The sequence below is a fragment of the Pogoniulus pusillus genome, chromosome 39 (genome assembly GCF_015220805.1).
Source record: "Pogoniulus pusillus isolate bPogPus1 chromosome 39, bPogPus1.pri, whole genome shotgun sequence".
NCBI lineage: Eukaryota > Metazoa > Chordata > Aves > Piciformes > Lybiidae > Pogoniulus > Pogoniulus pusillus.
The window spans coordinates 7,600,777-7,734,502 of record NC_087302.1 but is presented as its reverse complement, the minus strand read 5'-3'; the positions used below and the strand labels follow the sequence as shown (position 1 = coordinate 7,734,502).

At 58.3% G+C, this 133,726-nt stretch overlaps 8 protein-coding genes across 13 annotated transcripts; 3 read left to right on the top strand and 5 right to left on the bottom strand.

Moving 5' to 3' along the window:
- Positions 1 to 12,040: 12,040 nt before the first annotated feature.
- Positions 12,041 to 19,789, bottom strand: PNPLA1 (patatin like phospholipase domain containing 1). The gene is made up of 7 exons (XM_064173585.1): positions 19,588 to 19,789; positions 16,408 to 16,640; positions 15,242 to 15,307; positions 14,331 to 14,543; positions 13,199 to 13,265; positions 12,987 to 13,127; positions 12,041 to 12,144 (listed from the first exon to the last, which is right to left on the bottom strand). The coding sequence occupies exons 1-7, from the start codon at positions 19,787 to 19,789 to the stop codon at positions 12,041 to 12,043; spliced, it is 1,026 nt and encodes a 341-aa protein (XP_064029655.1).
- Positions 19,790 to 24,222: 4,433 nt separating this feature from the next.
- On the bottom strand, positions 24,223 to 29,902 carry LOC135191333 (uncharacterized; the record flags this gene model as incomplete). Its single annotated transcript, XM_064173545.1, has 5 exons — positions 24,223 to 24,633; positions 25,820 to 26,077; positions 27,426 to 27,487; positions 28,071 to 28,208; positions 29,131 to 29,902. Coding segments are annotated over 5 exons (1,278 nt in total), but the record flags the coding sequence as incomplete, so codon positions are not given.
- A 4,212-nt stretch (positions 29,903 to 34,114) lies between these two features.
- Positions 34,115 to 40,598, bottom strand: ETV7 (ETS variant transcription factor 7). 3 transcript variants are annotated; one of them, XM_064173804.1, is made up of 8 exons: positions 40,524 to 40,598; positions 38,765 to 38,882; positions 38,354 to 38,518; positions 37,996 to 38,103; positions 36,962 to 37,153; positions 36,455 to 36,597; positions 35,519 to 35,619; positions 34,115 to 34,883 (listed from the first exon to the last, which is right to left on the bottom strand). In XM_064173804.1, exons 1-8 carry the CDS (start codon positions 40,527 to 40,529, stop codon positions 34,772 to 34,774), a joined length of 945 nt encoding a protein of 314 aa, XP_064029874.1. In that variant the 5' UTR covers positions 40,530 to 40,598; the 3' UTR covers positions 34,115 to 34,771. The 3 variants fall into 3 exon arrangements, with proteins under 3 accessions (XP_064029874.1, XP_064029875.1, XP_064029876.1); XM_064173805.1 differs by having other exon boundaries at positions 35,519 to 35,614; XM_064173806.1 differs by having other exon boundaries at positions 35,519 to 35,614; positions 36,455 to 36,551.
- Positions 40,599 to 41,079: 481 nt separating this feature from the next.
- KCTD20 (potassium channel tetramerization domain containing 20) lies at positions 41,080 to 70,633 on the top strand. 2 transcript variants are annotated; one of them, XM_064173953.1, is made up of 8 exons: positions 41,080 to 41,155; positions 60,542 to 60,741; positions 62,227 to 62,506; positions 63,799 to 63,901; positions 64,475 to 64,595; positions 65,842 to 66,039; positions 67,077 to 67,187; positions 68,607 to 70,633. In XM_064173953.1, exons 2-8 carry the CDS (start codon positions 60,591 to 60,593, stop codon positions 68,897 to 68,899), a joined length of 1,257 nt encoding a protein of 418 aa, XP_064030023.1. In that variant the 5' UTR covers positions 41,080 to 41,155; positions 60,542 to 60,590; the 3' UTR covers positions 68,900 to 70,633. The 2 variants fall into 2 exon arrangements, with proteins under 2 accessions (XP_064030023.1, XP_064030022.1); XM_064173952.1 differs by lacking the exon at positions 41,080 to 41,155 and adding an exon at positions 53,924 to 54,004.
- A 4,506-nt stretch (positions 70,634 to 75,139) lies between these two features.
- On the bottom strand, positions 75,140 to 91,902 carry STK38 (serine/threonine kinase 38). Of its 3 annotated transcripts, none has more exons than XM_064173950.1 (14): positions 91,648 to 91,902; positions 88,402 to 88,534; positions 85,645 to 85,696; positions 85,383 to 85,505; positions 84,579 to 84,662; positions 83,950 to 84,073; positions 82,946 to 83,100; positions 82,054 to 82,156; positions 80,479 to 80,540; positions 79,727 to 79,844; positions 78,456 to 78,579; positions 76,728 to 76,805; positions 76,544 to 76,638; positions 75,140 to 75,970 (listed from the first exon to the last, which is right to left on the bottom strand). In XM_064173950.1, the coding sequence occupies exons 2-14, from the start codon at positions 88,530 to 88,532 to the stop codon at positions 75,840 to 75,842; spliced, it is 1,380 nt and encodes a 459-aa protein (XP_064030020.1). In that variant the 5' UTR covers positions 88,533 to 88,534; positions 91,648 to 91,902; the 3' UTR covers positions 75,140 to 75,839. The 3 variants fall into 3 exon arrangements, with proteins under 3 accessions (XP_064030020.1, XP_064030019.1, XP_064030021.1); XM_064173949.1 differs by lacking the exon at positions 76,728 to 76,805 and adding an exon at positions 76,856 to 76,951 and having other exon boundaries at positions 91,648 to 91,899; XM_064173951.1 differs by lacking the exon at positions 76,728 to 76,805 and having other exon boundaries at positions 91,648 to 91,901.
- A 2,701-nt stretch (positions 91,903 to 94,603) lies between these two features.
- Positions 94,604 to 98,672, bottom strand: LOC135191358 (parathyroid hormone 4-like). The gene is made up of 3 exons (XM_064173582.1): positions 98,519 to 98,672; positions 96,710 to 96,865; positions 94,604 to 95,000 (listed from the first exon to the last, which is right to left on the bottom strand). The coding sequence occupies exons 2-3, from the start codon at positions 96,796 to 96,798 to the stop codon at positions 94,604 to 94,606; spliced, it is 486 nt and encodes a 161-aa protein (XP_064029652.1). The 5' UTR covers positions 96,799 to 96,865; positions 98,519 to 98,672.
- Positions 98,673 to 106,087: 7,415 nt separating this feature from the next.
- Positions 106,088 to 111,677, top strand: SRSF3 (serine and arginine rich splicing factor 3). Its single transcript, XM_064173701.1, has 6 exons — positions 106,088 to 106,186; positions 106,963 to 107,170; positions 107,653 to 107,787; positions 110,104 to 110,142; positions 110,535 to 110,621; positions 110,867 to 111,677. The coding sequence occupies exons 2-6, from the start codon at positions 106,965 to 106,967 to the stop codon at positions 110,892 to 110,894; spliced, it is 495 nt and encodes a 164-aa protein (XP_064029771.1). The 5' UTR covers positions 106,088 to 106,186; positions 106,963 to 106,964; the 3' UTR covers positions 110,895 to 111,677.
- Positions 111,678 to 125,958: 14,281 nt separating this feature from the next.
- On the top strand, positions 125,959 to 130,269 carry CDKN1A (cyclin dependent kinase inhibitor 1A). The gene is made up of 3 exons (XM_064173769.1): positions 125,959 to 126,026; positions 128,177 to 128,566; positions 129,079 to 130,269. Exons 2-3 carry the CDS (start codon positions 128,185 to 128,187, stop codon positions 129,141 to 129,143), a joined length of 447 nt encoding a protein of 148 aa, XP_064029839.1. The 5' UTR covers positions 125,959 to 126,026; positions 128,177 to 128,184; the 3' UTR covers positions 129,144 to 130,269.
- The last annotated feature ends 3,457 nt before the right edge of the window (positions 130,270 to 133,726 follow it).

Genomic DNA, 133,726 nt, shown 5'->3' with positions numbered 1-133,726 from the left:
TTCTGGTTCACTGCAGTGGCAGGGGAGGAAAGCTCTGCTTTGGGTTTTGCCCTGTGCCATCTGCTGTGCACAGGCAGCTGCTGGGATTGGCCTCAGTCATCTTCTCCAGCCAGGACTTGCAACTCTTTGGGTCTTGCCCTCTCTCATCAGGCATTTATGAGTGCCTCTGGGTTCAGTGCCTGAAGTGCTGCTTCAAACAGGCCAGCCCTGGGGGGGGCACTTTGCTCAAGGCCAAGCTTGGCTTTGTCCCCAAAGCTGGCATGAAGAAATGAGAGGCAAACAAGCAGGGTCCCTCTGCTAGCAGCTGGTCCTCCTGCTGAAGGTGGCAGGGCACATGCCAAAGGGCATGAGGGCTTTTGGCCTGGTGAAATGTCAAACCCAAAGCTCAGGGCATCACTCAGGGATGGGCACCACCTGTGCTGCACCCAGGTGCAGGGCAGAGAGAGGCTGAGAAAGAGCTTCTGCATTTCCCCAGCAGGATTTCTCAAGCCCTCTTGTGCCATCTGTGCCACTCCTCTCCAGGGCATCTGCATTTCTCCTCCATTCCAAGCCCCACTCTGGAGCCCTGGGGGCACCTCTGAGTGACCCAAAGCCCAGGCAGGGCTGTGTGAATTGATCTGTGACTGAATTACTCCCTGCTGCTTTTGGAGGGACAGCCCAAGAGCCTGAGAGGCAGGCAGTGAGGGCAGCACCTTGAGAGACAGAGTGGGCAGGTGGAGATTTGGCTGCCCTCTGCTTCTCTGCCACAAGCACTGCTTACTGCTGGGTGCTGCAAGACTGAGCAAGAGGCTAAAGCCAAAGCACCTACAAACTGCCACAGCCACACCGAGGTGAGCTCAGGAGCAAAGCATGGCCTGATCCATGGGCTGGGTTTGGGATTTGAGTTTGGGATTGAGCAGAGTTGTGCAGCTGTGTTTGGAAAGCTGTGCAACGACCTGGCACACTTGGAGCTCCCTGCCCTTGCTGCAGACCTGGGGGAGGAGGACTTGAGCCCAAGGCTGGAACCAGAAGTTTGAACCCAAGGCTTGGACCCAGGGATTGCACCTAAGGCTTGAACCTAAGTCTTGAATTCAAGTCTTGAACCCATACTGGAGCCCAAAGCTTGAACCCAGGCTTGAACTCAGGGCTTGAACCCAAGCCCTGAACCCAAAGTTTGAACTCAGGGCTTGAACCCAGGCTTGAACCCAGGGCTGCCCAGAGAGGTTGCTGAGTCTCCTTGTGTGCAGAGCTTCCAACCCCCCCTGGGCACTGTGCCCCTGGGCAAGCTGCTGTGGGTGCCCTGCTGGAGCAGGGGGGGTTGGACTGGCTGAGCTCCAGAGGTCTCTTCCACCCCACCCTGTGCTGGGACTCTGGGATCCCTTGTGCAAGGAGCTCAGTGGCTTGGCTGCAGGGTGGAGCTGAGCTGGATGGTGACACTCCCTGCTCCCAGGTGGATTAGCACTGCTGAGTGCTCAGGCAGCAGGAGTTGGGGCTCAGGGGAGACCACATCCCTGTCAACAGCAGCATGCCCAGCACAGCTCTGCTGGCAGCACCAGGGCTGCTTTGCAGCCTCCTTGCCTGGATCTGGGTTGAATCCAGCTGCAAACCCTACCCAGCACTGCCCCAGCTCACAGCAAGAGGGGGAGAAGCCTTTCCCTGGATGGTTTTAGAGGCTGCAGGCCCTGGGTGGGTCTCCATGGACCTCCAAACAGCGACTCCAGGTTCCTCCTGTGCTTTGTGCTGTTGGAGAGATGCTTCTGCTCCTGCCCAGCTTCCAGGGCTGCTTTCCCCATAACAGTTTCCCAGTGCCTCACCTTGCTGCAGGGCTGAGAAGCCTCTGCAGTTCTGGGTGGATCACTGATGGATCACTGATGGATCACTGATGGATCACCACCCTCATCAGGTTGCTTTTCCTTCCCTCTTCTCTTCTCTTCTCTTCTCTTCTCTTCTCTTCTCTTCTCTTCTCTTCTCTTCTCTTCTCTTCTCTTCTCTTCTCTTCTCTTCTCTTCTCTTCTCTTCTCTTCTCTTCTCTTCTCTCTTCTCTTCCCCTCTCCCTCTCCCTCTCCCTCTCCTTCTCCCTCTCCCCCACTGCCCCTGTTGCTGTGCTGAACCCTCAGGGGGCAGCTCAAGCCCCAGGTCATTACCTGGGCTCTGTGTTTTTACCCCTTGTAAGCAAACCCAGCCCCTGGAGTTGTGAAACTGGGTGAGCAGCTTGGGCTGTGATGTCCTGGACCATCCCAGCTCCTTCTCCAGCTTCTCCACTCCCTGGGACAGGCTTTGGCAACCCTTCCCAATGGAGCAAGGCAGTTTGCAGCAGCATCTCGCAAGCCTCTTGTGTCCCGGGGAGTGTTTGCTCATTTCTGCCTCCCAAGAGGCTGGAAACACAGGATGGGACCCCGAGGGTGCTGCTGAAGCAGTTCAGCAGCTCGAGGAAGCAGCTTCTCCTCCCTGGAGGGTCCTGATGACCTCCCCTGGGCTGTTTCTGCCACTGGGCTGTGGCATTTCGCCCTCCACATGGCCTGGGGCTCTAACCAGCAGCTCAGAGCACACCGCAGGAGCACGGTGCAGCAATTGGGTGTGCTGAGTGCCCTCAGGCATGAGGCCATCGCACCACCCACCCCTGCCCACTGCTGTTGGGCCACCTGGACACTGGGCTGAGAAAGCTCTCAGATATAAGACAGCAGAGTGTGGCCAGAGACAGGAGGCTGGGAACAGCCAGAGCTAAGGAGAGGGAGGAACCTTGGAGCCAGTGCTGGGCAGCTGCTGCAGAGGCTGCTGGAGGCAGAGGAGATGGAGATAAGTGGGAGTGGGAGGAGGAGACCTTTCTCCATCCTCTTCAGGGGCTGCAGCTTCATGATCGTGTACGAGGCTGGAGTGTGGACAGCTCTGCAGGACCTCTCCCCTGACATCCTCCAGTCTGCATCCAAGATCTATGGAGCATCCTCGGGATCCATCGTGGCCACCCTGGGGCTGTGTGGCTGTGGCATGGGTAAGGGCTGTGCACTGCCAGGAGTTCAGAGGGTGGCTTGGGAGAGGGGAAGGGACCTTGAAGCTCAGTTCCACCAGGGACACCTCCCAACAAGCACAGGTTGCTCAAGGTCTCATCCAGCCTGGTTCTGAACACCTCCAGGGAGGCTGTGGAGCACAGAATCACCCAATGTGACCAGAGATCACATTGGGTGATTCTGTGCTCCACAACCTCCCTGGGCAACCTGTGCCAGGGTCTCATCACCCTCAACCTGTGCCAGGGTCTCACCGCCCTCACTCTAAAGAACTCAGCCTCAATCTCCTCTCCTCAAGCTCCAAACCCATTCCCTCTCCTCCTATTACCCCCAGCCTTTGTCAGAAACCCCTTCCCAGCTCTCCTGCAGCCCTCCTGCAGGCACAAGAAGGCAGCTCTAAGGGCTGGGTGCCAAGATGAAGGTGCCAGGCTCTTTCTGGTGGTGCCCAGTGACAGGACAAGGGACAATAGAACCATCCAAACAACCAGGTTGGAAGAGAGCTGCAAGATCACCCAGTCCCAACAGCTACAAGCTGGAATCCAGGAGGTTCCATCTCAGCTTCTTTGAGGGGAGGGTGCTGGAGGCCTGGAGCAGGCTGCCCAGAGAGGTTGTGGAGCTTCCTTCTGGGGAGGCTTTGCAGCCCCAGCTGGGTGCTGTGTCCCTGTGTGCTCTGCCCTGGCTTTGCTTCAGGTGAGTTGAGGCAGCGCTTCTACGACGTGGTGAGGAGCTCCTACCTGCCATTTCTCCCGGGAGGAAGAGCCATGGAAATGCTGAGGGAGTCCTTGCACCAGCACCTGCCCCCCAATGCCCACCAGCTGGTGTCTGGCAAGCTCCAGGTGATCATCACACGGGTGCGGGACTGCTGCAGTGTGGTGGCCTCAGACTTCAGCTCCAAGGAGGACCTCATCCAGGTGAGAGCAGCCCCAGGCAAGGGGCAAGCTGCAGGAGGTGTCCTGCCTGACCCTCTCCTGCCTGCAGCCTGTGCCAGGATTTGCCTCCTCACCACCTCCTGAAGCTAGGCAGGGTCTCCAGGCTGAATTAGCTCCTGGGCATGCAGGGGAGGAGATCCCAGAGCCCAGCACCATGGAGGGACCTCTGGAGCTCACCCAAGCCAACCTCTCCTGCCCGAGCAGGGCACCCACAGCAGCCTGCCCAGAGGGCACAGTACCCAGGGGGGGTTGGAAGCTCTCCATACAAGGAGGCTCCACAGCCTTCTCCAGGCTCCAGCACCCTCACCCTAAGCAACTTTCTCCTCCTGCTCAGCTGCAACCTCCTGGGCTCCAGTCAGTGCCCCTTGCCCCTTGCCCTGCCCCTGAGCACCACTGACAAGAATCTGGCCCCAGCCTCTTGCCCCCACAGCTGCTTTAGCTCTTGCTGAGCACTGCTCTGGGGCTGCTCTTGGCCACAAGGGCACATTGCTGGGCCATGTGGAGCTTGTTGCCCACTTGCACTGCCAGGTCCTCCTTGGAGCTGCTCTCCAGCAGGTCCCCACTCAGCTCTGCTGCTGCAGGAGGTTGTTCCTCCCTGGGGCCAGGACCCTGCACTTGCCCTGCTCGAAGCTGCATCATCAGGTCACCTTCCAGGCTGTGGATGGTTTGTCCCACGTCAGGCAGTGGTGTGTAGTGACCCAGCTGAAGGGCCCTATGTGGCACCCCCAGAGGAGCCAGCACCCCCAGAGGAGACAGCACCCCCAGAGGAGGCAGCACCTCCAGAGGAGGCAGCACCTCCAGAGGAGACAGCACCCCCAGAGGAGGCAGCACCCCCAGAGGAGACAGCACCCCCAGAGGAGGCAGCACCTCCAGAGGAGACAGCACCCCCAGAGGAGGCAGCACCCCCAGAGGAGCAGGCTTCCATTGCTCTTTGCTCACCTCCAGACCTTCCCATCTCACCCACAGGCCATAATCTGCAGCTGCTTCATCCCCATCTACTTTGGATTTGTTCCTCCTACCTACCACGGGGTGGTGAGTGGCCTTGTGGTCTTCAGCCTCTCCCCCAGGTCCTGCCAGGGGCCCATCCAGCCTGGGCCCTCTGCCCAGTGGTTTCTCCCTGTGTCTGCTTGGTGCTGTGCCCACACAGCTTCTGCAGGCAGAGGCACTGGACCTAGGTGCCCACAGTCTGCCCTCACTGCAGGCATGTCCTGCTCCCCAGAGTGTCCATCCTCACCTCTCAGGGGGTTCACAGACTCAGATTGGGTTGGAAGGGACAGTAGCTGAAGCTGAGGCAGCAGTGCCCAGGTGGGCAGCAGAGCCAACGGCATCCTGGGCTGGCTCAGGAGCAGTGTGGGCAGCAGGACAAGGGAGGTTCTTCTGCCCCTGTGCTCAGCACTGCTCAGGCCACCCCTGGAGAGCTGTGTCCAGTTCTGGGCTCCTCCACTGCAGAGAGATGTTGAGGTGCTGGAAGGTGCCCAGAGCAGGGCAGCAAGGCTGGGGAGGGGCCTGGAGCAGAGCCCTGTGAGGAGAGGCTGAGGGAGCTGGGGGGGTGCAGCCTGCAGCAGAGGAGGCTCAGGGCAGAGCTCATTGCTGCCTGCAGCTGCCTGCAGGGAGGCTGTAGCCAGGTGGGGTTGGGCTCTGCTGCCAGGCAGCCAGGGACAGAAGAAGGGGACTCAGCCTCAAGCTGTGCCAGGGCAGGTCCAGGCTGGATGTGAGGAAGTTGTTGTCAGAGAGAGTGATTGGCACTGGAATGGGCTGCCCAGGGAGGTGGTGCAGTGCCCATGGCTGGGGGTGCTGAAGCCAAGCCTGGCTGGGCACTGAGTGCCATGGTCTGGGTGGTTGGGCAGGGCTGGGGGCTGGGTTGGGCTGGAGGAGCTTGGAGCTCTCTGCCACCTGCCTGGCTCTGTGGCTCTGTGAGGTCCCCTCCAGCCCCTGGCTGCTCTGCGCAGGCTGCAGCCCGAGGGCTGGGGCAGAGCAGGGCTGCAGGGGGCTGAGGGGAGGTCGCTCGCAGCGCTACGTGGATGGGGAGATTGGGATGTTCAGGGCCAGCTTCGCCTCGCGTTCCACCATCACCGTCTCAGCCTTCGCGGGCGAGTTCGACATCTGCCCGCGGGACAGCGCCGCTGCCTTCCTCACCTTCCTCATCGCCGACTGCGTCCTCCGCATCTCCAAGAGCAACTTCCGCCGCCTGCTGCACATCTTCCAGCTGCCCTCCTGCCAGGTGAGCTCCTCCTGCAGCTGCTCAGAGCCCCCAGACCCCCCCTGCTGCTCCCTCTGCCCTGACTGTGGCTCCCGCTGCAGGTCATGGATCAGTTCTATGCCCAGGGCTACCAGGACGCCCTCCGCTACCTGGAAAGGCTGAGTAAGTGCCGAGGAGCAGGCAGGGTGGGGGCCTCTCTCCCAGCGGGGCTGGCAGCAGGTAAGGGACGTGGCAGGGCAGCAGGGGGAGCAGGGCAGAAGGATGCCTCCAGCCCTGCCCCTGCCAGGGTTCCCTCCTGCAGCCCCTCCAGAAGCTCCATGCTCACCCCTGCCCCTCTGATGGTTCACAGACTGCACTGAGTGGGCAGGGACCCTCAGGGGCCGCCTTGTGCAAGCCCCCTGCAGGGACAGCCCAGGCTAGAGCAGGCTGCTCAGGGTCACATCAAGTCTGACCTCGAATGTCCCCAGGGTGGAGCCTCAATCACATCCCTCTGGAGCTGTTCCAGGGTCTCACCTCCCTCACTCTGCAGAACCTCCAACCTGAAGCTGTCCTGCTCCAGTTCCAAACCACTGCTCCTTGTCCTGCCACCACAGCCCCCCCCAACAGCCCCTCCCCAGCCTGCCTGTAGGACCCCTTCAGATACTGAAATGCAGCTCTAAGGTCTCCCTGGGTGCCAGGGGGCAGCTCCCAGCTCTCTGGGCAGCCTGGGCCAGGCTCCCCCACCCTCAGTGCCAAACATTTCTCCCTTCTCTCCACTCTGAATCTGCCTCTTCCAGTTCCAAACCATCTCCCCCTTGGCCTGGCACAAGAGGCCCTAAGAAAAACCTCTGTCCCCAGCTTTCTGACTGGCACTGCCAGGCCACCAGAAGGGCTCCCTGGAGCTTTCTCTTCCCCAGGCTGAACAGCCCCAGCTCCCTCAGCCTGTCTTCATAGGAGAGGTGCTCCAGACTGGGCATGGTAGAGCTGCCCAGGGAATGCTGATCCCCAGGACCTAGACAGGAGAAGTGCAGGCTCAGGTGCCCTGAGTGGTGCCAGACTCAGCACTCACTGGTGCAGGCAGGTTTGGTGATCCCTCAGCCAGCAGCCTGGCCCAGGTGATCCCTGCAGCATGGCCATCAGCCCTGCCAGCCCTGCCCCTGCCCTGGGCACCTGCTGGCTGAGCCCTGCCAGCCCTGCCCCTGCCCTGGGCACCTGCTGGCTGAGCCCCTGCCCTGGAGCTGGGTTCTCTTCCCACCAGGTGAGTTTGGCATCAATTACCTGGATGAGGACTTTGTGCTTTCGCTGAGCAAAGACCCAGGCCAGAAGGGTGGGGGGAGCCCAGGCTGGGAGCCACAGAGAAGACTGCTTCAGTTCAGAGCCACAGCCTCTGAGGATGCCAGCAGAGAGGACCTGGAGAGCACCCAGGCAGCGGCTGAAGGGGAAGGGGAAGCCTCACACCACCTCCTTCACGGGCAGAAAGGTAGGGGTCCAGCATGTCCTTACCCCTTCTCTTTTCTTCCCCTCAGTGGTGCCACTGGCAGGGTCTGGAGCACCCTGGGCTGGTGGGAGGTGTCCCTGCCCACGGCAGGGGGCTGGAACTGGATGAGCATCAAGGTCCCTTCCAGTCCCCCCCGTTCTGGGACTCTCTGGTCCATGAACACTCAAGAGGTGGCTCAGAGCTCTCAGCCTCCACAACCCACATCAGATCTTCCAGCCCAGGGCAGGAGGAGCCCTGATGGTGCAGGCCAGCAAAGGGCTGCGTTTGTCTGCACACTGCTGCAGCGTCTCTGCTGGTGCCTCAGGAGCAAAGCACCAAGCTGTGAGCAGTCCTCACCTCTGCTCCTGACTAAGCCACAGCACCTCCGGAGGCCTCCTGCTGCCTGCCCAGGCTGGATCAGCAGGTTCAGCACAAGGCTCTGCCTCCATGCGCCCACCAGGACAGCTCTACAAGAAGCTGCCTCCTCCTCCTCAGTATCTAGCCCAAAGGCAGAGCCTGGCCTGGAGCAGCTGCAGGCAGCAGCCTGAGCCCCAGCCTGGGCTGGACACCTTCTCCTCTGGCTGGGCTGCAGGATCAGGCCCCAGGACTGCAGTGGGATCCAGCTTTAGCCCAAGCTGCTGCTGGCTTGAGCTGTCCCCAGGCTCTCATTCACACCCCTCAGGCTTCACATCTCTGCTGAGCTGCCCAGGGCAGTGGTGTGAGGGCATCAAACCTGCTTATCCTGTTACCCTCTGCAGAGCAGGAGGGAGGAAAGCAGCTCCCATGGGGTCCTGGAATCCACTGTGCCACACAAGAGCTGCCAGCACTGCCTGCCAGGGTGACCCATGTGGTTTTACTCCCTGCAGGGCCATGCCAGCCACAGAAGAGCAGCTCTGACCCTGCTGCTGCCTCTGGCCCCAGCTCATGCTCTAGAGAGAGGAGCAGCAAAGTGCAGCTCAGCCTGCAGGCAGGCACCCAGCTGCAGGCAGGCTCCAAGCTGCACTGAAGAGCACACTTCAGAGTGCACAACTCCCTCCTCTGTCCCCCCCCAGCCCCCAGGGGACTGCTGTGGCCCACCTTCAAAGCAGGCATTTTGGGGAGGTGCCCAAGATGCCTCCCTGGAGGTGCTTGAGGCTGGTGGGAGGTGTCCCTGCCCCATGGCAGGGGAATTGGGTCTGGATGAGCTTTGAGATCCCTTCCAGCCCAAGCTCCAGGATGCAGCCAGGCTCAGGGCTTCCCAGCTTGCTTCCCTAGGGATGAAGCAAGCTGCTGCAGAAGGTGACTGGCATTGATGCCAGGCTTGGTCTGTCTCCATTGCCTCTTTTGCCATCAGCTCCAAGGAGGCAGCTCTGGGGGTGCCTGCTTGGAAAGGCTGGGGGAGGGTAATAAAGCAGGAAACCAAAACAGCTGCTGGAGTGCTGAAGTGGTTAAAGATGAGTCCTTGGCAGAGCTCTGCAGGGCTGGAGGGAGGGCTCTGTGCTGGGGCTGCTCCTCTGGAGGCTTTCTTGTTAGTCCTCCAGCTCCTGACTTTGGATGCCCAAGACCCAGGCCAGGTGGGGATGACCTGGGGAGTTCCAAGCATGGAATGGAATGGAATGGAGTGGCCTGGGAGGTGCCACTGCCTGTGCCAGGACTGTCCTTTGGAGGCTGCCTGGAGGTGGCAGAGTCCTGCCTAGAGGTGGCAGAGTCCTGCCTGGGGGTGGTGGAGTCCTGCCTGGGGGTGATGGAGTCCTGTTTGAGGGTGGTGGGTTCCTGCCTGGGGGTGATGGAGTCCTGCTTGAGGGTGGTGGAGTCCTGCCTGGGGATGGTGCTTGCTAGGAAGAGCAGGAGCCTGGTGCAGGATGGAGCTGTCTGCCTGGTGGGGGGAGGAGAGGATCAGAGCCGCAGCAGGAGGGAGCCTTGGTGCAGTTAGAGAGGTTGGCCTGGATGAGCTCCAAGCTCCTTTCCACCCAAGACAATTCTGTGCCCCTCCAGGGCTCAGAGGGCTCCTCCACGGGAAGGATCAGGCCCGGGGGGGTGTGAAGCTCAAGTTTAATCAACAAAAGGGCTTCAGGGAGCTGGGATGAGGATGAGTTCCTGAGCAGTGTGAGGCTCCCTGAGGCTGCTCCCTCTCTCTGCTTCCTGCCTGGTGAAGCTCTCTGCAAGTTCTGAGGGGGAGGAGAAGATCTAAAGGGTGAGTGCCAGGAGGACAGGGGCAGACTCTTCCCAGTGGTGCCCAGGGACAGGACAGGGGGCAGTGGGCACCAACTGCAACCCAGCAGGTTCCACCTGAACAGGAGCTGAGCCCCGGGGCAGGCTGCCCAGAGAGGTTGTGGAAGTCTCCTGCTCTGGAGGGATCCCAAACCCAGCTGGACATGCTCCTGGGTGACTTATTCGGGGTGATGCTGCTCTGGCATGGGATTTGGGCATGGATGATCCTCAGAGGCCCCTGCTGAAGGCTGGGATCCTGTGTGGCAGTTCCTGGCACAGGTTTCCATTGCCTGCTGGCAATGCCTGCCCTGGAATCTGCACTGGAGCAGCAGGAGGGACACTGCTGGTGTCAGCAGCTGGGGTGCCAGGGCTGTGCTTGAGTGCCACTACAGCTGCCCATGAGTGCCACTGCAGCTGCCCCTGGGTGCCACTGCAGCTGCCCAGTCCCCCCCTGCCCCCACCCCGGGCTGTGGTTTGGTCACAAGTGCAGCCCCACAGCACTCTGTGCTCAGCCAGCAGGCTGAAGCTGGGCAGAGAGGCTGCAGGAGCAGCACTGGGGACAAAATCAGCCTGAAGCTCCTCGTGAAAAAGCAAAGGGGAAAGAATCAACCCCCCCAGGACGATTCCCTCTCTGTGTCACACAGGCAGGTGCTGCACAAAACCAGCTCTGATGCTTCCCCAGACAGCAGACCCAGGTGGCTCTGGGGACTCCCAGGGCAGCTCCAGGCTGGTTACCTGTGGGAACAAACTGCTGGTTAGTGGCTTTGGAGGCTCCCAGAGCCTCTCCAGGCTGCCCACTCGAGGGCACAAGCTGGTGGTGGCTTGGCTGGGGTGGCTGAGCCAGCAAGGGGGGGGCTTGGTGCTGAAAGGCTTTCCCGGAGCTGAGGAGCTGTGCAGCTGCCTCAGGGCTGCAAAGTCTCTGCCAGCTGCAAGTGAAGCAGCTTGCAAGCAGGGTCTGGGGGGAGGGAGGGCAGCTGGCTCCAGAGGTGTCTGTGTGCTGAGCTGAAGCCATGAGAGCTCAGTGCCAAACACCCCTCAGGAGCCTGGGGGCTGTGCCTGGGCCCTGCCAGGACAGATCCCAGCGGACAGATGCTCTGGGAGAAGGAAATGTTGCTGCGGGGAACCAGCACTGAGCTGTGCCACAGCTTCTCCCAGGTGCCACTGAGCAAACAGCATCACAGGGACAACATTCAGCTGCTGCCGTGGGGGGGACTGCAGATGTGGGAGGGCTTAGCCCCCCCCAGCACCTGTGAGCCAGGGCTGAGGTCCCGCAGGGTCCCTGTGCCCTGCCGTGGCTGGCATCCCTCGAGCACCTCACCTCCTGGCCACAGCTCTCTTAGGCAGAACAGGCAGCCTGGTTTGGAGGAGCTTCTGCAAGTGCTTGAGTGTGGAGCTGAGGCTCTCCAGCAGCCCCCACAGCTTCCTCAGCCTGCAAAAGCCAAAGCAGGAGGCAGGGCTGAAGGAGCAGCAGAGGCAGCAAAAGCTTCTGCTTGGGAAATCAGAGCCCCAGGCTGGGTTGGGTGGGGAGAGACCTTCAGAGCTGCTCCAGCCCAAGCCCTGCACTCAGCAGGGACATCTGCAGCCAGAGCAGGCTGCTCACAGCCCCACACAGCCTGGCCTGGGGTGGTGCCAGCCAGGGGGCAGCTCCCAGCTCTCTGGGCAGCCTGGGCCAGGCTCTCCCCATCCTCAGTGCCAAACATTTCTCCCTTCTCTCCACTCTGCCTCTGCCTCTCTCAGCCCCAAACCATCTCCCCTTGGCCTGGCACCACAAACCCTGCTCAAAACTGTCCCCAGCTTCCTTCTGGCCCCTTGGGGCACTGCCAGGCCACCAGAAGGTGCCCCTGGAGCCTTCTCCAGGCTCTCAGCCCAGCTCTCAGCCTGGCCTCCCAGCAGAGCCCTCCCAGCCCTGCCAGCAGTGTTGTGACCTTTGGGTCCACACTGTCAGACTCCCACCCAAGCAGCCCTCTGGCATTCCTGCCAGCCATGCCCACACCCCCTGGGCATTGCCCTCGGGGACCCCCCGCTGCAGAGCACTCTCAGGCTGCTCACTCGGGAGCTGTGCCCCAGCTTGCTCTGCTCCAGGGGCACCACCAGACCCCCTTGCCCCCTGCGTCTCCCACCCACCTCAGGGGTGCTGCAGCCCATGGCATCCCCCGGGCCCGCAGGGGCAGCTCGGTGCCAGCTGCTCGCCTTGCCCTGTGCCCCTCCAGCCGTCTCAGCACTGCTGGCGGCACAGCCGCTGGCTTCGGCGCGGCTCTCAGTCTGATGCCCTCCCCAGGTGTCCTTACCCCTTCCTGAGCACCGCAGGCAGCCTGTAGGGCTGCAGCAGGACCCTGGAGAGTGGATCCTGCAGCCCACTCAGCTGCTCCTTCCTCCACAGGGCCAGGCCTGCGCCCACCGACGGCAGCGGGGAAGGAAACCGAGACCAAGGGTTAGAAACGACTCAGTGAATGCAGCAGCTCCTCTCGGCCAGGAGCTCTTCCTGCAGCTCAGCCTGTGGGTGCTGGAGCCCGGCTCAGGACCCAGCCTGAGCTGCCCTTACAAAGGCTCTTTGTGCCCAAGCACTGCAGAGATGCAAATCTTCACTGCCCCAAAACCACAGACCAGGCTGGGTGGGAAGAGACCTTTCAAGGGCATCCTCTCCACCTGCCCTGCACTCAGCAGGGACATCTGCAGCCAGAGCAGGCTGCTCACAGCCCCACACAGCCTGGCCTGGGGTGGTGCCAGCCAGGGGGCAGCTCCCAGCTCTCTGGGCAGCCTGGGCCAGGCTCTCCCCACCCTCAGTGCCAAACATTTCTCCCTTCTCTCCACTCTGCCTCTGCCTCTCTCAGCCCCAAACCATCTCCCCTTGGCCTGGCACCACAGGTTCTGCCCAAAGCTCTCCCCCCTGCTTTCTGACTGTCCCTTGCAGCACTGCAAGGCCACCAAGAGGTCTCCCTGGAGCCTTCTCCTCTCCAGGCTGAACAAGTCCAGCTCTCAGCCTGGCCTCCCAGCAGAGCCCTCCCATCCCTGCCAGCACTGCTGTGGCCTCCTCTGGCCCTGCTCCAGCAGGTCCCTGTCTGTGCTGAGGACCCCAGAGCTGGGCACAGTGCTGCAGGTGAGGTCTCAGCAGGGCACAGCGATAGGCACTTGCTCAGTACCATCCTCAGCACAATCCTGCTCCTCCACAAGACCTCAGCAGCCCTCAGCTGGCCCGGCCAGCCCCAGGATCATTACCCCAGGTGCTCTACCTGGCAGGAAGCAAGGAGCCAGGCACTGTGGCACCCTCTTGCAGGGGCCAGGGGCTGCCCTGCTGGCAGGGGCAGGGTCACTCCTCCCGATCATGGTGGCGAAGCGGAAATTGCCATCGGAGTAGTTGAAGCCAAAGGCATCTGGGGGGGCACAGGAGGGAAGGGTCAGCACCTGGGGCACTCCTGGGCTGCCCCTCGGGGCTCAGGGGGGCACTTACTGTTCCTGTAGAGGAAGAGGGCAGTGTCCTGGTACCCCTGGGAGAAAATGTCATTCAGCACCTGCAAGGAGGAGCAGCTGCGGTCGCTGAGAGCCCCTGGCAGGGTCACAGAGCAGGGCAGGTGGGAAAAGACCCCCAGGAGCAGCAAGTCCAAGCATTGGCCCCACTCTGCAAAGCTCACCCCCAGCCCCCACGTCTGAAAAGACATCCAGGGGTGGTGACTCCACCACCTCCCCGGGCAGCCTGTGCCAATGCCTGCCCTGGGCTGGCTCCGAGGGAGGGTTGGCATGGCCCATGTGGGAAGGTGACAAGCACAGGCTGGCTGCCCCTCCCCAGAGTGCTGACCTGCTGCAAGCTCTCACAGCAGGTACCACAGAACGTCAGAGGCTGGGACTGGATGATCTCCAGAGGTCCCTTCCAAGCCCCCTGCCAGAGCAGGGGCACCCAGGGCAGGGCACACAGAACACATCCAGGGGGAGTTGGAAGCTCTCCAGTGAAGGAGACTCCACAGCCTCTCTGGCAGCCTGCTCCAGGCTCTGCCATCCTCACGCTGACAAAGGTCCTCCTCTTGTGCCCATGGCACCTCCTCTGCTCCAGCTGGCACCCAGTGCCCCTTGGCCTGTCCTCAGCCACCCCTGAGCAGAGCCTGGCTGCAGCCCTGCACATCCTCAGCACAGCACTGAGGGCAGCCCTGAGGCTCCTCTGCTGCCAGCTCCCAGCCCCAGCCTGGCCTCGCAGGAGGTGCTCACTGCCTGCAGCAGTTTGGGGCTCTGGGCTGGGCTGTCTCAAGCAGCTCCCTGAGGTCCTTCTTGAGCTGAGGACCCAGAACTGGACCCAATCTTCCAGATGTGGCCTCAGCAGGGCAGAGCAGAGGGACAGGAGAACTTCTCTGGTCCTGTTCACCACAGCCCTTCTGATGCACCCAGGGGTGCCTTTGGCCTTCTTAGCCACCAGGGCACATTGCTGGCTCATGGGCACAATGCCCCCATCCCAGGCTGGCCACCCACCCACAAACTCTGCTCTGCCCCCTCCCTCTGAAGCCTTTAACCAAGAGAGGAGGCTGAGCTGAGCTTGGGAAGGCAGCTCCAGCTTTGCTGAAGCTGGGAGGCAGCCCCGGGGGGCTCACCATGGTGCTGGGTGGGAAGAGAGCATAGCTGATCCTGCAGAGGTTCTCTATGGAGATCTGGATGCTGCCGTTGAAGATCTGGAAGCAGAAGAAGATGGCAGGGCAGTCCCGGGGGCAGATGTCCAGCTCTCCTGTGAAGGGGGACACGGTGATCACAGCCTCCTCCAGGCTGGACACGGGCTGCAGGCCAGTGAATCCTCCATCCACGTACCTCTGGGGGCAGAGCAGAGGGAGGGTTTGCTCTCAGGGCTGCTGCAGCCTGCCCGGGGCTGGCGGCACAGAGCAGGGAGCAAGCAGCTGCAGAAGCATCTCCTGCCCTCAGCCGGGGCCAGCAGCAGCTCCTCTCGTCCCTGCCTCCACCTCTTACTCCAGCCTGGTCTTTCCAGCTCCTTCTGCCCCCAGCTGGCTTTAACTCCTTCTGCCCCCAGCTGCCTTTAGCTCCTTCTGCCCCCAGCTGGCTCAGCTCCTTCTGCCCCCAGCTGGCTTTAGCTCCTTCTGCCCCCAGCTGGCTCAGCTCCTTCTGCCCCCAGCTGGCTTTAACTCCTTCTCCCCCAGCTGGCTTTAGCTCCTTCTGCCCCCAGCTGGCTCAGCTCCTTCTGCCCCCAGCTGGCTTTAACTCCTTCTCCCCCAGCTGGCTTTAACTCCTTCTCCCCCAGCTGGCTTTAGCTCCTTCTGCCCCTCAGCTCCTGCACCCAGCCTCTGTCCCTAGGCAAAGCAGGGGAGGCCTCTGCAGATGGCAGTGCCACCCAGCTGCCACCTCAGGATGGCCTGAAGCAGCAGCTGAGGGGCTTCATCCTCCTCCCCTGACTAAAGGGGAAGCCCAAGCAGATGTCTGTAGCCATCTGTGCTGAAGGCAGTGCAGAAGTCCAAGGCAGGGAGGTGCTGCAGGTGGGCAGGGAGGTGTCACTCACCACACCCCGGTAGGAGGGAGGGATGAAGCCACAGTAGATAGGAAGAAAGCAGCTGCAGAGCAGAGCCTGAGGGAAGAGAGGAATTGCAAAGTCAAAGCTCCTGTCCAAGGCCTTCTGAGCAAAAGCTGCTGAGTGCCTAAAGGTTCAGGCCAGACAAATCTCCTGGGCCAGGCTGTTGGCACCACCTGGGCTTGCTGTTTCCTCTTGTCCTGCCACTTGTTCCTTGGGAGCAGAGCCCAACCCCCAGCTGGCTGCAGCCTCCTCTCAGGGAGCTGCAGAGAGCAGCTCAATTTCTCCAGGCTGAACCCCCCCAGCTCCTGCAGCTGCTCCTCCCCAGCCCTGCTCTGCAGACCCTTCCCCAGCTCAGCACCTTGCAGGCAGTAACTCTTCTTTTTCACATCACCACCTTCCAGGTTCAAAACCCTTCCTGGTCCTGCCCAGGGTTTGTCCCTGCCAGGCATCATTCAGCCTTCGAGGGGCTCTGACATCAGCTCTGGGCACTGCTGCCAGCACAGCTGGGTCAGGGCACTCTGGGAGGTGACTCAGAGCACAGCTTGGATGAGCTCAGCCCTTCCTGGCCTCTGCCTCCTGCCCTGAATCACAGAATCACAGAACTTGGATGGGGAGAGGACTGCAGCACTGCCTGGGCAGGGGAGGCTGAGGGACCTGGGGCTGAGAGTCTGGGAAAGAGAAGACTGAGAGGGGATTGAGTCAATGTCTGTAACTGTCTGAGGGCAGGGGGGGACAGGCTCTGCTCACTGCTCCCTGGGACAGGACAAGCAGCAGTGGATGGAAGCTGCACACAGGAGGCTCCAGCTCAGCACAAGGGAGAACTTGGCTGGAAGGATCCTAGAGCCTGGCACAGGCTGCCCAGAGAGGCTGTGGAGTCTCCTTCCCTGGAGCCTTCCCAGGCCTGTCTGGATGTGTTCTGTGTGCCCTGAGCTGGGTTGGATGCTCCTGCTCTGGCTTGGACTCGATGATCTCCCTGGGTCCCTTCCAACCCCTTCCCTTGCTGCAGCCCAGGCTCTGGCTGCTCTCTGGGCTGCAGGAGCACACAGCTGGCTCCTGTTGAGGTCCTTTTCCTCTCCACCCATTCCCCCCTGCAGCCTGGAGCTGTGTTCGGGATGGCAGCGCCCCGGGCCCGCAGCCTTGGCTGCTCCCTGCACCTGGATGAGTTCCTCTTTGGAGCTGAAGTCGGAGACCATCACGTTCTGGCCGTCGGCCACCCGCGTCAGGGAGATGTGCAGGCGCCCCGAGGCCAGGCGGTAGGAGTCCTCCGGCAGCATCCTCTGCAGCACCGCCTTGATGTTGGCCAGCAGGCTGCAGCGCGGCGACAGCGGCCCCAGGGGGGTCTTCCTCACCTCCTTGGCCATGGCGAAGAAAAACTCCTTCAGGTCATCTGCCACGGAGAGGGGAGAGGGAGAGAGGGGGAGAGGGAGAGAGGGGGAGAGGGAGAGAGGGAGAGAGGGAGAGAGGGAGAGGGAAAGAGAGAGAAAGGGAGAGGGAAAGAGAGAGGGAAAGAGGGAGAGAGGGAGAGAGAGAGGGAGAGAGAGGGAAAGAGGGAGAGAGGGAAAGAGGGAGAGGAGGGGGGGGAGAGAGGGAGAAAGTCACCCAGCGGCAGCGCTGCGGCAGCCCTGAGGGAGCTCTCCTGGGATCCCTGCAGAAGCTTTCCTGGGATCCCTGCAGAAGCTCTCCTGGGATCCCTGCAGGAGATTCTTAGGATCCCTGTAAGATATTTTTAGGATCCCTGCAGAAGACTCTCAGGACCTCTGTAGGACATTCTCTGGCTCCCCGTGGGAGAGGGAGGGTTAAACCCCTGCAGCCAAAAGCCTCTCTGGCTTGCCAAGGCTGCACAGAGCCATCCTGGCACCCGGGTGGGCTCCCTGGGGCCGTGCTCAGGGCCTTGCCTTAGCACCGTGGTGCTGGGGGGGGCAAAGGTTCCCAGGCTGTCTGGTGGGGCTGGTTTAAGCCCAGGGACAGACAGACAGACAGATTAGCTGTGGTGACCTGAAGGCAACTGGAGCAGCACAGGTATTAGGAGGGGTTAGAAGTGTTTGAGCAGATGTTCAGGCCATGTGGGGTGATGGTTCCTGCTCACTGGGTTCATGCAGGGTCCTCAGGGCTGCCTGGAGAGGCAGAGACACTGCAGGCAGGTGAAGCACTCACCCTGCCCTGCCTGGAGGTTCCATGGCCTGGGAATGGGGGAAAGCATGAGAAAAGTGCCCATGTGCTGCCAGGCAGGAGCTGAGCACCAGCCCCAGCTCTGGGCACTCTGGCTCTGGAGGGGGCTTTGACTCAAGCTGGGCAAGGCATGCCCCTGGCGTGCAGTGCCACGGCTGTCCCTGCCTGCATGTGCCCAGGTGATGACCTGTGGGCTGGCAGAGGACAGCCTGGCTCAAAGAGCTCAGACATCCTCACCCAGGGCAGGGCAGGGCAGGGACTGGGTGCATGACCACAGCCACCCCGTGGGACATGCCAGCAGGGCTCACAGCTCTAATCCTCTTCTTGCCCCAGTCCTCCCCAGGGTGCATTGGGCAGAGCTTGTGCCACGTTTGTTTCCCCTATGAGAAACCCAAGCAGAGTCCTCACTACCCAAAAGGTCTTTTTGTCTCCTGGGGGAGCTGTGTGGGGGCACAAGATGCTCTCAGCCCCTTTGGGTGGATGGTTCCTGCCAGCCCTGGGGAAGCAGACTCACATTTCAGCACCTACAGCCAGAGCAGCCACCAAACCCATGGGGACCTGCTGGGTGGTCCCAGCTCTACCTGCCCCAGCAGCAAGAATCAGAGGAGCAAGTTTTGGGGCCCAGGCTGAACTCCTGCTCAGGCCCATGTGGGCAGGAAAGGTCCCTTTGGCTCTGAGTAGATGTACCCAGGTTCTGAACTCTTGCTGAGGTGCAGCAGGGAGCTCCTGGCAGCCAGCAGGGATTTCAGGAGCTGCTTCCCCTGTTGTTACTTGAACCCTAAGCCCTCAGCTCCTCCTGGGTGTCCCCAGAGAATGATGGAGCTGCTTGGGTTGCAAAAGTTGCCTAAGATGATTGAGTCCAACTCCATCAACCCAACCCCACCACAGCCACCAAAACCCTGTCCTCAGCTGCCATGGCCACACTTGTCTGGAACACCTCCAGGGGTGGGCACTCCACCACCTCCCTGGGCAGCCTGTGCCAGTCCCTGACCACTCTGGCAGCAGAGAAATTGTTTTCTCACCTCCATCCTAACCCTCCCCTGGCACAGTTTCAAGCCAGTTCCTTTCCTTCCATGCCCTGAAGCTAGGGAGAAGAGACCAATCCCCCACTTGGCTGCAACCTCCCTTCAGGGAGCTGTGCTTGAGGCAGGGCTTGGCTCAGCCTCCCAAGCCCTAAGCCCTGTGTGGCCTTGTTTACAGATGGAGGCTAATTGGAAATATGGCAGGATGTGATTATTAAAAGTGGATTAAGTGCTCTGAATTAACTCTACACATAGAGGATCTCACTGCTGGGACGTGGGGGTTGACTAAAGGGGTTCAGAGCAAAACCTCTTCTGAAGCAGTAAGAGAACCTCCAGGTCAGAGCCTGAACTGCTGTTCCCCTGAACATGTCCCCCTGGTGAGCTCCTGAGCCTTTGCCAAGGGGAAAGGAGCAACTCGAGCTGGAAGCAGCAGTCACAGCACAGAGGGGCCTGGGTTGGAAGGGACCTCCAAGGCTCATCCAGTCCAACCCTCCCTGCACTCAGCAGGGACATCCTGCACTGGATCAGGCTGCCCACAGCCCTCTCGAGCCTCACCTTGAACATCTCCAGGGATGGGGCCCAAAACACCTCCCTGGGCAACCTGTTGCAGTGTTCCAGCACCCTCCTGGTGGAGAATTGTTCCTGACATCCAACCTGCCCTTGGGCAGGGTTGAGTGGAGTAACCCAGAGCAAGACACAGCCAGAGCTGTCAGTGCTGGAGCTACCGCAGTGACTGTCCCTAGCAGCCCTTCTTGGCTGAGGGGACCTGATCCACAGGCAGCAAGGGAGGGGACTGGCTCTGGGACGAGACACTCCTGTAGCAGAAGGAGACCTGCTCCTTCGGCGGGGGGGGAGGATGAGCCAATCCCATACAGGTCCATCCAGCCTGCCTCAGGCAGCATCTCCCCCAGCGGCTGCGAAGTCAGGCAGCAGCAACCAGCTCCGGCAGCCTGCACCGCCCAGAGCTGCCCAGAGGTGGCTGCGAAGGTGACCACATCTGCCGGTCCCTTCCGTGCCTTGGGAGTGCCACCAGCACTGCATGCCCCCTGTGCCCCAGGCAGTGCCAGGGAAGGGATGCCAGGGAAGGGATGCCAGGGGAGGGATGCCAGGGGAGGGATGCCAGGCAGCCAAGGGAGCTCTTACCCAGGCCGACGCCGCACACCACGGCGGCAGCGATCAGCGAGCCGGCAGAGGAGCCGTAGACTTTGCAGGCAGACTTGAGGAGCTCAGGAGCCAGCTCCAGGAGGGACTGCACCACCCCGACCTGGTAGAGGACGAGGAAGCCGCTGCCCGAGAAGGAGAGGGAGAAAGGAGTGCTGGAAGCCTGCAGGCTCTCCTCAGCCATGCTCGGATGCGCCTCGCTGCCGCAGGTTGTGCCTCTCCCGCAGCCGAGCCTCAAGCTGTCTGCTCCTCTGCTCTCTGCAGGCTCATCCCTGGCTGCGAAGGAGCCCAGGAGAAGGATTTTCCACCTCCTTTTGCGAGAGCTGGCCCCGGGCGTCAGATTCAGGAGCTGCTGGAGCTGCTGCCTCGCTGAAAGGAGAAGTGCAGCCCCGGTGAGGGCAGCTCCTGCAGCCCTGCGGCGCCGCAGCGCAGGGGCCGGCGGCGGGACCGAGCCTCCGGAGCTCGGGAGGCCTCCTGGAGGTGGTCCTCACCTCACCGTGCCCGCCAGGCTGGGGCACATCCACGCCGAGCTCTCTGCTCTCTGCTGTCTGCAGCAGGGTGTTCTCCTCAATAGGATTCTCCCTCAATCCCAGCTTAGGCACAGCTCAGTGCCGAGTGAGCAAAGCCTGGGATAAGACACTTGGAGGCAGAGGATGTTACACAAGGGCTGGGCGAGGGCACTGAGCTGGCTTAGGCTTGGAAACGTCTCTCATCTCTGCTGCCTGTTTGGAAGGGCCTTGCTGTCACTTGGGTATCCCTGGAGGGAGGGAAAAGCAAGGGGCTGGGTTGGCTTCTCCCCTCAGCCCCACTGCTGTGCTCCCTAAGGTGCCAGAAGGATGCTCCCAGCAGCACTGTGCTCACAGACTGCATGAGGCTGGAAGGGGCCCTCCAAAGTCAGCTTGTCCAACCCCCACCCTGCACTCAGCAGGAGCATCTCCACCTAGGTCAGGCTGCCCAGGGCCACAGCAAGACTGATCTTGAGTGTCTCCAGGGATGGGGCCTCAAACATCTCCCTGGGCAGCCTGTGCCTGTGGCTCCCCACCCTCACCCTAAGGAATTTCTCCCTCACCTCCAGTCTCAGTCTGGACTCTTTCAGCTCAGAGCCATTGCCCCTTGTCCTGGCACTCCCAGCCCTTGCCAAGGCCCTGCCAGCAGCTGCCTGGCTGACAGCACAGGCAGCAGCAGGCTGCCTGCTCAAACGTGTGGGAGCAGGATCTGGGCTATCCCAGAGAGGAACAACAGCTTGGATCAGGGCACAGTCATCAAAGAACCTGGATGAGGGCACTGAGGGCACTGCCAGCCAGTTTGTTGGTGACACCAAAGTGGGGTGAGTGGCTGACACCCCTCAGGCTGTGCTGTCACGCAACAGCCACTGCTGTTGGAAGAGACCTTTAAGATCACTAAGTCCAACCTTTATCTAACTCAGTCAAGGCTGCACTAAACCGTGGCCTTCAGCACCATATCTGTGTCTGGCAGCCTTGCAGTGCTCAAAGAGGCCAAGAGGAAAGCTGGGGACAGACATTGGGCAGGACCTGTTGTGACAGGACAAGGGGAGATGGTTTGGGACTGAAAGAGGCAGAGGCAGAGTGGAGAGAAGGGAGAAATGTTTGGCACTGAGGGTGGGGAGAGCCTGGCCCAGGCTGCCCAGAGAGCTGGCAGCTGCCCCCTGGCTGGCACCACCCCAGGCCAGGCTGTGTGGGGCTGTGAGCAGCCTGCTCTGGCTGCAGATGTCCCTGCTGAGTGCAGGGCTTGGGCTGGGTGGGTTTCAAAGGTCCCTTCCCAGCCAACCCACTCCATGATTTTGTGATTTCAAGAGCAGATCTGCAGCCCTCCCTCAGCACCAGGGCAGGGGCTGTGTGGGCTGTGGGGTCCCTCTGCCAGGGCAGGATCTGTGCCCAGCTGGTGGGTGTCTGTGATGCCAGGATATCCGTGAGGAGCTGCTGGAAGCCACGCAGGGTGCTTAGGGCAGGATGAAGGTAATGCCAAGAGCTGGAAACCACTCAACCCCCTGGGGCTCAGGACTTGGCCTTCTTTAATACCTTCTTAATGTCTTCAGTGGCCACAGGTGAGTGAAGTCTCAGTTTTATAACTAAGGGATTAAGCCAAGGTGCTGGAAACCCTCATGAGAAGGGACCTGGGCTCCAGGTGCCAGCAGCCCTGGGGTGCTGCACTAGGAACAGCCCTGGCAGCTGCCACTGTCATCTCACCACACTGGGCTGCAGCTGCAGCTCTGCTTCTCACTCAGAGGCAGCATCACTGCAGCCCAGAGCCAGCTGTGTGCTGGCTGCAGCCAGAGCAGGGAGAGCAGCAGCACAGGGAAGGGATTCTGCCTCTGCTCTGCTTGGACCCCACCTGCAGCACTGCCTCCAGCTCTTGGGCCCCCAGCACAAGAAGGGCTTGAAACTGATGGAATCTGTCCAAAGGAGGCCAAGAGGACTGCAGAACCTCCCCTGTGGGGCAGGCAGGGAGAGCTGGGGCTGTGCAGCCTGGAGAAGAGAGGGCTCCAGGGAGACCTTAGAACAGCCTTCCAGTAGCTGAAGGGGCTCCAGGAGAGCTGGGGAGGGACTTTTGACAAAGGCTGGGAGTGCCAGGATGAGAGGGAATGGATTTGAGCTTGAGGAGAGGAGATTAAGAAGAAGTTCTTGAGGGTGAGGCAGGAAGACAGGGGGCACAGGCTTTGCCCACCACATCCCTGGCTGTGGACGCCTCCTCCTTGGAGGTGCTCAAGGACAGGTCGGATGAGACCTTAAGCAACCTGGTCCAGTGGGAGCTGTCTCTGGCCATGGCAGGGGGTTGGCACTGGATGGTCTTTAAGGTCCCTTCCAACCCAACCCATTCCCTGATCCTGTGATTTAGGACCAGGACCCGCTGCGTGAGAGGCTGCGCAGGTTTTGCTCCCTGTCTGCCCAGCAGGTGGGGAAGGGTCTGGTGAGCAAAGAGGAAGGCTCTTTGGCTCAGCCACGCTCTCAGGGCCAGCTGAGGAGCAGGAACGGGAGGGAGGAGCTGTTTTTCTCACCGGTGCTCTGCCAGGCAGCGGCGTCCCAGGTGCCAAGGGAAGGTGATGTCCTCCGGGAAGTCAGCGAGCAGACGAAACCCTCTCCTGCTCCATGCAAACCCCAGGCTGCAGCAGCCACCGGCCCAGCTCGCATGCAAAGCACACACAAGCCTCATGTGATGCTGCCAGGGTGTCCCCAGCCTGGCCCCGGCGCCAGCTTGCCCTGCCCCGGTCACAGTCCAGCTCAGCCCCGCGGGCTGCGGGCAGGGACCGGCCGTGCCGGGGAGGTCGCAGACGAGCAGGAGCGGTTTGGGTTTCTTCCTGCAATAAAAGGCTCCCGGTTTGGTTGGCAGCCAGAAGATGTGGTGTGGGCACCGTGCTTGCTGTTGGCATCGCTGGGCAGGGTCCAGGACTGGGATCTGGTGTTTGGCACAGCCTGGGCTGGGGTGGGCAAAGCCCGAGCGAGCTGTGCCCCAACTTGGGGCTGCTCAGCAGCGGGTGGCAGAGAGCCCCAGGCTGGTTTGGGTGGGAAGAGACCTTCAAAGCCCATCCAGTGCAACCCCCTGCAGCCTGGGCACCCCGGGCCAGGCTCTCCCACCCTCAGTGCCAACCATTTCTCCCTTCTCTCCACTCTGCATCTGCCTCTTCCAGTTCCAAACCACCACCCCTGCCTTGTCCTGGCACCACAGGTCCTGCTCAGAAGTCTGCCCCCAGCCCCTGACTGGCCACTGGAAGGCCACAAGAAGGTATCCTCTGGGGGATGCTGATCTGGGTGGGGGAGGGCTGCTCCCTCCCTGCCAGGGCTCCACTTCCCCATTTTGGTTTGCTTCAGGTTTTAAAGAGCTGCGGAGCTCAGCTCCCGCAGGGGAGGAGCTGCTGGGCAGGCAGAGGCCGCCAGAGCTCTGCCACCTCCTGCACTGACCCGGACCCGCAGCTTCATCTCCCACCAGCATCACCCTGCAGCCTCTCACTCACCCCTCCCCTGGCACAACGCCAGCCTCAGCGTTTGACTCCCCTAACCCCGGGCTGCATCCAGCCTTGGCAAGGGAGCTGCTGCTGCTGCTGGTGGCACCGCGTGGAGCGCTGGCAACCTCCCCCCCCCCCCCACCCCGCTCCCAGCCACAAGCTCCTTTAAATCCATGACACTGCTTAGGGGTCTGGGCAACGATTAGCTGAGAGCATTCCCAGTGCTTAGGCTTTAATCACTTTGACATTTCCCATCGCCTTAGGCCTCCTAGGTGAGACCCCAGCAGCTGCAAATCCTCTCGGCCCTCGGTGGAGCAACAGGAGGAGCAGCTCCTGTGCCAAGAGAACAGCTTTACCCAGCTCGTGGTGGCAGATCAAGCTGCCCTGGCTAACAAATCCCCTTCTGCTGCGAAGGCAGTGGCTATAAATAGCCCAAACTGGCAGGACCACGCCGGGTGCCTGCTGTCAGCCTCCCTTTGTGCCACTTTGCCCCCCACAGCCATCACTAAGCAGCCACTGTGGTGGGCATCACTCATCAGACAAAGGCAACGACTGATTGGGGGGGTTTATTAATTGGGGGTTTTATTAATTGGGGTTTTGATTAATTGGAGATTTAATTTATTGGAGGGAGTTTGGAGGGTCTTTTATGCCCCCCCCCCCCCCCCCCCCAAGCTGGCAGCAGGAGGTACAAAGAGGCTGTTGGACGTGGAGCACAGCCACGTCCAGAAGAGCAGGGCAACAAACACGCCAAGGCAACCCGACCCTGACAGCTCCAGGCTGGGCAAGAGCTGAAGCACAAACGGGGTGAGGATTTGGCCTCTCTTTGACCGCCACCCCCCTCTGCCTGCCTCCCAGGGTGGGGTTTGAGGCACTTCTTGCTGCTGGGGCTTTCCTTGTGGTTCTCCATGGAAGGGTTTTTAACCCCCAGCTGAGCAAAGCAGCTCACACCCAGGTCAGCGACAGGCACAGTCCCCCCAGCGGTACAGCTGCGTCCTCGGGCTCCGGAGGGGCTGCCGGCGTCAGTCTGGGCTCTCGAAGTTGTCTGTCCTGAACTGGTCTCTGCTCTGCTGAGAGAGACAGAGATAAAACACCTGTGAGGGCTCTTCCCAAACCGAAGCTGGTGCTTTTGCTGTTCTGGGTGGGCTGAGAGGTTGCATTGGGTGATCCTGGAGCTCTCTTCCAACCTGCTTGATCCTATGAATGGGCTGCCCAGGGAGGTGGTGCAGTGCCCAGCCCTGGAGGTGTTCAAGCCAAGCCTGGATGGGGCACTTAGTGCCATGGTCTGGGTGATTGGCTAGGGTTGGGTGCTAGGTTGGCACTTAGTGCCGTGGTCTGGGTGATTGGCTAGGGCTGGGGGAGAGGTTGGGCTGGGTGAGCTTGGAGCTCTCTGCCAACCTGTTTGATTCTATGACTCTAGGAGGAAATTCTCCCCAAGGAAGGCTGCAGCTGTGCCCTGTGCCATGGGGCACAAGTAAGGCCTGCTCCTTGTGTGTGCATGGGCCCCTGCTCCAGCTGGAGCAAGGCAAAGGCAGCCCAAAAAGGCACTTAGTGACTGGCTAAGGCTGGGTGCTAGGTTGGACTGGATGATCTTGGAGGTCCCTTCCAACCTGGCTGATTCTATGATTCCATTGTATGATAAGAAGCAGAGGGCAAGATCCAGCACCCAGTTCCCCTACCCCCAGTTATAGCTGCTGCCCACCCAGGGCTGCCAATGAGCCTGGGCTTGTGCTGCAGACCCCTCACAGCTTGGCCAACCAAATAAAGGCAGCAAAGCTGGGGAAGGGTCTGGGGAGGAGCAGCTGAGGGAGCTGGGGGGGCTCAGCCTGGAGAAGAGGAGGCTGAGAGGAGACCTCACTGCTCTGCACAGCTCCCTGAAAGGAGGCTGGAGCCAGCTGGGGGTTGGGCTCTTCCTAGTAACAAGTGGCAGGACAAGAGGAAAAAGCAAGCTGCCCCAGGGGAGGTTTAGCTTGGACATGAGGACCAATTTCTTCCCCTTAAGGGTGGCCATGGCCAGGAGGATACCCAGGGCAGTGGTGGAGCCTCCATCCTGGGAGGGGTTTCAAAGCCATGGAGCTGTGGTGCCAAGGGACATGGCCTAGCAGTGCCCTGGCAGCACTGGGTTAAGGCTTGGACTTGATGATCTTAGAGGTCCCTTCCAGTCAGAAGAGTTCTATGGCTCCACGACTCCAAAGCACAGCCCTTGCCCTGCCCTGCTGCTGGAAGCTCAGCCCCAGCCCTGCTCCTCCTCCCTACCTGCAGCATTTTGCTGTAGGGCGGCAGCGAATCCTCCAGGTAGCGAGTGCCGAAGCCCATCACCCTGTTCACTGCCTGGCTGCAGATGCCTGCCACCCTGGCAGTGAGGTGCACCGTGAAGGCAAACTGGACCTCTTGCAGGCCAACATCAGGTCTGCTGGCAGTCATCTCCCTGTGCACATAGGCATCAGCCAGGTCCTTGAAGGAGCTGTAGGACAGGTCCCGGAAGAACATCCAGAGCTGTGCATCCTCCCTCACCTGGGCAGGCAGCAAGAGAGGCTGTGAGCAGCTGTGCAGCTGGGAGCTGTCTGGGATGTTCTCATCACAGACACCAGATTCTTGGCTGTGAGAGGCAAACTGAGCTGATGCCTGTGCTACCCATTCCTGCTGCTGGGCCACGTGAAAGCAAGGACACAGCAAAGCTAAGTTCAGTCTCTGCCTGGCTGTGGCCTGTGAACTCCTCTGCTGGAGCCAGCACATGCCCAACTCAGCACTCTGCCTCTAACACCCCTTGCTGACCTTTCCAGCTCCCCTGGCACCTAAGGGAGGCTCTGAGAGAAGAGAGGGGGTGGAAAGAAGGTGGAAGGGTGGTTGGGAGCTCCTCCTGGGCACTCTGGCTGCTGGCAGGGGTCCTGCATTTCTGGATGACCTTTAACTTGTTTACAGTTACACAGGAATGATGGAGTGCAGCCAGAGCAGTGTGGGCACAGGGCAAGGGAGGGGATTCTGCCCCTTGGCTCTGCTCTCCTCAGACCCCACCTGCAGTCCTGGGGGCAGCTCTGGAGCCCCCAGCACAAGCAGGACATGGAAGTGTTGGAGCCAGTGCAGAGGAGGCCACCAAGATGCTGAGAGGGCTGCAGCAGCTCTGCTCTGAGCACAGGCTGAGAGAGTTGGGGCTCTGCAGGCTGGAGAAGAGAAGGCTTGGAGGAGAGCTTGGAGTGGCCTTGCAGGATCTGCAGGGGGCTGGAGGAGGGCTGGGGAGGGACTATTGACAAGGTCTGGGAATGCCAGGAGCAGGAGGAGGAATGGGTTTGAAGTGGCAGAGGGGAGATTGAAACTGGATGTGAGGAAGAAGTGAGGGTGGTGAGACACTGTCACAGGTATCTCAGGGAGGTTGTGGAGCACAGAAGCACCCAACGTGATCAAAGATCACGTTGGGTGCTTCTGTGCTCCACAACCTCCCTTGAGGTGCCCAGTGCCAGGCTGGATGAGTCCTCAAGTGACCTGTTGTAGTGGGAAGTGTCCAGGAGGGCTTGGAGCTGGCTGACCCCTGAGGTCCCTTCCAACCTAACTCATTCCCTGATGCTTTAGCTGCAAACCTCTGTAACGTATTGCACTGTGACTCGCTGGCATCCTTCTGCTGGTGCCCTCCCCCGACGCCAGGGCTGTGGCCAAGGGAGGGCAGGCAGACGCCACCCTCACGCCCCGGCGGGGAATTGGGAGGTGTCACTGCCTGGCTCTCGCCCAGCCTCGGCTCCTGCCCTTCCCTTGGGTTTCCCCCTCCTCCCCCCAGGGCACTCGAGGGTGTTGCTGCATTTCACAGCAGTGCAGAGCTTGGCACAAACCCCCTCATGCCCAGCCAAGCTGTCCACAGCTCTCTTCTCACCTGCCTGTCCAGCTCATCTCCCGCACTCTGGAGCAGGGCAACGATTCTCTTGATGGCTTCATCTGCAGGGAGAGGACTCAACATTAGCTCCAGCCTCTCCTCCAAGCCTCACTCCCAGAGTCCACTGAGAATCCACTGAGAATCCACTGAGAATCACAAAATGCCAGGGGCTGGAAATGACCTGCTAAGCTCATCCAGCCCAATCCCCCTGCCAGAGCAGCATCACCCAGAGCAGATCACACAGGAACACATCCAGGCAGGCTTTGAGCATCTCCAGAGAGGGAGACTCCACAACCCCCGCGGGCAGCCTGTGCCAGTGCTGCCACCCTCACAGTGAAGGTGCCCAGGGAAAATTCCCTGAGCCACATTCATCCACCTCCAGCCCTCCAAACCCCATCCCAGCCTCTTCCAAGTGTCTTGTCACCCTCAGCCAGCAAAACCACTCTGCAGCCTTTGAGTTCCTCTGTCCCCAGACCAAGCTTTGATGGCAAAAATCTCCCCCAGAGTCTTGCCCAGGTCACACACGCCCTGGAGTCAGGGTTAAAGCAGAGGCTGGGGCCCCTGCAGGCTCTGCCTGGTGCTGAGTCTCAGGGATGTGTTCCCTCTCCGTGCCAGAGCTGAGGCAGGGGCAAAGGCAGCACTCACCAACGCTGCCAGTGCTGCCTGGCCCTGGTGGATCCTCGGCTCCAGCTGCTCTGCTGCCCTGGCCCTCGCTGCCCTGCACGATCAGCTCGATCTCTTCTGAGACTCTTGCATAGTAACCATCAGGCTGCTCCAGGTCTGCTGGGAGAATAGCACAGGTCCAGAAGTGAGGATTCACAGAATTCATAGGATCCCAGGTTGGAAGTGACCTCAAGGATCATCTAGGCCCAACCTTTCAGGGTGAGAACCCAGCCGAAAGGAGCTGCCCCAGCACCCTGCCAAGCCCAGGCTAAGGCAGGGGAATCCACTGCCTCCCTGGGAGCCCACTCCAAAGCTTGATAGTTGCATACAATCACCCAGGCTGCAAAGGGCCTCCAGGACCATCAAGCCTGGATTAACTTTTTGCTGCTGGCCACTGATGGAAGGTGAAGAGCAGCTGCAGCAGCAGCAGCTGCACCCACTCGGTGCCGGTGCCCACCCAGGATTAGTGCATTCCGCAGGTGAGCGATGGGGCTGAGCGCCCTGAGCCGTAAGGGAGCAGCTGTGCCTTGCCCCAGATCTGCCAGAGCTTCACAGAAAATCCCTTCCCCGGCTCTGTGCCAAGGGAAGGGCAGAGGTAGGGACAGGCTGTCCCACAGGCTCCGTGCCACAGTGCCCTGCTGCCCGCACCCTTGCCTGCAGCGCCTCAAAAGCAGCTCCCAGAGGCCCTGGAGTGGGTTAAGATTTCCTTTCAGGTCTGGAATGCAGGTCTGGACTAAAGCAAAGTGTCCCTTGTCTGCCAGAGGTGCAAAACCTGTGTGTGAGGGGTGCCTGGGGTGGCCTGCAGCGCTCTCAAGTCAGAGCAATGCCATGTGCTCAGAGCAGGGGCACAGTGACTCTGCCCTGGGGCAGCAGGGTGAGACTGCAGCCCTCAAAACCTAAGCCAGACCCCAGCAAGGCCCAGGAAGGTGATGCTGAGGGCAGAGACCAGCACTGAGCTCTGGCTTTCCCAGCAGAGACCCAACAAGGTGCTGCTGGCAGCAGGACTGGCTCAGGGTGAGGGCTGGGGGCGGTCGGTGCCCACCTGGCGTGGCTGGCGCCTGGATGTGCCGCAGCGGCAGGCAGCTGGGACGCTTGGCCCTGGCCCCAGCTGCTGCCTCTCCTCGCTCCTCCTCTGCATGCTTCTTGAAGGAGAAAACCCTCTTGAGGCTGGGTCTCCTCTTTGGGGCTCTGCCCAGGGCCGGGGATGTGCTCGAGTCCACTCCAGACCTTTTGGCTGCTTCTGGTTTGGAGCTGTGAGGAGCTCTGGCATCTTTCTCCTTCGCTTTCTGCCCTGAGCTCTCCTTCTGCTCCTCAGAGCTCCTCCTGAAGAGGAAGTTTATGACGGTTTTGAACCAGGTGTGTTGGCTCTTGCCCTGGCAAGAGGTCTTTGAGCTTTTCTTTTTGGGCTCAGGCTTCTCTTTAGGCACCTCCTTGGCAGCTTTGCTCTCATCGTCCAAAGCTTTGTCTGTGTCCAGCGCTTTGGGTCTCTCCTCCCGGTCCTTCTCAGGGCTGAGCTTGGCACAGGAGGCCTGGCAGGAGTCACTTGTGGACCTCTGCAGCCCATCTGCCTTCCTCCCTCGCCTTCTGGCTCCCTCCTGCAGCCCCTTCCTGGCCGCCGGCAGGCTCTCCCGGCAGCTCAGCGAGCGGCTGACGTAGATCTCCAGCACCCTCTTGGCCTCCTGCCTGTCCAGTGAGAGGATCCTGCCCAGGGGCTGCCTCTCTGCGTCCCACCGAAGCCTCTCCCCAGCCAGAGCCTGCTGAGTGCTGCAGAGAAGAAAACCATCTTCAGCCTGAGCTCTGCTTCCCCTCGATGGGGTTGGGCATGGCGGAAATCACCCCCGGGCTGGCACCCAAGGGTGCTCTGGGTGCCCAGGGACTGTGGATGCTCCCAGTAAATGATCAACCCTTTTACAGCTGCTATCTGCGTGCCCCTTGCCCAGGCACGCACAGGCTTTACGATGCTTACCGACACTGCCGCGGGGGAAGTGAAACTGCAGGGAGCAGGACACGCCACAGGGAGAGCTTCCCTGGCTCACCCCAGGGCTTCATCCAGCCGGGGCAGCAGCCAGACACCCTGGTGCTGGGGCAGGGAAATGCTTGAGACAGCCCAGCCCAGAGCCCCAAGGCTGCTGCAGGCAGTGAGCACCTCCTGCGAGGCCAGGCTGGGGCTGGGAGCTGGCAGCAGAGGAGCCTCAGGGCTGCCCTCAGTGCTGTGCTGAGGATGTGCAGGGCTGCAGCCAGGCTCTGCTCAGGGGTGGCTGAGGACAGGCCAAGGGGCACTGGGTGCCAGCTGGAGCAGAGGAGGTGCCATGGGCACAGGAGGAGGACCTTTGTCAGCGTGAGGATGGTAGAGCCTGGAGCAGGCTGCCAGAGAGGCTGTGGAGTCTCCTTCACTGGAGAGCTTCCAATCCCCCCCGGATGTGTTCTGTGTGCCCTGCCCTGGGTGCCCCTGCTCTGGCAGGGGGCTTGGGCTGGATGACCTCCAGAGGCCCCTTCCAACCCCTAATGTTCTGTGATTCTGTGATCTTCTAATGGCTGTGATGGAAAACTGCACTCCAAGAGCATCATCCCCTAGAGGCATCTCCCAGCCCACACTTCTTAGTATCTCCTCTTAGAGTATTTGCTGCCTGAAACCCAACCAACGTTCCCCAACAGGTCTGGGTGCTCCCAGCCCTTGGAGAGGCCAACAGCAAAGGAGCATCTTGCAACCAGCCTCACTCATTGCCAACATTGGCTGAGCACCTTGCAGTGATGCAGTCCCTCTGTGAGCTGTTGCCAGTGTGGGGCTGTGAATGCAGCTTGGAGCACCTGGGCCCTGCCTGTCCCATTGCTGTTTCTCTGCATTTGCTGTCACAGAATCACAGAATCACAGAGCCAGGCAGGTTGGAAGAGAGCTCCAAACTCACCCAGCCCAACCCAGCACCCAGCCCTGCCCAATCACCCAGACCATGGCACTCAGTGCCCCAGCCAGGCTTGGCTTCAGCACCCCCAGCCATGGGCACTGCACCACCTCCCTGGGCAGCCCATTCCAATGCCAATCACTCTCTCTGCCAACAACTTCCTAACAACATCCAGCCTAGACCTGCCCTGGCACAGCTTGAGGCTATGTCCCCTTGCTCTGTTGCTGGCTGCCTGGCAGCAGAGCCCAACCCCACCTGACTACAACCTCCCTTCAGGGACCTTCCAAGGGTCCCTTCCAAAGAGATGTATTCTGTGGTGATCAGGAGCACACCCACCCTAACCTGAGCCAACACAAAGCCTCTCAACCACCCAGCAACAACTCTCCACCATCATCACCACAGAGTTAACTGCGGCCAAGCATCTCCAATGTCCTCTGAGTCATAGAAGCACACAATGGGTTAGGATGGAAGGGACCTCAAAGCTCAGCCAGGTCCAACCCTCCTGCCATAGGCAGGGACACCTCCCACTAGAACAGGTTGCTCAAGGCCTCATCTAATCTGATCCTGAGCCCCTCCAGGGAGGTTGTGGAGCACAGAAGCACAGAAGATCTTCAATCACGTTGGGTGCTTCTGTGCTCCACAACCTCCCTGGGCCAACTGTGCCAGTGTCTCACCACCCTCACTGCAAACAACTTCTTCATAGCATCCACTTTAACTCTCACCTCTGCCACTTGAACCCCACTCCCCCTCACCCTCTCACTACAAGCACATTCTCCAGCACAGCCAACCAACCACCCCCATCCTCCTGCCACCAGCTCCAGCCCAGCTCCCACCTCTCCCTTCAGCGGCTCCTCCGCTCTTTACCTTTCCATCAGTATTCCTGCCCTCCTGGACACAAGCCGAGCCAAGCTCCTTTGCCAGTGGCACTAAGAGTTGTCCCAGCTCACCTGGGAGGTGCCCTTTTTTATACCCTGGGCTGAGTAAGTCCTATTTTTATCAGCCACTCAGGTAGGAGAGGAGCCAAAGGCTTCCGCCTGGGCTCTGCGCTATCACCTGCCCGGCTGGTGGAAAAGCAGGGGCGTGAGTTTCACTGCAGCACAGAGCAACTTCCTTGTGGCAAGGAGCAGCAAATGAGCAGGGGGGGTGATGAAAAGAAGTCACCTGTCACCTGCTGTAAGTGCTGGCCCTCGAAACCAACCACCTCAGCCAGCTGCTCAGGGCTTGGGGTGGCTTCGTTTGCAGGGGTTTGATGGAATCGCAGACCCAGGCAGGTGGGGAGAGAGCTCCAAGCTCCTCCAGCCCAACCTAGCCCCCAGCCCTGCCCAGTCACCCAGACCATGGCACCCAGGGCCTCAGCCAGGCTTGGCTTCAGCACCTCCAGCCATGGGCACTGCACCACCTCCCTGGGCAGCCCATTCCAGTGCCAATCACTTTGATCACATTGGGTGCTTCTGTGCTCCACAACCTCCCTGGAGCTGTTCAGGACCAGGCTGGTTGAGGCCTTGAGCAGCCTGTTCTAGTGGCAGGTGTTGGGGGTGGGTTGGAACTGGCTGAGCTTTGAGCTCCCTTCCAACCTAACCCGTTCTATGTGGTCCCCAGGTCCCTCCTAGATCCAAAAAGGAGGAATTGTGGCTGCAGGGGGAACACTTTGGGATTTATCTTCTTTCTGTTGCTATAAACTTCCCAGGGGATGACTTCCCATCACTGGGGAGAGATCCACTCCCTTTCCCTGCATCTCCCCTGAGGCCAGGCTGATGAATCAGAGGCTGAGATTGATCAGGGACTGTCTGCTTTTGTTTTTCAGCATCTCTCTACCTGCTCCTGATAAATAATTAACCCAGCCCTGAGGAGCTGCCTGCCAGCATGTGAGCAGGGCTGCTCAGCAGCAGGTCGGGTGCAGGAGGTGAGAAGGATCTTTGATCACATTGGGTGCTTCTGTGCTCCACAACCTCCCTGGGCAAGCTGTGCCAGAGTCTCACCACCCTCAACCTTTGGTCAGTTTGGCTTCAGCCAGAAGTGGGAATTTCAACCTGACACAGTCACAGGGTTTTTATTTCCTCAATGAAAAGCAACCAGAAAGCATCAGTGGAGACTTTCGGCTTTAAAACACACACACACATTGCTCCTCCCAGCTCCTGGGCACTGCCAGGGCTGGCAGGACTCAAAGCAAATACTCACATGGCTGATGTTGAGTGTGGTAAGTTTGCAGATGGCACCAAGCTAGGAGCGGCTGTGGAGCTGGTGGAGGGGAGCAGAGCCCTGCAGAGGGACCTGGCCAGGCTGCATGGGTGGGCAGAGGCCAAGGGGATGAGACTGAACAAGGCCAAGTGCAGGGTTCTGCACTTTGGCCACAACAACCCCAAGCAGCTACAGGCTGGGACAGAGTGGCTGAGAGCAGCCAAGCAGAGAGGGAGCTGGGGATGCTGGGAGAGAGGAGCTGAAGCTGAGGCAGCAGTGCCCAGGTGGGCAGCAGAGCCAATGGCATCCTGGGCTGGCTCAGGAGCAGTGTGGGCAGCAGGACAAGGGAGGTTCTTCTGCCCCTGTGCTCAGCACTGCTCAGGCCACCCCTGCAGTGCTGTGTCCAGTTCTGGGCTCCTCCATTGCAGAGAGATGTTGAGGTGCTGGAAGGTGCCCAGAGCAGGGCAGCAAGGCTGGGGAGGGGCCTGGAGCACAGCCCTGTGAGGAGAGGCTGAGGCAGCGGGGGGGGTGCAGCCTGCAGCAGAGGAGGCTCAGGGCAGAGCTCATTGCTGCCTGCAGCTGCCTGCAGGGAGGCTGTAGCCAGTTGGGGTTGGGCTCTGCTGCCAGGCAGCCAGCAACAGAAGAAGGGGACACAGCCTCAAGTTGTGCCAGGGCAGGTCTAGGCTGGATGTTAGGAAGTTGTTGTCAGAGAGAGTGATTGGCATTGGAATGGGCTGCCCAGGGAGGTGGTGCAGTGCCCATGGCTGGGGGTGCTGAAGCCAAGCCTGGCTGGGGCCCTGAGTGCCATGGTCTGGGTGACTGGGCAGGGCTGGGGGAGAGGTTGGGCTGGAGGAGCTTGGAGCTCTCTTCCCACCTGGCTGACTTCATGATTCTGTGATCATATTCACAGGATCATTATGGTTAGAGAAGACCTCTGAGATCATTAAGTCCAACCTCCAAACCTCCAAACCTGGCCTTGTTTCTCTTCACACTTAGTCAGCTGATACCAAGAAGCACCACACGGACAGAAGGGAGTTAAGATGAGGCCCAGCTGAAGGCATCCATGCAACCTGGAGCTCCAGGCAGATATTCCAGCACATTCCCACCTTCAACCACAGCAGCAACCCCACAGGAGGCAGGGACATCACAGCAGATCTGCACTAAAAGCCCATTCCCATGTCAGGGGAGTGGCTCAGATGCAGCTGGGTCAGGCTGAGAGGCACAGCTCACTGCAGCAGCTCTCCAGGAGGTGCTTACTGTGGAGCTCTGTTGCTCTCTGCTCAGCACAGCTCACTGCAGAACTGCAGCTTTGAACCTTAAGGTCAAGCATCAAAACTGTCAGGGCAAAACCATCCCATTCCATCCCTGGGACAGGAGAGAAGCAAGCAGACCACCAGCCCACACCTCCTCCTGCACCGTCAGGGCTGGGGGGCAGTTTCTGGGTGTGTTTTGCTGCTGAAGCCCCACAGATGTCACAGCTTTGGCTCAGGGCAGGATCTGAAATCCAGCAGCAGCTCTGTGGCCACCTGCCCAGGAGATGCCAGAGCCACCAGCAGAGCACAAGCCTGGCTGTGAGGCACTGCCAGTGCCATCTTCAGAGACTGCCTACAGAGGCACCTCCAGGGAGTCTTCTCTCAAGTCATCATGGTCCTCATTCTCCAGCTGCTCCAGCTTGCTGGATTTCTCTTGGATGATCTCCCCAGGAGTCTTCAGAAACCTGCAATCCATGTTTTAGAGGCTTTAAGAACAGGTCCAAACCCAGCCCCAAACCAGGCTCTAAGTGCTGGAGGCTCTGCCCTCACCAGCTGAGCTCTGCAGCTCACCAGAGGGGATCGACCAGCCCTGGCTGTGGCTGAGGATCCCAGCTCCTGCTTTGCACCCAGCAGGTACCAAGCCCAGGGAGACAGAGCTCAGCACTCACCAGCCTAGTGCTGGACCTTTAAGTCCAAACTAGTCCCAGGAAAGCAGCCAGCACTGCAAACAGGAGGCTCCTGACTGATTTCCACCCCTTCCTCTGTCTGAAGGTGAGCTTCAGACCTGATGCCAGTGGGGAACAAGAGGGATGTGTCCAGCTTGGGTGGGCTCAGGAGCTCAGGTGCCTCCAGCACCAGTTAGACTCTAGCAGGACCAGCAGATGGATGTCAGCCCAGGGGCAGGCTGCAAAGTGCCTCTGATGAGACCTGAAGCTCAGCTCCCAACTCACACAGGACAGAGCCTGGACACAAACCCAGCAGGGTGCTGCATTTGGAAAGGATCTTTCCAGATGAAGCAGCTGCCAATATCTGGAGCCCACCACCTTCCTGTGGCCCATCCATGCTGTCCCACACAGCTCACTGCTCTGCTCCATCTCACCTGAACAAGAACTTCTGCCCTGGCTCCTTTCTGATGATGTTGAGCTTGTAGTAGTGCCTGAGTGCTCGAGACATCTTCTCGTAGGTCATGTTCGCCCTGTTCTGGAGGGAGAGGAGCATTGGAGGGGGCAGCAAAAGCAAGCCCCAGCTCCTGGGGTGGGTCTGCCTGCAGCAGGATCACCTGTGAGGTGGTTCTTGGCTGTTGCAGGCTGCCATGTGAGCCTCCAGCCTAGACTTGGTTTGCCTTCCCTCTTTGATCACCAGCAGGCTACCAGCTCACTGCTGGCTGCAGCTACCTGGAGGGACATTGTGCAGAGGCTGCAGCTGGGCTCACAGGGAGCTGCAGACAGAACAAAGTGGAATGGCCTCAAGCTGAGGCTGAGGAGACTCAGATTGGACATTAGGAAAAGGTTTTTCACAGAGAGAGTGGTCAGGGACTGGAATGAGCTGCCCAGGGAGGTGCTGGAGCCCCCCAGCCTGGCTGTGTTCCAGGGTGGTTTGGATGTGGTGCTTGGGGCTGTGGTTTGAGGTGAATCTTGCAGAGCAGGGCTCTGGGCTGGGCTTGGTGCTCCTGAGGGGCTGTGCCAGCCTGGGGGATTCTGTGCCTCTGATTCTGACTCTCCCTGGGAAACCTGTTCCAGGATCTCAGCACCCTCCTGGGGAAGAACTTCTTCCTGATGTCTAATCTCATTCTGCCTTCCTCCAGCTTGGATCCTGTGATCCTTTCAGGGGAGGCAAACTGAGACCGAGGGGGACTGGTTGCAGGTTTGCTGATGACACCTTCGTGCAGACCACTTTGATCAGAGAGTGGCTCCTAGCCCTGTGCCCACCTCTGCCTCACCCTCCCCAGTCCCTGCACTGCCAGCTGTGGGGAACAGCTCGTGCAGGCCACACACAGCAGCCCAGGGATGCCAAACCTGTGCCCAGCTGCGTTTACCTTGTGGTTGCCCCAGAGCTGGGCAAGTCCGTTGGGGCTGACGACGCGGAAGACCTTGGCCTGCCTGTCCTCCCACCTGATGTAGGGCTCGTAGCGGCTGTCAGAGAGGAGCTGGTAGACATAATCCCACAGCAACCTGCAGTCTGAGTGGTGGTGGAGCAGAGACAGTCACAGGGCTCCCACTGGGCCACCAGTGAGGTTTGTCAGCAGCAAGGGTTGGCCACGCTGGCAGCAAACCCTGTGGACGTGGTTTAGTGGCGGTCTGAGGCTGCTGGTTGGACTTGGTGATCTTGGAGGGTCCAAGCCAAACAGTTCTGGGATTCCCCACAAGCAAAGAGCCCAGAGCTTGTGCACAGCACTTTTAGTGCTTAGATCTCAGAACTGCAATGGGTTTTCAGGTGGGGAAACTGAGGCAGGGAAGCACAACCTCACAGGGAGGCAGAGGGACAGCCAGGACAAAGCACAGCCTCACCCCCACTAGGAGCCAGGGTGGAAATTCCTATTTACCTGCAATCTTCCCATCCACTGGGGCTGGCAGGGCTGCAGGGAAGGAGCAGATGGCATCTGTCCTGCAGCTGCTCTCCAGGCTGTGATGGGGAAGGCTGAGAGGCTTTGCATGGCCACGGGACAGGAGCTGTTCTGCCCAGCCCAGGCAGGAGACAGCAGCAGCTGGGGCAGCCTCAGCACTATGGCCTGGCCCTGCAAGAGACACCCAACCAAACCCTGTGGTGCATCATGGAAGGCCTTGAAAGAGCTAGAGAGGACCAGCCCAGGTTGCTTTTCAGCTTGGTACCAGGCCAGTCAAAGGAGACAGGGGGGAGGAAAGTCTGGAGCTTTCCTAAGGCAGGGGCAGAAGGTCCAAGGAAGTCAGATCTGCTGCCAAGCAGGGTGAGGGTCAGCTACAGAAAAGCTGGAGCAAGCAAGCAGAGCAGAGCACGAGTGCTGCCTTCTGAGCTGCGGTGGGAACTGAAGGTGCTCACCACCCTACACCTGAGCCAGCAGAAGACCTCAGGAAAACACTCCCAGACCCACCTCAGTGTCAGGCCAGCCACTGATACCAACCTGTCCCCACCAGAACTCCTACCTTAGCCCCCCAAAGCCACTACTAAGCCTCCCATGAGACCTCTCCTCACTTCACCCATTGGTCCAGAAGCTCTATTTTAGCCCAGCCCTGGCACCTGTTCTCTCCTAGCTACGCTGCAGGAGGAGCTGCCTCCAGAGCTGTGCCAGGCTGTCACTGATCCTCCTTGATCCAGAGCTCTATCTGCAGACAGACTTCCTAATCTGGCCACAGCTTCACCTGGCCACCACAGGCCCAGCTGGTGCTGTCTGGTCCGACCAGACTGCTTCACCTGCAAGCTTCCCTGGTGAAGCAGGGGAAGCCTCCCTGATGGCCTGAGTGCTGCTGCACCTGGCTGCCACCTCCAGGGTTGTCCTCCCTGCCTTGCTCAGGTAGTGTGGGATGGGTCCAGCTGGCTGAGCTTCCAACTCCAGATGTGTGCAAGCTCAGCTGGGTGGGCAGCTGCCATTCTCCCTCCTACCTTCACCTGAGGTCCTGGCTTCCCTGAAGGGTGAGCTCTGCAAAGGGCTCCGCACCAGGGCTCTCCTTTCAGTCTTGATGTACTGGAGCAACTCATACAGCACATCACCTGCAGGGGGGGAAACCTGCTCAGGCGACTCCGTGCTGCAGTTGATGCTGCTCAGATTTCTGTGCCACACAGCACAGAGGCTGCTCCCCAGCCCACACCACCTGCAGCCCAAGTGGACTAGAGGAGGGAAGAGGATTTCCCTCGCTTCCAGCACCCAACTGGCCAGAGGTAAAACCCGGGACGCATCCAGCCCCTCTCGGCAGACCACAGGCTGGGTGGTGGTGGGAAGCAGCCTGGCCCTCGGTCTGACCTGAGCCGGGAGCTCGGTATCTGAAGTCCTCCTTGGTGAGCATGCAGAGGGCTCTGCCGTTCATCTGGAAGCGGCTCTGGTCGGCCTGCCGCAGGGCATACTCCTGCTCTGCCCAGCGCAGCCAGTGCAGCACATCCTCCCTGCTCCACAGCGAGGGCTGGATTCCTGCAACCAGGAGCAGCCTCTCAGACACCCCAGCCTTGGAGCCGGCCGGAGGGGCAGGCTGCGATGCTGGGCTCCAGCAGCACACCTGCCCCCTCTGCTGAGCACTCCCAGCTCACAGCCGGAGGAGAGAAAACCAACCCAGACTGCTGCTCCACCTCCACCCCATGGGCAGCAGGGAATGGTCCCTGGGGGGGACACTACAGCCGAACCCACCCAGCAGCCTGGGCTTGCTCTGCATCTACTTACTCAGCCTGCCTGGCAGCCTGAAGGTCTCCCCGTGGCAGATGGGTGTGAGCCTGGCCTGGGACGGGGCTGGGAGGGAAGCTGTGAGGAGGGGGCTGGAGGAGCCCATGGCCACTTTGCCCTGGGGAAAAGAGATCACACATGGGTGGGGAGCAGGAGAGTGCTGAGAGCCTGGGATGGGCTGCTCGGGGAGGTGGTGCAGGCCCCGTCCCTGGAGGTGGTTAAGTCCAGGCTGGCTGAGGCTGTGGGCAGCCTGCTCCAGGGTAGGGTGTCCCTGGGCATGGCAGGGGGTTGGGACTGGATGGTCCTTGTGGTGCCTTCCAATCCTGCCTGATTCTATGACTCTATGTTCTCAGTGTCTCCAAGACCAGCAGAGGAGCTGAAAATCGGCAGAGGGAGGTCACAGATGGTGGCTGGACACAGCCTAAACGTCCCTGGTGTCCCCAAACCGAGGAGAAGCAGGGCTGAGGGAAATCACAGGCGCTGGATGGGCACACCTTGAGTCTCCAGGAGCAAGAGAGGAGCTGAACAATGAGGGCAAAGACGCCCACAGATGGTGGCTGAACACATCTTAAACGTTCCTGAGAGCAAAGTGCCAGGGAAAACACTGCCCTGTGACCCGAGGGGGATCAGAGCAGGAGGAGGGCAGCACTTTAGGGAGGGGCTTTCTTTTAGAAGGGGGATGTTAACTCGTGGGGTACCAATTGCTGGGTCCAGCAAAGCCAGCAGCTTCATGACTCTGTGGGAGGAACCAGAGACTCCAGCCTGAGCTCTGAGCTGGTTTGAGGACAAAACAAACTTTCAGATTCATTCCAAGCAAGAAGCTACAGGGAAAAAAACAGAAGTGCAAGAACCCAGCACTGGGGTTTGCCCAGAACCCCTCTAAAACTCCCTTTTGTTTCTCTCCCCCCATTGCTGTGATTCTCACTGCCAGACTTGCAGTAAAATTAGACCAAATACTTGATGGGTTTTGTGCTCCCTAAGATTTTGGGGGGGCAGAAGAGGCTCGTTCTGTTCTTTTTTAATTGTTTATGTTCTTGAGTTTTGGGTTTGTTTTTTTTCTCCCCTGCTCAGCTGCTCCTATGAACCTTTCTGAGCTGCATTTCCCTGCCCCAAGAGGAAACATCACAGACCCAGCAAGATAGGGGCTGGAAGGAACCTCTGGAGATCATCCACTCCAACCTTCCCTGCCAAGGCAGAGGTCACCTAAAGGCCACACAGGAACACATCCAGTTGGGCTTGGAGTGACTCCAGAGATGGAGGCTCCAGCACCTCTCAGGGCAGCCTGCTCCAGGGCTCCAGCACCCTTCAGTTGAAGAAGTTCCTCATGTCCGGATGGAACTTCCCAAGTTGCAGTCTGTGCCCATCACCCCTGGTCCCGTCACTGGGCACCGCTGAACGAAGCCTGGCCCCATCCTCCTGACCCCCACCCTGGAAGTATTGATCAGCATCGATCAGACCTCCCCCGGCTGCTCTTCCCCAGGCTAACCAGCCCCAGGTCTCCGTTTATCCTCCTCAGGGAGGCGTTTATGGTCCTTGGAGGGGTTCGAGCGAGAGCAGGGGGTGAGAACCGACTCCCCAGGTGTGTGAGAGCAGCTTCGGTCGCCCCCAGGCAGGGAGCCCCCCCCGCCCCGCGGCTGCCCCTGGCTTCGTGAGGTCGTTCGGAGCTGCTGAGCGGTCACAGCCCGGCCCCGGGCCGCAGCCTCCAGCCGGTAACGGAGGGGGAAACAGGGCTGAGGGGCCGGGCGCCGGCGGCTCTTACCTGCATGCCCAGGGTCGGTGGGTGGCCGCTCCCCGCTGCCCCCAGGTCCCCTTCCTGCGGCCTCTGCGGCCTCGGCGCGATCCTTCCGGGAACCGAAATCGAAACGCAACCGGAGCCGCGGGAAGCAGGAGAGCGGCGAGCAGGCAGCGGCGGGGGCCGCGTGTTCCCCCAGCCCTCTCCCTCCTTCCTCTCCCGGTACCGCGGCCCCTGGCCGGCTCTGGCACGGGGAATCCCTGCGCGCCCGGCGGGTACGGCTAGCGGCACCGGAGAGCACCGGGGGAGGTGCCGGCCCCTGGGACGGAGCCGGTGACGGAGGGTGGGTCCCGGGACAGGGTGGGAGCGAGCAGCAGCAGGGTGGGGCTTTACCAGGGGACTATGGGGACGGGGGGCGCAGGGGGCGCAGGGGGCGCAGGCGGCACAGGCACCGGGCCCGGGCCCGCGGGACCCCCGCGCCACGCGCGCAACGGAGAGCCCCGCCCCCGGCGCGCCCCGCCCCGCGTCCCGCCCCCTCTGTCCCTATTGGTCAGCCTCGTCTGAGCGCGGAGCCAATCGAAAGGCGGCAGGCGCTGGGCGTGGCTGCGCGCGGGACCACGCCCCCGCCCGGCGGAGGGAGCGGCTGCGGCCGGGACGCGGTGAGTGAGGCCTGGGCGCGGCGGGGGGCGGCCGGGAGCGGCCGGGGGCTCCCTGCTCTGCTTTCGCCGAGTCTGGGCCGCTCGGTGGGACCTGCTCACTCCTCTGAGGAGCTTGGCGGGGGCGGTAGGGGCCTTCCCCAGCCCTCTCCGAGCTTTGGCAGGGCTCTAGGGCCCTTCCTGGCCTTCTCTGTCCATTGAGGGCGGCTTAGGCGCCCGGGGGCCTCGTTGTGCGCCGCGGGGCCGGAGGAGCGGGGCCGGCGGTGTTCGGTGGGAGCCTCCCGTGTCCGTGCGGGTATTAAAGAGAGTGTCCGTGGGGTCAGGGTAGTGTTTGTGGGTCACAGCGGGCTCCGTTGTCGTGTGTGGGCGGCTGTGGGGATGCGCCTGGGGCCTTCCGTGGAGCTGGGGTTGCCTCCGGCCGCCTCACGGTGACTCGGAGAGGAGGCCCCTGGGGCCTGTGCTTTGTTAGGGCTCTGGGGCTGTTGGCCCTGGAGTTACTGCTGCATCCCTGCACCTTTCCTCTCTTATCCCTTTGCCTGGTGCTGTGTGAGAGGCTTCAGGGTCTGGCCTGAGCCCAGTGCCCTTTGATGAAGCTGCACCCCCGGAGCAGGAATCTCGGGGTCCTGGTTGGTCCTGCTGCCATCCTGCACATGGGAGTCTACTCTGAGGTCGCAGGGTGGTTTGTTATTGTTCTTAAGAGCGTTTTTAGGCTTCAGTCTACTTTATTTTTCTTCCCTCCATTCTGCCCCTGCTGTGCTTTGAAGGGGAGTTTCTAAAGGGGTTTCCCCTGAACAGGTGCTGTGGGTGAGACCTTGGCCTGCTTCTGCTCTTGAGCAACTTTGTGTGTCATGACTTTTGCTATCTTTGATCCTGCTCTCTCCCTCTCTCTCTCCTGCCTCCTCAATGAGATTAGGCTCTATAGGAAAGGGGTAAAAGCAATGCTAAAATCCTTGGGTATGAATCTGGGAGGTTGAGAACACAGCTCTGCAGAGAGGATATTCTGAATTATGTTGCCAGGGTTATAGAATCAGTCAGGGCTGGAAGGCACCACAAGGATTAGCCAGCTCCAACCCCCTGCCATGGGCAGAGACACCCTACCCTAGATCAGGCTGTCCACAGCCTCATCCAGCCTGGCCTTAAACACCTCCAGGGATGAGGCTTCCACCACCTCCCTGGGCAGCACCTTCCAGGCTCTCACCACTCTCATGCTGAACAACTTCTTCCTAACATCCAGTCCGAATCTCCTCATTTCCAGCTTTGTTCCATTCCCCCCAGTCCTATCACTCCCTGACAGCCTCAAAAGTCCCTCCCCAGCTTTCTTGTAGCCCCCTTCAGATACTGAAAGGCCACAAGAAGGTCACCTGAGAGCCTCCTCCTCTCCACTAAGCAGCCCCAGCTCCCTCAGCCTTTTCTCACAGCAGAGCAGCTCCAGCCCTCTACTCATCCTCGTGACCCTTCTCTGGACACCTTCCATCACCTCCATAACCTTCTCCCAGGAGCTCCAGAATTGGATGCAGTACTCCAGGTGGGGTCTCAGCCATGTGGAGCAGAGGGGCAGGATCACTTCCCTCGCCCTGCACCCCAGACTCTGGTTGCTCTCTGGACTGCAGGATGATACTGACAGCTCAGATTGAGCTTCTCTTCTACCAGCACCCCCAAGTCCCTCTCCTCAGGCTGCCAGTCACTAGGTTGTTGCAAACCTGAGTGATTTGGTTGAAAGGGACCTAAAGAGCTCATGTAGTCCCCCCCCTCTGCAGCCAGGAGGGACATCTGCTTTAAGGCAGAAAGTTCACCTGTGGCCCTTGTGCCTGCTTTATCCTCACCACAAAGTCCCAATCCTTCCTGCTGGCATTAGCAGCCATCACACACTGTTAATCGGAAGGAAGCTGTGTCTGGGCAATCAACACAGAGGCTCAGCAGTTCCTTCTGAGGTGTGTCCTTGTTTACCCCAGTGCCTGGACCTGACTGCACTGCTGACAGTCACCTGGGCTCAAGAGTTGTAAATACTTCTGCCCTCACTTTGCTGAAGTGTTTTCAGTGATGTAAGCATCGAAACAGTGACTTATTGAACTCCAAACGCTGAGGGTTGCTCTGCAGGGAAAACTGCTCCTAAGAGCTGTTAGTTGTTGCTCTCCAGGGCTGGCTTTGCAAAGGCTTTTACTGCAGGGCAGCAGTTTTCTGTAGGGAAGCAGCCTCATTTTGCTCAATGAAGTAGGCTGATGCTGTTCACAGCCTCTGTGTGCTTATGTCACTAATGAAATGCTCTTTTGCAGAGCAGCCTGTGCAGCTGTTGCTTACCCTGACACAGCTGTTTGTATTTGCTGTGATAGTGTCTTCTGTGGTCAGTCCTTATGCTTTGAACCATCAGAATTGAGATCCCTCTCTTCCTTTCCCTGATTTGGTCGTCATTCTGAAAGGCTGAGAGCCCTGGGGATGTTCACCCTGGAGAAAAGACTGAGAGGGGAGCTGAGCAGTGTCCTTAAATATCTGAAGGGTGGGGAACAAGCTGAAGGTGCCAGGCTCGGTCTGCTGGTGCCCAGGGACAGCTACAAGCTGAATCACTGGAGCTGCCACCTCAACATGAGGAGAAACTTGTTTGGTGTGAGGCTGCTGAAGGCCTGGAGCAGGCTGCCCAGAGAGGTTGTGGAATCTCCTTCTCTGGAGACTTTCAAAACCTGCTTGGCTGTGTTCCTGTGTGACCTGCCCTGTGTGATCCTGCTCTGGCAGGGGAGTTGGACTCAATCCAGAGGTCTCTTCCAAGCCCTACCATTCTGTGATTGTGTAAATCTGATCTGCATTCATTCTGCAGTGCCCTCACACCTTGGCATGTTGAGTCTTCTCAGGATCCAGAAGGTTTCATGAGCCTTCCCTTCTCAGAAGCCAGGAGGTTTCATAACCATCCACTTTGAGCTTTCTGCTCAGGCTGTTCTGATATTTCCCAGTGTGGTGATTCAGTCTTTACTGGCCATGAGAAGTAGGAGTCACTTCTGGCTCTGAGGTGATGCTTCCAGCACAAAGTTTGGGGGTGTCTTTGTCACTCAATCTCATCTTGAACTCGTTCCATGTGGCTGGGCCAGGCAGCCAAATGTTTAGCTCACAGTGGAGCAGTGCAGTGGTCAAAGGAAGCAGAGTTACAATATGGTTTAAAAGTAATGCTATTAACTCCTCTTTAAATACCTGAAAATCCATGAGCAGAGCATTCAAGTGGAGGGGGAAGATTAATGGTTAATGCCTCACCTGAAAAGGTTGGACAGAGGTGGGGTTGGTGTCTTCTCCCTAGTAATAAGTGATAGAATGAGAGGTAATGGCCTCAAGCTGCACCAGGGGAGGTTTAGTTTGCACACCAGAAGAAACCTCTCTACTGAAAGGGTTCTCAGCTGCTGGCACAGGCTGCCCAGGGGGTGGTTGAATCCCTGTTCCTGGAGGTGTTCAGAAGCCACAGAGACATGATGTTGAGGGCCATGGTTTATCCCCAGCCATGGCAGAGGTAGGGAATGGTTGGACTGGATGAGCTTAAGGGTCATTTCCAACCCAAACAGCTCCATAGCTCGGTGTGATTCCATGATTCACCCTTTGCAATGAATCTGCTGTAAGACTTCCAGGCAGCAGTTACCAACACCTTTGTCCCACCCTTGGCCCTGGTGTCCTTGGATTAATAATTGCATCACAAAGGTGCAGTCCTGTTATGAAAGTCCCTGCACGATGCCAGCCTGGCTCAGCAGCCAAACAGCTGGTGAGAGGAGACTTGCAGAGCTACCAGAGGTAGCCATTGCAGGCTGTGGGGCTGGCAGAAGCATTTCCTCCTCCTGCTTAATAAATGCAAAAGGAGCCTGCTTAGAACTTCATCTTGGGAACACAGGCCCTGGGACTGCTGTGTCCTGCTCCCTGAGGAGCCTGTGGATAATAAGGCCTTTCTTTACAGGAAAAATGCTGAATTGGTGCCTGCTGATAAAGGCCACTTCAGCTGCCAAAGGATCTCCTGATTTTTAAATGAATTGCTTAATAGAAAGTAAATGTAGCCAGAGGATCAGTTCATTACTGGCTCATTTAACCCATCTCCAGACAGGCAGCATGTAGGGGGGGGGGAATTGTAATGGGCTGAGGAGCCACCAGCATTTTTAATTCCACTTTATTTATAAATAGCACAACCAGAGCTAATGATGAGTTCAGAAGTGCCTGATTTGGTGCAGTTAACATCCTCTGGAGGAGCAGTGTGATTGCAGTGTCTGCTCTGGGGAGGGGATTTGAGGCCAGGCTGCCAGTGAAAGCTCTGCTCTCAGGTTGCTGATACCAACATCCCCCTGACTCCAACGCGACACTTGGCTGGGGCTTGTGGACCACTTTATGCCAAGCTTAGGACAGTTTTGGGGCCCTGGCTCTGCACTGCCATGTGAGTTGGTGCTTACTGAATAGCCTTCTGATTCTGAAAAATTCTCTCCACGTTTCATTTTCTCTCCCATAGCTCAGACTGATCCCAGCTGCATCCTGAGGAGCTGAGTTGCCTTCCAGTGCTTGTTTCTTACCAGTGTGAAAAACAGCAGTAGAGAAGCTGCCACGGGGCAGCTGCTACCTCTCTGGGCAGCCTGAGCCAGGCTCTCCCTACCCTCAATGTCAAACATTTCTCCCTCTCACCACTCTGAATGTGCCTCTTTTACTTCCAAACCAACCCCCCTTGTCCTGTCACAACAAGCCCTGCTCAGAAGTTTGTCCCCAGCCTTCTGATTGCTCTCTTTATGCCCTGCAATGGCTGAAGTCTGATTTCTGCTGCAGAGCCTGACATCCTGGGTGTGCTCCCTGATGTTCCTCAGAGAGGCTGGAGCAGCTCTGAGCTAAGATGGGAGGCCTGGATGTGTCTGCACAGTGGAAGGAGAGGCTGAGGAGCAGCTATTACAATTGATGTTCACCTTCGGCTTGCTCCTGGGTGTGAAACGTTCAGTGTTTGCACCCAGTCTGCAACTGAAATCCACTAGCAGCTTCATGAAGTGTAAACTGGCACAGGCTGGATGTGTCCCACTGCCCAGGGACTGCAGAACTGCTCAGCAATCTACTGTCAGAATAAAAAGCTGCCTGGGATTCAATGCTGGAATACTTAAGCATAAAAAAGGGGTCAAGGAAACTGAGCAGAGAAATGAGGGCACGGCTCTGTGTGTGTGTGTCAGGTCTGCCTTGGCAGTTTGTGGACAGATAATGTGGATTCAGACTCATTAGTCAGAGGTTCAGAGGCAAGAGCCTGTGTGATGAGAGCTGGGAAATGAGTGGAGCAGGCAGGTCTCATGAAACTGCTACGTGCCTGACCTGGCTGTGGGCATCCAGCAGCTCATCCTCTGAATCAGTTTGAGAAGGAAGCAGAGCTTGGCAGCCTGCAGTCAGCACCACTGCACCCTGTGCCTGCTGCAGCTGCTGCTGAGGAGTGATTGCTGCTGGCTGAGCCATGCGGCTTTGAGTGTGGCCAGCAGGGCAAGGGAGGTTCTGCTCCCACTGTGCTCTGCCCATACGAGGCCACAGCTGGAGTAGTGAGTCCAGTTCTGGGCTCCCCAGTTGAAGAGGGACAGAGAACTGCTGGAGAGAGTCCAGTGGAGGCTGTGAGGATGCTGAGGGGCATGGAGCACCTCTGTGAGAAGCAAAGGCTGAGGCCTGGGGCTGAGCCTGGAGAAGAGAAGGCTGAGAGGAGATCTTGTTAAAGTTACAAGTACCTGAAGTGTGTTCCTTTGTGACCTGCCCTGGGCAGGGACGAGGCAGGAAGGAAGAAACTTGCCAGCAGCTGTGGAGTGCCACCAGAGTTTGAGCAGGACTAGGAATCAGCTGGGTGAGTTTTAGAGGTCTCCAGTTCGTGTGGGGCTGACACCATCTGTTGGGTCATCGTCACTGGAACACGCAAGAGGGCAGCAGGAGGAGGAGGCCTTAGCCTGGGTGGAAGCTGGCTAATTTCTGCCAATTTCTGCTTCCTCTGGTGAGTGGATTAAGAGGCCTGGCCCTGCATACCCTCCAGCCACAGAGCAGCTTCCATCTGTCAGGAGTGCTAGCAGCAGCAGTTGGGAGTTATGAATGAGTTCCCTAATCCATTGACACAAACGTTCTGGCAGGCACTTGCAGGCCTCCTTGTCTGATGCTTCTGGAGACAGCTGCCCTTTGGGAGGTGTTGGTGCCCGACATGGACTGAGAGGGTGGAAGTTGGTGATCATAAAAAGCCTTTGTGCAGCTGTGGGGTTTAGAGGAGACTCTGCTGCCTGTGGTGGGAAGGAGCCTTTGCAGATTTCCACAGCTTGGCTTATTTCTTGTAACCTTGGCCAAGAGGCTAACTCAGGGCTCTAAGGGGCAGAGAAGAGCCAGCTCCTGGTTCTGAGGGGCAGAGAAGAGCCAGCTCCTGGTTCTGAGGGGCAGAGAAGAGCCAGCTCCTGGTTCTGAGGGGCAGACAAGAACCAGCTCCTGGTTCTGAGGGGCAGAGAAGAGCTACAGATTCTTTACATTTCAGTAAGCACCAAGCTGGAGAGGAGGGGAGACCTCATTGCTCTCTACAGCTCCCTGAAAGAAGGTTGGAGAGGGGTGGAGGTGGCACCTCACCTGGGGACATGGTTTAGTGGCCACGGTGGTGCTGGGTTGGTGGCTGGATGTTGTTAGGGGGCTTTTCCAGCCTTTGTGACTCCGTTTGATAGCAAGGAAGTGCTTTGCATGCAGGGTTGCTGTCAGACTTGAGGAGCAGTGATGCACAGCTGGGTCTGAGGGGGTTTGGTCTGCAGCTGCTGCGCCAGATGCCGAAGTGAAGCCGGTTCGGCTCTGTCCCCTGGTGCCGGCTGAGCACGGGGCAGGCTGTGTTTGTATTTGCTGTGCAGAGCTCAGGGCGTTAGGGCTGTGCTATATTTAAGTGGTGCCCTGTCTGTCAGGCCTCCCTGTTACAAAATGTTCTCTTGCCAGGCTCATGCAGTCAGTCTCTCCTTTAAAAGGCTGCAGAATGGGAGAGTTGCTTAAGATGCCCTGCCTGTGGCATCTCTCTGTCTCTTTGTGCTCTGCAGTCGTTCCAAGACCATGCTGAAGGTGTTGCAGAGAGGCAGGGGAGCTGCCAGCTCACTGCCTGTGGAGTGGAATTATTGCATTTCTGAGAGATGAAACTCTTTCTTACTGCAGAAAATAGCCTCTCACCCAGGGTGCTGCAGACACTCAGGGCTATCTTTAGGCAGGAGCCTGGCACAGCTGAATTAAAAATAACACTTCCAAACAAAACCTCTTTCGAGCCCTGCCCAGCCAGGTTGGCAGCCTGGAGGCTCCCAGGGCATTGCTGCTCCCTGAGCAGCTGGAGCTGCACCCTCCTGCTGCAAGAGTGCTCCAGGATTGGCACAGGCTGCCAGGTGGAGTCCTCATCCCTGGAGGTGCTCAAGAAATGTGTGGCTGTGGCACTTGGGGACAGGGTTTAGTGGCCAGGGTGGGTTTAGGCTGATGATTTTGGAGCTCTTTCCCAACCAAAACAGTTCTATGTTTGCAGATGGCACCAAGCTGTGTGACACAGGTGACTTGCCAGAGGGCAGGGATCCATCCAGAGGGACCTGGACAGGCTGCAGAGGTGTGCTCAGGCCAACCTCATCGCATTCAACAAGGCCAAGTGTAAGGTCCTGCACCTGTGTGGGTACAATCCCAAGCACAGCTCCAGGCTGGGTGGGGAATGGCTGAGAGCAGCCCTGAGGAACAGGCCCTGGGGGTCTGGGGTGATGCAAAGCTCCACAGGAGCCTGCAGTGTGAGTGCAGCCCAGACACAAGCCTGTGCTGGCTGCAGCAAGAGCAGTGTGGGCACAGGGCAAGGGAGGGGATTCTGCCCCTTGGCTCTGCTCTCCTCAGACCCCACCTGCAGTCCTGGGGGCAGCTCTGGAGCCCCCAGCACAAGCAGGACATGGAAGTGTTTGAGGCAGTGCAGAGGAGGCCACCAAGATGCTGAGAGGGCTGCAGCAGCTCTGCTCTGAGCACAGGCTGAGAGAGTTGGGGCTGTGCAGGCTGGAGAGGAGAAGGCTTGGAGGAGACCTTGGAGTGGCCTTGCAGGATCTGCAGGGGGCTAGAGGAGGGCTGGGGAGGGACTATTGAGGAGGTTGAGGGTGGTGAGACACTGGCACAGGCTGCCCAGGGAGGTTGTGGAGCACAGAAGCACCCAGTGTGATCAAAGATCCCTGGAGGAGGTACCCAGTGCCAGGCTGGATGAGTCCTCAAGTGTTCCAGTGAGAACTGTCCCTGCCTGTGGCAGTGGAGTTGAAACTGGCTGATCCTCGAGGCCCCTTCCAACCTAAACCATTCTGTGTTTAGTCAGTGCTCAAACACCTCAGCAGGTGCTGCTCCAGCTCTTGTCTCTGCTTTCCCCATGCTGTATTTACTTCTTTTTTCTTTTCTTTTTTTTTTAAGTGGTCTTTTTTTCCCCTTTTTTAACCCTCCCCAAAACACAGCAACACTCCCTGGCTAATTTTGCTGCAACACCACACCAGGCAAACATTTTGGTGACAGAATCAGAGGTCAGATGTAGTAAAGAATGTGCTGGAATATTCTTAGAAAGCATTAGAACTGCTCTTGATGTGCCCAAATATCCATCCAGGGCTGTAAACAAAGCAGAAGATGTCCTGCCAAGGCACCATCCTCAGCCACAGTTCTCTGGAAGCCTTGAGCAAGATGTTTTTCAGGTCTTGAAGAGAAAGGGTCATGTTGCCAGCCCTCTGTCACCTTGTGGCACCAAGTGGTTGGCTTCACCTAGCTGAAATTGTAGCCTCTGCTCTTGCCTCCCTAAAATAGATCAAGATGTGTTTTCCTCAAGAGCTGTGGTTGTGCTGAGTTGAACTCTTCTGGTTGGTTTGAGTTTGGGTTACTGGAGTGCTCCTTGCAGGCTGGGGCTGTGCTCTGCAAAACAGGCCTGGGCTTTGCTTGGCTTTTGGTTGTGGTTTGCAGCTTGGTGTGAGTGACCTGGCCTGGTTTGGAGAGCTGCTGTGGTGTGAGTGACCTGGCCTGGTTTGGAGAGCTGCTGTGGTGTGAGTGACCTGGCCTGGTTTGGAGAGCTGCTGTGGTGTGAGTGACCTGGCCTGGTTTGGAGAGCTGCTCTGGTTTTCTGTACATCACTTAGCAGCCTATCTGTGCGAGGAGCAAAGGCAGAGAGGTGAGGCTGAGAGCCCGAGGAAGAGCAGCCTGAGGGGATGTGAGCAGTGCACAGCAAGAGGAAGAGGCTGGAGGACGAGAGGCTGGGGCAGACTCTTGTCAGTGGTGCCCAGGGACAGGGCGAGGGGCAATGAGCACCAGCTGGACCCCAGGAGGGATGTTTAGGCTGGAGAAGAGAAGGCTGAGAGGGGATCTGATCAATGTCTGTAAATATCTGAAGGGTGGGGGACAAGCTGAGGTGCCAGGCTCTGTCTGCTGGTGCCCAGGGACAGCTACAAGCTGGATCACTGGAGCTGCCACCTCAACATGAGGAGAAACTGTTTGGTGTGAGGCTGCTGGAGGCCTGGAGCAGGCTGCCCAGAGAGGTTGTGGAGTCTCCTTCTCTGGAGGCTTTTAAAACCCACTTGGCTGTGTTCCTGTGTGACCTGCCCTGGGTGATCCTGCTTTAGCAGGGGAGTTGGACTGGATGATGTCTGGAGATCCCTTCCAACCCCTTCCACTCTGCTCAGAGCTCATTCAGGCACAGCAGTGAGCACTGAGCTCCTCCTGACTGTAGCTCTTTCAGGCCTGGCATATTTCCTTGCAGATGTAATTGCATTTCATTAACCAGTCAGCAGCTTCCCCATTTTTGGAGGTGTTTGTTGATGCTCTCTTCTTCTGAAATCTCTCTGGTGAAAGGCTCTGGAGCTGCATTCCACATTCAAGCCTCCTCCATCCATTGTTGGTGTTTCCAGCCCTGCTGTGTAATTGGTTAAAGGTGAATGGCAGTTGGGGTTGTGGCAGATGAGCTGGGAATAAGTGAGCAGTTACTTACTGGGATCCCTTCCAGGGAAGGAAGGAAGGTGGAGTTTGGAGCTGCTCACAGCCTCTCTAAAATAAGAGTCAAGGCAAGGAGGTGCTTTTTGTTAGGACTGAAACAGAACTGACTTCTTGTGGGAAACTAAGAGCTCTGGCAGTGAGGAATTGAGGTCCAGCCTGGATGTTCTCTCTGCTGATCAGCCCCTTGGGGGTTTCAGAAGGCACTGGTTAGTGCCCTTAGCCTCCTCCAAAGGGGCTCCCCACTGCCCAGCTGCAGCAGAGAGGGAGCTTTAGTCATGCTTTGTGGTGCTGCAGGCTGGGTGCTGATGTTGGGACCCTGCATTTCAGGCCAAAATGGCAGGTGGTGGTGGTGGCACAGCTCCTGGGCTTCAGATGTTATCTGCAGCTCCTGGCTCCTCTAAGGCCACTGTGGTGGAGAAGGCAGCAGGGGCTGTGGTGTTCAGCCCCTCAAGTGTGAGCTGCAGTGCTCTGCAACTACCCCACAGGAGGCTGGAGCCAGGTTGGGGGTTGGTCTCTCCTCACATGCAAGCAAGGGGCAGGACGAGAGGAAACAGCCTGAAATTGTCCCAGGGGAGGTTCAGGTTGGGTGTTAGAACAATTTTTCCCAGTAAGGGTTCTCAGGCACTGGCACAGGCTGCCCAGGGAGGTGGTGGAGTCCCCAGCCCTGGAGGGGTTTAAAAGGCTGAGGAACATGGTTTGGAGGTGGTGGCTTAGTAGTGGTGAGATTGTGAGCTCTGATCTCAGGGGTCTCTTCCAGCCTCTGATTCCATGAGTTGATGATTCCAGTGTGGCACTCTGATGTCTCCCCTCTGCTGGACTTTGGGGTGAATGCAACAAGCATTTGAGGGTGCAGCAAGCTGCCTTGCTGCTGAACATCTTGCACTCTATGTGCAAGTGATGGGATCCCACCTGCCCTCACGTGGAACAACACCAGCAGAGGCTGCTGCTCTTCCTTTACTTTCCTTTGGCAAGCTGCAGGAGCTTTGCTGCACCCAGACAGAGCAGGTGATAGGGCATTAAAGAATGAGAAACTTGTCCCCAGACCAAAAGCAACAACAAGTTGTGTGCCTGTGGAGTACAAACACGAGTTAGTGATTTAGTGGCAGCTTGTTTGTCGGTGCTGGGTTGGTTGTTTTCAAGTGAGGTATCTCTTAGGGCATTCATCTGGTCAGGTGCTGTGTGCTCACTGGTCAGACTTTCACACTTATCAGCACACACACACATGGTTATCACTGCTCTGAGTCAGAGGGAGAATAGTTTTATCCTCCTTTGGGTTCTGCTTGCGTCAAAACTCACATCCTCTGGCGAGCTGTGCTCTGCTTCTGCTGCCCTCACACGGCTCTGTCCCACTGGCCTGGCTTGCAGCAGGCTCTCAGCAGCCCAGGTCTAGCTTAGAATCAGAGCATCATTAAGGCTGGGAAACAAGAAGGTCATCAAACCCAACCTTCTGCCCAGCACTTCTTTGGGGAAAACATTAGAATCAGAATGGGAGGGGCTGGAAGGGATCTCTGGAGGTCATTCAGTCCAAACCTCCTGCCAGGGCACACAGCAACACATCCAGGTGGATTTGGAAAGCCTCCAGAGGAGGAGACTCCATAGCCTCTCTGGGCAGCCTGCTCCAGGCCTCCAGCAGCCTCACACCAAAGAAGTTTCTCCTCATGTTGAGGAGACACCTCCTGGGTTCCAGCTTGTCCCCATTGCTCCCATCATAGAATCAACCAGGCTGGAAGAGACCTCCAAGATCATCCAGTCCAGCCTGCCACCCAGCCCTTTCCAGTCAACCAGACCTATCACTGAACACCACCAGACAGAGCCTGGTGCCTTCATCTTGCCCCCCACCTGGGCACTGGGAGAGCAAACCAGCTCACTTTGTCCTCACTTGCTGCAGATTGGTTTGGGTCCAAGTCCAGGGACTTCTGTGTGGATGTGGTCTGTGCACAGTCAGACACTCAGGCTGCTAACTCAGCCATGGACTCCTTCACAGAACAGGTTGGGCTGGAAAGGACCTTAAAAGCCATCCAGTGCCAACCTCCTGCCATGGGCACGGACACCTGCCACTAACCCAGGTTGCTCCAGGCCTCATCCATAGAATCATAGAGTGGTCTGGGTTGGAAGTGACCTCCAAAGGTCATCCACTCCAGCCCCTCTGCAGTCAGCAGGGATATCCTCAACTAGATTGGTTTGCCCAGAGCCCTGCCCAGCCTCCCTATGAGTATCTCCTGAGGTGAGGCCTCAGCCACCTCCCCAGGCAGCCTGTGGCAGTGTTCCAGCACCCTCCTGGTGCAGGACTTGTTCCTCGCATCCAGTCTCAGTCTGCTCTGCTCATTGCCCTCATCCTGCCACTGCAGGCCTTTGCAAACAGTCCCTCTCCAGCCTTCTTCTAGGCCCTATTCAGGTACTGGAAGGCTGAAACCTGACCTTGGGCACCTCCAGGGAGGGGGCACCCAGAGCCTGCTTGGGCAACCTGTGCCAGTGCCTCCCCACCCTCCCTGGCAAGAATTGCTTTCTGTGTTAGGGCTGGGTGCCAGCTAGCATCAAGGCTGTACGAAAACTGCCTTTTCTATCAGCCAATTCCTGCAAAACCAGGCTGCACCTGGAAGCGGGGAGGAGGAGGAGGAGGAGGGAGAGCAATCTGGGGGGGAGCTTTTGCCAAAAAGAGGAGGCTTGACCCGAAGCTGCTCCGTGGAGAACAGCTCGCAGCAGCCTGACGCTCCATGAATCAGCTCGGAGGGGCTGGGGACTTTTACACTGAAATATTTACATGAATCAGAGCTCTGGGCTCGGGGGGGGGGGAGTGACCAAGCAGTGCACAAACAGTTTAAACTGGGAAGCTTTGCTGGGACTTGGTGCTTCCCTCTGGGAAAGAAGGATCTCGGGAGGCTGGTGCTGGGAGCGCTGGGAGCGTATGAGCCGCCAGTAAGTGAGGAGCCGGGGGGGGGGGTGCTGGTCAGAGGTGCTGTAGCTGCTGATTTCTCATGGATTGGGGTTAGAGCTTCCTCAGACCTGCTGTTGTCCTCCTGCGTTCTGGGCAGCTCAGAATGGAGAGGGTTGGCTGCTGGTAGTGTGGATGTAGCGCCTGGAATTGGGGGAGTTTGAAACCAAGAGGGGGTTGCCTGCCTGGGAAGGCAGAGAGAGAAGGCAAAGAGCATCTGAAGGGCTGCAGGGACGAGGTGGGGTTTGCTTTTCTGCTCTCCTGAAACATTTCGTGTGATTTGTTGCTCTGGAAGCCTTGTGAGTAGTTCTGCAGCAAGTTTAGAGATTCACAGAGTAGTTTGGCTTGGAAGGGACCTTAAAGGTCATCCAGTTCCAACATCCCTGCCATGGGCAGGGACATCTCCCAGTGCTGGAGCAGAGAGTACAGGGGAAAGCCTTTGTCTGCTGCTGTTGTTCCCCTTGGAGATTTTTGTGGTGTTTGTAGCTTCATCTAACAGTGAGACAAAGTGGAACTCACAGCTTGTAGGTTGCCCAGAGAGGTGGGAAAAGCCCCATCCCTGGCACCATTCCAGGTCAGGCTGGATGAGGCTCTGGGCAACCTGATCCAGTTGAAGATGTCCCTGCTCACTGCACATGAGCTTAAAAGTCCCTTCCAACCTAGCCCAGGCTGGGACCTTTATGGTAGGTGTCACCTGGCATAAACTTTCAGCTCAGTATCTAGAGAAGGTCCTGGTCACATTCACAACAGCTCATCTTTCACCAGGGTTTTTCCTCCTCACCCTGCTCAGCTGTCCAGACTCCATCCTTCTGCCTGGAAAGGAGAGATGGATTCATTGGCCTGGGCAGCCTTAACTGCACCGAATTCAGTCAGCTAATCTGAGCTGGCTCAGGCAGCACCAACACTCTTGCTGGTGCTGTGGTGTTCAGAAGCTCTTTAGGAGAATCAAATGTAAGGGAATAGATTTTTTTTCAGGTGACTCCCAAACCCAGTAGTGGACACTGCAGGCAGCCTGTACAGGCTGCTGGTTGTGCTCACAGAGTGGAAACAACCCAAGCAAAGCCTTAAGCTGTTGCCTTATTTGCACACTTTGGTCCCTTCCAAGACCCCCACGCAGGGCAGTGCTGGATGTGCTTGGAGTCACAGAATGGTCTTGTTGGAAGGGACCTCCAAAGGTCATCTAGTCCAGCCCACTCTGCAGTAAACAGAGTATCCTCAGCTAGATCAGGCTGAGCCTCACCTTGAGTATCTTCCAGCTGAGGAGGTTGCCATGCTCTGGCTGTCCTGTTGGAGAGGCCTGCAGTAGTTTACCTCAGGTTAAGAAAGCTCAGTGAGTTTCTGCAGGTGCTGTTCTTTGCCTCTTCTCTGCTCTGCTGTGACATCACCCCCAAAACTGCCTCCAGCTCTGCTGGCCCCAGCATAAGAAGGAGACAGAACTGTTGGGGTGAGTACAGAGGAGGCCACGAAGATGATGCAAGGTTTGGAGCAGCTCTGCTGTGAGCACAGACTGAGGGAGCTGGGGGCTGCAGCCTGGAGAGGAGAAGACTCCAGAGGGACCTTAGAGCAGCCTGCCAGTGCCTGAAGGGATCCTGCAGGAAGGCTGCAGAGGGATTTGCCCTGAGGATGTCTGGAGACAGGCCAAGGGGGAATGGTTTGGAGCTGAGGCAGAAGCTCTGAAATGAGGGTGGTGAGAGTCTGGCAGAGGCTGCCCAGGGAGGCTGTGGCTGCCTCCTCCCTGGGGATGCTTAAGGCCAGGCTGATGAGGTCTTGAATACCCAAGTCTAGTTGAGGAGTGTCCCTGCCCATGGTATGGGGAGATTGGAGCAGATGATCTCTGAGGCCCCTTCCAGCCCAATCTATGTTTTGTCTTGGGGATTCAAGGTTGGCAAAAGCAATGCTGGTGCTGGTGTGGGGCAGAGCCAGCAGCAGCCTGAGCTGTCCCCATGGAGAGCAGGTACTGGCACTTCTGAGAGGACCTGGCTGGTAACCACGAGTCCTGAAGCCAAGGATGGGTGAGCAGTGTTGAACCATCAGGAGCAGGCTGCAGGTTTGAATGGCACTTGTAGAAACAGGAGATTTTTGTTCAGGCTCAGGTCGAGGAGGAGCTCTCAGGCTGTGCTGACAGTGAGGCACTGTGCACAGAGTGGGAGGGCACAATCCAGCGTTTCAGCAGCTCCTGCCAGTCTCCTGGCAGAGTTTGCAGGCTGCCCTGCACTGCTGCACTCCTGCTGGAAGTTCTTTTCTGTCTGTGTTTTGAAGCCAGATGGAGAATGATTCCTCTGTGCATGGACAGAGTTATTTCACAGCCTTTTGTGAGGTGTCTCTGCCAGTTCGACCTAGAAATCAGCTCTTTGTTGCCTGCTTCTGTGTCTGCAGCAGCAAATGAAGATCGTTAGCAGGGGTGTTAAAGGCTGCAGGTGGATTTTCTATCTGATGCCATCTGGGTGAATGCACTTTGGTGTTGCTCTGCTGTGCTTCAGGCAAATCTAAAGGCACCAATGAGCAACCAACCTCAGACCCCCCCAAGTCCCACACTGTCTTCAGCGTCCCTGGGTTGACTCAGTCACACAGAACAGCTCCTAGGGCTGAGATCTTGTGCCAGAAGGTGCAGGCAGCTTGGTGACAGCAGCTTCCCTGCTTAGCTGGGACCTCCCACGTAGCCCCTTGCCTTCTGGAAGAGGATAACAACTGATCTGCTAGAGCTAGGCAGGTCTGCTTGGCAGGGAAACAGTCAGCAGGGAGCTCACCTTGACCACTGGAAAAGTGCTTTCGAGAGGAACAAAGAACCCCCAGCTGCCAGTGGATGGAAACCTTCTGAATCCTGAAAGGTTTCAAGGCTGCAGAAGTTGGCCAAAGGCTGGGGGGGCATTGGGAATCAGGATGTGTCCTGGCTTTGGAAGTGCCTTTCTGCTGCTGTGAGCTGTGCAGTGCTGCCAGTGCCACTGCAGATCATCCCTGGGCTTGTGTCTGCTCCAAGCAGCCTGTGGAGGGAAGAGCAGCTCCTTGTGTTTGAAGCTGCAGAGCAGTTACAGAGCTTCCACTGAAGATGTGTTTTAATAGGCAGGATTTCTACCTGTTCTGTTTCCACTTGCTAATGGGGTTGGGTTTCCTCTTAGTGGGAACAAAGCAGAGCATAAGACCAGGGGACTGTTGAGACTGGAGGGAGGCTCTGTTAAGACTGGAACAGGCACAGCCTGGCAGGTTGTGGTTTGTTTTCCAGTGCCCTTCTGTGCTGTTTCATAGATTAATGGAATGGTTTGGGTTGGAAGGGACCTTAAAGATCAGCCAGTTCCACCACCCCCCTGCCATGGGCTCTTTTGTTCTCCTGCTTTTATGCTCAGAAAAGCTTTTGGCATGTTCCAAGGATATCGTTGGAGAAACCTTTCCTGAGAGCCTTGGAGGGAGAGCTAAAATACAGCAGGTTCCAGAGCCAGGGACTGGAGAATTAGGTCAGGCACACACCCTGCTGAGAATAATTGTAGTTGGCAATGGGCTTGGAGGTTTCAAGAAGTGTTGTCACCTTAAAAAGGAGTTGTTTGGTGTAGTATTTAGGCCCTGGTGGTTAGGCTGTGGTTGGCTTTAGAGTGCTGGTGACCATCTGAGTCACTCTGTGCTGGCTGCTCCTGCCTGCTCCCAAGGAGATTCCTCACTTCTGCTGTTTTGACTCCCTTACAACTTCCCCCTTGTGATGCCAGCTGACAGCCAAGCAGTGCCTGAGCTGTCAGATGCTGTAGTAAAGGGCTTTGCTCTGCAAGGGGTTTGACAGCTCAGCTCCCAATGGGTTTCCTTTGAAGTTCCTGAGAGGCTCTGAAGGCCTCAATTCCTAAAATGTTTTGCAAGAGATCTTTGAGACAAAGCTCCTGAGGGTAAGGAACAAGGAATACAAGGAAAAGAAACCAGCAGGTCTGGTCACAGGTTACAGTGGCTTGGAAGGGACCCTCAAAGGTCATCTTGGCCCTGCAGTCAGCAGGGACACCTCCAACTAGAGCAGGCTGCCAAGGGCCACATCCAGTCTGATCTTGAATGTCTCCAGGGACAGGGTCACAACCTCATCCCTGGGCAGCCTGTTTGGATATTTCCCCATTCTCATGGAGCAGAACTTTGTCCTGCTGTCCAGCCTCACTCTGCCCTGCCCCAGTTTCAAACCATTTCCCCTCACCCTGTCACTGCAAGCCTATGGGCACAATCCCTGCCCAACCCTCCTGTAGATCCCCTTCAGATATCAAAAAGCAGCTCTAAGGTTTCCCTGGAGCCTTCCCCAGGCTGAGCATCCCCAACTCCCTCAGCTCATCCCTGTAGCAGATCATCTTCATGGCCTCCTCTGGACCCACTCCAGCAGGTCCATGTCTCTTTTGTGCTGAGGGTCCATAGCTGGACACAGTGCTCCAGGTGAGGTCAGAGCAGAGAGGCACTGCTGGGTACCACTGAATGGAGTCTGTGCCCATCCTCAGCTGCAGAGGTTGGTCCTGCAGCAGCTGAACATACAGACAAGTTGCTGGGCAGCAAGGTCAGGGTTGCTCAGGCTCTGTTCCATGATGGCAGCAAGTTTATGCTTACCAGAGGATAGAAACATGCATGGAGAGACAGCTCAGAAGAAGCTGGGAAGCTGCTGCTGTTTGTCCTCTGACCACAGGCTCATTGGTGGGGCACAGCCAGGGAGCTGCAGCAGTGACGGTGCTGGGAGGCAGTGTAAGCCTTGGGCACTCAGCCTGGCAGGGTGGCTGCTGCTGAAGAGGTCTCTTCTTCTGTGTCCCTGTTCTCATAAAGAGCTTCCCTGAAGTGCTTCCCAGCCCTGTTGGGCTCAGCTAGCACTTTGTGAAGAGCTTTGCCCATGAGTCCTGCTAATTAGCATTTACAGGTGCCCATTCTCAGCACAGGGCAGTTCACCTTGAGCCTGGGCATGAAAGGAGCCCAGGATGTTTGTGAGCTGCACAGGCATGAGCATGGCCCTCAGAAGTCTTTGTGTCCTGGTTTCACTGCTGGGCTGTGTTCTTGCAATGGCTTTGTCACCTTCAGTGGCTGCTTTGGGGATTTGCTGCCTCAGCCAGGGGTGCTGGAGGGGTCCTGAGTCACTGAGCTCAGCCCTGCTGACACTTGGGGTGCATTTGGGCAGGCCAGGAGGGGACAGAAAGCAGGAAGATGGCCTTGGCCTCATCCAGCCTGGCCTTGAAGGCCTCCAGGGAGGTTGTGGAGCACAGAAGCACCCAGTGTGCTCTGAGCAACCTGCTCTAGCTGCAGATATCCCTGCTGACTGGAGCAGGGTAGGACTGGGTGAGTCTGAGAGGTCTCTTCCCACCCAAACCAGTCTGGGATTGCTGAAGAATTCAGTCTGGAAGTGTTCCATGCTCTTTGCCATCACCTGAACAGGGACTTGCCCAGCTCTGCAGGGCAGTGTCCCTTGACACAGCTGCTGCTTGCCTGGCTATAAAGTGCTGCTTGAGCTGAGTCCTCTCAGCTCTCCTCTCTGCTAAGGGCTGTGTCCAATAATCAAGGGATTGTTCAGGCAGTGCCAGGGAAGCTGTTGGCAGAGCTGCAGCCGTGGAGCACTCTAGAAATAAAGAGGCCTAAGAAGTAGATTTTATGCTTATCAAGTTGTCTTAGGAGAGCTCTCAGCAGCTCACAGAGCAAAGCCTGTTCCCAGGACGTGTGTCAGCAGCTCACATTTATCAGGGACTCTCTTTCAATATTGAAAAGCTGCTGGGGAAAAAAAAGAGTTCCTGAGACACAGCCCAGAGGGTTGTTTGTGCTCCTCCAGACAGCGAGCCAGGCTGAAGGGCAACTCCTCCAAGGCCTTCCCAGGGTGTTTGTGTCCTTGTAGATTCATAGAATGGGTTGGGCTGGAAGGGACCTCAAAGATCAAGCAGTGCCAACCCCTGCCATGGGCAGGGACACCTCCCACCAGCACAGCATGCTCAAGGCCTCATCAGCCTGGCCTTGAACAGGAAGGTGTTCAGCATGGAGAGGACTCCAGGGGGACCTCAGAGCTGCCTGCCAGAATGGAATGGAATAGAACAGAATCAACCAGGTTGGAAGAGACCTCCAAGCTCATCCAGTCCAACCTAGCACCCAGCCCTGGCCAATCAACCAGACCTTCAGTGCCTGAAAGGATCCTGCAGGAAGGCTGCAGAGAGACTTTGGCTGAGGGGGTCTGAGCCAGGCCAAGGGGGAATGGTTTGGAGCTGAGGCAGAGCAGGGTGAGAGTGGAGCTGAGGAAGAAATTGTGCAGTGTGAGGGTGGTGAGAGCCTGGCACAGGCTGCCCAGGGAGGCTGTGGCTGCCTCCTGCCTGGGGGTGTTCAGGGCCAGGTTGAGTGAGCAGCCAGGTCTAGGTGAGAGGTGTCCCTGCTCATGGCAGCATGGCAGGGAGGTTGGAGTAGATGAGCTGTGAGGTCCATTCCCCCCTGAGCCATTCTGTGCTACCTCAAGAAATGCCTCTGGGGCCTGAGGGACTTTGCCTGTGGGCTCAGGTTTTGCTGCTTGGGAGCTCCTGCCCAAACTAACAGCTTGGTGTCTTCTCCCCCAGCTCTTCTCTTAGGAAACGCCACCAGCTCCAGCCAGCAGGGAGGCCCAGCATGAATGGTGCCTGTGCTGCTGGGACAGACTGGGCAAGAAGTCAGGAGGCCTCCTTCTCTGTGGAAAACAAAGCAGCAGCAGTCCCTGAGGCAGAAGGCAGTAACGTGGTGCTGGGAGGTCACAGCCCTGCTGCACTGCCCAGGACTGAGGGTAAGGATGGAGCCTCCACCTCTGGTCACCTGTAAGGGAGGGTTGGGGGTTTTTGAGGGGTGTTTTCCAGTCTGCCTTTGCAGGGTGGCCTAAAGTATAAAGGTCCACAGCCAAGGTTAGTGTCTTGCTGTCTGGGCAAGGTCACCATGTGGCAGTGTCCTGGCCAGACACCTGGCAGCTCCTGCTGAGGTTGTCCCTGACAGACTGCAAGAAGCTGGACAGTCCTGGTGAGCTCTGTGCCCACCATGGTTCAGGCATCAAGCTCTGCTGGCATAAACCACCTCTAGTGTGGTGTGAGCTTTGCTGTGGGGGAGCTGCCAGTACCTGGAACCTGTGTCTGTGTTTCTGGCCTTGTTTAGCTCCTGCCCTCCTGCTCTTTACTCACTGCATCCCTCTTGTTTTAGCTGGGATTGTGAAGCTTTGACAGGGACTGTAAACCCAGCACCCTCACACCAAAGAAGTTTCTCCTTCTGATTGGGTGGAACCTCCTGGGGTCCAGTTTGTGCCCATTGCACCACTGAGCAGAGTCTGGCCCCAACCTCTTGCCCTCCACCCTCTAGCTCTTACTGAGCATTGCTCAGATCCCCTCTGAGGCTGCTCTTGTGCAGGCTCAGCCCCAGGGCTCAGCCTTTGCTCTTCACAGAGCTGCTCCAGGCCCCTCAGCAGCTTCCCAGCCTGCTGTGGACTCTCTCCAGCTTTCCTGTCCCTCCTGAACTGGGCAGCCCAGAACTGGACCCTGGAGTGCAACTGTGGCCTGAATAGGACAGAGTAGTGGGGGAGGAGACCCTCCCTGGAGCTGCTGGGCACACTTGGTGCAGCCCTGCCCTGCCCACTGTGTCCCCTCTGTTCCTGTGTCACTCCAGCTCTCAGCACAGATGAAGCTCTCCTGTCAAATGAAGTGCAGTGGGTTTGGAGTTTCCCTCTCCCACTGGGTGCAGCAGACTAACTCAGCCAGCTGGAAGTTAAGGGATGCAGCTTTGTATTTGCAGCTCAGCACAAGTTACAGCAGATCTGTCCAGTGCAGCACAGCTACTTACAGCTGCACACAGCAACGCACAAGTTAAAGGTCATCCAGAAATGCAGGACCCCTGCCAGCAGCCAGAGTGTCCAGGAGGGGCTCCCAACCACCCCTCCAACTTCTTTCCACCTCCTCTCTTCTCTCAGAGCCTCCCTTAGGTGCCAGGGGAGCTGGAAAGGTCAGCAAGGGGTGTTAGAGGCAGAGTGCTGAGTTGGGCATGTGCCGGCTCCGGCAGAAGAGTTCACAGGCCACAGCCAGGCAGAGACTGAACTTAGCTTTGCTGTGTCCTTGCTTTGACGTGGCCCAGCAGCAGGAATGGGTAGCACAGACATCAGCTCAGTTTGCCTCTCACAGCCAAGAATCTGGTGTCTGTGATGAGAACATCCCAGTCAGCTCCCAGCAGCACAGGGAGGTTTTCAATCAGTCCTCTCTGCTTCTCTCCACCCTTCCCCCTGCGTCTCCCCCAGGCCCAGACTCTGAATGCCGCCAGCCTGCCTGCCCAGCCAGCCCCCAGCCCAGCAGCATGCTGCCTGCTCCTGAAGATGCCCACAGCTGCCACTGCCCAGAGGGCAGCAAGAGGCAGGCAGAGTACTTCAGCAGCCAGGAGCGCCACGGCTGCGGCGCTTTGCCCTCCAGCAGCAGCCCCCAGGCGGCAGCGCCAGAGAAGGTGACACTGGTGGTGGATGGGACTCGCTTCGCTGTCAACCCCCAGATCTTCACTGCTCACCCTGACACCATGCTGGGCAGGTGGGTGATGGCCTCTGGGTTCAGCCTGCCTCAAGCAGGTCAAGTGGCTGATAAATGGAGCGAAGCTCAGCTGGGGAAGGGTCTGGAGAACAGGGCTGGGGGAGGAGCAGCTGAGGGAGCTGGGAGGTGTTGAGCCTGGAGGAAGTGATGCTGAGGGGAGACCACCTGGCTCTACAGCCCTGGAGGTGTTTAAGGCCAGGCTGGGTGAGGCTCTGAGCAACCTGATCTAGTGTAAGGTGTCCTTGCCCAGGGCAGGGTGAGTTGGAACTGGGTGATCACCAAATACAATCCCAGAACGGTTTAGGTTGGAAGGGAGCTCAAAGCTCAGCCAGTTCCAACCCCCTGCCATAGGCAGGGACACCTCCCACTAGAACAGGTCCCCCAGGGCCTCATCCAACCTGGCCTTGAACACCTCCAGGGAGGTTGTGGAGCACAGAATCATTCAGAACTTGGCTGTGTGTGAGGCCTCAAGGCCAGATGCAGAGAGTTGAGGTTTCTCTAGACAACATTGTCCCTTCAGTCCCCTCAGCCAATTCCTGCTTTTGGCCGGACACAGTTTCCTTCTGCCTCCTCTCCCAGGTTTCTGGGCAGCTCATCTGTTCACAGCTGATAAACTCCCTTCCAGAATGGGCACCATGATACTGCTCCACCTCACTTCTTGCTCTTATCTTATGCTGCTCTCCCATAAGAGAAGTTTTTCCCTCCCCTGTGTGGGCTCAGAGGCTGGAGCAGGCTCCTGTTGAGCTTTGCAACAGCTCAGACCCCCAGGGCCTGTTCTTCAGGGCTGCTCTCAGCCATTCCCCACCCAGCCTGGAGTTGTGCTTGGGATTGCACCCGCACAGGTGCAGGACCTTACACTTGGCCTTGTTGAATGCCATGAGGTTGGCCTGGGCACACCTCTGCAGCCTGTCCAGGCCCCTCTGGGTGGATCCCTGCCCTCTTTGCCTGTGCCACGCAGCTTGGTGCCATCTGCAAACAGAGAACTGTTTTGGTTGGGAGAGAGCTCCAAAATCTTTGACTCCAACCAGCAACCTAAACCCACCCTGGCCACTAAACCTCTCCAGTAGATCCCAGTTCCTCTTGAAGTGGGGAGCCCAGAACTGGACCTAGTACTCCAGATGTGTCCTCCCTAGAGCAGAGCAGAGAGGAGAGCCTGCCCTGACCCCCTGACGCTCTTCTCAGTGCTCCTCAGGGGCACACTGCTGTGGGGTGGGTGACAAATTGTCCAGCAGGGCTCCAGGAATGGGTGCCCTTAGCAGCCTGTGCACTGACCTGGCTTGTTCTCTGCTCAGGATGTTTGGCCCAGGAAGGGAATACAACTTCACCAGGCCCAACGAGAAGGGGGAGTATGAGATCGCCGAGGGCATCAGCTCCGCCGTGTTCCGCACTGTGCTGGTAAGGAGAGCTCTGCAGGCTGGGGGGGAGCCCACCCCCCACAGCTGTTTGTCACATGTGCAGGGCTGAGCCATCTCCCAGCAGCTGCACACCCCCTGGGACCTTCATTTGGTGCTGCTTTGCGTTGTGACTGGGGGGAAAATATCCTAGAAGCTTAGAATGAGGTGTGAAGTCCTGCCCCTGGGTGGGTGCAGGCTCAAGCACAGCTCCAGGCTGAGTGTGTCTGGGGTGATGAAAAGCTCAACCTAACCCATTCTATGAATGGTTTGGAAGGGACCTCAAAGCTCAGCCAGTTCCAAGCCCCTGCCACAGGCAGGAACACCTCCCACTGGAGCAGGTTGCTGAGGTCCTCATCCAACCTGGTCCTGAACACCTCCAGGGAGGTTGTGGACCATCCAACCTGGCTTTGAACACTTCCAGAGGTGGAACCTCCACAGCTTCTCTGCACAGAGGCTATGGATAACCTCTGGAACTCTCAGCTGGTGGTTAACAAACCAAAAGAAGTCATTAAAAATAATCCAGAGTCCAAAGCTGGTCTTAATTCTGCTCTCCTAAACCTCCTTTTCTTTGCAGGACTATTACAAAACAGGGATCATTAACTGCCCTGATGGAATCTCCATCCCAGACCTCCGGGACACCTGCGATTACCTCTGCATCAACTTCGACTTCAACACAATCAAGTGTCAAGATTTAAGTAAGTATGGAGAGAAATTGGCTCTTAGGAGCTGATCTGTGTGGTACTGAGCACTCTGATCCTGCCTCAGAGCAGTGCTCAGTTCACAGAGTGGGTTGGGTTGGAAAGGACCTCCAAAGGTCATCTACTCCAGGGGTATCCTGCACTAGAGCAGGTTGCTCAGAGCCTTGTTGAGCCTGACTGTGAATATATCCAGGGATGGGGCCTGGAGCAGAGCCCTGTGAGGAGAGGCTGAGGGAGCTGGGGGGGTGCAGCCTGCAGCAGAGGAGGCTCAGGGCAGAGCTCATTGCTGCCTGCAGGGAGGTTGTGGCCAGGTGGGGTTGGGCTCTGCTGCCAGGCAGCCAGGGCCAGAAGAAGGGGACACAGCCTCAAGCTATGCCAGGGCAGGCTCAGGCTGGATGTTGTTAGGAAGTTGTTGTCAGAGAGAGTGATTGGCACTGGAATGGGCTGCCCAGGGAGGTGGTGGAGTTGCCATTCCTGGGGGTGCTGAAGCCAAGCCTGGCTGGGGCACTGAGTGCCATGGTCTGGTTGCTTGTTTAGGGCTGGGTGCTAGGTTGGACTTTGGGGATCTCTTTCAACCTGGTTGATTCTATGATTCAGCCACCTCCCTGAGCAACCTGTTGCAGTGTTCCAGCAGCCTCATGGTGCAGAACTTGTTCCTCACAAGAATTAAATTGCACCAGGGAATCCTGAGTGATTTGATCTGATGGATGATGTGCAGAGCAGGAACCAAAGGCACCAAAGCTGCAGAGCAGCAGAGAGTTCCTGCTCATGGAGGGACCAAAGGTACCAAAGCTGCAGAGCAGCAGAGAGTTCCTGCTCGTGAAGGATCCAACTGTTAGCAGCTTTTTGGTGGCTAAGCTGGCAAAACCCCCAGAAGTTCTTTGGATATAGGCAGAGCTGTGCTGAAATGAGCTCTGTGGTGTCACAGCACAGGCCTGCAGTGGAGCTTTCTGCCCTGTCCTCTGCTGAGTGATGGCAGAGAAGGCAATAAATGTTCTTTCATGGGCAGGTTGCTGCCAGAAATGGCCCTCGGGCATCCTCCCGACTGGATGGTGCAGGCCGTGGGTGCTGTGCTGCCCCGGCGGGGCCTGCGTGGGCTGTTGTGATGCTAATGCAGCCCATTTGCGCTGCAGTCAGCTGGAGGCTGTCGATGGGTCTGGACGTGAGGAGCCTGCCCGAGGAAGGCTGCAGGCTGTGCTGCTGGGCAGCTGCAGCCAGGGCTCCCCCTCTGCTTTGTCTCCAGGTGCTCTCTTACATGAGCTCTCCAACGATGGTGCTCACAAGCAGTTTGATGCCTACCTGGAGGAGCTGATCCTGCCCATCATGGTGGACAGCGCCCGGAAGGGGGAGAGGGAATGCCACATCGTGGTGCTGACAGACGAGGACACGGTGGACTGGGATGAAGATCATCCTCCTCCCATGGGGGAGGAGTACTCACAGAGTAAGGCTTTGCCCTGGGGCTGCCCTCTGCACCTGCCCGTGGGGGAAGGGCCCAAGGGCAGCCTCCTGCCAGGAGGAGCTGCTGGCACCTGGAGTCCTGTGTGGTCCCTTCCTCTGGGCTGGCTGCTGCTGGGGGCAGGATACTGAGGGCCTGGAGCCCTGCTCTGCCCCTGGCGGTGGCAGCACTCTCTGGGCCTTTTCCTTCTAGTGCTGCCCCTTCCTCAGCCTGTTCCTGGCTCTCTGCTCAGTGAATCTTCTGCTCACACACCCCTTACCACCCAGACTGACCTGCACCACTACCCCCACCAAGGAAGTGCAGCTAAGCCCAGCATGGGGGGGGTTGGAAGGGACTTCCATCCCCCCTGCACCCACAGCAGCTTGCCCAGGGGCACAGTGGCCAGGAAGGGTTGGAGGCTCTCCACAGGAGACTCCACAGCCTGCTGCAGGCTCCAGCACCCTCACCCCAAACAGCTTTCTCCTGCTGCTCAGATGGAACCTCCTGGGCTCCAGTCTGTGCCCATTGGCCCCTGGCCTGTCCCTGGGCACCACTGAGCAGAGTCTGGCCCCAGCCTCTTGCCCCCCACAGCTCCTTTAGCTCTTGCTGAGCATTGAACAGGTCCCCTCTGGGGCTGCTCTCCTGCAGGCTCAGCCCCAGGGCTCAGCCTTTGCTCCTCACAGAGCCGCTCCAGGCCCCTCAGAGTCTTTGTGGCCCTCAGCTGGACTCTCCAGCAGTTCTCTGGGAAGCCCAGAACTGGACCCAGGACTGCAGCTGTGGCCTCACTGGGGCAGAGTAGAGGTGGAGGAGACCTTCCCTGGCCCTGCTGGCCTCAGGCTTCTTCCTGCCCCCCCCCCGCCAGGACATCTTTGGTCCTGTTGGCCACAAGGGTTCGTTGCTGCCTCACAGCAGTGGTGAGAGCAAGCAGCTGAGGCAGTGCTTGGAAAGCAGACCTGGTGTTTAGCAGCCTGCAAGCTGAGCATGGCAGGAGCAGGCAGCACCTGCCCCTGAGCAGCTGCTGACCACCCTCTGTGTCTCTGCAGTCCTTTACAGCTCCAAGCTCTACAGGTTCTTCAAGTACATCGAGAACAGGGACGTGGCCAAGGCGGTGCTGAAGGAGCGGGGCCTGAAGAACATCCGCATCGGCATCGAAGGTAGAGCTGCAGCTGGGGGCGCAGCCAGCTGGCTCCACCCTCACAGCCTTCCTCTGCACTCCAGGCACTGCTCTGCTCTGCTCCCTGCCCCCCTCACCATTCGTTTTCCTGCTTGCTTCACCTTTATGGCTGTGAGGGATCCAGTGAAGGGATCCAGTGAAAAGTGAAGGGAGAGAGAAAGAGAAAGAGATGTGCTGCAGGTCCCAGCTCAGCTCCTTGGGAATGAGGCAGTGGGGAGCAGGAGTCAAACTCTCCCAGCTGCTGCTCCAAGCATTCTGCAGGGAGCTTAGGGAACGTTGTGCTGTGTCCTGGGAGGCTGTCACTGGAGGTGTCTGCTCACCAGCTGGCTGATGCCATGCAGCTAACCCTCCTGGCACTGCCCCCCGGGGCTGCAGCCTCAGGGAAGAGCAGGCAATGCAGAGGTGTGGGAGGGGACAGTTTGTCTAAGTCCTGCAGTCATGGAAGTGGTTTGGAGTGCCCAGCAGGAGGAGGACACCAGGGGTGGGTGCCAAGAGGCTCTCAGCCCAGCTGAGCTCTCAGCAGTGCCTGCAGGGCCCTAAGGAGCAGCTGAGTGCTGGCTGCAGCCAGAGCAGTGTGGGCAGCAGGGCAGGAGAGGGGATTCTGCCCCTTGGCTCTGCTCTGCTCAGACCTCCCCTCCAGTCCTGCCTCCAGCTCTGCTATCTCCAGCAGGAGGAGGACTCAGAGCTGCTGGAGTGAGGCCAGAGGAGGCCACAGAGATGCTGCCAGGGCTGGAGCAGCTCTGCTGTGAGCACAGGCTGAGGGAGCTGGGGGGGTGCAGCCTGCAGAGGAGAAGGCTCCAGGAGGACCTCAGAGCTGCTGGCAGTGCCTGAAGGCATCCTGCAGGAAGGCTACAGAGAGACTTTGGCTGAGGGAGTCTGAGCCAGGCCAAGGGGGAATGGTTTGGAGCTGAGGCAGAGCAGGGTGAGAGTGGAGCTGAGGAAGAAATTGTGCAGTGTGAGGGTGGTGAGAGCCTGGCACAGGCTGCCCAGGGAGGCTGTGGCTGCCTCCTGCCTGGGGGTGTTCAAGGCCAGGCTGGGTGAGCAGCCAGGGGTAGCAGATGAGCCTGGACCATGGCAGGGAGGTTGGAGTAGATCATCCCTGAGGTCCCTTCCAACCTGAGCCTTTCTGTGGCTCTGTGAAAAGAGCTCCAAGGTCACCCAGTCCAACACCGACCCAGCACCACCATGGCCACTAAACCCTGTCCCCAGGTGCCACATCCCACACCTTTCTTGAACCTTCCCAGGGGTGGGGACTCCACCACCTCCCTGTGCAGCCTGTGCCACTCCCTGACGTTCTTCTTCTGATGCCCTCCAAAGCTGTGCCCGCAGAGCCCCTCCTGCCTGCCTGATCTTCAGGGACAGAGTCTGCAGCGCCCCTGACTACTCTCTGTGTTTCCAGGCTATCCCACCTGTAAGGAGAAGGTGAAGAGGAGGCCTGGGGGCCGCTCAGAGGTGATCTACAACTACGTGCAGAGGCCTTTCATCCAGATGTCCTGGGAGAAGGAGGAGGGCAAGAGCCGCCACGTCGACTTCCAGTGCGTGCGCAGCAAGTCCCTCACCAACCTGGTGACAGTGGGGGACGATGTCTCAGAGGACCACGAGGTGATCATGCATCACCCCCCACAAGTAGATGAACTCGACAGACTCAACGCCCCCTTCTCCCAAATGGCTGTTAACGACCTGCCCGATTAGTGGTGGCTCAGGGAGGGGTTGGTCCTGCTCGAAGTCAGCGTCGTGATGGAGCAGAGACTCCTGCCAGGTGCTTTGTCCTGCTTCCTGCTCTCACTTCAGGTCTCATATTCCAAGCATGTTAATAAAGAGCAACACTTCATAGTCTTTAACTGTGCAAAGCAGAGCAACATCTCCTCCAGCACCAAGAACTCTGCTGCTTGGTTCTACTCCAGAGGCTTCCAGCTTACCGGGTGCTGAACTCTTCACCTCAGCTTCCGACAGAGGAGCGGAAAGAAGCATTTAGAAAGGAGACAGAGGAGATCCTGGGCCTGTCAAGACAAAGCTTCCCTTCTCCATTAGGCACTTAGCTTTGCTTTTGTGATCATCAAGCTACAAAGGACCCAGCGTCGGGGCAGGACTGATGCTGCTCTTTCATCAACCAGCAGAAATGTAGCACAGTTGGCAACAGCAAAGCTCCGGAGTGTGGAGCGGTGACAGCAGGAGCCAGAGCCTGGAGGAGCCTGTTCACACTGCCACCTGGCTTTGCAGCCAGCAGCTTCTGCTCTGCTGGGGAAGGATGGACCAGCTCAGTAGGAAGCAGGAATTTCCCACCTGTAGTTCCCTCTCAGCTGGAATCCTCCTTGGCCCAGGTTAGTAGCTGAAGGAAAAAAAGCCAAACTGGAGTTGATATTTTACCAACAAAGTGAATGTGTTTGGTAGCCTCACTGCGGTGAGAAGCATTCCAGAGCCGACTCATTTGGCTTCTCCATCCTGCTGCTGAGACAAAGAAAAAGCCAGAGGGGGAGCTCCCAGTACAGGCAGCTTACTACCTGAGTAAAACCTTTGCTTTTGTAACTCCTACTAATCAGCCTGAATGTCTGGGGCCTCTCCCAGCAGCACTCTGCTGTGAAGGGCCAGCTGCTTCCTGCCCACTTGGGAACTGGCTGCACCTTTCTGCTGGTGGGCAGGAGAGGAATACCAGCAGTAAAGGCAGCCTGTGGCAGGAGTAAAGCAGCCAAATTCACCTGGCTGGTCAGAACCTTTCCCTTGCTGCTCTGAGTAGTCTGTGGCTGAGGCTGTGACTGTAGCTGCAGCCCCAGCCCAGGCTGCTTTGGCTGAGTTGGTTCTACTGGAGCTGGTTCTGTGCCTGCAGCTTGCAGCTCCTTGTGAGACTGCTTAAGCCCCTCCTGGTTAGCAGACAGGGAGCTGCAGGTTGGAGCTGGCAGCTGCAGGTTGGAGCTGCCTTACAAAGCCTTTCTGTGGGCCTGGAGAGGTTTTGGTACCCACAGTGGAGCAGCTGAAGGTGCAGCTGGTGCAGAGCAAAGCTTGAGGATTCAGCCAGCTGAGCACAGGCTCTTCCCTGCAGGAGGTCATCGCCTGAGGGATGGGGACTGGCAGTGCCCTGGAGGAGCCTGTTGCTCTCTGTGCAATCAGCTGGAGCTTGTCCAGGGGGTGGAGGCACCCAAGCTGCCACCATTCCCAGGCAGCTCTACCTACAGTGAGCTTTCCAGAGAGGGATTTTGGCTTTCCCAGGGAATGAAAGATTACTTTGGGGTTTTTTTTAAGGGAGATCCATTGGAACACTAAATCCAACTGGAAAAACAAAGGTGTTTGCTTTTCCTCCTCCTCTTGTGGTCACCTCCTTCAGGTACAACATCCACTTGTGTCTCACCCTAGATAGCCCCCAAGTGGCACCTGTGGTGTGGATCAGCTCCAGCTCTATGGTTTCTCTATTAAAGTATAAATTATATGTGGCCTGCTTGGCTCCTCCTGGAGTTGTTTTACCTGTGGAGGAGAAAAATGGGCAGGGGCTGGGGTGCCAGAGGGGTTGTTTGTTCCCTTGCTTCATGTCACAAGTGTGGCTTGTGACCCCCCCCAAAGCCTTGGAAGCAGTTTTGTGTCAGAGCCAGGTAGGTTTGGCAGAGGTCAGAGGATGCTGCTGAGGCCCTGCAGTAACCCAGCCCTTGCAGTGCTGTTCTGCAGGCAGCACAGAGCACACAGGAGGGGATGAGGCAACACAACTCAACCCAGCAGGGTGAGGGAGGGGATTCTGCCCCTCTGCTCTGCTCAGAGCCCACCTGCAGCACTGCCTCCAGCTCTGGGGCCCCCAGCACAGGCAGGACTTGGAGCTGCTGCAGAGAGCCCAGAGGAGGCCAAGAAGCTGATCAGAGGCTGGAGAAGCTCCCCTGTGGGGACAGGGTGAGGGAGCTGGGGCTGTGCAGCCTGGAGAAGGCTCCAGGGAGACCTCAGAGCTGCCTCCAGTAGCTGAAGGGGCTCCAGGAGTGCTGGGGAGGGACTGTGGGCAAGGGCTGGGGGTGCCAGGACAGGGACAGTGGCTGGGAGAGGGGAGACAGAATGGAGAGGAGGAAGGAATGCTTGAGAGTGAGGGTGGGGAGAGCCTGGCACAGGTTGCCCAGGGAGGCTGTGGCTGCCCCCTCCCTGGCACTGTTCAAGGCCAGGCTGGATGAGGCCCTGAGCAGCCTCGAAGTGCCTCCTTTGGCCTTCAGAACCATCACTGGCTCCTGACCAGCTTCTCCTCCACCAGCACCCCCAAGCCCTTCTCTGCAGGGATCTCAATCTCATCACCCCCCCAGCCTGGATTGCTGTCCAGGGTTGCCCCAACCTAGCTGCAGGACTTTGCACTTGGCTTTACTGACCCTCCCCAGGCCACCTCCCCAGCCTCAGCTTCTCCATCCCAAGCAGCTGACTTCAAGAGCAGCACTTCCAGATCTGGAAAACAACCTCAAACCTGAGAACTTTCCCCCCAGAAAACAACCCCAACCAAACCCAAACCACAGCACAGCAGCACAGCAGCACAGCTCTCCACTAAGGCTTTTATTCATAGGGCACAGAGATGGCTCCAGAAGCAGTTGGCTCCCCCAGCAACACACAAACCTTCTCCTCTCCCCCTGCCACGTTGGACAGTGCAATTTAGGGTCAGCTCCCACCTACTCACAGGAGAGTTTCTGTTTGTTCCCAGCTGAAGGCAGAGTCAGGGCACAGTGGCAAGAAACACTGAGGGCAGCTCTGGATGAGGCATGAGGCCAAGGCTGAGTGGCAGCAGAGGACCTCACCTCCAGCTGCAGCAGGGATCAGCCTGGGATCCCTCCTGCAAGGCCAGCAGTTGGTTGTGGCTTTGTACCAGAGCCACACAAAGAACTCCCAGTAGCTGAGGAGAATGTTTGGCTCCAGCAGGGGAGCTGGAAGAGGCAGGCAAAGCTCTGCAGGAGAGGAGGGTCCTGGAGAGGAGACACTGGGGCAGGCTCACAGCTCAGCTGGGATCCACAACCTGCCCCTGGAGAGCTTTTCAGGTACCCAACTGCTCCTTGTGCCTTTGGGAAGCTTCCCCTTTAGTCCTTCTTTGACTGGCTCTGAGCTTTCAGGCAGCTCTGAGACAGGCACTGAGCATGCCCCAGTAAATACAGCCTGGGGGCTCAGCAGGCTGCCCAGGGAGGCTCTGTCTGCCCCCTCCCTGGGGGTGCTCAAGGCCAGGCTGGATGCGGCTGCGGGAGGTGGATGAGCTTTGGGGTCCCTTCCCACCCAACCCAGGCTGTGACTCTTTGGGCTCTCTGACTAAAGCTGCCAGGCCCCTCCAGGAAGGAGTTCATCACTGCAGCTGCTGCCCCTGAGCCCCAGCACCTCCAGAAGGTTCTGCTGGGCTTATTTCAAGGCAGTTTCTCAGCTGTTGGTTATTTGTCAGTGGTTTTGTGCCCCTTCAGTTCCTCACTGCTTTGGAAGGCACCGATTTGTGCCCTCGTGGCCAAGGCCAGTGGCATCCTGGGGTGCATCAGGGGAAGTGTGGCCAGCAGGGCAAGGGAGGGTCTGCTCCCCCCTGATCTGCTCTGCTGAGGCCACCCCTGCAGTGCTGTGCCCAGTCTTGGGCTCCTCAGTTCCAGAGGGACAGGGAACTGCTGGAGAGAGTCCAGTGGAGGACAGGAGGATGAGGAAGAGACTTGGAACATCTCTGCTGTGAAAGACTGAGAGCCCTGGAGGTGCTTAGCCTGGAGAAGGCTGAGAGGGGATCTGATCAATGCCTGTAAACAGCTGAGGGGTGGGGGCAGGATGGGGGTGCCAGGCTCTATCTGGTGGTGCTCAGTGACAGGAGGAACAGCTGCAAGCTGTGACACAGGAGGTGCCACCTCAACAGGAGGAGAAACTTCTTTGGTGTGAGGGTGCTGGAGGCCTCTGGCTGCCCAGAGAAGCTGTGGACTCTCCTGTGGGGAGCTTCCAAACCCTCCTGGATGTATCCCTGGGTGCCCTACCCTGGGTGCCCCTGCTCTGGCAGGAGGCTTGGACTGGATGATCTCTGGAGGTCCCCTCCAACCTCTACCACTCTGATTTTCCAGTGGCCAGAAGGAGCTGCAGGACAAGGAGGTGCAGCAAGGTGAGATGTTGGCAATACTCTGTCATCAGAAGGTGGCAGAAGGTGACTCCTGACTGGCACCAGTGCCAGCTGGTTAAAAGCCTGACCCCACAGCTCATGCCTTCAGTTAGCCCTTGGGCAGAGCCAGCCCTGCTGCCCACAGGCATCCTGCTGCTGCCAACCCAGGGAACTCCTAGGACACCAGGGGTGGGTGCCAAGAGGTTCTCAGCAGTGCCTGCAGTGCCCTAAGTAGCAGCTGAGTGCTGGCTGCAGCCAGAGCAGTGTGGGCAGCAGGGCAGCAGAGGGGATTCTGCCCCTTGGCTCTGCTCTGCTCAGACCTCACCTCCAGTCCTGCCTCCAGCTCTGCTGTGCCCAGCAGGAGGAGGCCACAGAGCTGCTGGAGTGAGGCCAGAGGAGGCCACAAAGATGAGCCCAGAGCTGGAGCAGCTCTGCAGGGTGAGAGTGGAGCTGAGGGAGCAGCTCTGCAGTGTGAGGGTGGTGAGAGCCTGGCACAGGCTGCCCAGGGAGGCTGTGGCTGCCTCCTGCCTGGGGGTGTTCAAGGCCAGGCTGGGTGAGGCCTTAAGCAGCCGAGTTGTGAAGCAGAAGCAGATGACCTCTGAGGGCTCCTCCAACTTAAGATGCTGAAGATGCTGAAGCAGTCCTTGACAATGGCACACTTCAGAACACCTCTAGGTAAAAATGCCCTAAGAGCACCTCCTAAAAAGAAGATTCACTACAAATCCACTTCCCTTCCTTCCCTAATCTGGGGAAGTTGGAACTGAGGATGACTGAAGCCTTCCTCTTCCTGGGAGACTTTGCTCCCACTTGGTGCCTACCGAGGCAGCTGTTTGGGGTTGGTTGTGGCTGTGCCATGCAGTTGGTGCTCAGCTGCACTCAAAGCTTCCAAGGACCCAGGCCAGTTCCAACCACTTTTAGAACTCTAATTTCTGGTTTTCACACCAAAGCAAAGTGTGAATGGAAGCCTGGAACCCAGAGCCCCACCTGGGCCCTGCAAGTGCAGAGCTGAGGAGAAAAGATGGAGCTCAGGGAGGAAAAGGACTTAGGAACAGCTCAGCCAAGGCAGAATCCTCCCTCCCAAAATGCAGCTGAGGGACACCGAGGCAAGGAAAGGCACTTTGGGGCTCTCCTGGAGAGCAACCTGCTCAGAACTGGAGGTACTGCTTGAAGTGACCCTAGACAAGCATCTGAGAGTGGGCACAGTGAGTTCCACTGCCCCAGCTCTGCGGCAGGGCACAGGGAGAGGCAGTGCAGCCAGGACAAGAGCAGCCCTGCAGGGAGAAGCCAGAGAGGCCTCCTGGAAGGATCCAACCCAAGAGCAAAAGGGCCACAGGCGACAGTCCCTGCCTCGCAGCCACGAAGGTGCAGGTCTCGGAAGTGGCCACAAGAGGGCAGCAGCAGGACCGGGAAAGCCCAGGGCTGAGCCAGCTGTGCCCGGGGCTGAGCTGTGCCCGGGACTGAGCCGTGCCCGGGACTCAACCGTGACCGGGGCTGAGCTGTGCCCAGGACTGAGCCAGCCGTGCCCAGGACTGAGCTGTGCCCGGGGCTGAGCCGTGCCCAGGACTGAGCCAGCTGTGCCCGGGACTGAGCTGTGCCTAGGACTGAGCCGTGCCCTGAGCTGAGCTGTGCCCGGGGCTGAGCTGTGCCCGGGGCTGAGCCGTGCCCAGGAATGAGCCGTGCCCAGGACTGAGCTGTGCCCACCGAGGACCAGCTTAAACGAAGCTCCTTCCCTCTCTGCTCTGGTCCCAGATGCAGTTGGAGCTCCCAGCTGCGGCTCTGTCCCTGTCTCTGGCTCCATCTGCCAGGCAGGAGCCGAAGGCTGCTGGTGCTTGCTGGGGCAGTGGCCTCAGGTCTCCTCTGCCTGCCCAGAAAAGAAAAAGTCTTGCACAAGGATTTAATTTATAAAAAACAAGCCCAAAAAACCCTCCTCAGACCCAGCCCTGGGCTGGTTTGGAGGTCACTGTCCCAAAGTCACCTGCAGCTCAGTACCAACAGTGAAGTGCATGGCAGCTGGAGGCCACTGCCACGGAGGGTGAGAGGAGACTCAAGAGGCTTCCAAGCAGCAGCATCCAACCCAGCCCTGCACGCTAAGGTTAAGGCAATCCAAGTGGTGCCCTTCTAAGGAGAGCTCCCTGCAGAGCTGTGCAGTTCCAGCTGTAATTATTGCTCTGCTTCCTCTGTCCTGAAGTCCTCAAGCAGCAGAGTTGGCAGATGGAGGTTGTCGCTCGGCGCGGGGCTGGCGAAGAGGCTGCTGTGGGCAGCAGGTGGCAAGGAGAAGGCTTTGCCCTCACCTCCTGAGGGCAAAGAACTTCCAAAGGAGACAAAACCCCAACTCCAGCTCCTGAAAGAGCAGGGCTGGGGCAGATTTGCTGTGGAATTTCTTTCCAATAGTGCAGAAAGGCAAAAACCTGCTCGGCAAGAAGCAGGATTGGTAACGGAGCAGGAGGCTGCAGCAGGCTCCAGGAGCTGAGAGCCCTCAGGTATAGGTAAGAAAAAACCAGACAAAAAGTTCTTTAATGGGCATAAAGCCCAAAGTCCAGGGAGAGAATTCCATGGCTCAGCAGGAGTCCCAGCAGGGATTTACTTCCCTGCTTTCATGTAGGAGGGGATTGCCCCTCGGGCAGTGAGCCCTTCGAAGCGCTTGTAGGTGTAGTTGATGAAAACCCAATCCTTGTTCTTGTAGTCAGTCTCTGGGTGGGTGCTTGCTGCCCCTGCCCGGGCAGAGAGGGGAAAGAACAGCAAATCAGCCTCGGAATCACAGAGTCAGCCAGCTGGGAAGAGAGCTCCAAGCTCCTCCAGCCCAACCTAGCACCCAGCCCTGCCCAGTCACCCAGACCATGGCACTCAGTGCCCCCCAGCCAGGCTTGGCTTCAGCACCTCCAGCCATGGGCACTGCACCACCTCCCTGGGCAGCCCATTCCAATGCCAATCACTCTCTATGCCAGGAACTTCCTCCTCACATCCAGCCCAGACCTGCCCTGGCACAGCTTGAGGCTGTGTCCCCTTCTTCTGTCCCTGGCTGCCTGGCAGCAGAGCCCAACCCCAGCTGGCTACAGCCTCCCTGCAGGCAGCTGCAGGCAGCAATGAGCTCTGCCCTGAGCCTCCTCTGCTGCAGGCTGCACCCCCCCAGCTCCCTCAGCCTCTCCTCACAGGGCTGTGCTCCAGGCCCCTCCCCAGCCTTGCTGCCCTTCTCCAAACACCTTCCAGCACCTCAACATCTTTCTTAAACTGAGAGGCCCAGAACAGGAGGAAGGGTTGGGCCCAGGCAGGGTGGAAGCCTTTACCTGTTGGTTTCAGGATATCAGACTCTGGGAACTCATCGAAGTTGGAGGTATCATCAATGCTTTTGATCTCTATGGAGATGGCTGCAGGCCTCTCCCTGCCAAGAAGAGCAGTGGCAGCATTAAGATCCCACCAGCAGCACTCAGCCACCTCCCATTTCCTCACAGAACCAAGGACTGAAGGTACCTAAACCTCAGCAAAGCTCCAGCTAAGGAACCAAAGAGCTGCAGGGATGGTAACTGCCAGGCAAGCTGCTCCCTTGGGCTGCAGAGAAACCACACAGAGCAGTTTGCTTCTGCTGCAAAGCTTCTTACCTGATGTGCTCCCAATCAACCCCTTCAAAGAATGGGTTACTCTTTATTTCCTCCACACCAGATGCACCAATTCTGTGCTCCCATTCACAGCAAAATCTGGGATGGAAGGAAGAATGACAATGAAGGAAGAATGAAAAGGAAAGCATTCCCATCCAGGGATGGGAGAGCTTCCAGAGCTGGGGCCAAAGACATGGAGAGGGTTAAGAACTCCCCCTGCAAAACACAGAGCTATGGCCAGGGCTGGCAGCTCAAAGGCCACAACCAGGACACGAAGGTCTCCTGCTCCCTGCTAGCTCAGGACCACTGAGAACATCCAAAGCCTAAAAAGCTCAAACACTTCTGCTCCTGTCCTGAGAGCAGAGAAGGGACTGACAGCAACGACAGAGGCTCTGGGGCAGCTTTTTGTGCTCCAGGGCATGGAGTGGAACCTCCAGAGATCATCCAGGCCAACCCCCAGGAACAAAACCAGGTTGGCTTTGAAAAGCCTCCAGAGAAGGAAACTCCACAACCTCCTTGAGCAGCCTCTTCATAGCCTCCAGCACCCTCACATTGCTGTGGCAGGAGGATTGGAGCTGCACCCATGGGAAGCTGGCAGAGAGAGCAGGAACATTCCTGGCTGCATGGAATTCATACAGGATGGGTTGGAAGAGGTCAAAGCAAGGGCAGGGACAGCTCTCAGCAGCACAAAGCCTCATCCAGCCTGGTGCTGAACACCTCCAGGGAGGTTGTGGAGCACAGAAGCACCCAACGTGATCTTTGATCACGTTGGGTGCTTCTGTGCTCCACAACCTCCCTGGGCAACCTGTACCAGGGTCTCAGCACCCTCAACCTGTGCCAGGGTCTCACCACCCTCACAACCTGTGCCAGGGTCTCACCACCCCTCACAACCTCTAACCTCTACCAGGGTCTCACCACCCTCACTCTCAACAATTTCTTCCTCATCTCCACTCTCAATCTGCCCTCCTCAACCTTCAATCCATCCCCTCTCATCCTGTCACTCCCAGCCCCTATCAGAAGTCTCTCTTCCAGCTCTCCTGGAGCCCCTTCAGCTACTGCAAACCTGCTCTAAGGTCTCCCCACTGAGCTCTCCAAGGCTGAACAGCTCCAGCCTGCCCCAACAGGGGAGGTTTCTCTCCAGCCCTCTGATCATCTTTGGGGCCTCCTCTGGATCTACTCCAACAGTTCTACATCCTCATGCTGGGCAAGCACTGGAGGCAGTGCTGCAGGTGTGGTCTCAGCAGAGCAGAGCAGAGCACAGGAGCTTAACAGCACCAAATGGGAGCTTGCACTTGGTCATGTTGAACCTCCTGAGGTTGGCTTGTGGCCACCTCTGCAGCCTGTCCAGGTCCCTCTGGATGGATCCCTGCCCTCCAGCCTGGCTGCTGCAGCACACAGCTTGGTTTTGGCCTGGTTCAGTCTGGGGCTCCACTAAATGACCTCTGAGGCAGAGATGTTAAGGGAGCTGAGCCTCTGCTGCTTGTGCAGCTCTCAACAAGCAGCAGCTTTGTGTCACATGAAGCAAGCCATGAGGGGGACACAGCACAGTGTGCAAGACAAGACACTCAGCACTGCACTGAGTGGCAAACCATAAGGCTGGCACCTTAAAATAAGATCCTTTGCTTTGTCAGATATTGGCACCTCTGGAGGGAAGGTCAAAGTCTCCTTCCAGTTCATCACTTTCTTGTAGGTCTCTTGAGGAGTCTCGGAGCAGAATGGGGGATAGCCTGGAAGGGAAGGGAGGTGCAGCTGAGGGACAGGCTCAGGGGGGAAGGGACCTCACAGCTCATCTGCTCCAACCCCCTGCCATGCCCAGGAACACCTCTCAAGCAGACTTGGCTGCTCACCCAGCCTGGCCTTGAACACCCCCAGGCAGGAAGCAGCCACAGCCTCCCTGGGCAGCCTGTGCCAGGCTCTCACCACCCTCACACTCAACAGCTTCTCCCTCAGCTCCACTCTCACCCTGCTCTGCCTCAGCTCCAAACCATTCCCCCTTGGCCTGGCTCAGACTCCCTCAGCCAAAGTCTCTCTGCAGCCTTCCTGCAGGATCCCTTCAGGCCCTGGCAGCAGCTCTGAGGTGCCCCTGGAGCCTTCTCCTCTGCAGGCTGCACCCCCCCAGCTCCCCCAGCCTGAGCTCACAGCAGAGCTGCTCCAGCCCTGGCAGCATCTTTGTGGCCTCCTCTGGCCTCACTCCAGCAGCTCTGTGGCCTCCTCCTGCTGGAGACAGCAGAGCTGGAGGCAGGACTGGAGAGGAGGTCTGAGCAGAGCAGAGCCAAGGGGCAGAATCCCCTCTGCTGCCCTGCTGCCCACACTGCTCTGGCTGCAGCCAGCACTCAGCTGCTCCTTAGGGCCCTGCAGGCACTGCTGAGAGCTCAGCTGGGCTCAGAGCCTCTTGGCACCCACCCCTGGTGTCCTCCTCCTGCTGGGCACTCCAAACCACTTCCATGATTGCAGGACTTAGACAAACTGTCCCCTCCCACACCTCTGCCTTGCCTGCTCTTCCCTGAGGCTGCAGCCCCGCGGGCAGTGCCAGGAGGGTTGGCAGCACGGCTGGATCCCTGCCCTCTCCAGCCTGCCAGGGCACCACACAGCTTGGTGTGGGCAGCAAACCTGCTGAGGCTGCACTCAGTGCCTCTGTCCATGGCACCCACAAAGCCTGGTGCCAGGAGTGATCCCTGAGGGACTCCACTTGTCACTGCCCCCCACTTGGCCACGCAGCCACTCTTTGGCTGCAGCCACCAAGCCACTTCTTCACCCATCTCATGGCCCAGCCACCAAACCCAGGCCTCACCAGCTTGGAGCCCCAGGATGTGGTTTGGGACAGTGCCAGAAGGCCTTGCTGAGGGCCAGAGGGAAATGCCAATCAGTTCTTACCAATCAGCATCTCATACATGATGACCCCCAGCGACCACCAGTCACAGAGCTTGTTGTAGCCAGTCTGCAGGAACACCTCAGGGGCAATGTAATCTGGAGTGCCCACAGTGGAGAAAGCCTGCAAGAGACACCAGCAAGCTGTCACCAGAGAGAAGTGACCTCATCCAGCCTGGTGCTGAGCCCCTCCCTGGGCAACCTCTGCCAGGGTCTCCCCACCCCTCAACCTGTGCCACTGTCTCCCTCCCCTCTCAATCTCCCCTCTCCCAGCTCCAAGCCATTGTCTCTCATCCTGGGATTCCCAGGCCCTGAGCAAAAATCCCTTCCCTGGGAGCCCTTTCAGGTTCTGCAAGGAAAGGAGCCTGGAATGGGGCAAGGCAGCACTGCCCTGGGCATGGCCTTGCTTGTGGCATCCACTGTAGGGGCACAGCTGGCAGGCAGCAGGGGAAGTAGCTGTGGCAGGGCACAGATGGCAGCAGCTGGGCAGCAGGTGAGGGGCAAAGTCCTTCTTTTTAAGAGCAAGATCTTTCTGTCCCAGCACTGCTGAGAACTCAGAAGGGGCTCAGGACCTCTGTCCCTTGGCTCAGGGCCTCAGAGGTGCCCTGGCTGCAGCAGAGGTCCCTTTGGCTGCAGCAGAGGTCCCTTGGCTGCAGCAGAGGTCCCTTGGCTGCAGCAGAGGTCCCTTGGCAGTAGCAGAGGTCCCCTGGCTGCACAGCCCAGCAGAGGACACTTCCAGGCAGGTGAAATTCACTTACCAGCTGCCTTCTGTTTCTCTTCCAAGTCTCTGCTTTCCTTTTGGAATTCATGTTCTGGAAAGCTGAAGGAGATTGGAACACATCACTGAGCCCTGCTACAGCCTTGGTCACAGTGAAGAGTGGGTCATGGATCAGAGGGTCATAGAATGCTGAACGAGGGCTGAAGGAGCAGCAGAGGCAGCCAAAGCTTTCTGCATGCTGAGTCCCAGACTGGGTTGGGTGGGGAGAGACCTTCAGAGCTGTTCCAGCCCAAGCCCTGCACTCAGCAGGGACATCTGCAGCCAGAGCAGGCTGCTCACAGCCCCACACAGCCTGGCCTGGGGTGGTGCCAGCCAGGGGACAGCTCCCAGCTCTCTGGGCAGCCTGGGCCAGGCTCTCCCCACCCTCAGTGCCAAACATTTCTCCCTTCTCTCCACTCTGCCTCTGCCTCTCTCAGTCCCAAACAATACCCTTTGAGATCACTGAGCACCAAGGACCCTTTGAGAAGATCCCTGAGCACTCCAAGAGGCTTTGTGCCCTCTGAGGAATGCAAACTGCTCAGAGGGCACAGTCAGCAGCTCCCAGGTGCCACTGAGGTTTCACCCAAGCTTCTCTGCACAGGTGAGGACCTCCAGCAGAGTGCATTTCAGAGACAGCCTCCTAGAACACAGCTGCTGGGGCAGGTTGGACTAACTGGAGCTGTGGTGGAGCCACCATCCCTGGAGGTGTTTGAGAGGAGAGTGGATGTGGTGCTTGGGGCTGTGGCCTAGTGATGAAGGCTGCTGGGATGAAGGTTGGACTGGATGGTGCTGGAGGTCCTCTCCAACCATAGAGACTCACAGTGACTGGATGCTGTGCTGAGGGATTTGGGTTAGTCAAGGACCTGTCAGTGTGAACCTCATGCTTGGACTCGAGGATCCTGAAGGGCTTCTCCAGTCTAAGCCCTCCTGTCCTGACCAAGCTGTGCCACAGCCAATCAGACTCACAGCCCAGGGTGCCACACTGATCACAGACTGCTGTGGGTGGGAAGGGACCTCAAAGATCATAGAATCACAGAACCAGGCAGGTTGGCAGAGAGCTCCAAGCTCCTCCAGCCCAACCCAGCACCCAGCCCTGCCCAATCACCAGACCATGGCACTCAGTGCCCAGCCAGGCTTGGCTTCAACACCTCCACCCATGGGCACTCCACCACCTCCCTGGGCAGCCCATTCCAATGCCAATCACTCTCTCTGCCAACAACTTCCTCCTAACACCCAGCCTGAACCTCCTCCAGCACAACTTGAAGCTGTGTCCCCTTCTTCTGTCCCTGGCTGCCTGGCAGCAGAGCCCAACCCCACCTGGCTACAGCCTCCCTGCAGGCAGCTGCAGACAGCAATGAGCTCTGCCCTGAGCCTCCTCTGCTGCAGGCTGCACCCCCCCAGCTCCCTCAGCCTCTCCTCACAGGGCTGATCATCTGCTTCCACCCTCCCTGCCATAGGTAGGGACCCCTCCCACTAGGAACAAGGTGCTCAGAGCTCCCCCAGCACAGCCTCCTAAGCCACCCCAGGGTGTGAGTGCTGGCAGTGCACAGCCCCCCCCGAGGGGCACCCAACTTACTGAAGTCACTCGGGAGGCTGTGGTTCAGGTTCCTGTAGAACTCTGTTCTGTGAGCTTTCTTCAGGCCAGTGCAGAGGCCAAAGTCTGAGAGCTTCACATGGCCCTGGAAACAGAGAGACAGACAGAAGAGAACCATCAGAGAGTCATGGAATGGGTTTGGGTTGGAAGGGGGCTCAAGGATCAGCCAGTTCCAATCCCCTCTGCCATAGGCAGGGACACCTCTCACTAGGACAGGTTGCTCAGGGCCTCATCCAGCCTGGTCCTGAACACCTCCAGGGAGGTTGTGGAGCACAGAAGCACCCAACGTGATCTTTGATCACGTTGGGTGCTTCTGTGCTCCACAACCTCCCTGGGCAACCTGTGCCAGGGTCTCACCACGCTAAAGGAGATGTGGGGGGCAAAAGGCTGGGGCCAGACCCTGCTCAGTGGTGCCCAGGGACAGGCCAAGGGGCAATGGGCACAGACTGGACCCCAGGAGGTTCCAATCTGAGCAGCAAGAGAAAGTTGTTTGGTGTGAGGGTGCTGGAGCCTGGAGCAGGCTGCCCAGAGAGGCTGTGGAGTCTCTTCTGTGGGGAGCTTCCAACCTCCCCTGGGCACTGTGCCCCTGGGCAAGCTGCTGTGGGTGCCCTGCTTGGGCACTGGGGGGGTTGGGCTGGATGAGCTCCAGAGGTCCCTTCCAACTTCCACCATGCTGGGACTCTAGGGCAGGTCCCTTTGATTCTGGAGTTGCTCCTTCTGCTGGGATCAGGCTGTTGAGCCTGGAGAAAAGCAGCCCCAGAGGGGACCTCAGCAATGCTCAGCAGCAGCTCAAGGGTAGGGGGCAAGAGGCTGGGGCGAGCCCCTGCTCAGAGGTGCCCAGAGGCAGCACAAGGGGCAGTGGGGGGGCACCTACCTTGCTGTCCAGGAGGAGGTTGTCTGGTTTGATGTCTCGGTGGATGAAGCCCAGCTGGTGGATGGAGTCAATGGCCAGGACGGTCTCAGCGATGTAGAACTGAGTCTCCTCTTCTGTCAGAGTGTCCTTTTTCATCAGCAGGGTCATCATGTCCCCTGGAAACCCCCCCCCAAGAGCAGCAGAGGTCACTACAGACAGACAGACCACTCAGGGCTGGAAGGGAGCACAAGGATCAGGCAGCTCCAACCCCACTGCCATGCCCAGGGACACCCTACCCTAGAGCAGGCTGCACACAGCCTCAGCCAGCCTGGCCTCAAACACCTCCAGGCATGGAGCCTCAACCACCTCCCTGGCACAGGTTGCCCAGGGAGGTTGTGGAGCACAGAGAGTGAGGGTGGTGAGACACTGGCATAGGTTGAGGGTGGTGAGACCCTGGCATAGGTTGCCCAGGGAGGTTGTGGAGCACAGAAGCACCCAACGTGATCAAAGATCACGTTGGGTGCTTCTGTGCTCCACAACCTCCCTGGAGGTGTTCAGAACCAGGCTGGATGAGGCCTTGAGCAACCTCTTCTAGTGGGAGGTGTCCCTGCCTATGGCAGGAGGGTTGGAACTGGCTGAGCTTTGAGCTCCCTTCCAACCTAAACCCATTCTGTGCTTCTGGGATGGTTTGAAGAGCAGCAGCAGCAGCCTCTGAAAGAGCAAAGGACTCCAAGCTCTTTGTGCTGCATGCACAGAGGTTAGAAACCCAAGAGCTGGTCCTGCAGCCAGCCAGGAGAACTGAAAGGACATTAAGGCCAAGTTTCAAACAACACAACCCAAGCAGATAACCTCAAGCATGACCAAAGAACCTCCTCAGAGCAGGAAGCTCTGCAGTGATCTGTGCCCTCCCCACGTCATGCCCAGGGTGGTTACCACAACCTCTCCAGCCCAGCCTCTGCTTGGAGCTGAGGAGTTAGAGCTCCACAGAGTAGAAGGGAAGCAGCTTCATGGCTTGAAGCAGTTACCTCCAGGCAGGAACTCCATGATGAGGTAGAGGTTGAGCTTGTCCTGGAAGCTGTAGAACATTTTCACCACCCACAGGCTGTCAGCCTCCACCAGGATGTCTCTCTCTGCACGGATGTGCCCAACCTGCAGGGAACACAGCATTGGGCTCACTCCAGCTCAGCAGTTCATGAGTGATTTATCACTTCACAGACAACTCCAATCTCACACTGAAAAGCATCAAAGAGTGCCCAGCTGGCAGCCAGGCCCCTGCAGGAAGGCACAAACATCACTGAGCCTGCCACAGCTAAAGCCCTCAAAACCCTTCCACAGCTAAACCTGCCCAAAATCTGTGCCCAAAATGAGGCTTCCAACTGCCCTCTGAGCTCCCCAGCTCAAGAGAGACAGGGAACTGCTGGAGAGAGCCCAACTGAGGGCCACAAAGCTGCTGAGGGGCCTGTGAGGAGCAAAGGCTGAGAGCCCTGGGGCTGAGCCTGCACAAGAGCAGTCCCAGAGGGCAGCTGAGCAGCGCTCAGTAAGAGCTAAAGGGCTGGGGGCAAGAGGCTGGGGCCAGACTCTGCTCAGTGGTGCCCAGGGGCAGTCCAAGGGGCACAGACTGGAAGCCAGGCTGGAACTCAGGGATGCTTCTCACCTGCTCCTTCTCCAGCATATCAGCCTTGCGGAGAATCTTCATGGCATAGACGTGTCCTGTGTCCTTCTTCTGCACCAGGCGCACCTGGGGAGCAGAGAGCAGGCTGAGGGCAGGCAGAGCAGCAGCTCCTGACAGAGAAGGAAGCCCTCAGTGGCATCACTGTGAGGCATCCTCTGCAGCACTTGGACTGACCAGAGAGAGAGGCCTGGACTGGTTTGGGTGGGAAGAGATCTTTAAACCTCATCCAACCCAACCCCCTGCACTCAGCAGGGACATCTGCAGCTGGAGCAGGCTGCTGGCAGCCCCACACAGCCTGACCTGCAGAGCTGCCAGGGGTCACAGAGTGACAGAATGAGAGGGGCTGGAAGGGGCCTCTGGAGGTCATCCAGCCCAAGCCCCCTGCCAGAGCAGGGGCACCCAGGGCAGGGCACACAGAACACATCCAGGGGGGGTTGGAAGCTCTTCAGTGAAGGAGACTCCACAGCCTCTCTGGCAGCCTGCTCCAGGCTCTGCCATCCTCACACTGACAAACTTTTCCCTCCTGTGCCCATGGCACCTCCTCTGCTCCAGCTGGCACCCAGTGTCCCTTGGCCTGTCCTCAGCCACCCCTGAGCAGAGCCTGGCTGCAGCCCTGCACATCCTCAGCACAGCACTGAGGGCAGCCCTGAGGCTCCTCTGCTGCCAGCTCCCAGCCCCAGCCTGGCCTCACAGGAGGTGCTCACTGCCTGCAGCAGTTTGGGGCTCTGGGCTGGGCTGTCTCAAGCAGCTCCCTGTGAGGCTTTGAGCCACCTCTCCTGGCCTCACCTCTCCAAATGCTCCTCTGCCAATCACTTTTAACGACTCAAAGTCCTCCAGACCAAGCCTTGTCCTCTTGAGCCGAAGAAACTCCGTCTCCTTCTGGGCATGTGCTGACCTCCTGATCCTCTTCTGGAGGACAGGAAAGAAACAAAGCAGAGTGAGAATCCTGCCAGGTGGGCTCCAGAGAGAGCACAGCAATTCCACACCCAGATGGCAGCTCTCCATCTGCACATCCCCTGTAGCAAGGTCATTTCTCCACAGGCCTTACCTCCTCATCTTTTAAGCCTTCTTCTTCCATCATCTGTTCCAGCTTCTTTTGTCTAGAGCAGAGAGAAGTTAGACAGAAGATTGAACCATTGAGGCTGTGTCATGGGCACCTCCAACAGCTCTGTGAGGAGGAGGATGTGGTGCCAGCAGACCTGGCTGCTTAATCACAGCCCTGATCTGGCTGCATCTCCAACTCAGCACGTGAAGGATGAGGAAAGTCTCTTTCTAGTTCCTAATCCTGGAGGTACTCAAAAACATTTGGGAAGAGGAAACTCAGAGAATCATAGAATCAGGCAGGTGGGAAGAGAGCTGCAAGCTCCTCCAGCCCAACCCAGCACCCATCCCTGGCCAATCAACCAGACCATGGCACTCAGTGCCCCAGCCAGGCTTGGCTTCAGCACCTCCAAGGATAGGGACTCCACCACCTCCCTCAGATTGGATGTTAGGGAGAAGTTGTTCACCATGAGAGTGGTGAGACACTGGAACAGATTGCTCAGGGAGGTGCCAGAAGCTCCACCCCTGGAAGTTTTTAAGGCCAGGCTGGACAGGACTCTGAAGAACCTGATCTAGTGTGAGGTGTTCCTGCCCATGGCACAGGGGCTGGAGATGGATGATCCTTGGGGTCCCTTCCAGCCCTGACAATTCTCTAAGTCTAAAGAAGCAGAGACATTGACAGCCTTGGTAGAACAGCAGAGTCTGGAAGCAAAGGGAGGAAGGAAACAAGAATCCAGAGTGAGGACACTGGCAAGGATCACCCCCTGGGTTCCAGCAGGGCTCACATCAGGAGCTGCCAGAACTGGGATTGGAAGTGTTGGGATTTTACTCCCCATGGACAGGACATGCAGGTGCTGGAGTGTGCCCAAGGCAAAGCAGCTAAGCTGGTGAAGACACAGGTCCCTGTGAGGGAACTGAGGAGGCTGAGTGGAGACCTTCTGGATTGCTACAACTCCCTCAAAGGAGGTGGGAGCCAGGTGGGGCTTGGCCTTACATGCAGCAAGTGACAGGACAAGAGGAAATGGCCTCAACTCATGGCAGGAGAGGTTCAGGTTGGGTATTAGAAAACAAAAATTCTTCCCAGAAAGGTTTCCCAGGCACTGGAAGAGGCTGCCCAGGGAGGTGGTGGAGTCACCAGCCCTGGAGGGGTTTAAGAGTTGTGAGGATGTGGTGCTGAGGGCCATGGTTTGGTGGTGGCAGCTCAGCAGCAGGGGTGGAATTGTGAGCTCTGGATGAGTGGCTGGACTTGAGCACCTCAAAGCTCCATGGTTCTGCTCTCTGTGTGGTGTTTTTTTGCTGGTGCAACACAAAGGATAGAGCAAAACATTCCTCCTCCTCCTCCTCCTCATGCACATCCTTCTGCACAAGAGCCTCTTCCTGTCTCCTGCCCCACAGCACAGCTGCTCTGCCCTGATAGTCTTTGGGGTTATCACTTCCACAATCAGGCACTTTGAAAAGGCTTTGCCCTTATTTAAGAGCTCAACCAGCTCAGTCCAGCCCTGCTGAACTCAGTGACCTTGAAGGTCTTTCCCAGCCTCAGTGATCCCACAGGCAGGGACAACTTTCCTCTAGACTCAGCTGCTCAAAGCCTTGAACACCTCCAGGGAGGAGGCAGCCACAGCCTCCCTGGACAACCTGTGCCAGTGTCCCACCACCCTCAACCTGTGCCAGTGTCCCACCACCCTCAACCTGTGCCAGTGTCTCACCACCCTCAACCTGTGCCAGTGTCTCACCACCCTCACTGTCAGGAATTTCTTCCTAATCATAGAATGGTTTAGGTTGGAAGGGAGCTCAAGGATCAGCCAGTTCCAACCCCCCTGCCACAGGCAGAGACACCTCCCACTAGAACAGGTCCCTCAAGGCCTCATCCAGCCTGGTTCTGAACATTTCCAGGGAGGCAGTGGAGCACAGAATCACCCAATGTGACCAAAGGTGATTCTGTGCTCCACAACCTCCCTGGGCAACCTGTGCCAGGGTCTCAGCAACCCCAACCTGTGCCAGGGTCTCACCACCCTCACTCTAAAGAACTCCTTCCTAACCAAAGGGATCCTGGGGGGCATTAAGCAGAATGTGTCCAGCAGTCCAAGGGAGCTTCTCCTCCTCCTCTACTCTGCCCTGTTGAGACCTCATCTTGATTACTGCCTTCAGTTTTGGGCTCCTCAGTTGAAGAGGGACAGGGATCTGCTGGAGAGAGTCCAAGGAAGGGCTGTGAGGATGAGGAGGGGACTGCAGCACTGCCCGAGCAGGAGAGGCTGTGGGACTTGGGGCTGAGTCTGGAGAAGACTGAGAGAGGATTGAATCAATGTCTGGGGCTGGGGGTCAGGAGGGGGGGACAGGCTCTGCTCACTGCTCCCTGAGATAGGACAAGCAGCAGTGGATGGAAGCTGCAGCACAGGAGGCTCCAGCTCAGCACAAGTGGGAACTTCTTGGCTGGAAGGGTCCCAGAGCCTGGCACAGGCTGCCCAGAGAGGCTGTGGAGTCTCCTTCTCTGGGCCTGTCTGGATGTGTTCCTGTGTGTCCTGAGCTGGACTGGATGCTCCTGCTCTGGCAGGGGGCTTGGACTCAATGATCTCCTTGGGTCCCTTCCAACCCCTGCCATCCTCTGACCCTGTGTCCGTGCCAAGCCTCACCCAGGTGCCCACCTCTCAGGTACACTCTCAGCAGAAGATGGCCAAGTTTAGCTCTGGCTGCTGAAAGCTGAGGGCAGTGCCTGTGTGGTTGGCTCTCACCCACGCTGGGCAGAAAGCAAGCAGGTTGTGGGTACCTCATCTCCCTCTCCTCGTGCTGCGCGATGAGGTTGCTGTAGAAGTTCTCCAAGGTCACCTTCGTCATCGTCACTCGCTCCTTGGTGTGGTTACTCATGGAGGAGCAGGGGCTTGGGCCTGTCATGGCCATGGCTGTGAGGGAAAGAGAAAGGGAGGAAACACTGAGTGTTGTAAAGGAGAAGCAACCTTCAAACCAGAGCTGCCATGGGAGCAGCTGCCTCCAGCAGCCCTGAAGAAAGAGCCCTGGGGGTGTTGGGTGCTGAGCAGCTGCCCAGGAGCCAGCAGTGCCCTCCTGCAGCCCAGCAGGCAGCTGAGTGCTGGCTGCAGCCAGAGCAGTGTGGGCAGCAGGGCAGCAGAGGGGATCCTGCCCCTTGGCTCTGCTCTGCTCAGACCTCACCTCCAAAACCGACTCCAGCTCTGCTGTGCCCAGCAGGAGGAGGCCACAGAGCTGCTGGAGTGAGGCCAGAGGAGGCCACAAAGATGATGCCAGGGTTGGAGCAGCTCTGCTGTGAGCACAGGCTGAGGGAGCTGGGGGGATGCAGCCTGAAGAGAAGGCTCCAGGGGGACCTCAGAGCTGCTGGCAGTGCCTGAAGGGATCCTACAGGAAGGCTGCAGAGAGACTTTGGCTGAGGATGTCTGAGCCAGGCCAAGGGGGAATGGTTTGGAGCTGAGGCAGAGCAGGGTGAGAGTGGAGCTGAGGGAGAAGCTGTTGAGTGTGAGGGTGGTGAGAGCCTGGCACAGGCTGCCCAGGGAGGCTGTGGCTGCCTCCTGCCTGGGGGTGTTCAAGGCCAGGCTGGGTGAAGCTTTGAGCAGCTGAGTCCAGCTGAGAGGTGTCCCTGAGCAGAGTTTGGAGCAGATGAGCTGTGAGGTCCCTTCCAACCTGAGCCATTCTCTGATTTTATGAACCACAGGGGAAAGGTTTCCAGAGCAGACACAGCCTGGGGGGGGTCTGAGCTACAGCTCAGTAAGGAGAAGCCTTACAAAATAAAAGGTACAAGGGCAAGCTTCCTGTTTTCAACTTGAGGGTGTTTTTGATCTGAAAATAAGAGGGAAGGAAACTTAAGAAACATGGTGCCTCAGAAACCACAACTTCAGGCAGTGCTCTCAGGGTTTCCTTCTCCCAGTAGATTCCAGCTCTAAGGACTGCTGAAAACCCAGAAATGTCTCCACTGCCACACCAGCTCCAGCTCCAATTCCTGCAGCCCTTGCAGGCAGCTCCCTCACTTGCCTGCTGTCTCCTCTCCTGTGGAAGAGCAAAACTCTGGAAGCCATCTGATAAGAGAGCAAAAGGGAAGGGAAAAAGAGGCCTTTGGCTGCCGTGGAGCACTCTTCTCTCACAGAGATCTGGAAGCTGCAGAGCACAGAGCAGGAGATGGAGCTCAAAGGGAACAAAACCCAACCCTACTGCAAGGCTCCCACAGGCACACACTGGGTTTGGTGTCCCCTAGGACCAGGGAGAACATTGAGGGGATGAAGTGGGTCTAGGGGAAGGGTCTGGAGAAAAGGGCTGGGGGGGAGTCAGCCTGGAGAAGAGGAGGCTGAGAGGAGACCTCATTGTTCCTGCAGCTCCCTGAGAGGAGGCTGGAGCCAGGTTGGGCTCTGCTCCCATGGAACAAGTGACAGGACAAGAGGCAGTGGCCTCAGGCTGCAGCAGGGGAGGTTTAGGTCGGACAGGAGGAGCAGTGTGAGCTGTGAAGGGCTGCCCAGCACAGTGGTGGAGTCCCCATCCCTGCAGGGACTGAAAGGCCGTGGAGATGTGGTGCTGAGGGTGACCTGGCAGTGCTGGGTTAAGGGTCAGACCTGATGAACTTAAAGGTCTCTCTCCAGTGGCTTCTCTTAAGAAAGGTAACAGAGCACCCCAGCCCCGGCTGCAGCACAGCCTCAGGGCAGCTCGGACAGCTCAGCTCCACCTCCCACAACGCAGGAAAGAGCAAAGACCTGAAGAGTAAAACCACTCTCCAGGGCAGTTCTCCTGCTCATAAGCAACAGGACAAAGAGGGAATGGTTTGGAGCTGAGGCAGGGCAGGGTTAGACTGGAGCTGAGGAAGAAGTTCTTCAGTGATGAGACTCTGGAAGGGGTTGCTCAGGGAGGCTGTGGCTGCCTCCTCCCTGGAGGTGTTCAAGGCCAGCCTGGCCGAGGCCCTGAGCAGCCAGATCCATCCGAGAGGTGTCCCTGGCCACGGCAGGGAGGTCGAAGCAGATAATCTCTGAGGTCCCTTCCACCCTGAGCCACTCTCTGATGGCAACTCAGAGCAAGGCAACCTTTTCACAACCATCCCTCCGGACTGCAGGCAAGGCCAGGTTGGACACTTCCCCTTCTGACGCTGCCCGGGTGGCACCAAGGCTTTAGGAGTTGCTCTTCTCTGTTTGCTTTGCGCAGACCTTTGCAAGGCACCAGGGCTGTGCCTCCGCCAGCCTCCTCCCCCGCACCGCCGCCGCGTTTGCCTGCTGCAGCGAAGAGCCTCCGCGGTGCCCTAAGACCCTCCAGCTAAGCGGCTCCCAGATGGAACCACGATTTCTGGAGGGGCAGCTCCGAGCGGTGCCATGCAAGGGCCAGGCGGCACTCTCCATGCGCCCCCCGAGGAGACGGCACCGCACCCCCAGGGAGGTGTGAAAGCCTCCTAGAGAGCAGAGCGAAAATCAGCCGGCAGGGGCTGGCTCCCAAGGGGCGCGAACAAAAGAAGGGAAGGGGAAGGAGGAAGGGAAGGGGCTGGCAGCAGCAGTGCCAACCACCTGTTTGTTGGTGCCCGGATGCCCTCCCTACGGCGACCGGCCCCGAGAGCCGACCAACACCCACCGCGGCGATGGGATGGTGACGGGGCAGGATGCTGCCGGCACCGGAGCTCGACCCAGCGGCAGCCCGCCCGGGGGCGGCGGCTCCGCGGCCCTTCGTGCGGCCCCCGACCCGCCGCGCTGGCGGAGGGACCCGACGGCATCCCCGGCAGCAGACAAAAGGAGCCCAAGCTCCGCAGGCAAAGCAGAGCAGAGGACCTCCGCCGCTCTGGGCCCGCTGCGCGGCCACCCCCGGGACAGCGGGGACCTTGCGATGCCCGAACGAAGCGTCTCCGATCCAACCACAACGGACCCGCGGGCTACACGGGGGCCTCTCCTTACTCCCCCAGCCCCGGCAGAGCCGAAGGGCCCCGGGAGAAGGAAAAGGAATGGAGGCGACGTAGACCACCGGAGGGGGTAGGGGGGTGAAAACATGGGGATCGCCACAGCAACAAGCAGAGGGAGTTGCTTACCGGAGCCTCCCGGGAGAGAGGGCGGCGAGGAGCTGAAAGCGACGGCGGGATCCCGGTAACTCGGAGCCAGGCGAAGCGGCTGCGGTGAGGCAGAGTGAGGGGCAGTGCCGGGGAGACCGGACCCGCCACAACGCCAACGCCGTCGCCCCCCGCCCACCCCCCCGCAACCGACGGCGTCCGGGGCCGGACGGGACGGGACGGGACGGGACGGGACGGGACAGCCCCGGCAGCGCTGCGGCAGCGCGCACGCGCCGCCCGCCCCGGCCCCGCCCGCGGGGCGGAGCCTCCCTTTGCCCCGCCCACTACCGCCCCCCGCGCGCGCGGCGGGGCGGGGCGCAGCCCTCGAGCGGGGGGCGGGGTCGCGGGGGGGGCTGCGGCGCGTGCGCGGCGGCGGCCATCTTGGAGCGGCGGCGGAGAGCGGAGCGGAGCCCGCGGGGAGGCTGCGGCAGCGCCGGGCCCGAGCCGCTCTGCCCAGGCCGCGGCCAAGGCACCGCAGCTCTGCGGCTCCTGAGCTCCGGAGATGGGGCACAGGGAATTAGGCGTTGGAAGAGACCCAGGGAGATGCTCGAGTCCACCCCCCCCGCCAGAGCACGACCCAAATGGGGACTCGGACACCTCCCTGCGCAGCCTGTGCCAGTCTTTGACAGCCCCTTCAGGGAGGAACTTTCTCCTGATGTCCAACCTGAGGCTCCCCTGGAGAGACTTCAGGCCACTTCTTGTCCTGGCGCCTGTTGGCAGAAGGGACCAACGCCTCCTGCCTGCAGCCTTCTGTCAGGGAGCCCCAGGGAGCAGTGAGGCAGAGCCCCTCAGGGGCACCAAGCCCAGAGCCCTGCTCCACAAGACTGACCTGAAACCGTGGCCCTGAGCACCACAGGCAAACTACCCCCAAGGCTCCTCCAGGCTGACCCCCCCCCAGCTCCCGCAGCTGCTCCTCCCCAGGCCTGTTCTCCAGACCCTGCCCCAGCTCTGCTGCCCCTCTCTGGACCCAGTCCAGCAGCTCAATTTCTGCCATTTCGGCCCACCTGAGTGTGAGGAATTAGCCAAGGGATGGAGCAGTGTGCACAGAGCTGTGATGTGTGACCACATCTCCAATCATGCATGGTTTGCTGTGGGATCTGCTGTGTGCAGAGCGCTGCTGTGTGAGCTCCCTGGGCTGGTGATGTCTGCCCTAGCACCTGCAGTGCTGCAGTCACTGAATCGTACAATCAGGCAGGGCTGGAAGGCACCACAGGGATCAGCCAGCTCCAGCCCCCTGCCATGCCCAGGGACACCTCACACTAGAGCAGGCTGCCCACAGCCTCACCCAGCCTGGCCTGAAACAGGGATGGGGACTCAACCACCTCTCTGGGCAGCCCCTTCCAGGCTCTCACCACTCTCATGCCGAAGATCTTCTTCCTAACGTCCAGTCTGAATCTCCTCATTTCCAGCTTTGCTCCATCCCCCCCCAGTTCTATCACTCCCTGACAGCCTCAAAAGTCCTTCCCCAGCTTTCTTGTAGACCCCTTCAGATCCTGGAAGGCCACAAGAAGGTCACCTGGGAGCCTCCTCTGCTCCAGCCTGCACAGCCCCAATTCCCTCAGTCTCTCCTCACAGTAGAGCAGCTCCAGCCCTCTGCTCATCCTCATGGCCCTGCTCTGGACACCTTCCAGCACCTCCACATCCCTCTTGTCCCAGGGGCTGCAGAACTGGATGCAGCACTCCAGGTGTGGTCTCAGCAGTGCAGAGCAGAGGGGCAGGATCACTTCCCTCACCCTGCTGCCCACACTGCCCCTGCTGTAGCCCAGGCTCTGGTTGCTCTCTGGGCTGCAGGAGCACACTCACAGCTCACACTCAGCTGCTTCTCTACCAGCACCCCCAAGGCCCTCTCCTTAGGGCTGCTCTCAAGCCAGTTCATCAAGCAAACAGTTCAGGTCTTGAGTGTTGATTGCCTGTGTGCACTGAGGCAAGGACCCACCTGGGGGGCTACAACCTAAGCCTCCCAGGGCTAAAGAAGTGCTGGCTCAGTCCAGGAGGACACCAGGGTCTGAAAGGCAGAGTGGTCACAGGCCATGTGCTGAGCAGGATGGGGACATTTCTAAGAGGTTTGGCCCCTGGGGTTCATCCCTGGCTCTGACATCTGGCATAGGGTGGAAGGGCTGCCACATTCCAACTCAATGAACTCATGGCATAGAAGTGTTCCCAGGCCAGCTTGGATGAGTGGGAGGTGTCCCTGCCCGCGGCAGGGGGTTGGAACTGGTTGAGCTTTAAGGTCATTTCCAACCTAAACCATCCTCTGGTTTTATAACCTGTTTGGATCTCAGCCCACTTGGCTCTTCAGGAACATCTGAAATCCTTTGCTCCAGTAGCACTTCAGATGACTTTGGGCATCTACTGGGGAGCTCTGAGGACTGGCCTGGTGAAAAAGATGCAGTTCCCTACTCCCAGAAGTGTGGAGGCATTGGCCAGAGACAATTCTGCTTCCTTTTATTGACATTCCTCCTACTACTACTAAAGGCAAGTGCAGTGCAGAGGGTGAAAAGGTTATTGGCAACAGCAAGGAGTTCCTGGGCTTTAATCACCACCTGCACCTCTGGCAGCAGCAGAGGGACTCCAGGTGGTGTCCTGGCAGGACAGAAACTGAAGGACTTGTGACACACGACAGAGGTTGCAGTTCTGCAAGAACTTGTTTTGCTGGATCACATTGGGTGATTCTGGGCTCCACAACCTCCCTGGAGGTGTGCAGGACCAGGCTGGATGAGGCCTTGAGCAACCTGGGCTAGTGGGAGGTGTCCCTGCAGGGGGCTGGCCCTCTCTGAGCTCTAAGGTCCCTTCCAACCCAGTCCATGCTATGGATCTGTCAGCCTGGGAGCGCTTAATGAACGCAGAGACTTTGCTTTGCTTTGGCAGTTCACTCGGGCTAGAGCTTCGTGCTCACATCACACACCTAAAGCAATGGGTGGGCAGAGCTGGCTGCAGGCTAGTGGGAATAGTGCTGGGGCTGGCTCACAGCATCTCTCTTGCTGCCCAGCTCTTTGATTGGAAGGAGGAGGTCGAAGAGGTCTTGTGGGTTCCAGCTGCCCTTCGGGGCCGTCTCATACTGCAGCACCTCCAGCTGCTGTAGCGGGGGCAAGCTCTGCTCTTCCTCCTGCAGCAGCTTCCTCAGGCTTGCAGCCTGGCCCCTGCTGATGAGGCCGTGGAGATCCGAGGCATCCTGGCTCTCCTGTGAATCCCACATGGCATCTGCAAGCGACAGGTCCCTGCTGCTGGCCGTGTGCACGCTGCCCAGGGCGTGCTGCAGCCACATCAGGCGCTTCAGCCCCTGCCGCGCCCGCCCTTGGTCGTGCATCAGCTGGTGCTCGGTCACTGCTCTCCTGCTGCAGGGGGACAGAGGGGCAGTTAGGAGTACAGCCTGCAGTGCTGGGTCCAGTTCTGGGCTCCTGAATTGCAGAGAGATGTTGAGGTGCTGGAAGGTGTCCAGAGCAGGGCAGCAAGGCTGGGGAGGGGCCTGGAGCACAGCCCTGTGAGGAGAGGCTGGGGGAGCTGGGAGGGTGCAGCCTGCAGCAGAGGAGGCTCAGGGCAGAGCTCATTGCTGTCTGCAGCTGCCTGCAGGGAGGCTGTAGCCAGGTGGGGTTGGGCTCTGCTGCCAGGCAGCCAGCAACAGAACAAGGGGACACAGCCTCAAGCTGTGGCAGGGCAGGTCTGGGCTGGATGTTAGGAGGAAGTTGTTGTCAGAGAGAGTGATTGGCACTGGAATGGGCTGCCCAGGGAGGTGGTGGAGTTGCCATCCCTGGAGGTGTTGAAGCCAAGCCTGGCTGGGGGCATGAGTGCCATGGTCTGGGTGATTGGCCAGGGCTGGCTGCAGGATCTTGGAGCTCTCTTCCAACCTGCTTGATTCTATGATTCTATTCTAAGAACCCAGCACACTGGCTCGGAGCTCCTGCCAGGCATCCAGCAGCCTGAGGTGTTTCTCTAGGCTGGGGAGGCAGTGTGCTGAGCTGCTGAGGGAGCTGGGGGTGTTTAGCCTGGAGAAAAGGAGGCTGAGGGGAGAGCTCATTGCTCTACAGCGTCCTGAAAAGAGGCTGGAGCCAGGTGGGGTTGGTCTCCTCTCCCAAGGAACAAGCAAATAGGACAAGAGGAAATGGCCTCAAGTTGCCCCGGGGGAGGATTAGGTTGGATATTAGGACAAACTTCTTCTCTGGAAGGGTTAGGACTGGAACAGGTTGCCCAGGGAGGTGGTTGAGTCCCCAGCCCGGGAGGAGTTAAAAGGTGCAGAGATGTGGTGCTGAGGAACATGGTTTAGCCCCAGCTTTGGTACAGCTAGAGAATGGTTTTGGACTCAACATGCTTAAGGTCTTTTCCAAGCAAAACAGTTCCATGTTTCTGTCATTCTGTGAGGAGGAGGAGGAGGAGGAGGAGAGCAGCCCTGAGGCTTCTTGCAGAGCCTGGGGAGACTGTGACAACATGAGCTCAGCAGAGATCTGTCCCTTCCCAAATTCGGGCTCTTCTCTGAGCTTTACATACCAGAATACATTGAATTTTTGGTGTGACCTCAGCGTTCTGCCACTGCTGGGACTGCTCCTTTTCTTCCAGAGCTGTAAGTCAAGACTCGTTTAACTGAAACCAAGCCATGAAATTAAAACCAGCTCCTGATTTTCTTCAGATAAACCAAACATTTGGAGCCAGCTCCTGCCTGGGGAGGGCAGGCTAATTCTGGGATGCAAATATTTCTGGGTATCAGGCTGGTTAGATGGCAGCTGGAGGCTCCCAGTGCAGGTCTGAATGGGAATGGGAACTCAGTGTGGAATTTCAGCCTGGGGCATGCTCGGGGCTGGTGTGGAAGCTCACAGGGTTTTGCTGCGCCGGGTTTCAAAGCATCACCTGAGCCGCGGTGGATGGGACAGGGCTGAAATCCCAACTGGTCTCATTCTGCACTGTGGAGAGGGGGATGCAAAGTGTGGCTGCACCGAATGTGTGGAGCTCCCCTCCCACCGTGCCCTGGGGTAAGTGACAGCAGTGGGGCACACAGGCTGCTAAAGGCAAGCTGGCCACTGGTGATACCAAGTACAGGATGATATTTGCTTACCTTTCAATGTCTTGACACGTTGCAAAGCAGGCAAAAAAGAGAACTGCCAAAAGTGTCACCAGCTGCAGAGCTCTCTGGGGCAGGAACATTTTCTCTCTTCTTTAAATCTGCTCCACAGTCTCAGCAAAAATCCTTTTGCTCTGTGCCTCCTTTCACCTAGCAAAAGCAATTTCAGCCTTTAAGCACTGGTAAAAGTGGAGCATTGTGCTATGGTGTCTCATCCCAGCACCCCCCAGCATCAGATGTGTGCATTTGTGACACAGATCAGTAAAAAATGAAGAGATTTCATAGATAGAATAGAATAGAATCAAGCAGGTTGGAAGCTCATCCAGTCCAACCTAGCACCCAGCCCTGTCCAGTCACCTAGACCGTGGCACTAAGTGCCCCAGCCAGGCTTGGCTTCAATACCTCCAGCCACGGCGACTCCACCACCTCCCTGGGCAGCCCATTCCAATGCCAGTCACACTCTCTAGGAAGAACTTCCTCCTAACATCCAGCCTAGACCTCCCTGAGGAGGCATCCACAGCCTCCCTGGGCAACCTCTTCCAGAGTCTCACCACCCTGTACTGAAGAACTTCTTCCTCAGCTCCAGTCTAACCCTGCTCTGCCTCAGCTCCAAACCGTTCCCCCTTGTCCTGTCTCTAGACACCCTCAGGGAAAGTCTCTCTGCAGCCTTCTTGCAGGATCCCTTCTGGTACTGGAAGATGGCTCTAAAGTCCTCATGGAGTCTTCTGCAGGCTTAGGGAGGTGACAGTTAGAAAATGGAATTGTTGAGGGATTATTTCCATCCAAGCTCTAACAGCATTTGGTTCTGTATCTGCTCCTGCAGCAGCTCCCTGCCCATCCTTCCAACCCCACCTCTCCTTTATCTACAGGTCTGCATTTTTTCCACACTAACGACTGCTTTTAAGCTTGGCTTCAGCCTGTCCCTTCAGTTATTTAGCACCAAACCCTCTGCTAATTGTTCCATCAAAACCTAGATGGACACAAACCAAAAACTTGCACCACTTCTACTGTGTACAAATAGTCAAGATTTTGTTCTTGTATAATGAGGCTCCTACTTTTTTTGCAGAAGCAGCTTGGGCTGGAAGAAAGTTTGGGCTGGAAGAAGCAATTTGGGCTAGAAGAAGCAGCTTGGGCTAGAAGCAGCTTGGGCTGGAAGAAAGTTTGGGCTGGAAGAAGCAATTTGGGCTAGAAGCAGCTTGGGCTGGAAGAAAGTTTGGGCTGGAAGAAGCAATTTGGGCTGGAAGAAGCAGCTTGGGCTGGAAGGCTGAAAGATGACTCAGCACCTCTTCAAACAACTTTTCTTTAGGCTCATTTCAGTAGTGAATTGATGACTGGGTAGAAAGGCAAATGATGCAGGAGGCTGTAAAAATTAAGCTTGTTCTTAATGAGTCTGTTCTGCTAATTTGTGAGTTGTTCCCTTGGATAATATCTTCCAACCAAATTAGACATCAAAGAACAAATCAGAGACTTGTTTCAGTGGCAAAAGCCCTCTAAGGTCATGGAGTCCAAACCAAAAAGGTATTATAGGATTGTTTAGGTTGGAAAAGACCTTTAAGATCCAGCCCAGCACCAAACCATGCCTCTCAGCACCACATCTCCGCCGTTAGTTCCAGTTTAACAAGATCTCTCTGAAATGCACATGACTGTGGCTGGAGCTATCCGAGCATCCCCCTGCGGGGCTTTAGGTTGTGCTGATGCAGAACTGCTCAGGCTGACTGCTCTCACTTCCCTCTAACGATCAGCACTAAGGCAGGTATTAATTCCAGAGCATCCTCCAGCTCCACATTAACATCGGCAACTTACCGGCGGTGCTGCAGAGGTCAGGGCGAGGTTCTGGGCGCACAGATGTGTCTCCTTGCCAGTCCTGTTGCGAGGCTGCCGCTGCTGCGGCGTTCACCTGCTTTTATAGCTGCCCAGAAGCCACAGAAACAATGGGAATGATCTCTCCAGCACTTCGTGACTAAGACCTTCCCTCTCGTGTCAGTGAAACGAGACAGCTTCCCAGTGCCAGCAGTTATGCATCTTGGGCTCTAAAATGCTCTTATCAGCCGAGACTGAGGAACAGATCACACAGTTGTGGGCAGCTTCTGACCCCTTTGCCCTCTCAGAGTCTTGTCAGAGATTTGTATTCAGAATCACAGAATTAAACAGGTTGGAAAAGACCTCTGAGATCATCGAGTCCAACCTACCCCCCGTGTCCCTGGGTGATGGGAAGGGATATTCAAACCTGCTCTTCTGGGCTTGACCAGGAAAAATGCCTGGGGTGTGCAGAAAAAGGTTCTCCTTCCTTTGCTATCACAGAATCATTAAGGTTGAAAAAGACCTCACTGAGTCCACCTTTCTACCCAACACCTCCCTGACCACCAGAACATGTCCCAGAGTGCCACATCTACTTGTTTGTTGAACCCCTCCAGGGATGGGGACTCTACCAGCTCTGCCCTGAGCCTCCTCTTCTGCAGGCTGCACACCCCCAGCTCCCTCAGCCTCTCCTCACAGGGCTGTGCTCCAGGCCCCTCCCCAGCCTTGCTGCCCTGCTCTGGGCACCTTCCAGCACCTCAACATCTCTCTGCAATGGAGGAGCCCAGAGCTGGACACAGCACTGCAGGGGTGGCCTGAGCAGTGCTGAGCACAGGGGCAGAAGAACCTCCCTTGTCCTGCTGCCCACACTGCTCCTGAGCCAGCCCAGGATGCCATTGGCACACTGCAGTCCCAGTTAAAGCCAGTCTCGGGTGAGTGCAGAGTGTGCAGATGGAGACAGTCCCTGCTGGCAGTGCTGGCACCACCTGGGCTCTTCTCGCACCTTCCATGGACACCAAATTGCTCTTTATGGCATCCCTCACGACAGCTGCTTCTGAGCCCTGCTCTTCCAGAGCAATCAAACAGCTGTTCCTGTGTCATTGTGGGACTGCCACTTGTTAAGCAGAGTGTCACCCATTAAGGAGCACAAATTGTGTCTCCAATTAAAGATGACATTTGTTAAATGCTGGCAGAACAGAGGCCTGGACCCTTCTTGGTTTCCCAGGCAGCAGCTATGCCCCAGCCCCACCCAATTATCTGCCACCAGCCCAGGGTGTCTTAGTGACATGTTGAAGGATTAATAAGCACTGGCCACAGCCGTGTCCAAAACACCTGCTCTGAGTCAGCCTTGAACTTCTTGAGCCTCTTCACTGATTGCAGTTGCAGCACCTCCACTGCAAGGACTAGGGTGGCATTAGCCTGAGCGACTGCCCCGTGCCAGACACCTCACAGGGGGTGGATAAACAGCACTTGGGGCATTCTGTCGTGGCCAGGCCACACTGCCATGGCTACCTGCTTCCACCTGGGCTTGCTTGAAGGAGTCAAAAATAACTCTGGATGTGGCTTTGTGTCATCTCCCCGAGTGGAGTATGTGAGGACAGACTGTGCTGAAGTTCTGATAGGTCTCTAATGGGCACAGCAGGGAGGAGACCTTTGCAGGGCCTGAGGTTTGTAAAGGAAATAGAAAGGTGTGGATGGCACAGCTCATGCTGCAGCTACCACACAGCCAACCACACAGCTGTGCAGGCTGCAGGAGACCTTTAAAGTCACTGAGTCCAACCATTCAGTAACACAGCCAAGCCTGCTGCTAAACCCTGGCCCTCAGCACCACATCTCCATGCTCTGAAAGCCCTCCAGGCCTCAAGCTGTGCCAGGGCAGGCTCAGACTGGATGTTAGGAGGAAGTTGTTGTCAGAGAGAGTGATTGGCACTGGAATGGGCTGTGCAGGGAGGTGGTGGAGTGGCTGTGGCTGGAGGTGTTGAAGCCAAGCCTGGCTGGGGCACTTAGTGCCATGGTCTGGGTGATTGGCCAGGGCTGGGTGAGCTTGGAGCTCTCTGCCAACCTGGGTGATTCTATGATCCTGTTCTACTCCAATCATGTTACTGCACCTGAGGATACACTGGGACAGATCAGTCAGGCTTTGTGAATGTGGTTTTAACTGGAGTTGCCTCCATGCAGCACCACTCGTGGGGCCCAGCTCTCAGCCAGGATGGTAGCCAACAGTAGTGAGCATCTCTCCCTGTGATGGGACCGAGGAGGAGCTGCAGAACAGCACTGCCGGGTGGTGTTTTCAGCGGGTCGAGATGAACCTCAGCAAGAGCCCTAAGAGTCCATTTAGCCAGGGCAGGAACCACCAAACCCAGCCGATTCCAGTCTGCCTGCCCCGCGGCCGCCCCCCAGGCACACACGGAGCCATCAAAGGATTTCAGCCTTGGCTTCAAAGCTTTCGCTCCCAGCCTCTGCCTCATCCTGGTCGCAAGTTGCCAGCGGAGGCCTTCGCTGGTCAATCACCTCCGTCAGTGGGAGCGCTGGAGCGGGAGGGCTCCGCACGCTGCGGCTTCCCAGTGAGCGATTCCTTTGTTTTCCTTTCCAGCCTCGCTCCCCGGGGAGCCAGGTGGGGGAGGAAGGGAACAGAGCTCGCTGCCGAGCCTGAAAGGAAAGGGAAAGAGAGCCTGGAGGCCCCGTGGAGGGGGAGAAGGGATGGGGGAGGGAACGAATGTGCAAATCGCCTCGTTAGGGCAGGGGGACTCTGCTGCCTGGGGGCTGAGAACTTAATTAACCAAAGCCTGTGCTGCATCCGAGGCATCCTCCCTCCGCGGGGAGGTGCGCAGCGGCGCTCAGGGGGGTTCTCCGTGTGTTCTTCTCCGTTACTCACCGGGAACAGGAGCGTGGGCTCCTCTGAAGTCAAATCTACTTTGTTTTTTGGGTTGGTTGGGTTTTTTTTCTGTTTGCTTCCCCCTCCACCAGGCTGAAACTGGTGTGAGCTGCGCAGCGCGGTGTGTGGAAAGCAAGACACCGCCCTGCTGAGAGGAAGCTGTTTGACCACACTTGGATGGTAAAGAGAGTAAATATAGCTGCTGGTGGAGCAGCGCCGGCGAACGGCTGCGCTCCCTGCCCGGGCTCCCCGGCAGAGGCAGGGACCCCTCCTCCAGCGCCGCGCCCCCTCCGCGCCCCTCGCCGCTGCCCGCTCGGCCCCGCCTGGGTCGCCGCTCGCAGGCGGTGAAAGCAGCTCCGGAGGGCAGGCTCCTGGCTGCCCCTCGGCTTGGGCTCTCGCAGCCATTCGCTGGCACCTCCCCACGGCTGAGGGGGGCACAGTTTTGTGCAGTCTGGAGGGGTGGAAGGAATCGCGTCCGTGGGGTAGCACCGGGACTGTGTGGCCGGTAGGTCCCGGAGGCGTCCCAGGGCTGAGAGCTGTTCGCGGGTGGGAGCCGGCGTGGAGCAGCGGTGAGTCAGGCTGCCTGGCTGGCTTTTCCATTCCTCATTTCCAGCCAGATTTACAGAAGCGTCTGGGCTCAGGAGCAAGGGGAAGTGTTTCGTCCTGCAGAACCTGCCCGGGAGCCAAGCCCGGGGCTGACTCCTTCCTTCCCAAAGCAGTCTCCAGATGGAACATTTTCTGCCTGCAAAACAAACTCAGGTGAAGCCGAGACGAAGCCTCTAGTCCCTTGAGCTGCTGCTGCTGCTGCTACACCCTCTGGGCTCTCTGAGCTAATCCCTGGCTCCGCAGCATGGCAGTCAGCCTGAAGACCTCTGCTAAGAGCCTCGACCGAGCAGAAACCAGGCCCAGGAATGTCCCCCACGGCGCTGGGGCTGCTCCCCCATCTGCCCCTGCCAGAGGAGGATGCTGCCATCTGGTGCCCACAGCCCCGCGTGGCTGGAGGAGGTGGCAGAGGGGTCCAAGAAGCAGAGGAGCCCCGAGGTGAGCTGACAATCAGCTACCTTGTCCCCAGACTGGAGAGCTTCGTGCTAGAGGGGGTGCCCAGGCACAGACCAAGGTGTTTCTTAAAGGACCAAAGCACAGCAGAGACGGGAACCTGCTGGAGTGGAGCCAGGGGACAGCACAAATGTGCTGCAAAGGCTGGGAGCTGTGAGAATAGGCTGAGAGAGTTTGGGCTCTTCAGCCTGGAGAAGACTCCAGGGAGACCTTAGAGCTGCCTTCCACTACCTGAAAGAGCAACAGGAGGGCTGGGGAGGGACTTTGTACAAGGGCTGGGAGTGACAGGATGAGGGGAATGGCTTTGAGCTGGAAGAGAGGGGATTAGGAAGAAATTCTTGACAGTGAGGGTGGGGAGACACTGGCACAGGTTGCCCAGGGAGGTTGTGGAGCACAGAATCACCCAATATGATCGAAGATCACAACCTTCCTGGAGGAGTTCAAGGCCAGGTTGGATGAGGCCTTGAGCAACCTGGGCTGGTGGGAGGTGTCCCTGCCCATGGCAGGAGGGTTGGAACTGACTGAGCTTTAAGGTCCCTTCCAGCCCAAACCATTCTGTGACTCCAAGAATGGTAGGAGGGTAACACCTTGTGAGTCATGGATTCTGCTCCAGAGGTACCTGTGCTCCGCCATAGCTGCACAGGCATGAGATGCTTTTTCCATCTAGCCTTGGTTTCCAGTAGATCTGCTCTTGTTTGTAGGATCAGTGTTCCCTCCAGCACCTCCCTGGGCAGCCCATTCCTATGCCAGTCACTCTCTCTGTGCTGCCCGGGGAGGTGGTGGAGTCGCCGTCCCTGGAGCTGTTCAAGGCAGGACTGGACGTGGCACTTGGTGCCATGGTCTGGCCTTGAGCTCTGTGCTAAAGGGTTGGACTTGATGGTCTGTGAGGTCTCTTCCAACCTTGGTGATACTGTGGTACTGTGAACTTCCTCCTAGCATCCAGCCCATACCTCCCCTGGCACAACTTGAGACATCTCCCCAAGTGCCATGGTCACACCTTTCTTGAACATCTCCAGGGATGGGGACTCCACCACCTCCCTGGGCAGCCAGTGCCAAGCAGCATAACACATGAGCACACCCAGACAGTGCTGCTCGCAGCTGACTCAGGCTATCATCTCTTGGAGGACAATCAGAATGCTGACTCTTGAGTTACTGAAGTGCTGTGTGGCTGTGTTGGGACATCTTAAAACCATCTAGAGAAGCAGGTTGGGTTTGGGGCTGAATGCAGCTGCCCCTGCTATGACCTCTTCCTTTTGCCACAGCCAGGTGCTGCCTTCGGTTTCTTTAGAACTCAAAAGCAAAGTGAGAATGGGGCAGGAGCTGATGAAATGCTCTTTACAGTATGTGGCTGCTGGCCATAAGCCCATGTCAGAACAGGTCCCCCGAGTGCTGAATGCTGTATTTAGAACCATAGAATCATCATAGAAGGACTTAGGGTGGAAGGGACCTCAGAGGTCATCCACTCCAAACCCGCTGCCATGAGCAGGGACACCTCTCAACTAGACTTGGCAGCTCAAGGCTTCATCCAACCTGGGCTTGAACAGCCCCAGGGAGGAGGCAGCCACAGCCTCCCTGGGCAATCTCTTCCAGAGTCTTATCACTCTTGTACTGAAGAACTTCTCAGCTCCAGTCTAACCCTGCTTTGCTTCAGCTCCAAACCATTCCCCCTTGGCTTGTCTATGGACACCTTCAGCAAAAGTCTCTCTGCAGCCTTCTTGCAGGATCTCTTCAGGCACTGGCAGGCAGCTCTGTCATCCCCCTGGAGCCTTCTCTCCAGGCTGCACATCCCCAGCTCCCTCAGCCTGTCCTCACAGCAGAGCTGCTCCAGCCTTGGGCTCATCCTTGTGGCCTCCTCTGGCCTCACTCCGTAATAATGCAGAATGCTGCAAAAGATTGTGGAAAATTCTAAGGAATGACAGGAGCTGAGTGTCTGGAATGTCAGTCCTGGGCTTTGTTCTGTTAAACTGAGCACACTGCATCCTCTGCACAGCCCCTGCCTGGAAAAACAGTAAGCATGCATCACTTTCTACCCAAAGTGCTTTACTGCCTCTCTTGCTGAAAGCATTATTAATTAGGACTTGCACCAGAGAAATTTGTCACCCGGTGCAAGTCAAAAGGTAAAGTCTGGGTTAAAACCAGTTATTGCAGCATAGCCCCAGATGGGTCTCTTATGTTACCTGATAACACAAAAAGAAAGAGAAGTTTGTCAGTTAAGGCAAATCCTCTGGAGCAAGGTTAATTTTAAAGCTCTTATTTTACCTATCCTATTTAAATCATGGAATCAGTTGGGGTTGGAGGGACCACAAGGATCACCCAGCTCCTACCCCCCAGCCATGGGCAGGGACACCCTACCCTAGATCAGCCTGGCCTGAAACACCTCCAGCCATGGGGCCTCAACCACCTCCCTGGGCAACCCACTCCAGGCTCTCACCACTCTCCTGCTCAACAACTTCCTCCAGGCTGACTCTCCCCACCTCCAGCTTTGCTCCATTCCCCCCACTCCTGCCACTTCCTGACGCCCTAAAAAGTCCCTCCCCAGCTTTTTTGTAGCCCCCTTCAGACCCTGGCAGGCCACAAGAAGGTCCCCTGGGAGTCTCCTCTGCTCCAGCCTGCACAGCCCCAACTCTTTCAATCTGTGCTCACAGCAGAGCTGCTGCAGCCTCTGAGCATCCTCCTGGCCCTGCTCTGGACACTCTCCAGCATCTCCACATGTCCCAGGGGCTCCAGAGCTGGATGCAGGACTCCAGGTGGGGTCTCAGCAGAGCAGAACAGAGCAGAGCAGAGGGCAGAATCCCCTCCCTGGCCCTGCTGGCCACACTGCTGCTGCTGCAGCCCAGGCTCTGGCTGCTCTCTGGGCTGCAAGTGCACACTGCTGGCTCCTGCTGAGCTTCTCCTCCAGCAGCACCCCCAAGTCCCTCTCCTTAGGACTGCTCTCCAGCCTGGCACTGCCCAGCCTGGATTGGTGCTTGGCATTGCCTCGCCCCAGCTGCAGGAGCCTGCACTTGGAGTTGCACTGAAGGAGTTCAGCGGAGCGCACCGAGAGCACTGTGCCCTCTGCCACCACAGCCCTCGGCTCAGACCCTCTCCATTTTCTGCTCAGCGCTGAATAAAACCCAACCCGATCACTGCCCTCTTCCGCGCCTCGGGAGGAGGCAGCCCGGGCATAAAATCTACCCCAAACGACCATTTCTTTCAGGCGCCTGCCCCTAAGCAGAATTGGCTGCCGAAGCTCCCCCCGGTGGGCAAACCCCTAACGCTGAGGGGATGGAGTTCAAACACGGCCTGGCTGTACCGCGCCGGGTCAGACCCAGGGGAGGAAAACCCTTGTACACAGCAAAACAGCCTTCGTGGGCGTGTGGCCGGTCCTTGGCTCTACGGACGTGAGGTCCCGCTTCGCTAAGCGGTGTGTACAGAGGAGTTTAGGGGGCGATGAGCGGCGGTGGCGGTGGCAGGGCAGGGGCAGTGGCGGGGCCGGGGCCGCCCCAGCGCAGCCCTCCCGCGCCCGCAGCGCCGCTTGGGAGCGCGCGGGGCGAGCCGAGCTGTCAATCAGCGGAACGGCGCCTCCTGATTTGCTGCCGCGCCGCGTCACGTGGGGGCGCGCTGCTCGTATATAAAGGCAGGCGGCGGAGGCGGCGGCCGCCATTTTGTCCAGTGAGGAAAAGCGGAGCGGGAGTCTGGTGGAGGGTCAGGTCGGCTGCGGACACAGCGCGGGCTCCCTTCGCGCACCCTCCCTCCTAGCATCGGTGAGCACCTTCACCTCGGAGCGCGGGGGGAGGCGCCGTCACGGCCCCCGGCAGGGCGGATGGAAGCGGCGGGGCCCGGTGGCGGCGAACAAAGAGCAGCCGCCATTTTGTAAAGCTGGGCCGCGGGCGGCGGCTGCCGTGAGGCTGAGGGAAGCCGGGTGGGGACCAGGCGGGCAGGCCACGGACGGCCCTGAGGAGCCCTCTCGCCGCCTTCTCTCCGTGCTCAGCGAGGCGAGGCGCGACCGGGCGGGAGGTACCTCGGGGGTGGTGTGGAGCCTTCCCCGCCCGCGCCGGGGCAGCGCTGCTTCCTCAGGCAGCGTCGAGGAGACGCTCCGGAGGGATACCCCGAGCGATCCCGACGTGGCCTCTACCGGAGATGGCGCTGGTTCCCCCCCGCGGTGTGTGCGGCCTCCCACTCGGAGAACAATGGAGCCCATCTCCCGCGCAGCTCCCTCTGCAGGCCCGGCCCCCGCTGAAAGCCAGAGCCGGGGAAGAGAGACCCGCAGAGAAACAACCCCTTTAAAGTTGGGGGCGTTTAAAATAAAGGAGTTACACACAGGTCGTGAAGTTCGATCACAGTTTAACAGCTAGAATTTTTGTTGGGTTTTAAACACTCTCCTTGCCTCACTTCCCCATCTCTTGGATGCAGATTAACCTTTCTGTTCTCTCGGATCATATCATTGCCGAGCTTCGTGGGAAAAGCAGCCAGCAGAATTGGCAGATCTGCACTTGCGGTGTGATCAATATAGATCAACCTTTTTTTGTTTCTGTCCTAGCTATGCATCGTGACTCTTGTCCGCTGGACTGCAAGGTTTATGTGGGTAACCTTGGAAACAATGGCAACAAAACCGAACTAGAGCGAGCTTTTGGCTACTACGGACCCCTGCGCAGCGTATGGGTGGCAAGGAATCCTCCCGGGTTTGCCTTTGTGGAGTTTGAAGATCCACGAGATGCAGCTGATGCAGTTAGAGAATTAGATGGAAGGTAAAGCATGGTTCTTGTGTGCCTGGTGAAGAGAAGGCATGGGGAGGGATGCAGCTGAAATTGGAAAGCTTTAGCTGGCAGAACCAGCAGCTTGGTCCATTTGCTCTTGCAGTATTGGTGGTGCTGGGAGGGCAGTCTCAATAGTGCAGGAATAGCTTTGGGATGGTTAATTTTACATTTTAAAGTTGGGACTCTCAAATCGGACGTGACTTGGATCACTTCATTAAAGATGGTGTTAACTCTAAAGAAGCAAAACAAGTGGAAGAGACTCTTCCTTGGTTCCTTCTCTGCCTGCTTTAGTACCTTGCTAAGCTTGCAGAAGGGGTTAGACCTTTTGGAGTCACTTCTGAATACCCTGTGCCTTGGCTAACATCTACAGACAGCTTTTGACCTTGTTCTTTTCCCTTCCTTTGAGTCTAGGTTTCTTTCTGCACACAGACTTGTCTCTGGAAGTGCTAACTGCTGTCAATCTCTGTTGCCAGAACCCTCTGTGGGTGCCGTGTCAGGGTGGAGCTCTCCAATGGCGAGAAGCGGAGTCGGAATCGTGGACCACCTCCATCCTGGGGCAGGCGCCCTCGAGATGACTACCGCAGGAGAAGTCCTCCTCCTCGTCGCAGGTACCTGAGGTCACAGTACACCTGTAGAGAGCTGTTGGCACTGTTGCCACTTTTAGCATCCTAGAAGCAGGCTTTTGAGAAGCATGTTGATGGATAACATTCATCTATCTGATCACAATTTGGAGATGGCAGAGGCTAAAAAAACCCCAACCCAACCCCCTACCCCCAAAATCGAGGTGAACTTAAGTTGTGTTGAATGTTGGCTTTTGTCCTTGGGTGACTGTGCAGGTTGGTAGTTAGTGCCCTCTGTCCTGGACTTAACCCTCGTTCCTCTTAAAATCTGCTCATCTTCTAGTCACACTTTCTTCCCCATACTTCAACTTAGGCTGTTCCTTTCCTTTATTCCATAATGGCAAAACATGACATACAGCAGCTTAGCATTTCCATACGGATGGTTCTGCTCCTCGTTTGCACAATTCAAACCCTTTCTAAGTAGGCAGCTGTTGAGTAATTGCTGCAGTAAGTTGCTCTAAGCATGCAGCGTCGTTAATTGCTGCAGTAAGAGTTGCTCTAAGCATCCAGAGTCTTTACACGTAACCTTAGTTTGGAGCTAAAGCAGCGTGTGACCATCCTGTCAGTTGAGGTTTGCAAACCCAGCTCTAGACTCTAGCAGGATTTTTGGTGCAACTGACTCCTTCTTGGAGCCAGACTAGCTCTGTCTGGCCGTTTCAGTTTGCAACGTGGGTTTTTGCAGCCCTGAGTTGTACCTGTGGCAGGTGAGTGAAGTCCTCCCGAGTCAGGGGTTGGAGCTGTTGAGAAAGGAAAGGAGTAAGGCGAGTAGGAGTTAATTTGTTAGCTACTAGATGGTTGTACTGATGGCTTGTTTTTCATTTTTTTTATGCTTTTTTGGTCCATCTATTAATAAAAATGAACCCGTTACAGAGTCACCATCATGTCTCTTCTCACCACCCTCTGAGTCTGCATTAGCCAGTCAGCCCTTTCAGCGTCATGTGACCAGCGCGCCCCATGCAGCTTGGCTGGTGTCGTTTCACATGACCCAGGCATGGCCAGTCGTCAGGTTGCACCGCCCTTTGGTTCCCGAGCATGCTGTTTTCTCTCAGCCTTCTCTCCAACCTTAACCAAATCGGCAGCAGCCACCTCGACCGCCCACACATTCCCGGCCAATCAGCTCAGCTGTTTATTTACCAAATGTCTTCACAACAACTACAGCAGCAGCCTTCGGCTAACAAAAAAGCAGGAAAAATCCACACCACCCCCTTCGCCAACCAACTAAATCCAACGCAACATCTGGCAAAACCTTTTCAGCAAATTCTTCTTGGCAGTCAGTCCGGCAGCCTCACCTCACCATTTCTAGCTTGTTGAAACCAAAAACTAGTAAGTTTTTTCCTGCTTATACAGTTTACTGCTGGTTAAAAATAAGGAGTAAGCGGCTTATAAGTAATTACTTTTCTCAATCAAAGGCTGGCTGTGCATAATTGAGTGGTAACGTACATATGTTGCTTGAGAAAACTTTTAAGGGTGATAAGGAAGCTCTTACACTGTGAATGACTTGAAAACAAACCCAGGATATTTGCATGTGAGATGCCAAACTAAATTATTTTTGTAATAAAGCTCTAACAAGCTCAAGCTTTTCCTTGCCAGAAAAACAAAAATAACAATAATACTACTACCAAAAAAAAAAAAGACAATGAAACTCCTATCACCTTTAAATGGTTTTACTAACAAGTTTTCAAAACTTAAAACAATGACTCTTGTTTTTGGGATGAACTGGGCCGAGCTAAGGTTCTTTTATTTTTATTTTTGTAAGGAAATAAGTCTAAACACACTCTTATGGCATTAAAAAATGACAATCACCAGTTTGCAGTTCTAATGTAGCACTTAATGGCATCAATATTTACACTGAGCTCATTTTCACTTTTTTTTTTTTCCCACTTGGTATCTCTTATGCCTTGTTCTGGACCTTTTTGGCTTGCATGGGTTCCAAAACATTTGGTCTGTGCTATTTTTATTATTTTTTTATTTTATTTTATTTTTGTTTTATTTTTTTGAACCACTTGTGGGACTTTGGTGTGTTCTGGGCAGTGTATTTAGTGGAAATGAAAAGTGTTGCATTGGACAACTCTGCTATGGAGCGTTCTTAGTTTAAGTCAGTTCGTGGTTGGAAATGTGCTGTTCACACTCAGCTTTGGTTTACTGCCTAATCTTTTCCATGCCTTTTACTGGATGATGGATGCCAGTTTTTCTTGGCACGTTCCCTGGGCCCAACAGTGAGTTTGACAAGTTGGGAAATGCCTCAGCCCGTTACTGCTGACAGGGCTGATCAAAAAGCCTCACATCTGCTTTTTCTGGTTCTAGATCACCGCGAAGGAGAAGCTTTTCTCGGAGCCGCAGCAGGTAGGCATTGCTTCGCTGCAGCCTGGGGGGAGGTAAAGGACAAGTTCTGCTGGAACAAAGGTGGTTGGGGCCCCATTCCTGGAGATACCAAAGTGAGGCTCCACAGCCTGATCTAGTTGAGAATGTCCCTGCTGCCTGCTACAGGTGATCCTGTTTTGGCAGGGGAGTTGGACTTGATGTCCAGAGGTCCCTTCCCCTAACATTGTATGATTCTGTGATCACAGGATCAGGATGTTAGGGGTTGGAAGGGACCCAAGGGCTCATACCACCTTGAGCAGTTTGCCTTGGTTGGCAGTTAAAGGTTTTAACTCCTGAAGGGATACTCTTCAGCCAGCAGTGTAACCTAAGATAGCTTTGGTGCTGTAACCATCTTGTGTTGTGGTCCTGACCAGGTCCCTCTCCAGAGACAGAAGAAGAGAGAGGTCACTGTCACGGGAGAGGAATCACAAGCCTTCGCGCTCCTTCTCCAGGTCTCGCAGGTAGGAGCAGTCTCCATGGTTGTGTTTTGAGTAACTGAGGGTGTCCATGTCTGGGTAATTCTGGAGAAGGCTGTGGTGAAGAATCATCTCTCTGCTGAGAGGTGTTCCACCTGGAGAATGAAATTATTTTGTTTTACCAAAAGAGAACTTCGTAGAACCTTTTGGTACCACCTGCTGAGCTGGGCAGGGTTTGAAGCAGAGCCTGCTGCTGGCAGCTGGGTGCTAATGTGTCTGTTCTCCTTCAGTCGCTCCAGGTCAAACGAGAGGAAATAGGACTCTGGGAAGGAGCTGTGTACAGGAAGTCATTAGCTCCGAGGACAGGAGGAGTATGTACAGAACATTGTTTTGTTTCAAGACTTCATAAAGCTTGGTGCATTTTTAAGATGTTTTAGCTGTTGAACTCGCTTTGTTCCTTGTATCTTGTAACAGGTGGCAGATGTAAAGATGTGAATCTGTACATGGTTCTGAGCTCTGGTTTGTGATACCAATCCCTTTACAATGTACCATTGCACAGCCCTGTGTCTGTGCTGAGTGGGGAGCAGGCTGGCTGCTGGAGGAGGAGGATGTGTCTGCTCTTGCTGTGCTGGGGATGTTTGCTGGGGCTCTGAGGGGATGGGAGCGTGGCTGTGAGCAGGGCCTTCACCCAGCAGAGCAGGACGCAGACACTGCTTTAGTGTAGCTCTCGGGAATAGTCAGGAATGTCGAGCCAGTAGTGTGTGAGGGGAATGACTGAGCTGCAGCTTTGCCCAGGGCTCTAGTTCTGACTTCCAGTACCCAGAACTGGGCTGCTTGATACGAAATGGAGACGTTTAGCCACGGGGTCAGTTAGTTTGCACTTGATGTGGCTAGAGGCCTTATTGAGAGATGTGGTCCACCATTACCCCAGAGCCTCCAAACAGACCAAATAGAGCAGAGCTGGCAGCTGGTGTGGGTGTGTTGCATGTGGGATGGTACATTGTAAAAATGAACTCAACATTTCTTTACTGTACAAGAATTTTCATGTCACTTGTTAAAATGTCTTTTGTGAGATCCTTGGGATTAAAGTTTTGGTTACAACTGCTGGTTTAATGTCTGCTGCCTGCGTTCGCCTTGCAGAACGGGATTGGGGTGTAACTTGGTTCCAGCTGAGCGTGCTTGGTGCTGCAGGGTGAGGTAACACTTTGCACATCTCACTCTGATGTAGCTGGGGACTGTTACATGCTGCTGGGAGTTGTAGGTCTTTGCCTGTGACTCCTTTCTCAAGACAGGGTCTAACATCTCTGTTCCCAGAACTGGGGCAGCTTAGCAGGGGCTGCTGGCTCGACCTGCTGTGTCCTGGTGAGCTCCATAGTGCTTGATCAGGAGGCCAGCTAGAGATGGAGGGGTTCAGTGTTGGCGTCCTGCATGTGTGCTACGAGCACTGAAGATACTCTTCACACCTGTCTGTAGCTGAAACCTCACATGAAGATTTTATTTGGAGTGCAAAGCTTGAGTACCACTTAGAGCTCCCCAACTGCCTCAGCATCTCCTACCCCAGGAGATATGCTCCATCAGCTTCCTTTGTGTGTGTTCAGATTAAATCCATCATGCTGGGCAGTTCCGTGTTGGTTTCCTTCACTTGTGCCCAGGTGAGGACCAAGGGTGTGGCCAAGAGTAAGGTGCTGCTGCTTCCCCAGCCTGGAGCAGCAGATAGGTGAGAGGGGGAGTGTGGATGATGCAGGCTTCATCCTCTGGCAGCTGAGGCAGAGGTCTTACTGCCTCGGCTGCTGAGGTTGATCTTAACTCCTGAGTGGCATTTATAGTTGGACTTGATGATCTTAAAGGTCTTTTCTGACCTTCCTGAGATCCTCCTGCCAAGGAGTTAAGCAGCCCATAAGCAGCTTCGTGTTCAGTGGAAGGTAGGAGGCTGCAGGCACTGGGGAAGGCACAGCCAACCCTGAACTGTTTACAAACGCAGGGCCCTGAGGAAGAGGTGAAGCCAGATCATCCCTGCTGACCTGCCCTGGGTGGTGCTTGATAGCAGGTGGAGGTGGCAGGTGGTTGATACAGAGCTGGTTGCTCCGTTCCGTGGTATCTCTCCCCGGGGCTCGGGCACCGTGAGGCCGCCAGCCGCGGCGGTGGGAGGCGGTGCCGCCGTGCGCTGCCGCAAGTTCGCCAGCAGAGGGCAGCGTGGCCCCAAAAGCCACCGCGGCGGCTCCTGCCCCGCTGAGTCCGCCCCAGCTCCGGTCTGGGGGCGCCGGCAGCAGCTCCTGCGGGGCTGTCTGTGCTGCGTGGGAGGCATCCACGGGCAGAGCTGCTCTCCTGTGCCCCACGCAGCTGTGTGCCCGTTCCTGGCGCCTGCTGCCGCCAGGGCTGTGGGGTGGCAGCGTTGGGTACCCGGCAGTCAGCCCCTGCCGGCATGAGTTCCTCTTGCGGTGGCGCCTGTGGAGGACAAGTAGCCTTCAGTTTCAACCATCCAGGGGAAAGGAGGGGAGGAAACCTGACGTGCTGGAGGTGGTATAGGCTGTGGGGAAGTAAGTGGGGGGTTTGTGCACGGGGGAGTCTGCAGAACAGCTCTCGGTTTCAAACTGCTGACCTCATACTGCACTCCTCAGCTGAATGAGGAAGTCGATGCCCTTAGGCTGGATGAGATCTGCTCTTTCACAGCAGGCTGCTGGGTTTATGTCATCAGGTGGGGTTTGGTGGGGAACCACATGAGCAGCTTCCAGAGAAAGCAGGGAAATGGCTCAGTTCTGCCTGCGAGCAGGGCACCATCAGCCACGCTCCTGTGAGAGGGTCACCAGCCTGGGGGCACCACCCACAGCTCCAGCTTCTGTTTAAAAATCCTTTGCAGTTAAACTTGGGAGGAGATGTTTGTGCTGGCCTGAAGCCAGAGATGCTCCTCACAGACCTTGGACCAGGAGGAGCAGCTGAGCAACCTGTGCTGGCCAGCAGAGGACAGATGGACACTGGCAGAGCTGGGTGGGTCGTGCCCCATCCTCAGTGACAGCCCAGCTCTGAAGGCTCCTCCAGCTGAGGGTGGGAGGGGATGCTCTGTCTGCTGCTTTCTGCGTTGTTTCAGGCCCTGGTTTCGAGGTGCTGCTGTGTTCAGCTGTGTCCAATCTGGGGAGGCTGGGGGTGGGGGTAGCTTCCCTTGGGTTTCCCCTCTGAAGCATCCTGAGGTTGGTGCTCTGCGAGTTCCTCTTGTGTAAGCACATCCCAGGAACATCTTGCCTGACCTCAGCACCCTCTGCTTAGGTGTGGTTTGTTCTTCTCTCTTCTCCCCAGGCACAGTCTTGTGTGCAAATGGTTTGGGGAAGAAAGGGATTTGGGTTTCTTTCTCCCTTCTTTTTATATCCACTCTGCTCTTTGCTCATGGCAGAGAAGATCACTGCAAGAATGTGTCCTGTGCTGAGAAAATGGAGAGGTTGAGTATGGCTACAGCTACTTGAAGGGAGGCTGTAGCCAGGTGGGGTTGGGCTCTGCTGCCAGGCAAGCAGCAACACAACAAGGGGACACAGTCTCAAGTTGTGCTGGGGGAGGTTCAGGCTGGATGTTAGGAGGAAGTTCTACCCAGAGAGAGTGATTGGCATTGGAATGGGCTGCCCAGGAGGGTGGTGCAGTGCCCATCTCTGGAGGTGTTGAAGCCAAGCCTGGATGAGGCATTTAGTGCCATGGTCTGGGTGATTAGATAGAGCTGGGTGCTAGGTTGGGTTGGATGAGCTTGGAGGTCTCTTCCATCCTGGCTGATTCTGTGATTCTCTGAATGGCCTCAAGGTGCACCAGGATGGGCATTAGGAGCTGCTGGGCCCAGGGAGGTGGTGGAGTCCTCATCCCTGGATGAGCCCTGCAGACGTAGTGCTTGGGGATAGGGCTCAGGGGTGGACTCTCTAGAGTAGGGTTCATGGCTGGACTCAGTGATCTGTGAAGGTCTTTCCCAGCCTAAATGATCCTGTGATGCTTTGTTCTTCCTTGCCATGCTTTTTGTTCCTCCAGCTGTCACAGGCTCAGCTAACCAGGGCTAGCTTGGAGTGAGAAGCTGCAGCATTAGAGGACACCAACAGTGGGTTTGGTTAAAAACCCAAACGTTTCAGCTGCCCTCTGAGGAGCTGCTGCAGTTCTCCTCCAGACTAGAAGTGTTTCTGGAGCTGGGCTGTTCCATGCTCCAGTCACACCAAGAACTAAAACACACAGAGACTCGTTTGGGTTGGGAAAGATCTCTAAGTCCAACTATCAACCCAGCACCACTGTGCCCACTAAGCCATGTCCCCAGCTGCCATGGGCACACCTTTCTTGGACACCTCCAGGGATGGGCACTCCAGCACCTGTACAGGGCAGCCTGTGCCAATCCCTGACCACTCCTGCAACAAAGAAATTGTTCCTAATCTCCAACCTAACCCTCCCCTGGCACCGTTTCAGGTCATTTCCTCTCCTGTCACTGAGGGAGAAGAGGCCAACCCCAACCTGACTCCAGCCTCCTTTCAGGGAGCTGCAGAGAGCAATGAGGTCTCTCTTCAGCCTCCTTTTCTCCAGGCTGAACCCCCCCAGCTCCCTCAGGTGCTCTTCCCCAGCCCTGTCCTCCAGACCTATCCCCATCCTGATTGCCCTTCTCTGGGTCCTCTCCAGCCCCTCAGTGTCTTGACAGAAGATCCTGCACTCCATACTCTCCCTCCCTGCAGTCAGGGCAGGTTCCACCTCTTATCTCCATGCCCTCGCAGTTCTGCAGCTTGTTCTGCTGCTGCCAACAGCACCTCAGCTCCCGGCCTCGCTGCCCTTCGCCCTTCACCCCCTCACCACAAGATGTCACAGCGAGTCCTGACACACAGATCCACGCAGCCGCCGAACATCCCCCGCTGCGCATTCCTGCTGCTCTCCATCCCTATCCTCACACCGGAGACCTTCAGACCATGCCCAGAAACCCTGTCCACAGCCTGGGCTGGGCTCACCCGCAGGATCTCCCTGCTCTGCTGCTGATGTAGCTCAGCTGGAGGAGGAGTGAACAAGTGGAGCATCAGCATCAGCCCCTTGTGCAAACACCGGGCCAAAGTGCAACTCCAGTGGCTGCTCTGCGACCTTGGATCCTGCACAGCACCATAAAGAGGTGGGTCCCAGCTTCCCTGTGCTCCGATTTCACTGCCCTGCTGAGACCACACCTGCAGTGCAGTGCCGGGGCCAGTCTGGGGCTCCCCAGGTCCCAAGGGACAGAGGGAGCCAGAAGGATGATTGGGGACTTGAACACCTCTGCTGTGAAGGCCTGAGAGCCCTGGGGCTGTTTAGCCTGGAGAAGAGAAGGCTGAGAGGGGATCTGGTCAATGTCTGCAAATAGCTGAGGGGTGGGGGTCAGGATGAAGGTGCCAGGCTCTGTCTGGTGGTGCCCAGTGATAGAGCAAGCAACAACAGGTACAGAGCAGAACCCAGGAGGTTCCACCTGAGCAGGAGGAGAAACTTGTTTGGTGTGAGGGTGCTGGAGGCCTGGAGCAGGCTGCCCAGAGAGGCTGTGGAGTCTCCTTCTCTGGAGACTTTCAAGCCCTACCTGGATGCAATCCTGTGTGACCTGCCCTGGGTGCCCTTGGCAGGGGAGGTTGGACTGGATGACCTTTGGGGGTCCCTTCCAACCCCCTTCCATGCTGTGTTTCTGTGGTTTGCACCTCAGCCTGCCCAGAATGGGTAAAAGTCTTCACCCAGCAGCAATCGAAGGCACTTTGTGCTGCAGCTGCAGCCCTGCCTGCCAGCCCCCAGCCCATGCTCCAAACACTGCCACTGTCTTGCTTTGCTCCTTCATCTCTGGAGCTCCACTGCCTCTGAGGCACCAGCAGTAGTTCCTTCCAGTCTTGTCAGTGCCTTTCAGATGAGTGCTGTTGTGGACTAAAATAAGCAGGAGCTGCAGCCCAATGGAAGAGGCTGTGCAAGAGGAACACAATGTTCCCAAGTGATTCATTCAGCTCTGATTCAATTAGTTAGCAGCTGACATAACTCTGGAGCTGAACAATTCTTCACATGGGCTCGAGTACCAGGAGCAGTGTGGGCAGCAGGACAAGGGAGGTTCTTCTGCCCCTGTGCTCAGCACTGCTCAGGCCACACCTTGAGTGCTGTGTCCAGTTCTGGGCTCCTGCATTCAAGAGAGATGTTGAGGTGCTGGAAGGTGCCCACAGCAGGGCAGCAAGGCTGGGGAGGGGCCTGGAGCACAGCCCTGTGAGGAGAGGCTGAGGGAGCTGGGGGGGTGCAGCCTGCAGCAGAGGAGGCTCAGGGCAGAGCTCATTGCTGCCTGCAGCTGCCTGCAGGGAGGCTGTAGCCAGGTGGGGTTGGGCTCTGCTGCCAGGCAGCCAGGGACAGAAGAAGGGGACACAGCCTCAAGTTGTGCCAGGGCAGGTCTAGGCTGGATGTTAGGAGGAAGTTGTTGGCAGAGAGAGTGATTGGCATTGGAATGGGCTGCCCAGGGAGGTGGTGCAGTGCCCATGGCTGGAGGTGCTGAAGCCAAGCCTGGCTGGGGCACTGAGTGCCATGGTCTGGGTGCTTGGGCAGGGCTGGGTGCTAGGTGGGGCTGGGTGAGCTTGGAGCTCTCTTCCCACCTGCTTGGTTCTGTGAGTGGTGCTGTTTCTCCACTCCCCAAGTCGTTGGAGCTGTCAGATTTTAGAGGGGGAGGCAATCCCCAGCACAACACAGAGAGGTCACAGATCCACAAGGAGGATGTGGAACTGCTGGAGGGGGTCCAGAGGGGATGAGGAGAGGGCTGGGGCACCCCTGCTATGAAGACAGGCTGAGAGAATTGAGGCTGTTCAGGCTGCAGAAGGCTCCAAGGAGTCCTTAGGGCAGCATTTCAGTATCTGAAGGAGGGCTGTGGAGGGACTGTTCTCAAGGGCTTGTGGAGGTAGCACAAAGGGCAATGGTTTGCAGCTGGAGCAGGGCACATTTAGGTTGGACATCAGCACGGTGAGGGTGGGGAAACACTGGAACAGGTGAGGTGGTTGAGGGCCCATCCCTGGATGCATTCAAGGTCAGTCTTGAAGGGGCTCTGAGCAACCTGATCTAGTTGGAGGTGTCCCTGCTGGGCACAGAGTGACCTTCAGGGCTCCCTCCCAGCCGGATGCATTCTACAGCTCTGTGAAGCAGGAGGGAGGAGAATCTCATTCCAGCTTGGCTCTGCCACCAGTTTCAGTGCTTGTGCTCCCCGCAGGGGTGCTGCTGCTGAGCCTGTCCCGGGGCACCTTGCTGGGCACCGCACGGCCATGCCAGCAGGCTGGGAGGTTGGACAGCACCTGCAGGCTCCCCGGGGCTGGGCACAGCAGCCTGGCAACCTGCAGCGTGGTGTGACAGGCCCTTGGCAAGCTGCAGCCCTTCCTTGGGAGCAGTATCAGGGTGGAGCAGCTTTATCGGGGCGAGGCCCCGTGTCACCCTGGGTGTCACTGTGGCACCAGCTGGGAGATCGCTGCTGCCAGCTGTGGCAGAGGCCTTATCTGCGCCGCTGGCACAGGCTGCTCTGCCATGAATATTCAGCGGTGCCCGGTGGGGAAGCCCCTGCGGCTCCTCCCAGCCTTCCCCCACCCCTGCTGCTGGGCTCTGCTGCAGAGGATCTCCTGCCCCTTCTTGGTGCCTCAGCCCGCGGTGGGTGGCTGCAGCCTGGGCTGGTGTCCTGCTCCCTGCCCGGTCCCTGCTGGATTGATCGGATTTTCATCTCCTGCTGCTATGAGCTTTTGGGGAGGAGGCTGCTCCAGCTGGGGAGATAGGCTGCAGGTGTGGTGCCAGCTGCTCCTGCCAGCCCGAGTCCTCCTAGCAGCACCAGGGCAGGGAGCCTCCTCCTCTTCTTGGTGCTGATGAGGCTGCATCTCAAATCCTGGCCTCAGGTTTGGGCCACTCACTCCCAGAAGGACATCGAGGGGCTGGAGCAGGTCCAGAGAAGGGCAGCAAAGCTGGGGAAGGGTCTGGGGAGGAGCAGCTGCAGGAGCTGGGGGAGTTCAGCCTGGAGAAGAGGAGGCTGAGAGGAGGCTCTCTGCAGCTCCCTGAGAGGAGCCTGCAGCCAGCTGGGGGTTGGGCTCTGCTCTCTAGTCTGGGGTGCCAGAAGGAGAGGAAATGGCCTGGAATTGCCCCAGAGGAGAGTTAGGTTGGAGGTGAGGAAGAATTTCTTCCTCTTGTCAAGGTTGGCCCAGGCTGCCCAGGGAATCCCCATGCCTGGAGGGGCTTCAAAGCCATGGAGAAGTGGTGCTGAGGGCCCTGGTTGAGTGGTGCCCTGGCACTGCCAGGGGAAGGGTTCAGCTCCGTGGTCTGAAAGGTCTTTCCCGAGCCAACCCATTCTGTGGTTCTTGCTTCCTGGCTGAGTCCTGCTCCAGATCCCACAGCTGAATGTTCACTGAATTTGGAGTCAGATGTTGCCCCTGCACAGGCTCAGCGTGGTAGGGGCCTCTGCTGGGCTGCTTTTGGACCTGTGGGCACCCTCAGGTTTGCAAGCCTCATGCCTCACGGCCTCCTTCTCCTGCTTTCTTTGTGACTTGCTGCATTCGGTCACCGAGAAAGCTTCTGCAGAGCCCAAGACTGCTCGGGGGGCAGGAAGGGCTCTGGAGGAGCATCGCTGCTGGCAGGTGGAGCACAGCACAGCCCTGACCTGTGCCAGCGCCGCTGTGAGCAGCAGCTCCCAGATGCAGCAGCTCCAGCACCTTCCCCTCCCCTGCTGCCGCCGGCGGGGCAGGGGCGCAGGCAGCGAAACCGAAACCGAAAGCAGCAGGTTATTGGCGGCACCTGCAGCCCCGCAGCTCGCAGCCGCCCTCGGCGGGACCGGGAACCTCCCCCGGGGCTCCGGGCAGGGCCCGGCAGGGTGGGTACAGGCGGCAGCAGCTGCTGCACCCCTGCGGGAAACGCCGCGCAGCAGGGAGGCTGCCACCGACCCTTACCCAGGATGGCATCACCCAGGGCGGCATCACCCAGGGCTTCACCGGGAGCTGCACACCCACAGCTGTCCCCTCCCACTGCCTCCGCTCCGCACGGGACCCGGCGCCAGGCAGTCACCCTGCGAGGCAGCCTTGTGCCCGTCTCTCTGCCCTGCCATCTGGGCGCTGCCCTCCCGCAGGGGCCATCTCAGGCAGCCCTCTGCTCACGGTGCCGTGGGACTGATCCACCCCTGGCTCTGTCCCTGCCATCTCCTTTGCCCCGTGCCCGGCCCCATTCCTTGCTCCCCAGCACAGAGCGCAGTGAATCAGGGAGGGCTCCGTGCCCGGGGTGGGTGGCAGAGCTCCCAAACGCCTGCCCTCAGCTGGGAGACCCCGGCAGGTGCTGACACACGGCGAGCCAGCGCCTGGCAGCCCCGGCGGGCACCGGGCAGGGCGAAAGGGCAGGCAGTGAGGTGGGTGAGCAGGTGGGCACCAGGATGGGTGAAAGGGCAGGCAGTGAGGTGGGTGAGCAGGTGGGCACCGGGATGGGTGAAAGGGCAGGTATTGGGAGGGTCCAGTGGATGGGCAAGTGGGATGGGGTCAGCAGGCAGGCACCAGTATGGGAGAGATGACCTGGAGGGGTTTCAAAGGCATGGAGATGTGGTGCTGAGGGACGTGGTTTGTGGTGCCCTGGCAGTGCTGGGTGAAGGCTTGGGCTTGACGAGCTTAAAGGTCTTCTCCACACAGTTCTACGACTCTGTGATACCCCAGGGCTGTGAGACCCCAGGGCTCTGTGATCCCAGGGCTGTGAGACCCCAGGACTGTGAGACCCCAGGGCTCTATGATCCCAGGACTGTGAGCCCCCAGGGCTCTGTGATCCCAGGGCTGTGATCCCAGGACTATGATCCCAGCACTCCGCGATGCCGTGAGCTGGCTGCAGACGAACCCTGCGGGCTCTGCGGATGGCACTGCCCACACGGAGCTCTGCAAGCGTCTGGAGCCGCTCGCCCCCGTTCCCAGCGGGATGCCCATGCCCGCTCCGCGGGTGCCAGCCGCCTGCTGGGTCCTGCCCTGCTCTCGGGTCGTAGTCAATGAGGTGAAGCAGCAAACAAGTAAACAGGCAAACAAGCCCAGGGTTTGAAGCCAGGTAGTGCCCGCAGCCCTTGCCAGGCTCGGAACAATGAGGTCCTTTGCTGCCAGCGACACAAAAACCTCAGCCCAGCCCCGGGCGGCTTCCAGAGCTGCCCATGGAAAGTCAGTGGAGCAATTACGTTAATGACCATGGATGGGGCTGAGCCCAGTGGTGGATGAAAATGAGTGAGGGGCTGAATGAAGAGGCTGATTCATCGCCCTGCACCCAGGATATTTCCAGTAAGCAAAGGCCTCGTTCTGGGGACTGCCTCATCCCCGGGTTGTGCTTGGTGGGATTCTGCTTCCACTCTGCTGGCTCCTGGTGTCTCATCAAAATGCCTTCATAAATGGAGCAAACAAGGGCTGGGAGATGGCAGGGAAGCAGTCAATTAACACGATCCCAGTTCTTGGAGGGGCAGAGTTAATCAAGCATTCAGCGTTTTGTCATCCTTGCCTTTCTTCCCTGGGAAAATCCTATTAGGATAAAATCACTTAATTGGGCACTTCAAAGAGCTGATGGGAAAACAGCCTCAGCTGGGATGTAAGCGGCCTTCAGCTGAACACTGGGCTCATTTAGGCTGCTGCTGCAGCCTGAGTGCTCCATTAAGAGCCTTCACGTTTCCCACTTAAAAGCAAAAAGCTTGTTAGCAGAGATAATAAAAGGGGGAGGAGGAATAAAAAAGACCCCAAAAAAAAGAATCCTGGAGGTTTGAATCCTGCTGAGGAGGAGGTTTAGTGCCTCAGCACGCAGGGCTTTTGTCCCCAGCAGAGCCTCTTACGGCTCCAGCCAGCACCCAGCGGTTTCACACCTGCCTGGGGTCTTCCCGAGAGGCAGAGCTGATGGAGGAGGTGGAATCACAGACAGAATTGTTTGGGCTGGAAAAGCCTTTCAGGATCATTAAGGTCAACCCAACACCCCCATGGCCACCGAGCCCTGTCCCCAGCTGCCATGGCCACGCATCACTCACACGCCTCCAGGGATGGGGACTGCACCACCTCCCCTGGCAGCCTGTGCCAATCCCTGACCACTCTTGCAGCAAAGAAGTTTTCCCTCATCTCCAGCCCTCCCCTGGCACAATTTCAGGACATTTCCTCTTGTTCCTCTCGTTCAATACTGGGGAGCAGAGACCAACCCCACCTCACTCCAGCCTCCCTTCACAGGCTCACAGACTGCAATCCCATGTGCCCTGCCCTGGGTGCCCCTGCTCTGGCAGAGGGGTTGGAGTGGATGATCTCTGGGGGTCCCTTCCAGCCCCTACCATTCTGGGACTGTGTGGTCCTCACCCCAGGCTGGGCCATCCGAACCCTGACTTCTCCTTCCAGCTCAAAGCATTCTGCTGCTCCGTGCTGAAGCTCCCAACCCCACCCTTTGGCTCTCGGGGATGCAGTTGCCTGTGTCCCTAGAGAGGATGCAGCTCAGTGTCAGAGGTGCTGTGCCCGGGCACGTTCCCAGACGGCAGCGGCGGTGCTGAGGCTGAGCTGAGTCACCCTCGGACCCTGCCTGATGTGACTAATCTGCAGCCCTCCCTGCACTGCCTTCCTGGGACCTCCTCACAGAGATCTGCCAGGAAAGGGAATGCTCCTGTGGGCTCCCAGCAGGTTCCCACTCCCAAGAGGTCACAGAATCACAGAATTAATCAGGTTGGAAGAGACCTTCAGGAGTCCAACCTCTCACCTAACCCCTGGCACTAAGTGCCTCATGCAGCCTCCTCTTCAACACCTCCAGCAATGAGCTCTGCCCTGAGCCTCCTCTGCTGCAGGCTGCACCCCCCCAGCTCCCTCAGCCTCTCCTCACAGGGCTCTGCTCCAGGCCCCTCCCCAGCCTTGCTGCCCTGCTCTGGGCACCTTCCAGCACCTCAACACCTCTCCTGAACTGAGGAGCCCAGAACTGGACACAGCACTCCAGGGGTGGCCTGAGCAGTGCCTGAGAGGTCCCCATGCCCAAGGTACCCAGCAGTGTTTCAGTGCCCCTGGGATGAAGGCTGCTGTGCAGCTCTTTGCTGCCTTCCTTTTGCTCCCGGGCATTGGGATGGATTCTCCCTGGGTCACACCCAGCCTGGGCGGGGGCTTGCAGTAGCCCTCGGGGAGGGCGAGCCGGGGATGGGAGAGGTGACAGCTCCTACTTGGTGGCTATAAATGGCGAGAAGGAAACACTGATGCTTGTCCCCAGCCTCTAGCGCCTCTGACCTCCTCCTGCTACGTCTCGTTGGGGCCGAACCCTGTGAGTCACCTTGGGGAGGTCTCAAGTTCCTGTCCCTCCTTCGCATTAATCACCCTCGATTTCCCCCTCGTTTCTCTGACGATGCCACTGCAGACCTGACCATGGCCTCGCTGACCCAGGTCCTGGCACCAGCCCCCTCCCCACTTCCCATTTCCAGCAACCCACTGCCGCTGGAGATTCCCGGGGCAGGGGAACGGGGGAGAGGCAGAAACCTGCACACCCCCCCCGCCCCTGGGGCTGTTTAGTCTGGAGAAGACTGAGAGGGGATTGAAGCAATGTTTATCAATCTGTGAGGGCTGGGGTCAGGAGGGGGGGACAGGCTCTGCTCACTGCTCCCTGGGACAGGACAAGCAGCAGTGGATGGAAGCTGCAGCACAGGAGGCTCCAGCTCAGCACAAGGGCAACTTCTTGACTGGAAGGGTCCCAGAGCCTGGCACAGGCTGCCCAGAGAGGTTGTGGAGTCTCCTTCTGTGGAGCCTTTCCAGGCCTGTCTGGATGTGTTCCTGTGTGCCCTGAGCTGGATTGGATGCTCCTGCTCTGGCAGGGGTTTGGGCTGGATGAGCTCTTTGGGTCCCTTCCAACCCCTGACATCCTCTGATCCTCTCAGGGATGGAACTAAAACCCCTACAGTGATGGAGTAACCTTCCTGAGGGAACATCCACATCTGCTGTATTTCCCAGCTGGTTTCACCCTGGAGCCTGTCCCCCCGTGGCCAGGACCCTCTCAGCAGCTCCCAGCACTTTGCCTTCTCCCAGTCCCTGTTCCGTCAGCGGTGGCTGGAGCTGGCTGTGGGTTGCACAAGCAAGGCCACTCCTTCCTGGGTGCTAATCTAGCTTTTAAAAGCTGCTGTTGTGACATTCCTGTTCCCTTCTGTGTTTTCAGGCAGCTTTTACAGGGGAAAAAAAATCAAACCCCAAAAGCTCTCTTAAGCAGTGAGCATCCTCTTGGCAAACGCCGCTCCACCTCCGGCCCCAGCCGGCCGCTGGAGGCTGCGCAGAGCAGGGGAAGGTGCCCACGGCATCCACAGCCTCCTTCCCTTCCGTGCCCATCACACCTTCCTCTGCATCCAGAGGGGTGAAACCAACGAACTGCAGCTGGAGCAGAGCTGGTGGTTGGTGAGGAGACGACAGCGACGCCTCCAGCGCTCCGCAGTGCGGCTGAGAGCTGCTCCTTGCAGGCGGGAGGAGGAATCCTCCCCTCCGGACGCAGCAGGCACAGCTTCCCAGCAGGGCCAGGCTGCTCCAGCTCGTCCCCTATTGCCACGGGAGTGCCCCCCGCGTTGCCAGGATGGATTCCCTGCAGCGTGTGGGTTAGATTAGGATGCTGCCACACTCCCCAGCCTCCTTTCACCTCTCTCCTCCACTGTGCCACTCTGGAGCCAACCAAGGGGCCAAACAGCCACCCACGACCCAAATGTCATGGCCCAGCACGGCCCGGGGTGCCTGGTGACTGCACAGGCTGCTGCATCCTGTGCCAGCCTCCAGCCAGACATGCCCGAACACATCCTCCAGCTGCTGGGGGCAGTGGGGAGCTGCTGGTCCAGCTGGGAAATACATGGATGCATTGCACCCTCAGGGGCTTGCTCAGCACCCCAGCACCCCCCAGCCTTTGAGGGTGCCTGCACTGCCAAGGGACCACTTTTGTGTGGTCTTTGTCACCTTGGAGCGTGCCCTCACCTTCTTGTGCCTCACAGCACACCATGCCCTTGTTGCCCATCGTTGCGATGCCCAAGGTGCCCAGGCAGCTTACCAGGGGGTGCTGCTGGCCATGCCCCCCCTGCACTGGGATAAGGCTGACTCCAAGGGCATCAGCTCTTGTGCCATGGGGCACAGCCAGACCCTCTCACCCAGCTTCCCCACCAGCACAGCAGGTAGGTGCCCCCTGGCCTCGCAGTTTACCCCCAGCAGAAGCTGCCCTGGGTTCAGACCCTTCCCGGCCATGGCTTTGGATGTGTTTCCCAGAGAAGCTACAGATCCCTCCGGATCCTCCCCGCGGGTTCCTGCAGGGCATGCACAGACTTGTTCCTCCTTCTCCTCCTCCTCATCTCTGCCTGAGAGCCTGCAGGACTTAGACCAGCAGCTCCTTCCCAGCCTCCCAGCTGGGAGCTCAGCTGACAGAGTGGAGCCAGGCCCAGGAGAGAGAACTCCTCAGGTGAGGCTGTGGACAGCCTGGGCAGGACTGAGCAGTGCCCGAGGAGCAAGGGAGCATCCTCCCTGCCTGGATCCGAGTGGGCATCCCGAGGGGCTGAGTCGTCCCTTCTCTAACCCACTATTGCCTTCCCACAGTGACTCGGTGGGTAAGAGAGGCTGGGTGGGATGGGGACACCTCTGGGTGGGATGGGACCCCCCCCGTGTGGGATAAGAAGGCCCCGTGGGTGGGATGAGGGCCCCCTCCCCATCCTGCCAGAGTGCTGCTGTCTACACTGCCTGCGGGCCCCAGCTGGGAGTGGCATCCCTGTACCCCTTGACAGGTGATCCTCTAGGACAGGGGTCCCTGCATCCTCCTAGCAAAGGGGTCCCAGCACCTCTGACGTGGGGGGTGGGTGGGGGGGGTGTCTCTCCATCCCCTGGCAAGGCAGGGTCCATGCATTCCCCTAGGAAGGGTCCCTTCATCCCCTGGTGGGGAAGACTTCCCATCCTCTCCGGGGAAGGGAGCCTCTGTGCCCCCTGATGAGAGGAGCCCTTGCACCCCCTCAGCCCCACGCTCCCCGGAAAGGGATCTCTGTAGCTCCTCATGGGGGGGTCCCTGGATCCCCTGATGGGTGGAATCCCCGGGAAGAGTCCCTGCGTTTCCAGCAGAGGCTCCCTCTGCTCCTCGATGGGAGCTGCTTGCACCCCCGCCCCAGGAAGGGGGTCCCTGTACTCCTGGCTGGGGGGGGGATGCCCTGATGTGTGCTCCCTGAATTCCCCTAGGATGGCGACCCCTGCACGTCCCACCTGGAGGGGCTGTCCCTGTGTCCCCCGCTGCGGGGTCCCTGCACCCCGCCGGGACGGGGGTCCCCGCACCGTGTGCCGAGGATGCTCTCAGCCCGCTCCCATCCCGGGACTGGGGGCCGGGACTGGCGGGGGGCAGTGGCGCACAGCAGCGGCGGAGCGAGGTGACCGCGGCGGGGGCCGGCGGCGGGCGGGCGGGGCGGGGCGGGGGGGAAATCCCGGAGGCGCGGAGGCCCCGCCCCGGCCCGGTATAAAGCGAGCGAGCAGCGCACCGAGCCCCGCGCACGGCGGGCGGGACGCGGCGGTGAGTGCAGCGCGGCGGCGCCGGGGCAGCGGCGGCCGGGGCCAGCGGCGGCGCAGGGGCAGCGGCGGCCGGGGCCGGTGGCTTTCGTTCCCTCTGTGTCTGCGGCGCGGGAGGTGGCCCCGAGGCGGTGTCCCCGGGAGGAGGCCGCCGGTGCTCGGCTCGCAGCGGGGGGAGCGGGAGGGCTGCGGCTCCGCCTCGGCGATCGCGGCCCCAGGCCGGGGGAGGGAGCGGGGCGCGGGCGGTGGTGGCGGCGCTCGGGGCGGGTGGGTGGGCGGCGGGCGGGGGGCAGCGGGCGGTGGGCACCTCCCTTGGCGCTCCCCGGGGCACCCCTGCGCCCCTCTCCGGGCTGCGCTCGCCCCCCCGTGGCGGCAGGCGGTGGTGCGGGGCGCGGCCGGGCAGCCGCGGAGCATCCCCGAGGATCCCGGCGCCGGTCTCCGGGGCTGCAGCGCTCCGTGGGTGTCGTGAGCGGGGCGTTCTCTGCGCTTGTTCCCCCCACCCGCCGGGCCGTAGCCGGTGCGGGATGACAGCGGCCGCGGCCCCATCCCCGCCCCCGGGCGTGGGTGCTCCCGGCCCCTCCTGCTCCCCAGGCCGTCCCCCGACTGGTGTAACTGGTCCTGGGTGTCGCAGGTGCCTGTGGGGCTGTGTGGGTGTCCCCGGGAGTGCCTTCAGTTCCCGGCCCGGCCGGGTGAGGTTTTAACACGTCCCTGCACCTGCGTCTCCTCTTGAGCCGAGCCCTGGGGGTCTGGGACGGGTCGTAGGACACCTCGAAGCTTTGGGGAGGCTGCCGGGGAGACGCCAGCCCCGCAGGAGGGGACTGTGACCTGGCTCTGGTCCTTCCTCCTGTGGTGGCTGCAGCAGTCTGCAGCTGTGAGTCAGGGCCGAGCTGTTATCTCAAGGTGTGGGGCGCCAGGGTGGCACCTGGGCCACGGTGGTGGCCTGAGGATGGGGAAGTTGTCACCTGACAGAGGCGGGGAGAGCTGGGGAGGGTCTGGTCAGGGTGTCAGAGCGTGTCCCCTGCCTGCCACCTGCCAGGGCTTGCCTGGACATGCTGGGACTTGCCTGCGGTGAGGTCACCCTGTCGGTGAGCTCCGACTGCCAGCAGATAGGGAGCTGCGTTGCTATTTTTACTCGGGATGCTCAGACTGGGCTGGGGCAGGGCACAGGCTCGGGGTGGCCTCTGGGATGGAGCGTGGCCCCCTCGGCCCCACCGTGCTGGGGGGTGCCTGCTGACGTGGCCCAGGAGATGTGGAGAGGCTGAAATCTTCCCTGCGGGAGGCTGAAGCCCACATCTTTGGAGACGTCCAGGGGTGAGGCTTGAGGATCTGCTGGGGCAGTGTCTTTGGGGCTCCCAGCCTGGGTGGGTGATGAGGAAGCTGCTCCCTCCCGGGATCCTTGGGGGCTTCGTGTTGCTGTGAATCTGTTTGCAAAGGAGATTTAAGGAGTGTGGCTCCCAGCAGGGTCAAAGCTGTCAAATCCCAGGGCGATGCTTGCTTGGCCCCGATAAGGAGGCTGCTCAGAGCCGTGGGTGGTGTGAGGCATCCATCAGCCCCACACATGTGGGAGGCAGAGGAGTCCCCAGCAGCAGAGAGCCTTTGCCTGTGGCTGGGAGCAGCTGAGGCTGTTGGCACCGATTTGAAAACAAACAGAGTCTTGTCTCTGCTTACCCAACAGCTCCTGCAGATAAGGAGGGTGGTTAGCAAAGTGGTCAAGCCTGTGGCACGTTCTTGCTCAAAAGGCTTCTCTGGCACCAAAGCCTGAGCCCTTGAGATGAAGAAACTGCCCAGAAAACCATCCTGTTGCTTCACCACCCCCCTCCCTGTGCCAACTTGCTTCGTGCCCCTGTGGAACGTGGTGGGGCTGTGGCTGTAAGCAGTGGTGGCATTGAGGATGCTCTGCCTGCTGGAGGAGGAGCTGGGGAATGCCCACGAGTGTCCTTTCCCCATCCCCTGCATGGCACCAGGCTGTGTCTGACTCTGTCACACTCCAACCTCTGCCCAAGACACCACTGACACCTGGGTCCAAATGGAGGCAGGTGGAGGTGCCCCCTGGGCTGCCTCATTACTTGCCCACCTTGGCTGCCATCTGCTTTGCTCAGTGCTGGCCCTTGGGCTTGCCCAGTGCTCCGGTAACTTGCTCTGCTTTCCTCCCAGCTGCCACCATGCCCCTGTCTCAGAGCAGGGCTGGGCAGATGCCATGCAGCAGCAAGGTGTGCAGGAACCTCTTCGGGCCTGTGGACCACCAAGAGCTTCTGAACGACCTGCAGGGCATGATGAGGCAGCACCTGGAAGAGGCTCAGCAGCGCTGGAACTTCAACTTCGAGACAGAGACTCCCCTAGAAGGACAATTCAAGTGGGAGAGAGTCTTCCAGGATGAGCAGGAGGTCCACAGCCTGGTCAGTGCCATCAGTGAGGACAGGAGCTCCAGGGTCCCCCCCAAGGACCACCCTGGCAGGATTTGCCCCGAGGGGGCTGAGCAGAGCCTGGGGGTTTACAAGGCTGCTTCTCCACACGGCCTGAAGCGTGGGCAGGCAACTATCAAAGGTGAGTGCTGGGGGCTGGGGGTCTCCATCTGTGCTTGGTGGCATTGGTGCTGCCATGGCTCTGCTGGAAGGGACAGAGGGAGAGGACTTGGGTACGAGAGCCCTGCCTGGCTTGTGGGCATGGGGAGGGCAGTGTGCCCCAAGCATGTCTGTCCTGGGGGAGCAGAGCTCATCCTCCCAGGGGAAAAGGCCACAAACTGGGCACCTTGTGGCTGCTGCAGGTCAGGTGGGGCCTTACGTTGGGCTTGTGGAGCTGTGTAGGTGCCCCAGGAGAGTTCTCCCTCAATCTCCACGTCCTGAGCCTGTGCTCTGAGGTCAGGGCTGGGCTGGAAATGGAGAGCTGGAGACCTGCAGGCTCTCCTCTCCAGGGACACATGGCTCTGGCTGGGTGGCTCTGAGGCAGAGCCCACCCGTGCTGACTCTTGGCACCTTCCCTGGGGACACCTCCCTCTTCCTGCCCTGCTGCTCCCGACGGGCTGGAGGCACTTTCCAACCTCCTTTTCTGCCTTGCAGACTTCTACAGCTCCAAACGGAGGCTGGTCCCGGAGAAGCCCAAGCCTGACAAGCCCAAGCCGTGACCTCTGCCACTGGGGACAGCTCCTGATGTGCCCTGGAGGTGTGGTCCTCTTCCCCCAGCCTGCCCTGTGTCTGTATGAAGCAATGTAGAGTCTGTAGTTCCCTATTTATGAGTAGCTCTGGGGTCCTGAGGGACCTCCACTGTGTGCAATGTGTAGGAGTAGCCCACGCTGAGGTTTGCAGCCCCACGGAGGAGACGGTGGAGGACTGGAATGGGAATGGTGGGACTAAGGCCTGCAGAGAAGAAAGGGGCCAGGAGTCATCCCTGCATCCTCCTGCTGCCCAGCTGTGGTCCTTGCCCTGCAAAGGGGGACCTGTTGTGTGCCAGTCGCCTGCTGGCACTGGATGCCTTTGAAGAGTCACCACCATGGACGGTGGGGCCCTGGGACAGCCTGGCCCTGAGGACACGCTGGCTGCTGGCACATGGTGGTGGCCTTCTTCTGAGCTGGGTGGACCCAGCAGTGGCAGGTCCTTGTCCACGAGTGGCAGCAGAGCAGGGAGGGAGCTGCTCGGGGGAGGAAGCAGCGACCCCCGCACAGCCCTTCCCTCGGGAGGCTCTCCAGGGCCCTCGAACGCTGCTGCAGGTAGTGCCAGACCCTCTTGGAGGTCCTCAGTGCTGAGCTCACTGCGGCACCAGCACTGCCTGGGAGCCTTCTGCAGTCCTCTGGCCTCTGCTGCCCACTCCCTGCCCGGCTGTGGGATGCTGCCTGCCCCACGCTCTGCTGCCTCCGGTGCTGGTCCAGGCTGCGGAGCTGCAGCTTGGCTGGAGGGAGTCCTGCTCAGCGGCAAGGGTGGGACCAAGAGGTCCGATGGTAGCTTGCTCTTCTGGGCTGTCTCCTCTGGGGTTGCTGTGGGTGAGGACCTGCCCTTGGCTCTGCAGAGCCCGAGGGGCTTGGGTCGCTCCTGGGGCCGGGGCTGCTCGGTCCCAGCACTGAAGGATGAGCTCCTGCTCGGCAGGACTCGGCACTGGCAGCTCTCAGCACTTTGGGGTTCATCTCCTGCTCTGCTGCCTTTGGACTCTGGAAACTGGTGCAGGATGGCCCCGGGCAGGGGGGAGTGGAGCTGCTGCCCTGCGCCGGGATGCACTTTGTGGGTGGAGCTGGCGAGCTCCAGCACTAAAGGGTTATTTATGGTAGAGCAAACGATGGGGGGGCGGGGGGAGGCCTGCTGGGCTGTACCCGCGGGAAATAAACACTTGTCTGGGGAGGAGACCTCTCTGCCTTGTGCTCGTGGGGGAAAGGGCAGGGACCCCGAGGGTTTGGGGTGCAGCTCTGAGCTGGGAGCTGCCTATGGGGGGGCTGCAGCAGCAGTGTGGCTGGGGGCAAGGGCTGGTGGTTGTCCTCTCCACCCCCTCTGGCCATGGGCAAGGGCTGGGGTGGGTGTCTGTGCCCCTAGCTGTGAGCAGGGGCTGGGGTGGGGGTGTCTGTGTGTCCCCATCAGTGGGCAAGGGCTGGTTCCCCCCCCCCGGGTGACTCCTCTGCAGCATAAGACCTGAGAGCAGGAGCATGAGGAGCTGTGTGAGGGCTGAGAGGCACAAATCCTCCCCACTGGTCCTGTGCCCAGCCCTGGGCCAGCTCTCTGCTGTGGACCTGGATGCAGGATTGGTGCTGTCGCTGTCCCCAGCAGAAGCCACTGCCACCTGGGTGAAGGTAGGTTCCTCTACTGCCCACACCATTCCCATAGCCCTGCTGTGAGCCTGCTCCTAACCCTCAGTGTGGTCACCACCCCAGAGGTGTTCAGGAAACCTTTGGCCATGGCACTTCAGGGCATGGTCTGATGCCCTCAGTGGTGCTGGGTTTGACCTTGGAGGTCTTTCCCAACCAAAACAGTTCCCTGACTCTGAAGTGGCAGTAGCCAGGGGCAAGCTGGTGCCACCTCCCAGGCACCCAGCAGCAGCAGAAGGGGACACAGCCTCAAGCTGTGCCAGGGGAGGTCTAGGCTGGATGTTAGGAGGAAGTTGTTGGCAGAGAGTGATTGGCATTGGAATGGGCTGCCCAGGGAGGTGATGCAGTGCCCATCCCTGAAGCCAAGCCTGGCTGGGGCACTTAGTGCCTTGGTCTGGGTGACTGGGCAGGGCTGGGGGAGAGGTTGTGCTGGAGGAGCTTGGAGCTCTCTTCCAGCCTGGTTGGTTCTATGATCTCACTGCTCTGCCTACTGCAGTCCTGCTGGGCAGAGGGCAGGAATCAATCAGCTCTGCTGGGAACACTTAGGAGTTGCCCCCAGCCCAAAAGCATCCCCAGGGGCAGCAAAGCCAAAACTCAGTCTTCACGCAGTGGCAAACAGCCCCAGGGGGGTGTGAGGTGGTGACAGATGTGAGCTCAGAGGTGGATTTGGCAATCTGAGTGCCCAGCCTGGCTGTGAGGCTGGTTCAGTCTGGGGGAACTGGCATCAGCTGTGCTTGGAGCAGAGATGAAACCTCTGAGCCTTCAGCTGGCCTGGGCACAGCCAGAGGAGGGCTGCAGCCCAGCTGGGTGCAGCAGCAGAGCAGCCTGGGTGGGATGGGGCAGGGCACCTGCACAGCCAGTTCCCAGCAGGTGGTTTAACCAGCTGGGATGGGGAGAGGTGGGCAGGGCACCAGCCTCGGGCACCAGCCTCCACCCCTCAGCTCCTGCCCCATGAGCCTGGGCATGGTGCTTCTGGTTCTAACCTAAAGGTACTGCTTGAGGCTTCCTCTTGGTGTCATTTTAGGGTTTTGCTTGGGGTTTCTGCTCCCATTTTGCAGTTGAAGTGAAGCAAAACTGTGCAAGGCCAAGGGAGAGGATTCTGCTCCTGTGAGAGCTCACCTGCAGCACTGGGCCCAGCACTGGAGGAACATGGAACTGTTGGAGAGGGTCCAGAGGAGGCCACAGAGATGCTCAGGGTTGGAGAACCTCCCCTGTGGGGACAGGCTGGGAGAAGAGAAGGCTCCAGGGAGACCTCAGAGCAGCCTCCCAGTACCTGAAGGGGCTCCAGGAGAGCTGGGGAGGGACTTGTGGCAAGGGCTGGCAGTGCCAGGACAGGGACAGTGGCTTCAAGCTGGCAGAGGAGAGAGTGGAGAGGAGGAAGAAATTGCTGGCAGTGAGGGTGGGGAGAGACTGGCACAGGTTGCCCAGGGAGGTGGTGGAGGTCCCATCCCTGGAGACCTTCAAGGTCAAACTTGCTGTAGCCCTGAGCAGCCTGCTTCAGCTGGAGGTGTCCCTGCAGCCTGCAGGGGGGCTGCACCAGAGTCCCTTCCACCCCCACACGGTCTGTGGCTCAAGTTACCTTTGCTGCTCCTCTGATGCTTCCCCCTGCCCCAAACACCTTCCAGCCCTGGCTGGGGACCACAGCAAGTGAGGAAAGGGAGAGGGTTCTGCTGCAGCTCCTGAGTGCACCAGCGAGCATCCTTGCTTCGGGGTCTGGGGGCTCAGGGACCCTCTGGATGGGCTCTTCCTGCACCCCACTCGCACGGCAGCAAACAGGAAACGTTCGAGCAGCAGCGGTTGGCTGCAAGCCGAGGGCGGAAAAGCTGCCTTGGGCAAGAGCAGCAGAGCCTGCGGCAGCTCAGACACCCTCAGCAGAGCAGCAGCATCTGCCCCGGCACGGGGACCCCCCCTGCACCCCGGAACCGAGGGTGCCCCTCGCTGGGTGGGCAAGGTAAGAGCCGCTGCTCCTGGGCTGCTCCTGGGCTGCTCCTGGGCTGCTCCTGCATCACCTGGGGACGAGGAAAGTGAGCGAGCCAAGGGAGGCTGTGGGGTCCCTGCAGCTGGGGAGTGGGGAGGAGGCTTTTGCTTGCTGCTCGTGGGGGAACTGTGGCTGGAGGCAGTTTGCTGATGGCTGAGAGAAGTGTGGGGTGTTCTGGGGGGGGGGGGACACACACAAGTCACAGAGGCTGGATGATGCTGTGGGGGTCCCTGCTCAGTGGGGGATGGAGGATGCACAGTTCTCATCTCGACTCCCCTCCTTGTTCTGTGCCTCTGGGGCTGGGGTAGGGACCTGGGGGCTTCCTCAGGCTTTAACTGACCCCTCAGACCTGCTGCCCTTAGGACTGGGACCACCATAAAGTCACCCAGTTTCTGTGCCTGGATCACTGAGTGCCCTGGGGGGTCTCCAGTGACTCCTCGAGACCCTCCTGGACACAGCTGCTGTGGTGGCTGCAGGTGACACTGCCAACCCCCCCGGGGCAGGGAGGAAGGCAGAGAGAGGATCCTGTGCTCAGCCCCCACAGGCTGGGGCAGAGGTGCAGGGTCTGATGGAAGCTCCCTGAGGTCTCTGCCCCGAGGTGGCTCAGGGCTGTGGAAACTGGGGGAGGAATTTTGAAAGCTGCTCCGAGGAAGCAGGTGGTGGAACCACCACACTGCACCCTGAGCTCCAGCACTGCCCTGGCTGGGCCTTTGCTGGTGCCACCTCCTGACTGTGCCACCCCTGGGTGGCCCTCAGGCCCTGGCAGTGCCCACATCCTGTGCATCTTCTAGAGATAGGGCACAGCATGGGGAGATTTCTGGCTTGCATCAGCACTACTGTGACCAGCAGGACCAGGGCAGGGATTGTGCTGCTGTTCTTGGCACTGGAGAGGCTGCACCTCAAATCCTGGCCTCACTTTTGGGCATCTCGCTCCCAGAAGGAC

Coding starts and splice junctions, on each gene's coding strand:
- PNPLA1 (XM_064173585.1), bottom strand. CDS start 19,789: ATGGCTGAGGAGAGCCTGCAGGCTTCCAGCACTCCTTTCTCCCTCTCC. Junction 16,641..19,587: donor GGTGTGCGGCGTCGGCCTGG/GTAAGAGCTCCC, acceptor TCTCCGTGGCAG/ATGACCTGAAGGAGTTTTTC. Junction 14,544..15,241: donor CTCCCTCCTACCGGGGTGTG/GTGAGTGACACC, acceptor CTCTGCCCCCAG/AGGTACGTGGATGGAGGATT.
- ETV7 (XM_064173804.1), bottom strand. Junction 36,598..36,961: donor AGTGGATGGGAAGATTGCAG/GTAAATAGGAAT, acceptor ACCACCACTCAG/ACTGCAGGTTGCTGTGGGAT. Junction 35,620..36,454: donor AGCTCTGGGGCAACCACAAG/GTAAACGCAGCT, acceptor CTCTCCCTCCAG/AACAGGGCGAACATGACCTA.
- KCTD20 (XM_064173952.1), top strand. Junction 60,742..62,226: donor TGCACTGCCCAGGACTGAGG/GTAAGGATGGAG, acceptor CGTCTCCCCCAG/GCCCAGACTCTGAATGCCGC. Junction 64,596..65,841: donor AATCAAGTGTCAAGATTTAA/GTAAGTATGGAG, acceptor CTTTGTCTCCAG/GTGCTCTCTTACATGAGCTC.
- STK38 (XM_064173949.1), bottom strand. CDS start 88,532: ATGGCCATGACAGGCCCAAGCCCCTGCTCCTCCATGAGTAACCACACC. Junction 85,697..88,401: donor CACGAGGAGAGGGAGATGAG/GTACCCACAACC, acceptor TCTCTGCTCTAG/ACAAAAGAAGCTGGAACAGA. Junction 76,952..78,455: donor GCAAAGGATCTTATTTTAAG/GTGCCAGCCTTA, acceptor CTTCCATCCCAG/ATTTTGCTGTGAATGGGAGC.
- LOC135191358 (XM_064173582.1), bottom strand. CDS start 96,798: ATGTTCCTGCCCCAGAGAGCTCTGCAGCTGGTGACACTTTTGGCAGTT. Junction 95,001..96,709: donor ACGTGTCAAGACATTGAAAG/GTAAGCAAATAT, acceptor GTCCCCCTGCAG/CAGGAGAGCAGTGACCGAGC.
- SRSF3 (XM_064173701.1), top strand. CDS start 106,965: ATGCATCGTGACTCTTGTCCGCTGGACTGCAAGGTTTATGTGGGTAAC. Junction 107,171..107,652: donor GTTAGAGAATTAGATGGAAG/GTAAAGCATGGT, acceptor CTCTGTTGCCAG/AACCCTCTGTGGGTGCCGTG. Junction 110,622..110,866: donor TCCTTCTCCAGGTCTCGCAG/GTAGGAGCAGTC, acceptor GTTCTCCTTCAG/TCGCTCCAGGTCAAACGAGA.
- CDKN1A (XM_064173769.1), top strand. CDS start 128,185: ATGCCCCTGTCTCAGAGCAGGGCTGGGCAGATGCCATGCAGCAGCAAG. Junction 128,567..129,078: donor TGGGCAGGCAACTATCAAAG/GTGAGTGCTGGG, acceptor TCTGCCTTGCAG/ACTTCTACAGCTCCAAACGG.